This window comes from Myotis myotis, unplaced genomic scaffold (genome assembly GCF_014108235.1).
Source record: "Myotis myotis isolate mMyoMyo1 unplaced genomic scaffold, mMyoMyo1.p scaffold_m19_p_4, whole genome shotgun sequence".
Lineage (NCBI taxonomy): Eukaryota > Metazoa > Chordata > Mammalia > Chiroptera > Vespertilionidae > Myotis > Myotis myotis.
The window spans coordinates 9,616,494-9,758,206 of NW_023416346.1; the positions used below are offsets into that span (position 1 = coordinate 9,616,494).

Genomic DNA, 141,713 nt, shown 5'->3' on the forward strand with positions numbered 1-141,713 from the left:
ACCGTGACCTCCTGGTTCATGGGTTGATGCTCAACCACTGAGCCATGCTGACTGGGCAACACTGTATAGAATTTAATATGCCCGCACACACAAGTGAGTATTAGCAAAACTGAGAAAATCTGAATAAAATCAGTGGATTGTATCAATATCAATATCTTGAATGTGATGTTATTATACTATAGTTTTGCAAAATGTTACTTACCATTGGGGGAAACTAGGCAAAGTGTATGAGGGATCTCTCTGTATTATTCCTCACAGTTGCATGTGAATCTACAATCATGTAAAAACATTCTTCAATATAAAAATATTTAAAATAAAATTAATAACAATGCCGCTGCTGTTATTTGTCAAATTATGGAGTGATCTTCGACATGGCAAGCCATTCTAACTTTTTTTTCCCAAGAAGAAAAATAGAAGCCTGGTTACATATATAACAAACAGATCAGGGCTCCCCCAGGTCGGTTTGCTAGATGAGAATGTTGTCAAGAGAAAGCAGCTTCTCCAAGCTTTTTGTTGAATTCAGGTTACAGCATGTCCTGTGTTGCTCAGATAAATGAAGTCTTATTGTAACTTCATGTTTTAATTTTTAAGGCTATCTGGAAGAAGTAACCATCAAAAACACTCATAGTCTTGGCTGCTGTGGCTCAGTTGGTTGGAGTGGAGTTCAGAACATAGGAAGGTTGGCGTTCAACCCCCAGTTCAATCCCTGGTCCGGGCACTTATGGGAGACAACCGAGTGATGTTTCTCTCTCTCTCTCTCTCTCTCTCTCTCTCTCTCTCTCTCTCTCTCTCTCTCTTTCCCTCCTTTTAAAATTCAGTGAACATATCCTCAGGTGAGGATTGGAAAAAAAACAACACACTTGCCCTAGCTGGTTTTGCTCAGTGGATAGAGTGTTGGCCTGTGAATCTACATGTACTAAAGGGTCCCGGGGTTCGATTCCTGGTCAGGGCACATGCCTGGGTTGCGGGCTCGATCCCCAGTAGAGGGTGTGCAGGAGGCAGCCAATCCATGATTCTCTTTCATCATTGATGTTTCTATCTCTCTCTCCCTCTCCCTTCCTCTCTGAAATCAATAAAAATATTTAAAAAAATAAAATAAAAATAAGAACACTGATATATGTATGTGTCAGGAACTGTTCCAAACCCTTAACAAAATTAAACTCGTGGTACCTTATAACTACCTTATGAGGAAAGTGCTGTTTTTATCTCCATATCTGGATTGATGATGAAGCCACTAAGGAGTAGAATTGCATTTTTTTTTGTTTTTAAATATATTTTTATTGATTTCAGAGAGGAAGGGAGAGGGAGAGAGAGATAGAAACATCCATGATGAGAGAGAATCATTGATCGGCTGCCACCTGCACCCCCCACACTGGGGATTGAGCCCACAACCTGGGCATGTGCCCTGACTGGGAATTGAACCGTGACCTCCTGGTTCATAGGTCAATGCCCAACCACTGAGCCACGCTGGCTGGACTGCATTCGTTTTCTGTTTCTCTGTAACAAATGACCATACATTTAGTGGCTTAAAACAACCCACGAATTTATTATCTTCCAGTGTCTGTGGGTGGAGTCGCAGCACAGCTAAGCTGGGCTCTCTGCCTCAGTCTCCCCAGGCTGCCCTGCAGGTGCTGGCTTCTCCGGAACCAACAGGGAGAGTCTCTCTGGCTTCAGTCTTCTAAGGCAGCGGCCTGGGTAACATCTCCACGGGAGTGACAACCCATCCTCTGCCATGTCCCGTTGGTTAGAAGCGAGTTCTAAGTTCTGCCTGAACAAATGCACAGACAGCAGGAGGTGGGGATTTGTGGGGATTATCCTTGAGTCTATCTGCCACAATGATTGAGTAAACCAATCCAATTCTGGGCCTCAGAGAGCCAAGACTTAACAGGATTTTGAAAATTAAAATTTTATGTAAAAAAAAATTCCCCTGAGGAGACCTGTCTTCAACGTGGTGGCAGGAGGACTCTGTAGGCCCATTGCTTCCTTGACCACTTTTTGTTGCTGTTAATCCTCACCTGAGGATACTTTTCCCCATTGATTTTTAGAGAGAGTGGAAGGGAGGGAGGGAGGGGGAGAGGGATAGAGAGAGGAATATCTATATGAGAGAGACACATTGATTAGTTGCCTCCCTAATGGGGCTGGGAAATCTAACCTGCAACCTAGGTGCGTGCCCTTGACTGGGGATCGAACCAGAGACCCTTTGGTCCCCAGGCGGGTCCTTGGGCCAGTGCTCTAACCACTGAGCACACTTTTTAATACTTGCTCTGGTTTGGGCGTGGCATTTCCTGCCAACATAGCCCCACCAGCCCGTGCTTTAAGGACCTCACCACCTCCCTTCCACTTCCTCGTGGCAATTGTTAAGTGATTGCTTCAGCAAGAGTCTCCTACGTCATTGCCTACAAACATGACAGTTGTTGTTTTTAGGGCTATCCAGTTTCATCCAGTTTCATACTTTCCACTGTGTGTAGCCCTGGCGGGAGGGGAATTCCCAACACCTGCTTCCCACTGCTGGCTCCTGTTACAAAAGCCAGTGGGGCCAGATCTATTTTTTTTTTTACCTCCCCCCCTGGTATAGACACCATGTAGGCATTTGACCCAAATTTGAGTCTCTTTTAGGACTTTGAATCCTGAATGAGTAATGCAATGATCAAGGGAGAGTGTTTGCTGCAACTCAAATGATGTCACAAATCTTTATTTTACATGTTTATTTTTTTAATTTTTTTATTGATTAAGTTATTACATATGTGTCCTTATCCCCACATTACCCCCTATCCCCCCCACTCATGCCCTCACCCCCCTGTTGTCTGTTGTCACAAATCTTTTTCTTTCCACTCCTCAGAATCAATAAGCAAAGAGACTTGTGCTCTGGGTACTGAGAATATCCCAAATCTGTTCCCTAAATATCAGCTTTGTTCCCCTGTAGGGGTGAGGACATTATATGCAACCCTCTGGCCAGAGGAAAATCATAGATTAATTCATTCAACATACATTTGTTCAGCATCTGCTTTGGGCCAGGCACTGTTCTAGATGCTGGAGGTACAATGAAGTACAAGGCAGACATGGGGCTCAGCTCGAATTAGGTTGCTTACCAGTGGGGCAAGACAGATATTTCATAAACAAGATAAGTTCAGAGTAACAAGTTACATAATGAAAATAAAACAGAAAAATGTTGCCCTGGCCAGGTACCTCAGTTGGTTGGAGCATCATTCTGGTTGTGGGTTCGATCACTGATCAGGTGCACAAAGGAGCCAACCGTTGGATGCATGGATGGGTGGAACAACGGGCCTATGTTTCTCTCTCTCTCTCTCTTTCGCTCTCTTTTTCTACCCCCCACCCCTCTCTCTCTCCCTTCCCTTCCTTTCTCTCTAAAGTCAGTGAATTTAAAACACCCATTTGGCATGGCTCAGTGGTTGAGTGTCCATCTATGAACTAAGAGGTCATGGTTCTATTCCCAGTCAGGGCACATGCCTGGGCTGTGGGCTCAGTCCCCAGTGTGGGGCGTGCAGGAGGAGGCAGCCAATCAATGCTTCTCTCTCATCATTGATGTTTCTATCTCTCTCACCCTCTGCCTTCCTCTCTGAAATCAATAAAAATATATTCCAACACACACACACACACACACACACACACACACACACACACACACACTCATCTGCATGCTAAAGAAAATAAAACAGAAAAATGTAATAACATGAGACTGGTTCCTATTTGGAGTAGGAAGGATCACATCAGGTAAGGTAGTCAGGAAAGGCCTCTTTAAGGAGATGACATTTGAGCTGAGACCTAAAGGATGAGGGATTGGTGATGCGGGTACCTGGAGGCAAAGAATTCCAGGCAGGGGGGAATAGCAAGTACAAAGACCCTGAGATGAGATGGGCTTGGTGTGTTTAAGAAACTGAAAGAAAGCCAGTGCAGCTGGGATAGGGTGATGGCGGAGGAGGAGGAGTTGGGAGGCCAGCTCATGCAGATCCTTCTAGGCTCCTGTAAGGACTTTGGTTTTAATGCTGAGTGAAGGGGGAGCTGTGGGAGGATTTTTTAAAAATATTTTTATTGATTTCAGAGAGAGGAAGGGAGAGGGAGAGAGAGATAGAAGCATCCACGATGAGAGAGAATCATTGATCGGCTGCCTCTTGCACGCCCCACACTGGGGATCGAGCCAGCAACCCGGGCATGTGCTCTGACCTGGAATCGAACCGTGACATCCTGGTTTATAGGTCGACGCTCAACCACTGAGCAACACCAGCTGGGCTGTATGACTGAAAACATTTGCCTCCTCCAAGTGGGCATAGCCCCATGGCACTTGGCTTGGGGGAAAAGGACCTTTGTCTAAAGAGAAAGATGTGCCTGGCCGGCCTGGCTCAGTGGTGGAGCACCTCCCTGCAAACCAGGAGGTCACGGTTCGATTCCTGGTCAGGGCACAGGGGTTGCAGGCTCAACCTCCTGTGTGGGGCATGCAGGAGGTGGCCAGCTGATCAATGATTTTTCTCTCATCATTATGTTTTTGTCTCTCATTTCCTCTCTGAAATCAATAAAAAGATTTAAAAAACAGAGCCCTGGGTGGTTTGGCTCAGTGGATAGAGTGTCGGCCTGCGGACTGAAGGGTCCCAGGTTCGATTCTGCTCAAGGTTATGTATCTAGGAGTCTTTCAAAAAACAAAGAGAAAGATGTCCCTTCTTCCTGCAGGTACAGCCCCACATGAGAGTGCACAACAGCACCAGAATTCAGGCTGGACTTTAGCCCCTCCTGGGCCCCTCAGCCAGATACTCTTGTTCGGTGCACAAACCACACAACTGTCCACAGCCCAGATCAAAGAGACTGGGAAGAAGCTGTTGCGGTAATCCAGAGGAGAGATGGTGATGGCTTGGATCAGGGAGTGCAGGGTAGGGGGACAAAAATGCACAAGGCATACACTGAGGACATTCTTTGCCCTGGTTCCCAGCCCTCAATGTGTGTGTGTGCGGGGTGCGGGGGCGGGGGGGGGGGGAGACGAGAAGAGATAAACCAAAGAACTTATATACTTATATGCATAGCCCATGGACACGGCCAATAGGGTGGTGAAAGCCGGGGGTGGGGGGTGGGTAGGGACTGGTAGGAGGGGGGGGGAATGGAGTGGGAGAATGGAAGATATCTGTAATACTATCAACAAGAAAAAATATATTAAAAAATAAATCTAGTGCCCTAGCTGGTTTGTCTCAGTGCATAGAGCCTTGGCCTGTGGACTGAAAGGTCCCAGGTTCAATTCCGGTCAAGGGCATATGCCTGGGTTGGGTTGCAGGCTCAATCCCCAGTTGGGGGCGTGCAGGAGGCAGCCGATCCATGATTCTCTCTCATGATCGATGTTTCTCTCTCTCTCCCCTGCCTTCCTCTCTGAAAGCAATAAAAATATATTATAAAATAAATAAATAAAATGATGAGACCAAAAACAAAAAAAAGGAAGAAATGAGGATATGAATTCCTTTAATGTTATAAGGTTGTTGCGAGGATCAAATACATATTCAAAGCAGCTAACCTGGACCTGGCACTCAGTAGGTGCCAGGACTAAGTAGTCCTAAGCTGGAATCTTAGACAAATCACTTCCCTTCCTAAAACTCAGCTTCTTCATGTGTACAATGAATATTCCCTGCAACGAGGAAGCTGATGGAGCCGATAGAACCAAATCCTGTGTGTGAGGGAAGCTCTTGGCAACCTGGCTGTGTGCTCCCTGGTGGCACCCTGATGTCGCAGCCCTTCTTTCTCTCCTCACTGTCCCACAAAGTCTGGTTCTTGCCCCCTTTGCCAGGACTTCTGAAAAAACCTTCTCGCTCGTTACTCTACCTCTGATCTCCTTGCTGCCTGAACCTCAGCTGTAGGTATGTCTGCCCTTGTTCCAAACCTACATTGGCTCCCTAAAGCCCACTGGATCTGTAGGGGGAGGCGACAGCTAGGCGCCTTGCAAGGTCTTGGACATGACGTAAACGAGATTGCCCTAAACACGTAGTGGAGTGGTACTCAGGAAATGGTCATCATTCCCCCAGGGGGAGGAGGGGGTCAGAGGAGCAGGTTCTACCCACCTTTCTTTACTCTTTCTGGTCTTCCTTTATTTCTGTCTCTCCTTCCCTTTGTCTGTCTCAGACCTTTTCTCCTTCCCAGCCTCCCTTTGTGTTGCCCCTTTCTCTTTTCTGTGATTCAAATTTCTCCTTTCGCTTTCTTAGTCTCTCTCTTCTCTTCAGTGGGTTGCTCTTTGGGTCAATCTAAGTCTCCACCCATCCCCCCATCCCCACCCCCACCCCACCCCACCCCACCCCACCCCCAGCTCTGTCTTCTGTGTCCACCCCTCCCCCCATTCTATCCTTCCTCCCTCTTTCCGGGCTTAAGGATGACCAACCTTTGAGAGTCCGCAGCTTCTGCCTCTGTTCTGAGCCACTGGGGCCTCCCACTTCCCAGGCCTTAGTAAGGCTGACCCTCAGGAAGGGCCAAGGGGGAGGGGTAGCAGGAAAAAGGGGGCGTTGTTACACTTTTGGTCTCCTTTTTTGCCCTTCATTTTGGAGGGGACAGGTGAAAAAAAAAAAAAACAACGAGGAATTTAAAACTTCCTCTTTTGTCTTGCCCCACATGCAATTAGTGATGGTCTAAGAGCTTGGTTTGACTTTCTAGGAAAGAAAACTCCTCTAAGAAACCACATCATTTAAACACTAGGTTTGCCTGGACCACAGCATCTGATAAGACAATGAAAACAGAAAAGGCTTTTAAAACCAATTTAACCCACACACAAATGTAATTCTAAGGAAGAATCAATAGTCTGGTGGATCATTTTCCCTGCGACTCCTTGGAGAAGCTTAAAGAGACTTTCAATCAATGGGGCGGATAGTGAATAAAATGTTCTTTTAGAAATAAATTGACTTGATTTAACGATGAAGATTAAGTAAATAATAGCCAAGGTGGTACTTGGTCTTGGCAAACATTCGAAGGTGGTTCTCCGGTGGCTGCTGTTTAGGAAACACTGATCTAAATGAAATCAATATGTAATGGGAGGTTGACAAATGTCTACACAAATTCATCAAGGCGGTGAACAACACATCTGAAGGAAAAACGGTTCCACAGGCAAGTGTGCCCAGCCTTCCAAAGGAGGCATGCAGCCTGGGTGGTGTGGCTCAGTGCTTAAGCGTCCACCTATGAACCAAGAGGTCACGGTTTGATTCCCGGTCAAGGCACATGCCTGAATTGCAGGCTGGATCCCCAGTGTGGGGCCTGCAGGAGGCAGCCAATCAATGATTCTCTCTCATTGGTGTTTCTATCTCTCTCTCCCTCTCCCTTCCTCTCTGAAATCAATGGAAAAAATTAAAATTTAATTAATTAATTAATTAAAGCAAAGTCAATGCACTGAGTTTCACAGAATGGTAAGGTGAAAAGGACTGGGTCCTTGTGGTACTGAATTAACCAACCCGGGATCCCCCTTACCTTAGGACTTTGTGTTTTGTAAAATCATACATATCTTTGTTATTTAAGCCAGTTGAGTATGGCTCGAAGTTATTTGCAGCTTAATAATTAATTAATATACCCATGGTATATCATCTTGGTAGGACAATGAAACCCACTGTGAAAACCTGAACAGGCTACCTAAGCTTAGCCAGCCGGATGCAGTCTTTGAATTATAAGCAAAGAATACAAGGATGAGAGAAGAGCATGTAATTGTTCACTCCCCAGCATTCCTGTGGCTCCATTATTTTCTGCCCTGTCCTCAGCCTGATCCTCCAGTCACTCAAAGATTGTACTAACCCAGAGGGGATTTCTTTTGTTCCTGACCAACAGCTTTCACAGAGACACAAAGTCAAAGAGAGAAAAATGCCATTCACTAAGAGGTGCTCTCTGCCTCATTTTATTTCATCAGGCAAATATCACTCAAGACTCTCTATTTTGCCCGGCCGGTGTGGCTCAGTGGTTGAGAGTCAACCCATGAACCAAGAGGTCACGGGTTCAATTCTAGGTCAGGGCACGTGTCCGGGGTTTCGAGCTTGATCCCCAGTGTGGTACGTGCAGGAGGCAGCTGATCAATGATTCTCTTTCATCATTGGTATTTCTCTCTCTCTCTCTCTCTCTCTCTCTCTCTCTCTCTCTCTCTCTCTCTCTCTCTCTCTCCCTTCCTCTACGAAACCAATAAAAATATTTTCTTTTTAAAGACTCGCCATCTCTCTTGGCACTGGTCCTCTGCTCAACCAGGCAGCTGCTCCATAAATTAATTAAACGGCATCTGTTTTGTGGAATAATTGAGTGCCCTATTTGCTTGTGTCATCCAGCTCTGAGCTCGATCAACTCTTGTGTGCTCTTCAAAGTAAGCTTTCTAGACCCGCATGACTGAGGCTCAGGGGCCTTAAACTGTAGAAGGTGAGGAGCTTGAATCAGCAATGAGTGGGTCATTCATTCAGACAGCCAGCAAGTATTTACTGAATATCTAACTGTTCTAGGCTAGGGATAGGGCGGTAAACAAAACAGTCACTCCTTGATTGCAGCGGAACGCATGTCCTTGTGGAGTTGACATTCTAATTGGAGACAGATGTGAAACAATCAATTGTAAAGGCATTTAATTGCAATCAACACTAGGAGGGAAAAGTACAGGGCGCCCTGAGAATGTGCAGCTAGGCCTCAAGCTGTCCTGTTTTGTCAGGGATAGTTTGCTGTGAGAAAGGGGCATTCAACATTAGGCAAAAGGGTGGGGGAAGTGTTCCAGGCAGAGAGAGCAACATCTTGTCAAGGTCCATGTTGGTACGTTAAGGGAACAGAAAGAAATGCCTGGTTATTGGACCACAAAAGGAGGAGAAGAATGGGGCCAAATGAGAATAGAGTGGTGGCAGGGGCCAGAAGTGACTTTGTAGGCTAGCCCTTCTTTTTAAAAATATTTTTAAAAAATATATTTTATTGATTTTTTACAGAGAGGAAGGGAGAGGGATAGAGAGTTAGAAACATCGATGAGAGAGATACATGGATCAGCTGCCTCCTGCACACACCCCCTGGAGGGTTGTGCCCGCAACCAAGGTACATACCCTTGACCATAATCGAACCTGGGACCCTTCAGTCCACAGGCCGACGCTCTATCCACTGAGCCAAACCAGTTAGGGCTTTTTAAATGTTCTTTTATTGATTTTTAGAGAGAGAGGAAGGGAGAGGGATAGAGAGATAACATTGATGAGAGAGGAACACTGATTAGTGCTTCCTGCGTGCCCCACACTGGGGATCAAGCCTGCAACCCAGGCATGTGCCTTGACCTCTTGGCTCTTGGGTTGACCGCTCAACCACTGAGCCACATCGGCCGAGCTAGCCCTTCTTTTTTTAAATTTTTAATTGTGGTAAGACACACATAACAAAATTTACCATCTTAACCACTAAGTTAAATGTACAGTTTAGTGGCATTAAGTACATTTACATTGTTGGGCAACCATCACCACCATCTATCTCCAGAACTCTTTTCATCTTGCAAAACTGAAACTCTGTACTCATTAAACAGTAACTTTTAAAATTATGCTTTTATTGATTTTCAGAGAGAGGAAGGGAGAGAGAGGGGGAGAGAGAGAGAGAGAGAGAGAGAGAGAGAGAGAGAGAGAGAGAGAGAAACATCAATGATGAGAGAGAATCATTGATTGGTCGCCTCCTGACCACCCCACACTGGGGATCGAGCCCCAACCAGGGCATGTGCCCTGACTGGGAATCGAACCGTGACCTCCTGGTTCATAGATGGATGCTCAACCACTGACACACACTGGACAGGCTAAAAAGTAACTTTTCATTCCCCCGCCCTCTCCAGCCCCTGGCACCCACATTCTACTTTCTGTCTCTATGAATTTCGCTGTTCTATGTGCCTCATATTAGTGGAATTATACAGTATTTGTCTTTTTGTGACTGGCTTATTTCACTTAGCTGAATGTCCTCAAGGTTCATCCAGCTATAGTATGTGTCAGAATTTCCTTGGGCAGCCCTTCTTAAACTGTGATCCTACTGCTTCTTGGACCCACTTTGATTAGCAAGGTTGAAGGCCATGCTCAAAATCTCAGAATAAGATCTTGAATTCTCAATTTTTGTGCTTTTCTTATTTGCCTTACATTTCCTAACTCTTCCACTGGGAAACAAGAGTATCCATATCTATATTAGTTTCCTAGGGCTGTCAGAACAAAATACCATAAACGGGATGGATGGCTGGACAACAGAAATTTATCCTCTCACAGTCCAGGAGGCCAGAAGTCCAAAATCAGTGTGTTGGAAAGTTAGTTCCTTCAGGAGGCTCTGAGGGAGAGTCTGATCCAGGCTTCTCTCCTAGTTTCTGGAGGTTCCTGGCTATCTTTGGTGTTTCTAGGCTTGTAAATCCATCACTCCAATCTTCGCTTGCATCTTCACGTGGCCTTCTCCCTGTGTGTCTGTCTCTATATCTCTGTGTCTAAACTTCCCTTGTCTTATAAGGAAACCAGTCATTGGATTTAGGACCCATCATAATCCAGTGTGACCTCTTCTTAACTTGATTACATCTGCAAAGACCATATTTCCAAATAAGGTGACATTCATAGGTGCTAGGTGAACATAAATTTGGGGGGAGCATGCTATTCAATGCAGTACATTGTTTCTAAAGGAATTTACAGTTAGGATTGTTAGAGAAAGAACATAAAGAGAAGATAATGTTCAGGTTTTTTTTGGTTTGTTTTGCTCCCTATTTAATGCATTTTGACTGTGAAAAAGAGAAATCCTTGCCTGGCCAGCATGGCTCAGTGGTTGAGCATCGACCTATGATTCAGGAGGTCACAGTTCAATTCCTGGTCAGGGAACATGCCCAGGTTTGTGGGCTTGATCTTCAGTAGGGGGCGTGCAGGAGGCAGCCAATCAATGGTTTTCTCTCATCATTGATGTTTCTATATCTCCCTCTTCCTTCCTCTCTGAAATCAATAAAAAAATGTATTTTTTTAAAAAGAGAAATCTTTGATTCAGCAACAAAAATAATAAAATTAAATTAAAAAGAAATCCTCAATTGGAGCAAAATATCTATATACATAAAAGGCTAATATGCTAAGTGTCCCTCCGCCCATCTGACTGGTTGCTATGACGTGTACTGACCATCAGGGGGCAGATGCTCAATGCAGGAGCTGCCAAGCTACAGTGATGCACCCTGAAACCAGGGAGGAGGGAGCCCAATTCCTTGTGGGCCTTGTGATTCCACCTTTGACCATGGGTTATGTTGTTGCTGGGGCACTGTCGGCCCCAAATCTGGTTTACTGCACACTTGTGTTTGTGTTACACACCCTGTACGACAACAACTTTGCAGAGTGCCCTCTCACACTCTGGGACCCCTCAAAGGATGTCAGAGAGCTGGTTTCAGCACGATCCCCACAGGCCAGGCAGAGGGACACCACATGCTAGAGGGACCCGCTCACTTCGCAGACACCCTTCGAGCCGCAGCGCTGCCCCAGTTACAGCCATCCAGGGAGGAACCGAGGGAGGCTGGCTCCAGGGCGTGTCCAGCCCATCTCACCCAGCCCCACCCCACCGGCCACCTTCTAATTAATTTCTTTTCTTTTTTTTTTTTTTTTTTTTTTTTTTTTTTTTTTTTTTTTTTTTTTTTTTTTTTTTTTTTTTTTTTTTTTTTTTTTTTTTAAATATATTTTATTGAGTTTTTACAGAGAGGAAAGGAGAGAGATAGAGAGTTAGAAACATCGATGAGAGAGAAACATCGACCAGCTGCCTCCTGCACACTCCCCACTGGGGATGTGCCCGCAACCCAGGTACATGCCCTTGACCGGAATCGAACCTGGGACCTTTCAGTCCGCAGGCCGACGCTCTATCCACTGAGCCAAACCGGTTTTGGCATTAATTTCTTTTCAATGTGCATGAATCTGTGCACTGGGGCACTAGTATTATCTCTTATATAAAAGGTCTGTGGCCATGACGCTGTAACACCGTCATGACCAAAAGAGCAGCGGTTCTCGTGGTGGGCGGGGCGGGGCACGAACTACTAGAGGTGAAGAGCTACGAGTGACAATGGGTGGGGCGGCCAGCTGAGCTACTCTCATATGATTTTGTGCACGCTGGGCCTCTAGTAATAAATATTGGAAAGAGAGGGAAGAAAATAGAGACCACCAGTTACTGCTTGAGAGTCACTTGATCTGATAAGAAGGAGGAAAGAGTAGTGACAGTGACCTTAGAGGAGGTCAAGAGACCTGAAAAGAAAGGATTGAATAAGGGGATCATGAAGAGGAGCAGGAGCAGGGGGAAAACAGGACCAAGCACTGTTGATGGCAGCCTAGTAAAGCCCCCAGTGAAAAGAACTGCCCCTGGTGTATGTAGCAACAAATGTGGCCATGACACCTAGCAGGGCAGTGTATAGTAGCAGAAGGCCCCAGAATAAGTAGGAAGTCTGGTCAGGATAAATGAGATTCTGCCAAGAATCTTCAAAGATATTATGGGAGATACTGAATTTTCCAGGTGGCTAGGATTTGAGCCATTTGATGTGAATGTTAAAGAACTAGGAGACCATATCAGATTGCACTTTTTGGGTGCATCCAGGTAGAAGGCATGTAGATGCCTTTTGGATTTGTCCAATATCAATGCCTTGCCTTCAAGCCACTACCACATTGGCACCCCTATCACATTTATTTATTTATTTATTTAATTTTTTTATAATATATTTTATTGATTTTTTACAGAGAGGAAGGGAGAGAGATAGAGAGTTAGAAACATCGATGAGAGAGAAACATCGATCAGCTGCCTCCTGCACATCTCCCACTGGGGATGTGCCCGCAACCCAGGTACATGCCCTTGGCTGGAATCAAACCTGGGACCCTTCAGTCCACAGGCCGACGCTCTATCCACTGAGCCAAACCGGTTTCGGCCACATTCATTTATTCAACAAACGTTTGTTGAGCACCTATTATGTGTTAGGTTCTGGAAAATGCAGGGATAAATAAGACAGGCACAGTCCCTGTCCTCCTGGTGTTTTCTGGTTGGGAAGAGAGACACTGAACTAATAATTACATAAAAATAGGATGTAGACTATATGAATATTTTGACAATTTTTTTGACAGCTCCTGCCTCAGGTTTTTTGTACAAACAGCACAGGAGGAAACCAGCCCCATGCAAACAGTAGCCCAGGGCTCACACCATTCCTCCGTCCCCACATCGGCAAACAGAGGGCTCTACTCTGAAGTCTCTGTGCGGGCCTCGGTACCTTTGGGAGCCTGAGCTGGAGCTGCAGCCACAGCCATAGCCTGGGCCTTGGTTTGAGACTTGGACTTGGACTTTGGACTGCAGAGCCCAAGATGAGAACCTTGGCTATATACATGAGCATGTTTCCCAAGTTTGGAGTGAGCAACGTAGGCAAGTTGACTCTGTATGTGGCTACTGCCCTTTGGAATCTTGGGGTTGACCTCCTTGGGCTTTATGAGGGCCTTGATAGCCTCCTCATGTGCACTCACGGCCTTGGTGTTGTTGGCCTGCATCTTCTTCAGGGCCTTCTTGTGCTTCTTGGCAAAGAGCATATTCGTCAGGAACTTGGGCCCCACACCCTTAAGACATTCATATCTTTGTGGTTTAGGAAATATATATATATTTCAGAGAGGGAGAGGGAGAGATATAAACATCAATGATGAGAGAGAATAATTGATCAGTTGTCTCCTGCACGTCCCTTACTAGGGATCAAACCCACAACCCAGGCATGTGCCCTGACTAGGAATCGAACCGTGACCTCCTGGTTCATTGGTTGATGCTTAACCACTGAGCTATGCCAGCTGGGCTGCTTAGGGTTTCTTGATGCTATTTCTGTGCCGTTTTTGGGAGTGGTTATGTCTGGTATGGTTCTTGGACTTTGCCATGTCTGCACTAAAGCCCGTGGCTCTCAAAGTGCCTGGGACCAGAAGAGAAGAGGGGGGCTGCAGTGCAGCATGGGAAATATGGTCAACTTTACAACTCTTTTTTTTTTTTTTTTTTTTTTTAATAAGCTCTCCTTGTTGTCAAGGAGCTTAGGATTTTTTTTTTTAATATATTTTATTGATTTTTCACAGAGAGGAAGGGAGAGAGATAGAAAGTCAGAAACATCGATGAGAGAGAAACATCGATCAGCTGCCTCCTGCACATCTCCCACTGGGGATGTGCCCGCAACCCAGGTACATGCCCTTGACCGGAATCGAACCCGGGACCCCTCAGTCCGCAGGCCGACGCTCTATCCACTGAGCCAAACCGGCTTCGGCAACTTTACAACTCTTGAGGTGCAAGTATAGTCACATCTTTTGTAGTTCTTCAAATTAAATCAAAAGTGGCTTGAGCCTCATGGACCAGATCAGCAAGAAGTTTAATACCACCCTCTTTGGCTCTTGTCCTCCTCTGGCTTATCCAGGAGCTTACATAGTCCTCAAAGGAGGTTGACCTGATGTCCACGCCTCAGTAGAGAAAAGCTTCTACTTCCAAGCCTTCCTTGTGTTTCATTACTACAATGTGTCATTCCTGAACACTGGCCTGCTTCCATCTGGCACTGCTGGTCTACTCCAGAGCAAAGCTTTGCTGACTGCACCTTCCAGTGTGTGTCAGTGTGGTCCTTCAAAGATTTCCCAAATTGCAGCTCTAAGGGGCCAGTGTTTCTGGGCATACACCCAGCTCTTCTCCTTCAAGACCTCACTGCCTCAGAGGTACAGGGTTCAGATTGAATCAGGAATTTGTCCATCACAGACCCTCCTTCTTTCCATTCCCTAGGGATTTCTGCCAGGGGTTGAGAGGCTTTCTTTTTCCAGCCCCTGAAATTCCCTTTCGTGGGCTAATAACTCCATGGCCTCAAAGGAGGGCCCAAATCTAATGAATACACAAAGCTTTGTTACCCCTTCCTGGGGGGAAATACCTTCCAAACCTCACCTTTCCAAACAGGACCAAGGGTTGAAGTGGATATTTATTGCATACTTGGCCACCCAATATTCATTTCCCATTCTTTTGGTAATAGCACCCTGACTTAGGAGATTTGAATGACCTTCCGCCATTGGGTACAGTCTGGCAGGACTGTCAATGATGGTATCATACCTCCTTTAGTCAAGGGATGGACACGTGACCCAAACTAGATCAGCTTGATCTTGAATAGGGCAGTGCCTCTCTGCACTCGAATGTGCGTATGTATGAATCACCTGGGAGTCTTGTTACTATGGAGATTCTGAGTCAGTGAAGCCTAAAAGCCTGTATCTCCTGGATGATACCATTGCTGTTGATCCACAGACCACCACCCTCTAAGTCATTGTTTCTCAACCTTGGCTGCACATTAGAATCACCTGGGAATCTTTTTAAAATCCTGATTTCTGGGCCTCATCCTCCGGAAGTTCTGTTTCTTTGTTATGGGGTGAGGCCACAACATTAGTAACGAAGAAACAGGATGAGGCCCAGAAATCAGGATTTTAAAAAGATTCCCAGGTGATTCTAATGTGCAGCCAAGGTTGAGAACCACTGATCTAAGTAGAAAGGCAGTAGAGTGAGCAAACATCTGAAGTACTTTGATCCAGATGGCACAACCTTAAAAGACCATCATCAGCCTGACCTGGCAAGGCTCAGTGGTTGAACATCGACCTATGAACCAGGAGGTCATGGTTCAATTCCCAATCAGGGCACATGCCCGGGTTGCAGGCTCCATACCCACTGTGGGTGTGCAGGAGGCAGCTGACCAATGATTCCCTCCCTTTCTGAAATCAATAAAAAAAAAATTTTTTTTAAAAGAAAGTTTCTCCCTGGCCGGTTTTGCTCAGTGGATAGAGCATCGGCCTACCAACTGAAGGTTCCCAGTTTTGATGTCAGTCAGGGTTACATGCCTGGGTTTGGGGCTTGATCCCCAGTAGGGGGTGTGCAGGAGGCAGCTGATCAATAATTCTCTCTCATCATTGATGTTTCTGTCTCTCTCTCCCTCTTCCTTCCTCTCTGAAATCAATTAAAAATATATTTTTAAAAAGACCATCATCAGTCTAGAGCTGCTCTGGATCCTGTCCTCTGACCAGAATCTTTAGCCTTTCCCTCCATTCTGCAAGTTCCCTACATACTTACAGTAAATTATTTTTAGTATTCAAGGTGACAGACTTGATTTCTATTGCTTGCAACCAGAGGAAGGTAGGAGGAGAGGGAGGGGAAAAGGGAGAAAGGGAGAGAGGTAGGGAGGGTGGGTGGAAAAGAGAGAAATTTCCCTTCGGTATACAACTGGGTCAAAGTACTGTTGTCTCCATATAGCCAGCACCTAGTTTTCAGCCTTTATATGCTGCTGATGTCATCAAAGACATTCTATTTTGTAAGCCCCTTTGTGAGACTAATAAGGCTCATAGGCATGTTTTAAAATTTATTTTTACTTATTTATTTCAGAAGTAGAGAAAGGGAGAGGGAAAGGGAGGGGAGAGAGGGGGAGAGGGGGGAAACATTTGGTTTGTTGTTCCACACATTCATTGGTTGCTTCTTTTTTTAAAAAAAAATATTTTTATTGATTTTAGAGAGAGAGGAAGGGGGAGGGAGAGATAGAAATACCAATGATGAGAGAAAATAATTGATTGGTTGCCTCCTGCATGTCCCCCACTGGAGACTGAGCCCACAACCCAGGCATGTGCCCTGATCAAGAATTGAACCGGTGACCGCTTGGTTCATGGGTTGACACTCAATCACTAAGCCACACCAGCTGGGCTCATTGATTGCTTCTTGTATGTGCCCTAACCAGGGATCGAACCTGCAGCCTTGGTGTATCAGGACAACTGTCTAACCAACTGAGCTACCGGGCCAAGGCCTCTTTCTTTTTTTAGAGAAATGTTGTGTTTAATGGTAAAGCTTAGCCCATTCCAGCACCAGGCATGGCCTGGAGTCGAAGCAGCAGGGATGGATAGGTGATCCCCCAGAGCCTCACATGACGAAGAAGAGGAAAGCAACCATCAAACAGAAGAGCCCCATGGTCTCAGGGCAAAGTCCAGAATGGCATAGGAGAAGAGCTGCTGCTTGAAAGACAGGTTCTTGGCATAGCCAATGATCAATTCCAGGCCCTGAACCAACCACACCCACTGTAGCAACTCCAGCACCAATAAACTTGGCCGCTGTGGCAATGTCCCAGGAGACGACACTGGTCTGGAGCTCTGGTCTGGGTATGGCCACCCAGAGTGGGGAGCTGCTGTAGGAAGGTGTTCAGATGGGATCTCTGGCCTACTCAGGAAGGAGGCAGACACAGGCCTGATTAGACCCGTGGTACAACAGCGGATCAGAGCCAGGAGAATGAGTAGGGCCCCTGTAGTCTGCATTTTTTCAGTCTCTCAGCTTTAGTTCTAGGTTTCCAGCTCTTGGGCATCTTCAAATTGATAGAAGGTTTCTTTGTCTTGCCCGGCTGACATGGTTCAGTGGTTGAGCATGGAACCTATGAACCAGAAGTCATGGTTTAAGTCCTGGTCAGAACACATTCCTGGGTTGCAGGCTCCATACCCAGTGTGGGAGTGTGCAGGAGGCAGCCCATCAATGATTCCCTCTCATCATTGATGTTTCTACCTCTCTCCCTCTTCCTCCCTTTCTGAAATCAATTAAAAAAATATTTTTTTAAAAAAAGAAAGTTTCTCCCTGGCTGGTTTGGCTCAGTGGATAGAGCGTCGGCCTGCCAACTAAAGGTTCCCAGGTTTGATGTCAGTCAGGGGTACATGCCTGGGTTTTGGGCTTGATCCCCTGTAGGGGGCATGCAGGAGGCAGCTGATCAATAATTCTCTCTCATCACTGATGTTTCTATCTCTCTCTGCCTCTCCCTTCCTCTCTGAAATCAATAAAAATATATTTAAGAAAAAAGAAAAATAAATAAAATCACGAAAAACATTGGAAAAAAAATAAAGAAAGGTTCTTTGTCCAGCAACAACTGGAAAAATCTTTGGGGGAACAATGTGCATAGATGTTTGACTGTTCATCAAGTTTTATTACTTTCATAAAGAAAGAAGGTCTGCACATCACTGTGAGTCTTGGCATTGATGCCAAAGTCTCCTTTAATAATTATTCTGGCTCATCAAGTTGCTGGAAGGCCATGTTCAAAAGATTTGGCATAACAAGTGCAGAACTTTATTACAGTCTGGGAGGTAGGAGGGAGATGCGGTTATGGGTGACCTGAGCTTGATGTCCCAAACCCAGTGTTCTCACAATTACAGATGCAACACAAAGTACAAGTTTCTCAGGGTGTACCGGGAGATTTCATCAGGCTGGTAAGGACAGCTTGGAAAGCTCCTCCTTTAAAGACTAGATAATAATTTTAAAAATATATTTTTATTGATTTCAGAGAGGAAGGGAGAGGGAGAGAGAGATAGGAACATCAGTGATGACAGAGAATCATTGAGCGGCTGCCTCCTGCACACCCCACATGGGGGATCGAGCCTACAACCTGGGCATGTGCCCTGACCAGGAATTGAACTGCGATCTCCTGGTTCATAGGTCGATGCTCAACCTCTGAGCCACACGGGCCAAGTAAGAATAGATAATTATTTTTTTTTAAAAAGACTTCACATCTCTGTGAGGGTTAATCTTTGAATAAAGCCCTCATCTGAAGCCCTGGTTTCCAGAGATGGAATGAATGCCTGAGGACATAGACATTATTGTGGATGAGGCCCAGCAGCTGGGAATTTCAGGAACTATTCAGCTCTGGTTTCTCCCAGGCAAGGTAATGAAAGACTCTTATGGGATTTCCCGCCAGGGTCATATTTGGTATGGAGCAGATTCCATAATGGAGAAAGCAAAAATTTGAGTGAGCTTTGCTTGTCCACACTATTCTCACAAGTGGTGGTCCCAGCCTGCCCAACCTTTTGACCAAATGACTCAAGTCTTCAAGGCTCCAGAAATTTTCCAACAGCAAATAGCCCGGGGTGTTATGTCTACTCACACTTTAGTTTACAACAGGCTTATCACCTATCACGTAGTAATGTATTGGAGCCTGCACATAGAAAGCAAAACTTGAGTCCCTAAGACTTCATTCATTAGTATTCAGAGTGCTTTTTGAGGGTATCCCTTCAAAATCATTCTTATAAGTTTGGCAAAAGGCCAGCTCAACCTCATCTCCTTACTTATAACTGTGGGTTTTGATCAGGATTCTTTGGTTGCAAGTAACGGAAAGTGGTTGGGGGAGAACTCACAGGATTGAAAGGAAGGCTGGACAGACAAAAGTCCCTCAGCTCCCAAGGGAACTTGATAATAGCAGAAAATGATTAACAGGTTCTCCCAGACAGTACTTCTGGATTGAACAAGTGAATGAATAAGTGAATATCAATAATCATTTCCATCTTTGTATTGCTGGATACAAAGCCCTGACATCCCAATTTAAAAAGAAAAGGATGGGTCCGGCCAGCGTGGCTCAATGGTTGAGCATTGACCTATGAACCAGGAGGTCACGGTTCGATTCCCTGTCAGGGCATATGCCCAGGTTGTGGGCTTGATCCCCAGTGTGGGGTGTGCAAGAGGCAGCCGATCCATGATTCTCTCTCATCATTCATGTTTCTATCTCTCTCTCCCTCTTCCTTCCTCTCTGAAATCAATAAAAATATTAAAAAAAAATAAGGATGGAATTTGAAGAGACCCTTCACAGAAAAGAAAACACAGTGGAGGAATGATGTTAGATGAACAGAGGTGGTCCCTGCCCGCAGCAGGGCACATACACTGTCAGGCTGACTCTTCCCTAGGGCAGGACCCAGGTCCCACTTTCCTCTTCAGGGGCTCCCATCAAATGCTTTGCATAAATTAGCTCCTGTAACCCTCATAACAACCTTATAAAATAGGTATGATTATGCCCCATTTGTAAAAAACAAACAAAAAACCACACAACACAAAACTGAGGCTCAGAGAGGGAGGTGGCTAGCTAGGAGCTGGCAGAGCTGAGGCTCCACGCTGGTGTTATGCTGTGTAATCCCCTTCCCTGGAGTATGGGCGGGGCTTGTGACTTGCTTTTAACTAACCGAATAGGCTGTGAGCTGCCTATGGAGAGGGCCACGTGGCAGGGAACTGGAGGCAAACCCTAGGATCGGAGAGCCTCAGTTCTATAATCACAAAGAACTAAATTCTGCCAACAACCACATGAGCTTGGAAGAGAGTAAGAAATAATAGATGGCCCTAACCGGTTTGGCTCAGTGGATAGAGTGTCGGCCTGCGGACTGAAGGGTCCCAGGTTCGATTCCGGTCAAGGGCAAGCACCTTGGTTGCGGGCACATCCCTGGTGGGGGCTGGGGGCTGTGCAGGAGGCAGCTGATCGATGTTTCTAACTCTCTATCCCTCTCCCTTCCTCTCTGTAAAAAGATCAATAAAAAAAATTTTTTTTAAAAAGAATAGATGGCCTTATATGAGACTGCAGCCCTGGCCAACACCCCGACTGCAGCCTGTGAGACCCTGAACTATTCTAGCTCTTGTGGCCGACAGGACATAAAGTGAGCCCCATCTCTATACTGGCCTGGCCAAGCACAAGCCAGACGAATCACAATCCCCACCTACTCCACATGTAGCAGAGAAGCTGAATGTTATTAGAGAAAACCAAAAACCACACAAGTCAATTGATTTCACTCTAAATTATTGATGGCAGACCTCAAATGGGCCTTAATAACAGCAATCCTGCTATGCTCACTTTCACCCTCTCAGAGTTAATTATTTTATACCTTCTCCTCTCTTCCCAAACCTCCCACATCTCAGCCTCGGTCCCACCCTCAACTGTCACCTATTCATTGAGAAGATAGATGAATTCAAATGGGAATTTCCCTATCTCACCACCAGATCTACAATCCTCTTTGGACCCAACCTCTTCTGATTTGTCATATGGAAGAACTGTCCCTCCTCATATTGAAGGCCAGTGCCTCGACTTCTGCTTTAGACACCTCCCATCTACTCCAGGACTTCACTCCTTCAGTTACTCCCATCTCTCCTGCCTCACCAGTTTCTCCTCTTTTGGGCTATTCCCATCAGTGCATGCATATGCTTTATTGACTGCCATCTTTAAGAGTGTCCTGTGAATTCCAGGAGCTCTTCCTGCTACTGCCTATTTCAAGACATAGGTTACACATTTCTTTCTCCACCTCGCAGTCACTCTTCAACCAATTTCAGTCTAGTTTAGTACCACTCCATGCAATCTGATCTTGCTAAAATCACTAAAGACTTCATGTTGTCAAATCCAACCGACAGGTACTTTTCTTTTCTCATCCTACTTGTCCTATCAGTAGCAACTGACACAATCAACCAGTCCCTCCTTTTTTTAAAAAAAATATTTTTATTGATTTCAGAGAGGAAGGGAGGAGAGATAGAAACATCAATGATGGCCCAAGCTGGTTTGGCACACTGGATAGAGCGTCGGCCTGGAGACTGAAGGGTCCCAGGTTCGATTCCGGTCAAGGACATGTACCTTGGTTGCAGGCACATCCCCAGTAGGGGGTGTGAGGGAGGCAGCTGATCAATGCTTCTCTCTCATCGATGTTTCTAAGTCTCTATCCCTCTCCCTTCCTCTCTGTAAAAAAAGCAATAAAATATATTTTAAAAAAAGAAAGAAACATCAATGATGAGAGAGAATCGTTGATCAGCTGCCTCCTGCACGCCCCACACTGGGGATGGAGCCTGCAACCTGGCAGGGAATCAAACTGTGACCTCCTGGTTCATAGGTCGATGCTCAACCACTGAGCCATGCCCGCCGGAGCAGTCCCTCCTTCTTGAAACATGTCTATTTCTTCTCACTTTCCTTTGCTGACCTCCAAATGTTGGCATTCTCTAAACTTGTAGACCTATTTGCCCCTTGTCATCTCCACTTTAATATCTCACAGGCCCCCCAGGTTGAACATGTCTAAAACAGAAATCCTAATATTTCCAAGTCTGTTCTCCTACCACCTTCCTCTATAACAGTTCCTAAACTAGAAAACTGAGAATAATCCCTCCCCCTCACCTCTTCCACACTCAGTAGTACTTATTACAAAACATTATTAGTTTTATCTCTAAAATTTTCTTGAATTTGTTTACATCTCCCTCTCTCCACTATCACTAACCTACACCAAACCACCATTGTCTCTTGTCTGAACTATTATAATAGCTTCCCAAGGGTCTCCCTGCTTCCACTTTTGCCCCTCTATATTTCCTTTTCCATACAGTAGCCAGAGTGGTCTTTCAAAAAAAGTGAACCCAGTCATTTCATTCCCCTGCATAGAACATTTTCCATTGTATTTCAAGTAAAATTCAAGCTTCTTGCCAAGACTAACAAGGCCCTTGTCTGTGTCACACAATCATCTCCTCTAGCTCTTTTCCTTTCATAATAATTTCTGTTACCCTGGCCTTTGCAATTGTCATTCTCTTCTCTTGGAACCTTCTTCCTCCGGCCCTCCATTTCCTCCTTATGAGTACAGCTTAAATGTTCCATCCTTAGAAGTACTTTCCCTGGTCGCCCTATTAAAAACTGTCCCTCTCTCTCCTATTATGCTTACTCAAATGTAAACCCTGTGAAAGTAGAGCCTTTATCTGTCTTGTTAGCTCCCTAGTGCTTAGCGCAGTGCCTGGCACATATGCAGCACTCCACCAATATTTGGTGAATGAATGAATGAATGAGGCAGTTTCTCTGAGGATCTGAAGTTAATGTTCATTGATGGGAGGACTGAGATTGGTGTGAAAGACCAAATGCAGTAGACAATTAAGGGGGTGATTTTATTCAAGCCATTGCAATAGACAGTACACTAATGAGAAAAACCTTGAAGAAAAAGAAGGAAGAGTGGGCTTTTATGGAGGCAAGCAGATAAGGGTAGACATTTTCAGAGTCTTATGATGTGATGAGGAAAGATAGAGGCAGGTCTTATCTGAGTCTTTGAAGAAAGGTGGAGCTGCATTTTATTTTTTAAAAAGTTTATTGATTTTTAGAGAGAGAGGAAGGGAGAGGGAGAGAAACAGTGACGTGAGAGCATAACATCAATTGGCTGCCTCCTACATGCCCCCTACCAAGGATTGATTGAGCCTGCAACCTGGGCATGTGCCCTTGACCAGGAATAGCAGCCTTTTGGTGCACTAGACAACGGCCAACCAACTGACCCACACCAGCCAAGGCTGGAACTGCATTTTATCTTGCAATATGTGGGAGCAGGAGGTCCTTTGCGGTTAGCCCTTTCTCAGAGCACAAAAGGATGGGAAGATTTCTGACCATGGCTGTTTTCCAAGAACACAGGGCTCACAAAAGTTTCAAAATTGTCACTGGTAGCTCTGGCCGATTCCTGATCAAGGGCATGTACCTAGTTTGCAAGTTCAATTCTTAGCCCAGGTTGAGGCAACCAATCAAAGTCTCTTTCACATTGCTATTCCTCTCTCTCTCTCTCTCTCTCTCTCTCTCTCTCTCTCTCTCTCTCTCTCTTTCTCTCTCTCCCTCTCTCCTTCTTCCTCCCTCCTCCCTTCCTTTGACTCTAAAAATCAATGGAGTGCTCACTTTGGCAGCACATATACTAACATTGGGATGATACAGAGAAGATTAGCATGGCCCCTGTGCAAGGATGACACACAAATTTGTGAAGCATTCCATATTAAAAATACAACAAAACACAATGGAAAAAATATCCTTGGGTGAGGATGAGCAACAACAAAAAATTGTCACTGATAATCTCAGTTTCAGTATAGGGGCTTGAGCTGAAGATTTCAATCTGAGGAATCAGTTCAGAGGCCTGGTCTAGGCGTTCCCTCTGGGGGCCTATATGTGTGTTCAATCTGAGTGGCTCGTCTATGGCTATCACTGCAGGGAAGTCAGTCTGGAGTCTTAGCCTGAGGGACTCAGTCTCGGGACCTCCATTTGGTAGATCCGTTTCAGGGAGTTCCAGCTAGGAATTTCACCCTGGAGAACTCAGCTTGGACCGCCAATGGGTTTCTGCCTACTAGGCACAGTTGAATGGCTCACTCTGGCTGTGACATACTGGCGCTTTTTCATCCAGGACTTCATTGTGAGGGTGTGGGGCAGGGCCATGAGTTTCATTCAGGGAGGCTCAGAGTATGCCCTGAGTATGGAGATCTGAAATTTCATTCTGCAGATGGAGTCTCTTGTACACAGCCTGGGGAGCTTCTTTAAGGGGCTCAGGCAGGGTGTTTTCTCTGGGGGTATCATTTTGGGAGTTAAGTCCAGAAATTGGACCCTGTATTTCATGGTTGCTTCTAAAAGGCTCAGGCACTGATATCTTTATATATATATATAAATTTTTTTATTGATTTTGGAGAGGAAGGGAGAGGGAGAGAGAGAGATAGAAACATCAATGATAAGAGAGAATCATTGACCAGCTACCTCCTGCACACCCCTACTGGGGATCGAGACCACAACCCAGGCATGTGCCCTTGACCGGAATCAAACCCAGGACCTTTCAGTCCGCAGGTCAACGCTCTATCCACTGAGCCAAACCAACTAGGGCTACTAATATCTTTTTTTAAAAAAAATATGTTTTTATTGATTTCAGAGAGGAAGGGAGAGGGAGAGAGAGATAGAAACATTGGTGAGAAAGAAACATCAATGCTGCCTCCTGCATGCCCCTGAGGATCAAGCCTGCAACCCAGGCATGCACCCTGACCGGGAATCAAATCATGATGCTCAACCACTGCGCCATGCTGGCCAGGCGGGACTCTATTTTTAATTTGTCATTTTGATTTTCTTGCTGCTGCTGGTATTACATAATGTAACTCATACAAGTTTGTGACCTGTGAAAAGGAAGCACAGATTAACTACATACTTTAAAAAATGTGTCCTAGCCGGTTTGGTTCAGTGGATAGAGCATCATCCCAAGGACTGAAGAGTCCCGGGTTCGATTCCAGTCAAGGGCACGTACCTCAGTTGCAGGCTAAATCTCCAGCCCCTTTTCTAGCAAAGCACCCCTAAGTCCCCTTTAGAGTTTCCTAAGGAAGACTGTGGTAAAGGTTCTTTTGCCATGTTAATGAGGTCACTTTGGGAAATTCCCTCCATATGGAAAGGGGGGTTGGTTGCCTGTGGAGCCAACCACGTGATTAGAGGGTTGGGACTTTCAGCCTTATCCCACAAGCCCCTGGGAGGGGAGAGAGGCTGGAGATTGAATTCAAGCACGAGTGGTCAATGATTATATATATATATATATATATATATATATATATATATATATATATCTGCTATTAGAATATATATATATTTGCTATTGGAATGAATATATATATATATTTGCTATTGGAATGAATATATATATATATATTTGCTATTGGAATATATATATATTTGCTATTGGAATGAATATATATATATATATATATATATATATATATATATATATATATATTTGCTATTGGAATCTGAAATGTGTGTTGTTGGGGGGGGGCGGTGAGTTTTGTAGGACTGAGCCCTTAACCTATGGGATCTGACACTACCTACAGATAGTGTCAGAATTGAGCTGAATTGTAGAACATCCAGTTGATGTAGGAGAATTGCTTGGTGGTGAGGGAAATCCACCCCCCGCCCATGCACACACTGGGACTGGTGACCAGAATCTAATCTACTCCCTCCATATACCTTTGAGGTCTCAGACCCTAGGAACTCAGGCAGAAGTGCCTAATCTGTTTCTTCATTTGGGCCTCTTTGAACTCTATCTAAATTGCTGAGTTTAAATTGCTCCATCTGCTGGAATGAGTGTCTGGAGCTTGGTAGGAGTTTATGCCTCCTGAGTTTATCAGTCTTGGAATGTTCACTCTTCTTATCACTTACCATGCTGTTTCCTGCCTCCGAGTCTTTGTATATACATTGTTGCCACGGCATGAAAGGTTCTTTCTTTCTTTTAGTGACATTCCCACCCTCATAACGCACAAACTGCCCATCGCCTGGCAAAATGCCACTCAAACTTTGTATCACCCCTGGTATCATCTCTGAGGGGGTTGCCACAACCCCCACGACTGCGTCAGGGACCCCCCCTGCTGGTCTCTCCTGGCCTCCTTTCTCCTATGGCTTTGCCCAGAGCTGGAGAACTAATCAAGCTTAAGCCTCAGCGCCCCGCACTGACACAGGCCAGTTCCAAGTCCCTCGTTGTTTTATTGAGCATCGTCAATTTGAAACGTATTTAAGATTTGTCACGGCACCAGAATAGTTAAAATACCCTGAAATTTTACAGCTCACATGTAAAAGAAACTAGAGGTTTCCCCAAATTTGACAACAATCTTAACATTCACATTACTTATAATGAGTTGCAGGGCTGAAACTTTTCTAAACTACCAATAATAAAAGTTTTGATCACCTGAATGGAATGAGATTCTTTTTATTCTCTCTAGGAAATGATATTATTAAAATAATTGTCCTATTTATTTATAAGAGAATATAAAAATGGAAACATTAGTAGAGGGGTGAATCAGGCCATTGATAAGAATATTTTGTTTTTCTGGATTTGAGGATGTTTATTTAATAAATGCAGTTTAAAGATTGTAATTTGTATCATTTGTGATTTCTTTGTAAATCTAAAGCAATGTTTACTATCATACCTAAACTGGTACTATTTTTCTTTTTTTAAAATATGCTTGTATTGATTTTAGAGAGAGGGAAGGAGAGGGAGAGAGAAACATCTATTTTATAATAACATTTCCTAGAGAGTCTAAAAAGAATTCAATTCTATTCAGGTGATCAAAACATCTGTTGGCTGCCTCCTGCACGCCCCCTACTGGGGATTGAGCCCACAACCTGGGCATATGCCCTGACCAGGAGGGACCTCTTGGTGCATGGGGTGACAACCAACTGAGCCACACTGGCCAGGGCTGTACTATTTTTCTTAAACAGAGCTTGCAAAATTCTATCTGCTTCAACCTTCAAAACCTAGATTCACCCTGAGCACTGATCATACTCTATGGTCCTTGAACAAATCTTGCACGCCAGACTTTGAGCTCCCTGAGCATCTGACCAAACTTTATGCCCCAATAGCATTCAGCACAGGGCCAGGCACAAAATCATCAGACTGTTAACAAGGATCTAGTCCTAAGTTAACAATCTTTGTTGTGAGAGAAAGTCATCAACAATACCCTTCCAAGAACAGCTTTATTGAAATATTTGTTTCACTTATTTAAAGTGTACAATTCAATGGTTTTTAGTATATTCACAGTGTTGTGTAACTGTATTAGTTTGCTAGGGCTGTCATAACAAAATACCATAGACTGATGTCTTTAACAACAAAAAATTATTTTCTCTAAAGTCTAGAAGCTAGAGGTTCAAGATCAAGGTGTTAGCAGGTGTGGTTTCTTTTGAGGCCTTACTCCTTGGCTCACAGATGTCCACTTTCTCTCTGTGTTCAATGGTCATCTCTCCATGCATGCTTGTGTCTAGTGTCTCTCTGTGTGTCCTAATCTCTTCTTACAATTACACCAATCATATTAGATTAGAATGTACTAATATGGCTTCATTTTACCTTAATTATCACTTTCAAGGCTGTATCTCCAAATATAGTTCTACATTTTGAGGTATTGGGAGTTAGGTCTTCAACATATGAATTGGGTGTGTGTGTGTTACAAATTAGTCCCTATAGCATGTAATTGTAGAACATTTTCATCACCCCCAAAAGAAAGGTTGTACCTATTAGGAGTCAGACCTCATTTCTCCCTTCCCTAAGCCCTGGATAATCATTAATCTATTTTTTATCTCTATAGATTTGCCTGTTCTGTACATTTCTTATAAATGGTATCATACAAAAAAAGCACAAAAAAATGGTATCATACAAAGTGGTCTTTTTTGACTAGTCAGAAGTAATACCACCTTTTTCATTCCTGATTTCCATAAAGTTGAGTCTCCCCCCCCCCATTAGCCACTCTAGCTAAAAGTGTGTCAATGTTGTTGATCTTTTCAAATAACCAACTTTTGGTTTCACTGATTTTCTCCATTGTTTTTCTATTCTACTTATTTCCTCTCCAATTTTTATCTCCTTTCTGCTTGCTTTGCGATTATTTTGTTCTTTTTCTAGTTTCCTCGAGTGGAAGGTTAGGTTATGTTTGAGATATTTATTTATTTATTTATTTATTTATTTATTTATTTATTTATGTATTTATCTACTAGAGGCCTGGTGCATGTGCACTCGGGGGGGAGGGGGAGGGTCCCTCAGCCCGGCCTGTGCCCTCTCGCAGTCTGGGACCCCTCGGGAGATAATGACCTGCTGGCTTAGGCCTGCTCCCGGGTGGCAGAGGGCAGGCCCAACCCCTAGGTGCAGCCCCTGGTCAGGCTCAGAGCAGGGCCGATTGGGGAGTTGGGGCGCCGCCCCCTGTCATGCACAGAGCAGGGAGATTGGGAGGTTGCGATGCCACCCTCAGTCATGCTCATGGTAGGGCCAATTGGGGGGTTGGGGCACCACCCCCTGTCACACTCAAGGCAGGGTCGATAGGGAGGTTGTGGCGCCACCCGCTGTCACGCACAGAGCAGGGCCAATCAGGGGGTTGGGGAGCTCCCCCCTGTCACTCACAGAGTACGGCCGATAGGGGAGTTGGGGCACTGCCCCCTGTCACGCACAGAGCAGGGCCCATTAGGGGGGTTGGGGCTCTGTACCCTGTCATGCACAGAGCAGGGCCCATCAGGGGGTTGAGGAGCTCCCCCCTGTCACTCACAGAGTAGGGCCGATAGGGGAGTTGGGGCACCGCCCCCTGTCACACACAGAGCAGGGCGGATCAGGGGGTTGGGGCGCTGCCACTCTCACACTCAGGGCAGGGCCGATGGAGAGGTTATGGCTCTACCCCATCACACACAGAGCAGGGCCCGTGGGGGGGGGGGAGGGTTGGGGCGCCACACCCTGTCATACACAGAGCCGCAGGGCGATCAGGGGGTTGGGGACCTCCCCCCTATCAGGCACAGAGCAGGGCCGATCAGGGGGTTGGGGCGCCTTCCCCTGTCAGGAACAGAGCAAGGCCGATAGGGAGGTTGTGGCCCTGCCCCTTGTAACACACAGAGCCGCAGGGCGATCAGGGGGTTTGGGCGCTGCCCCCTGTCACACTGATCCCGGTGCTGGGAGGCATATTACCCTTTTACGATATAGAATAGAGGCCTGGTGCATGGGTGGGGGCCGGCTGGTTTGCCCTGAAGGGTGTCCTGGATCAGGGTGGGGGTCCCCACTGGGTGCCTGGCCAGCCTGGGTGAGGGGATGATGGCTGTTTGCAGCTGGTCACACACCCTTCAGGGTGGGGGTCCCCACTGGGGTGCCTGGCCAGTCTGGGTGAGGGGCTGAGGGCTGTTTTCAGGCTGACAGGTGACTAAAGCTCCCAAACGCTCCTTTTTTTATTTTTATTCTGGGCCAGCTTTAGCCTGGCTCCAGCTCTGAGGCTTCCTCTTCTGAAAGAAGGTATCTGGTTTGTTTCGGTTCTACAATCGAAACTCTGTATCAACTCTAACTCTGAGATCCCAGCTCCCTGAAAGCTGGTTTCTGGGGGTTTTTTTAGCTTCTATTTGTTACTATGTTTCTTAAACTGCAGGCTGAGAGGCCAGCAAGGCAGGCGGGGAACGTTGGAGTCCTCCGTCACTGAAGCAAGCAAGCCTCATGTTCAGTTTAAGCTTCCTGGCTGCCCGTGGCCATCTTGGCTGACAGTTAATTTGCCCTGTCAGTTAATTGGCTATCACCCCTGATTAGCCAATGGGAAGGGTAGCGGTCGTATGCCAGTTACCATGTTTCTCTTTTATTAGATAAGGATTTGAAACAAACATCGATTTCCTGTTTCACCTGTTTATGCATTCATTGGTTGATACTTATATGTGCCCTGACCAGGATGGAACCCACAATCTTGGCATATTGGGGCCGCGCTCTAACCAACTGAGCTACCCAGCCAGGGCTCCCCACATCTTTTCTGAGCGGTATACATGGCCCTGACCCCGAACCCAGGGGCTCAGAACCCTCTGCCCCACGCCATCCTCCTCGGCTTCTGGCTTTCTTTGGTTTAATTACTGCAGGCCAGTATCTGTGATGGTGTCATCCGTTGCTCTGACAGACTTCTCTATTGCTCTAGTCTTGTGCCAGGTCAGCGGAAAGCTGAATCTGAGTTCTCAGGCTCGGCTATCGACTCGTTCTGCCTGGGCCGTCCTGCGCCCCGATTGGTCCGCACCGCGCCCCGATTGGTCCGCCTACGCATCATGTGCTCAGCAGCCCGATGATGGCGGGCGCTGGGGAAGATTTGAGAGCTCTCTTCAGGGCGGGCATCCGCGCGGCGCTGGAGGCCTGGCCGGCCTTGCAGGTGAGTGGGGTCCGGGACGGGAACGGTTAGGGCCTGGAACAGACTGGGAATCGGCCGGCATTGGCGCTGCGGCTCGGCGGCCTCGGCGGCGGACTCCTGCGTCACCTCCCGCGGGCTGTCGGGCTGACGTGGTCGGCTTGGGCCTGTGTTCGCAGATCGCGGTGGAGAATGGCTTCGGGGGTGTGCACAGCCAGGAAAAGGCCGAGTGGCTGGGAGGTGCCGTGGAGGAGTACTTCTTCCGCAATGGTGAGCGAATGTCAGGTGCTGCGACTGTGGAGGGGGGTCGGTGGGGGAGGGGACGAGGGGGCGGAGGGTGGGGAGCAGGAGGCTGGGGGGTGGAGAGTCCGCACTTCCTCTTGTGCAATTTGTCGGCTGGTACCTGAGGGCGAGGTGGAATGAATTACCAGCTTTGGAGTCAGAATCCTGAGGTCAGATGCCTTACGGGAGGCTGTTACTCATGGTATCACTCTGGGCATGTCATTTTATCTCCCTGAGACTCAGTTTCCTAAAATGGGCATGAAAGTAGCCACCCCCCGAGCTGTCCAATAGAAATATAATGCGAGTCACGTCTCATTACGTTAAATAAAATTGTGCAGTTGTTTTACATCATTTTTAGCATTACGTTTTCAAAATCTGGGTATTTTAGTTTTTCCAAAAAAAATTTTTTTTTTAAATCCTCACCTGAGGATATTTTCCCATTGATTTTTAGGGAGAGTGGAAGGGAGGGGAAGAGACAGAGAAAGACGTGATGTGAGAAACACATTGATTGGTTGCCTCCTGCAGGCGCCCCAACCAGGGCCTGAGCCAGGGAGGAGCCTGCAATTGTGGTACGTGCCCTTGACCGGAATCGAACCCAGACGTATGCTCTATCCACTGAGCCAAACCTGCTAAGGCCAGTTTTAGCAAATTTCAGTTTGGCCTAGCCACGTTTTAAGTGCTCAATAGCCACATCTGGCTGTTTGAACAACAGGGATCTACACCTTTGTTGTGCCTTCAGGGCACAGAAGAATAAGGGGCCCTGCCGACGGCCTTTTGCATAGTATGATTTTTAGAAAATTCTTCACTCAGTTTTTTAGTCTTGGAGATGACAGTAGGCAGAGACTTTCTCTCAAGGAAATTTACAGTCTAGCGAGGGATCCAGATGATTAAATAGACATGCACACACTGGGTGGTAGGTGTTCTAATATAGAGGAGCTCAGGGTGCCTGGGTAACAGGAAACTTGGGAGGAGGTTTCTTTGGTGGTGGTTGAGCTGAGTCTGAAGAGATGAGAAAGAGTTAACTAGGTGGAGGAGGCAGGGAGAGCAACACTCAAATAAATTCTGTGGTATGAGGAGATTATGTGTTATATTTGGAAAGTGGTAGGGTGCTCAGCATTGGAGCGTGTGTGTGTGTGTGCGTGCGTTCACGCATGCTTGCTTGTGGGTGTGTGGAGGAGAGGAGTGGCAGAGAGTGAAGCTGGGGCGGGTGGGGAGGCCCTGGAAAAGGGTAGGACGCTGATGGCCTTACATGCCTTTGATTTTGTCCTTTAGGCCAGTGTTCACCAAAATGCATGCTATGGAAGCATAGTTCTGTTAGATGTTCAGTGAAGAAAAAACTTCTCCAGCCAAATTATGTAAGAAAAGCTCTTTTCTTCAGCTCCTCCTTAAGAGTCACAATAATTATTAACATAGTAGAGGCTAGGACAGTGATGGCGAACCTCTGACACGCGTGTCAGAGGTGACACGCGAACTCATTTTTTTGGTTGATTTTTCTTTGTTAAATGGCATTTAAATATATAAAATAAATATGAAAAGTATAAGTCTTTGTTTTACTATGGTTGCAAATATCAAAAAATTTCTATATGTGACACGGCACCAGAGTTAAGTGAGGGTTTTTCAAAATGCTGACACGCCAAGCTCAAAAGGTTCACCATCACTGGGCTAGGATAAGGATAAGAACTAGTAAAAAGAAGCCTGTTTACCTTTCTTTCCCATTAGCTTTCTGCAATAGATTCCTTTAAAACCGAGCAGGACAGTTATTTCTCAAAAGCACAATGTGAACACTGCAGTAGGTGAGAAAAATTCATGGGCAGGTTCTAAGGTGAGTAATAGGATGGGATTTGCTGACTAATGGGAGGCTGTTTCTCTCTAGAAAGTGATGAGGCCTGGACTAGGGCAGTGGTGATAGTCATGGAAAAGAAGGGGTGGGTTAGGGACTTGGAGATTGCTTGGCTGTAGAGGGGGAAGGAAAAGGAGGCAGGTTTCTGGTATGAGTGACCTGGTGGATTAGGTGCCTTTCATGGTACAGAGGAACCCTGGAGGGTGAGAAGTACGTTTGGAGGGTAAGTAAGGTGATGAGTCTGGCTTTAGATATGGAGGGTCTGAGGCACCTGTGAAATAGGTGAAGCAGTCTGAGTTGGAGACAGATTTGGAGGATGTTAGATTAGAGTGGTTGAGAAAGCCAAGGGGGTGAATGAAGTCTCCTTGGGGGGGGTAGGTAGGGGGAGAGGGAGGAGCTTTGTGGAAGACTGAGTAATTCTCCAATTCAGAAGAAGAGGACGGGCCCATAAGGTAACAGAAACCCAGAGGAGGGCTAAGCCAAAGCCACGCAATAGGATGTTGATGTCAAGGCTATGATATTTCATCATTGCAAGTATTTATATCCATTTCTTACCTATCCCATTGGTGTGTGGCCTCCTGTATCCAGGGAGCCACAGTTATGAAGGGTTTCTCCATTTCAAAAAAAGGGATGTTCAAACCCAGAATGCAGAGCACATCAGTGAATAAAAGGCTCACTGTGTGGACCCTTACCCACCAACCAGATGTGGCCCCAGCTAGTAGGCGTTGAAGAGTAGCAGGCAGGAGTGGTGAAGTTGGCTTGTCTCTGACCAAAGGGTTCTGTCCTTTCCTATTCAGCTGACTTGGAGCTAGATGAGGTGGAGGACTTCCTCGGGGAGCTCATGACCAACGAGTTTGATACAGTTGTGGAGGATGGGAGTCTGCCGCAGGTGAGCATGTCATGGGCACAGCTGCCTCCTTCTTGCCTATAGTTTTTCTTTTCCCCAAGTGTCTATTTTAGGCCAAGACTCTTGGCTCTAACCATTGAGCATTGCACAAGAACTTTTTATGACTCCCTATTGCCTAGTCTTCCAAGGCCTTTCCAAATCCTACCTCTTCTTTTTTAAATAAATTTTTTATTGATTTCAGAGATGGAGAGGGAGAGAGAGAAACATCAATGAGAATCACTGATCGGCTGCCTCCTGCATGCCCCCTACTGGGAATCAAGCGTGCATCCCAGGCATGTGCCCTTGACCAGAATTGAACCTGGGACCCTTCAGTTCACAGGCCGGCACTCTATCCACTGAGCCAAACCAGCTAGGGCTTCTCTTTTCTCTTGAGATGCCATTCCCAGCCAGGTCTGTTCCTCACCCCCATCCCAAGGGCAGGTCAGGCCAGGTACATTTTCACCCCTCCCCTGGTTAACATCACTCCCCTGCTGGGATTGCCTTCCCTTTTACATCTTCCATCTTTCAAACCCAGTTTTAGTGCCTTCCCAGCTAGGAGGCCTTCCTTCAGTGCTTCAGGCCATTACCTGAGCTTTTCATATGTGGTTCCTTCATTAGTGAACTCCTTGGGGGAGGAAAGAGCCCCATTCTCCTCGGGGAAATTCCAAACCCTTCCCCACGCTTGCTGCAAACATGGCCTGTTGTATTGTAGCTTCTCTAGAAAACCCAAGCTGGTTGAATGTTTTCTTGATAGGTGAGCCAGCAGCTGCAGACCATGTTCTACCACTTCCAGAGGGGGGATGGGGCCACTATGAAGGAGTTGGCCTCCCACATCACCCAAAGAAAGCGCAGGGTTAGAGCCACTGCACTTTCGACAGACAGACAGACGGATGATGATAATGCGGACAGCGCGGAGGAGATGGAGGTGAGAGGGGTGCCCTTGGGTGGGGGAGATGTAGATTTTCAAAAAGCTTTTATTATTATTATTATTACTAGAGGCTCGGTGCACAAAAATTTGTGCACTCGGGCGGGGGGGGGGAGTCCCCCAGCCCGGCCTGTGCCCTCTCGCAGTCTGAGACCCCTCGGGAGATAACGACCTGCTGGCTTAGGCCTGCTCCCGGGTGGCAGAGGGCAGGCCCAATCCCTAGGTGCAGCCCCTGGTCGGGCTCAGAGCAGGGCCGATTGGGGAGTTGGGCCGCCGCCCCCCGTCACGCACAGAGCAGGGCTGATCAAGGGGTTGAGGAGCTCCCCCTGTCACTCACAGAGTAGGGCCGATAGGGGAGTTGGGGCACCGCCCCCTGTCACACACACAGCAGGGTGGATCAGGGGGTTGGGGCGCTGCCACTGTCACACTCAGGGCAGGGCCAATGGGGAGGTTATGGCTCTACCCTGTCACACACACAGCAGGGCCCGTGGGTGGGGGGGGATTGGGGTGCCGCACCTTGTCACACACAGAGCAGGGCCGATCAGGGGGGTTTGGTCGCTGCCCCCTGTCACGCTGATCCCGGTGCTGGGAGGCCTCACGGCTCCGCTGATCCCAGTGCTGGGAGGCATATTACCCTTTTACTATATAGGGTAGAGGCCTGGTGCACGGGTGGGGGCCAGCCTGGGTGAGGGGATGATGGCTGTTTGCAGCTGGTCATATACCCTTCAGGGTGGGGGTCCCCACTGGGGTGTCTGGCCAGCCTGGGTGAGGGGCTGAGGGCTGTTTTCAGGCTGATGGGTGACTGAAGCTCCCAACCTGTCCTTTTTTCCTTTTTTTTTCATTCTGGGCCAGCTTTAGCTCTGAGGCTCAGCTCCAGCTATGAGACTTCCACTGCTGAAAGCAGTTTTCTGGCCTTTGTTTACCCTTCTGTATTTGAAACAATGTTGCGGTCCTGCTGGCTGAAGCCCGGGGTTTTGTTTAGCTTCTATTTTTGTAACATAGTTGCTTAGAGTTGCAGCTGAGAGGCCGGCAAGGCAGGCGGGGAAAGTTGGAGTCCTCCGTCACTGAAGCAAGCAAGCCTCATGTTAGTTTCCAGCTGCCTGGCTGCCGGCTGCCATCTTGGCTGGCAGTTAATTTGCATATCTCGCTGATTAGCCAATGGGAAGGGTAGCGGTCGTACACCAATTACCATGTTTCTGTTTTATTAGATAGGATTATTAATGATTTGAGAGGAAGGGTGAGGGAGAGAGAAATAGAAACATCAATGATGAAAGGGAATCATTGATTGGCTGCCTCCTGCACGCCCCACACTGGGTATTGAGCTGCAACCTGGGCGTATGCCCTGACCGAGAATCGAACGGTGATCTCCTGGTCCATAGGTCAGCACCCAATGACTGAGCCATGCTGGCTGGTCAAGATGTAGATATTTTCAATTTTCTGGGAGATCAGCTACTTTTGTAGGGAAATGATGGGGGTGGGGTGGTAGTGGCTGTATTATCCAGAGAGGGCAAGGAACTTTCCTAAGGTCACACAGCCAATCTTTGCAAAGCGGGGAGGAGAGCCTGGGTCTCCCAATGGCCACAACTGGGAGGCGTTGTATTTAGCTCTCTCCTGTGTTTCTCCTGCAGGTCACAGCTACGAATGATGGGGCAGCTACTGGTGGGGTCTGCCCCCAGCCTGAACCCTCTGGTCCAGACCCCCAGACTATTAAGGAAGAAGATATAGTGGAGGATGGTTGGACCATTGTCCGGAGAAAGAAATGAGTGGGGCTGCCAATGGTTTGGGCCCTTGTTTTAAGGATTTTTTTGGAGGATTGTGGATCTTTGGACTGGTTATCCCATCTCCATCCTCTCCCTATTCCCCTGTCTAGCTCCCTCCAGGGGAAGAAGAGCCCTAGGGTCCTTGGCCTTGGGGTGGTAGGACCTGGTTGACCACACCCCCTTGGGCCGTAAGTTATTATCTGAACGGTGAGGCCTGGTTTCCCAGCACAGTGCCTTGGGTGCAGTCAGTGTGAAGAGTAGGATGAGTGGGTGTGGGTGCAGTTGGAGACGCTGAATGCTGGTTGACAGTGGGCAGGTAGATCTATGAAGGGAGAGAGGACCAGCAGAACCAATACTTCTGCTGGGTCAGGAGCGGTGAGATGAACATGGCAGCTGGAAGAGAGAGTCATTGACAATGTGAAAGAAAGTAGCTGCGTTACCTCTCCCACTTTTCTGCTGCCCGTAAACACACACACACACACACACACACACACACACACACACACACACAGCAGCTCAGCCCCATCCTGCAGCCCAGCCTCCAGCCCTGGTTCCTTCAGGAAGTCTAAGACATTGGCAAGGTGGTGAGCTTGGGGGACCTGGGCTTTGTTTTCTGTCTCCTGCAACCTCTTTCCAAACTCTTCATCCAATTCCATCCATGTCCAGGGATGAGGCTTAAAAGACATGAATAAATAACACCTTAACGTTGAACCTGTCACTTGGTCTGTTGTGAGTAGCCTTGATATCATTCTTCGGGGAGCTGAGACACCGAGCTCGGCAAGGGAGCAGGTTCTGGGCCCACCCGAGCAGTCTGGTACTTTGGACAAACACACAGATGGGCGAACAGAGCACAGCAGTGCCCTGAAAGTTTCCATAAGCCTGAAATAAACTGTATTTTTTTTTCTTTAAAAAACAAAACAAAACCGAGAGTATCCATTGTTCTTCCCCCCTGTTCCCCTGTCCTGCCCGGTGGCCCTGCCATGGGTCTGGACGATAAAATACTGGGTAGCCTTGGGATTGGGTAGAAGCTGTAAGCCATGGAGAGGCAGGAAGGATCTGGTCACTGCTCCACCTCGCATCGTACGTGTGAAGACACTGGGTGAGGGGACAGGGGTGGGCCAGGGCCCCAGTGGGTGAACTGGCACTTGAATCCAGGTCTCTCCTGCCTCTGGTGCTTTTAGGGGGATGGGGTAGAGGGCAGAATCTGTGGGGTATTGAGGGGATGGGGAAACGGCCTAGTTCAGGCAGGTCTAGCAACAGCTCCCACCCTCCCTGGGGACGGGGATTAAAAAAAATGAACATCACTGTAGGAATATTTCTTTTAAAAGCCCCCATTTTGTGAAAAGATGAATTAAAAAACCCAAGACCCAGCATTCGGGATTGAAAGTGCCCATGATGGGAGTTCAAGTATTGACTGAGCTGGGAGGGAGGGGGCTGGGGCCCCCAGTCGGACATGGGCAGCTAGAGTGTGGGGCAGGGGGCCCCAAGTCCCCCCAAACCCTCTAGGTCTTGTCTCGGGTCTGGGGGGCTTCAGAGGGTTCAGCGGTGGCTCCTGAAGCTGCCACCTGTGCCTCTTCCATCTCCCTGTCCTCAGACAGTGTGGGCCCCGGGCAGAACGTGTCCCCACGGCCCGCCCGGCCGAGCACAGCCATCCAGCGCCGCTGCAGCTCCTCTGTCTCGGGGCTGAAGTACCAGCTCAGGTGGCTCTGGGTGATCTTGAAGACATGCCGTCTGTCGGGCCGCTCCCCGGCCTCAGGAGGCCCCACCTCAAAGCCAATGAGGGGCAGGCTGCGCTGGGCTTTCACATCCTGGGGAACGGACAGAGCCAGGGTCACCGGAGGCTGCGCTTCTCACTGCTTTTTCATCTGCTAACCCCCCTCTTTTCCTTCCCCTGCTCAAGAACCTTCCAAGGCTCTACTGGTAGCAACAGAAACTTGTCTGGGGCTGGCACGCAGGCTGGGTTCAAATACCCGTTTCCTCCTACACCCCAAACCAGCCGGGCTAGTTTCCTTAGTGTATACCAAGTAATGTCTTCAGGCCTCTGTCTAGGCTGTTGCCCCCATTTACACGTTCTTCCCCATCCAGATTGGATCTACTAGTGCCCCACCTGCACCCTGGCTTTCTCTGGGAAGCTAGCCCCTCCCCCCACCCCCACCCCTCACATTGGCCCACAATCCTTGTTTCTAGCCAGTCTGTCTCACAAGGGTGGGGGTTCTGATTTCTACTTAGGTTCACGCAATCCCCAAGGCCAAGGACTGAAGGGGAAGGGGGGTAGCCTGGCTCTGCCAGGTGGTTGAAGGGACCCGAAGGAGGATGCACACCTGAGGGGCTCCATAGATGTACAGCACCAAGGGCTCATTCTCAGGGACCACAAACCATGCCTTGTGCCAGCCTTTCCCGCCCTTCTCCATGTAGTGCAGGAAGCTGCAGATGACGCTGTTCTCCGCAGCCACTGAGGCCTGCTTCTGTGGCCAGAGACATAGAGGGCATGAGTGTTGATAGAAGGCCTGGCCGGGCTCCTCTGGGCTTCAGTACCCCTCAGCGGAGGTATTGCTGTGCCCATACTTCAGATGAGGACGCTGAAGCTCAGGCGGCAGCAGTGATTTGCCCAATGTCCCCCAGTGAGTCAGACAGGCCATGGCTACTACCTCTAAGAGCTGGTGGGAGAGGCACCTAAATGCCAGTCAGGCGTTCTTCCCTCAGTTCATTTATTCCTCAAGTCCTTTTATGCATTTGTACCTCACCTTTTTATTTTTTCCATCTTTTGTCATATCCATCCCCTACACTCAGCAAGAGGCGACCTGGCATTGTGGTTAAGGGGATGGGGGGTGGGGGGTGGGGTGGGTAAGGCTCAGAATTCCAGCTCTAGATGATGTATTGACTCGGAAGGAAAACAGATAGAGCTATTGTAAGGATTAAATGAATTAATAGATGCAAAGCGCTTAGAATAGTGCCTGGCACAGAGTAAGAGTTCTTTAAATGTTAAATAAAATAAATACCTCGATTTGGCTAAGAAACAAAACCAAAATGTGCACGCGCCTAGAAAGATAGGAAGCATAAGTGTTAGTGATACTCTAGTGGGTAGAAGAAATAGGGTGTTTTTATTACTTGTTTAGATTGTCGAGTTTTCTTCAGTGCACATATCCTACTTTGTAATAAGAAGAGATCATTTGTTAATTAAAAAACATGCAAGTTCTGCCACTCACTGGTTGTGTCACTTGGTTAAGTAACTTCCTTGGGCCTCAGTTTCCTCATTTGTAAAACAGGGATAGTAATAGCATGGATAGATTCATTACTATGAAGATAAATGCCTAAAGCACTGAAATAAAAAGCCAGGTGGTTTTGCCAGGTGGCCGAAAGGACCCAACTGGCTTTCATCCAGTTGCATTCATTTTATGAGCTCCAAGCTTCGGTCACTTGTTCAGTGGATGCACGTGGCACTACAGTTTCAGAGATACCCAGCCTCAATCACTGGGTGGGTGGCTGGGACCCATGTGCTTGGCGTGTGAGGGTCAGTGCTCATAGGCCTGGCTCTTACCTCCAGGATGGACCTCCGGCGCTGGGGTGTATGCTGGCTGCAGGCTGGGCTACTCCCAGGCACCCCGTGCAAGGCCACATAGCAGTCAGTACACACACGGTTGGAGCGATTGTTGTCATAGATGAGGCGGGCCCGGAACTCGGAGCACTTCCCACAAACCACCTGAAGTGGCAAATGGGCAAGAGATGCCTGATTTCCAGAAAGCCTTCCCCTTCAGTGTCCCAACTCCCATGATGGACTCCCGGCCTTTCCTCACCCTGCCCTCTCAGAAGTGGGCCTTCTGGTGGCCAGCCTGGCCCCTCCCTGGCTCTGCCCAGCCTCCCAACACTCACGTGCCCGCAGGCCTTGCAGTGGTGCCTGCGCTTGGTGATGGAATTGAAGGGCTCCTGGCAGCGCATGCACATGGTGACTTCCTTTTCTCGGATGGGTGTTGGTGCACGCTTCCCAAGATCCACGTTCTGGAGAGAGGGCCAGGTCCTGGTTCAGAGGCAGCTACTCCCTAGGCCCAGCCCAGCCAGCCCAGCCCAGCCAGCCCAGCCAACCCTCACCCCTGCCCCAAGGCCTGGATCATCACTGGGAGGCAGCAGACACATTCAGAAGACCTGCCTTTCATAATTTTCGTATTTCACAAAATCCTATCATAGCTGTTAAGCATTTAAAAAAATCCTATCCTTCTTAAAGCTACCTAAGCTGTTTTTTTAAAACACATATAACAACCCTAGCTGGTTTGGCTCAGTGGATAGAGCATTGGCCTGCAGATTGAAGGGTCCTGGGTTCGATTCCAGTCAAGGGTACATGCCTGGGTTGCGGGCTCCATCCCCAGTGGTGGGGTGTGCAGGAGGCAGCCGGCCAGTAATTCTCTGTCATCATTGATGTGTCTAGCTCTCCCTCTCCCTTCCTCTCTGAATCCATAAAAATATATATAAAAAAATAAAAAACAGCCTAGCTGGGTGTGGCTCAGTGGTTTAGCGTCGACCCAGGAAGCAAGAGGTCACCAGTTCAATTCCCAGTCAGGGTATATGCCCAGGTTGCAGGCTCGATCCCCAGTGGGGGGTGTGCAGGAGGCAGCTGATCAATGATTCTGTCTCATCATTGATGTTTCTATCTCTCTCTCCCTCTCCCTTCCTCTCTGAAATCAATAAAAATATATTTAAAAAAACCTAACATAGTATTGTACAATATTCCCATATTCAATGACTAGTCAGTGGTAATAGTTCAGAGTGTTGTGCCGGGAGATATAGAATTAATATTGCTATATAGTTTTGTTAACTCCTGTTTTTCTGCTACTGTATTACATGTTACATGTATGCATGTTAAAGGCATTGCTGAAAAAATAAAAGACCTGCCTTTGAGTCCCGGCTGTATCCTTACCTTATTGTGCTACTGAACACAAGTCATTTCTATTCTCTGGGCCTGCATTTCCCCAGTGATATCTGCGGCCCTACCAACAAGACTGTGCTTCCGGTCTCCCTGGGTAAGGTGGGACTTGGAGGTCCAGTAAAGAGGGAGGGGGTGGGACTCTTACTGGAGAGTTAGGGGGTGTGTCTTCATCTTCCCTGTTTGTTGAGTTCAACAGTTTGAAGGTCTCCAGCGTCTGTTCATGCTTCAGAAGGGTGGAGTTGATGGCCTGGGGAGGAGGTGTAAGAAGTAGGTCAGATCACCTCACAACCCGTCCATTTCCACCCTCACCTCACTTTCCTATGACCTAGCCCGAGGTCAGAAAAGTTGCGTTCTAGGCACAGCTCTGCCCCTTGCTAGTAGTCTCAGTTCTGATATTTGTGAAATGAGGGTGGGGATCAGTGGCTGAAAAACCTCAAAAGGCCTTCCTAGCCACTGTCTGGGCTTAATTACGCTTTTACAGGGCTTAACTCACTGGGCTCACACTCCCAGAGGAGGCAGGTCTCTAAAGGAAGAATTTGTGAGTTTTTACCTCTGGACCTCAGTGAGCTTATCTGTAAAATGGGGCTGGGAAAGTTTGTTGTCCAGGCTCATAGTGGTCAGATGTCAGTTTTAGGGGAGAGTTCACCAACCCCTTGGGAGCCTGTGAATACTCTTCCTGCCCCTACCACAAAGCCTTCTTGGATGTTACCTGGACCCAGTCTTTCTTCTCCTCCTCAGTCCTTGGGGGCAAAAAAAGAAAGATGTTGGGTTAGGCAGGCCAAGCAAAAGCGATCAGAGAGGTAAAGAGCAGATGTTTTAGAGTCAGATAGACCTGGGTTTGACTCTCTACTCCTTCACTTATAACGCATGTGACCTTAGGCACATCCTTTAACCTGTCTGAGCTATTTATCCAGTAATTACTAATACCTTCCAGACTTGGTGCTAGGGACTTGGGCCCCAGAGGGGACCCTACCCTCAAGGAACTAGTGGCCTGCAGGGTGGGGTGGGGTGGGGGGGACAAACAGGGACAATACAAGGGTATTAGTGCAGCGACAGTGAAATCGGGCTGAGGAGTCCAGAAGAGGAGACCAGCCCCGTCTGCAGTTTGGGTGGGGGTTGCTAAGGAAGGCCTTCCCTTAAGGAGGTGCTAAGCTTCAGGTAAAGATTAGGTGTGTGTGACAGTAGGGATATACAAGAAACCATAAATAGTTCCCTCTTGCAGGAATGTCAAGTGTGAGACAGAAGAGCAGTTTCTTTTTCTTCACTTGGAAAATGGAGATGATCATTACTTAACTGGGGTGACATTTACATGCCCAGCACAATCCCTGGTACACTAGATGCTCAATTAGTGTGGATTTCCCCCTCCCTTTGCCTTTCTCCCCTGACTCTCCTGTCTGCCCCGCAGTTTCCCCGGCCTCTGCCCTGGTTGCAGCCCCATCATGTGCTCACTAGGACTCAGCCCAGCTTCTTGGCTGATTTCCTCCTGGTCTCTTCTAATGACCTTCATATGCATACTCCAGACATCAAAAGTGCTCTTCTAACCCTAGCTGGTTTGGCTCAGTGGATAGAGCATCAGCCTGTAGACTGAAGGGTCCCAGGTTACATTCCAGTCAAGGGCACATGCCCGGGTTGCGGGCTTGATCCCCAGTAAGAGGCAGGAGGCAGCCAATCAATGATTTTCTCTCATCATTGATGTTCCTATCTCTCTCTCCCTCTCCTTTCCTCTCTGAAATCAATAAACAAATTTTTTTAAAAGTGCTTTTCTATTATGAAAGTGTGATTATATTTTTAGAACCACTTCATGAAAAATTAAGGATGTGAGCCAATATTTAGCTACAAGTATGTTCACTGCAATGCTGTTTATGCTAGTGAAAAAACTGAAAGTGGCCTAAGTCTCTGACAATAGGGAATCAGGTAAAAAAAGAAAAAGAAAAAAAAAAGTACATCACTACTGAACACCAGCCAGGGCCAGCATTCTATTTTTGTTTAAAAATTATATGTGAGCCCTAGCCAGTGTGGCTCAGTTGGTTGGAAGTTGTCTCATGCACCGAAAAGTTGCCAGTTCAATTCCCAGTCAGGGCACATGCCCAGGTTTCTGGCTTGATCCTCAGTGGGGAACGAGCAGGAGGTAGCCAATCGATGTTTCTCTCTCTTACATCAATGGTTCTCTCTCTCCCTTCTTTTCTTTCTAAACACCAATATAAATACTTAAAAAATATATGTGACACGAGTGTTTACATTTGTCAAAACTCATCAATGCATTTGACCCCCTTAAGGCGTATGCATTTCACTGTTTGAAAATTTTGCCTCAGGAGAAGGAGGATACCTAAAACAAATATTGAACTTTAGTTGATTATATGCCCATGAACGTCTTTAGGGGTGAGGTGTAGCAATGTCTACAAATGACTTTGAAATGCATTTTAAAAATCAGATGGATTGGTAGATGGATAAAAAGATTTGCAGAATCTATACAGTGGGCTTCTAGGTGTTCATTGTACAATTCTTTAAACTTTTCTGTATCTTGGAAATTTTTCATAGTTAAATACGGAAAGAAAACATTGTGTGCTTATATGTGAGTATGCATACACACACACACACACACACACACACACACACACACACGTGCGCGCACACATATGTGAATAGAGGAAAGGCCTCAGAGGGGATCTGCCAACACAGCAGCACTGGTTCACTCTAGGTGGTACAATTCTAGGGAATTTTACTTTATTCTGATTGTACTATTTTTTAAAATTCTACTTTGTTTATATTTTCTAATTTCTTTGCAATAGAAAAGATTGCTTTTGATTTTTAAGAGCCACAATAGTGTTTTTGGCAATGCATGCTGAAGTATTGGGGTGAAGTGCCATGTCTGTAATTTACTTTAAAATGGTTTAGTAAGCCGGTTTGGCTCAGTGGATAGAACATTGGCCCGTGGACTGAAGGGTTCCGGGTTTGATTTCAGTCAAGGGTATGTACCTCGGTTGCAGGCTCCGCCCTTGTCAGGGCGCATGCAGGAGGGAACTAATTGATGTGTTTCTCTCACATCCATGTTTCTCTCTGTCTTTCCCTCTCTTTTCCATCAATGGAAAAATATCCTCAGGTGAGGATTAAAAAAATAAATAAATTAATTAAATGGTTTAGTAAGCCTGGCCAGCATGACTCAGTGGTTGAGTGTCAACCTATTTGATTCCTGGTCAGGGCACATGCCTGGGTTGCAGGCTCAATCCCCAATAGGGGGCGTGCAAGAGGCAGCCTATCAATGATTCTCATCTTTGATGTTTCTATCTCACTCTCCCCCCACTTCCTCTCTGAAATAAGAAAAAAAAAAAGACATTTAAAGAAATGATTCAGTAAAAGATAAATAAAGCAAAATGGCAATAGTTGTTGACTTCTAAGTCAGTGGTTCTAAACCCTTTTGCACACACTACTACACCTGGGGAGCTGTTAAAACTCCCCATGTTCAGGCTACACCCCACACAAATTACATCAGGGTCTCTGGGGGGCAGGGTGCCAAACATCAGGTTTTTTAAAAGCTCCCCAGGTGAGGTTGGCACCAAGGTTGAGATTCGGTTGTCTAAATGGTGCGCATATGGGTGTTTCTTGTATTTTGACTTTTCTCCATATTTGACATTTTTTATTAAAATATATATTTTTAAGGACAGGATTGCAAAGCAAACCCTCCATGCTTTCCTCCCGCCACTAGGAGGAAACCCTGCACTACTCAGCCCGCCCTTCTTCGCCCAGCTTTCCTCAGCAGCCCCCTCTCTCATCACCAGTAGACTATACACCCTGCAGGGCCCCACACCTGCCCCCCCCCCATACCAGTAGGCTTTGTTCTTCTTTTCCTGGCCACAGGCCTCCAGGATGCTTTGTCTCCCAGAGTTTCAAACACCCTCTAGCCCACATTCACCTCTCTCTCTCTCTCTCCTGCCTCTCAGCAGCCCCAGCAATGAGGGTTCTGACTCTCATTTCTCACTTCTTTGCAGTCTGCCAGAAGCAGATCATCTAGCCCAGTGGTCGGCAAACCGTGGCTCGCAAGCCACATGCGACTCTTTGTGGCTCTTCCACAAAATACCACGTGCAGGCACGCACGTACAGTGCGATTGAAACTTCGTGGCCCATGCACAGAAGTCGGTATTTTGTGGAAGAGCCACACTCAAGGGGCCAAAGAGCCACATGTGGCTCGCGAGCCGCAGTTTGCTGGCCACGGATCTAGCCATATGCATCCATTCTCTGGCCTCGACCATGACCTTGGTACCTATCACCTGGGCCCTCAGAAGGCAGCATGAGCTCCAATCCCAACTCTGCTCCTTTCTAGCTGTGGAATCTTGGGCAAGGTGCCTAACTCTTCTGTGCCTCAGTTTTCTCATCTGTAAAATGGGGTAGATGGTAACAGTAGCTTCAAGGACTGTTTTATTTTTTAAAACATATTTTTACTGATTTCAGAGAGGAAAGGAGAGGGAGAGATAGAAACATCAATGATGAGAGAGAATCATTGATTGGCTGCCTCCTGCACCCATGGGAATGGAACCATGACCTCCTGGTTCAGAGGTCAACACTCAACTACTGAGACACACCCGCCAGGCAAGGGGTTGTTTTAAGGACTGATTACACTTAAATTGTTTAAGCTAAAATTAAGTTAAAACAGTGCCTGGCGTAAGAGCAAGTAAGTCTTCATTAAATGTGAGCTACTATTATAACCATCCAAGTAGAGGATAGATAAGAAAGAAGCCTCCTTGTTTAATGGCTGGACATTACTTTTAACTTTATTATTTAAATTTGTTTTCCTGTTTGAAAAATGTCAAAAGTCATGGACAACAGTGTGGGATTGCTGGGGGGAGGGGGGAGTGGAGGGAGGTGGAAGAGGATATGGGGGGGATAAATGGTGATAGATGGAGACTTGACTTGGGGTGGTGAACAAACAACACAGTGTAGAGATGATCTGTTGTGGAATTGTGGACCTGAAACTCCTATCATTTTAACCAGTGTCACCCCAATAAATTCAATAAAAAGGAAGAAAAATTTCATCCTAGCTGGTCTGGCTCAATGTGGATAGAGCATCGGCCTGCAGACTGAAGGGTCCTGGATTTGATTCCAATCAGGGCTCAATCCCCAGTAGGGGCCGTGCAGGAGGCAGCCGATCAATGATTCTCTCTCATCATTGATGTTTCTATCTGTCTCTCCCTCTCCCTTCCTCTCTGAAATCAATAAACATATATTTTAAAAAGAAAATAAAAAAAAATTCAAGCATACTGAAAAACACAGTATAGCACAAGTACATTAAATATCTACCCACTATATGGATGCAAAAATTTAAAATATTTTGCTATATTTGCTTCATTTTTATTGATATATATATATGTGTGTGTGTGTGTGTGTGTGTGTGTGTGTGTGTGTGTAAAAGTGTATATATATGTATGTATTTTTGGTTGATAAGTCATTTAAAAAGAAATTACACATATGATAGAACTCCTCAGCATGCACCATCAGAAAACAAGACCATTCTCTCATCCACTCCCTGAGGAATTTAGCAGTCATTTCCCAAAAGCTCAATTCACATTTACATTTTCCCAATTGTCTTGCAAATATCTTTTAGGGCTGTTTTTCTCACACCAGGGATCAAGCATTGTAGTTGGTATTTCTCTTGAATCTCTGAATCTACAATAAACTCTCTGTATTGTTATTCAAACCCACCAGAAAAAGAAGCATCTTTGGGGAAAGGTGCCCACCTTTTCCCAGGAACATCCCCCCCCCCCCTTGGGAGGTAGCCTGTTGGGCATGGCCCTAGGCAGAGAATGCCTCAGCCTATCTGAAGGGAAGGTACAGGCAAGGGCAGGTACCTGGCCTGGAGCTCCAGGGAGCGCTGCTTTCCTGACACCAGGAAGGTCCGAGGCAGATTGAGGTTGGAGCTTTCCTTTAGCTGAAATGGAGGGAGAAAGCAGCTTTGTGAGGGCTATTGAATCCCTCATCCTTTGCACGCATGCGCACACAGACTTGGGGGGCAAAGTCAGACGCCTCTGTTACAACCTCCCAGCACCAAGGCCCCATTTTCGGTTCCCATTTCCCACGCCCTGGCACTTACCTCCATGCCATCTACATCGATGCGTGCCCGCACGCTAAACTTCTGGCCAAGGAGCCGCAGCCTGGGCACGCAGTAGAGGAGGCGGTCATTGAACTAGGAAGGAAAACATTGGGCTGTAGGTGCGCAGGATCCAGGAGAGCTGTGCCCAGCTCCCTACAATCTTATAGGACTCCCGAAGCTTTATGACTGGGGAGTCAAGGCAACAGATGGAGACAATGGCCTAGACAGGACACAAAGGTCGCAAGGAGCCCTAGCCGGTTTGGCTCGATGGACAGAGCGTCGGCCTGCAGACCAAAGGATCCCGGGTTTGATTCCAGTCAAGGGCATGTACATTGGTTGCAGGATCCTCCCTGGCCCATGCAGGAGGCAACCAATCAATGTATTTCTCTCACATCGATGTTTCTGTCTTTCCCTCTCCCTTCCACTCTCCCTAAAAATCAATGGAAAAATATCCTCAGGTGAGGATTAACAATAAATAGATTAGATAGATAGATAGATAGATTATTGATAGATAGATAGATAGATAGATAGATAGATAGATAGATAGATAGATAAAGGTTGCAAGGAAGAGTCTAGGCATGGGAGTCACTTCCTAGGTGAGTGACCTTGGGCAAGTCACTTCTCTTGGTCTTAGTTATATCATCTGTAAAGTAGACAGAAAACCATCCTAGTGTAGGTAGTGAAAGTGCAATGAGTCAATGGAGGAAAGACTGACTAGCAGGAGGTAGAGTCTTGAGTGAGTACCAGGCCAACATGTATGGAGGGCCTGGCCCACCCGCAACCCCACACCTGGCACTTACTAATATGAGGTATCGGTCTTGAGTGGTCCCATTCTTCGCTGACAGCTTAAGGATGTGGCCTTCTTTGATGAGCTCTTTGGTGGGGCTGACGATGTCTTCCTCACCCCCCAGCAGCTCATATACTTTCAACAGCTTGTGCATTCGCTCCTGGCAAGAGACAGTGAGCAAAAGGCAGGGTTGGGGTGCTGGCCTCCCCACCGATGTCCTCGAGGAGCAAGCCCTCCAGGACAGAGACAGCACAGGCGGGTGGCCAAGGAAGGGCAGGGCGAGAGGCCACTCACCATTTTACGGATGGCAGCGTTAGAGTGCTCCGCGGCGGTGGCTATCAGCTCCAGAGACTCTGTGGGCAGAGTGGGAAGTCAGATGGAGGAAGGCCTAGCAGAGAAGAGGCTCTTGGGAGCTCCTTTGCTTCCTGAATACCTCCTCCTGGCCTCCCTACACCCTCCCCATCCCAGAAAGCACCAGCCTCAAAGATGTCCATAGCAACATCACACAAAATCAGAAACTGTCTCAATGCAGAATCATAATACATGGGATAGCTGGCGGCCTATACAATGCAAGCTTAACAAGATAATTATTACCATTAAAAAGAAGCACAACAGCCTGGCCAGTGTGGCTCAGTGGTTGAGCATTGACCCATGAACCAGGAGGTCTCAGTTCGATTCCCAGTCAGAGCACATGCCTGGGTTTCAGCCTCGATCCCCAGTGGGGAGCTTGCAGGAGGCAGCTGATCAATGATTCTTTCTCATCGATATTTTTCTCTCTCTCTCCCTTCCTCTCTGAAATTAATAAAAATATATTTAAAAAAGAAAATGGGGGAGCTTGGTCTGGGGCAAGTTAGTCTGGGAGTTGAGACAGGTCAGACTTGGAGCTTGGCATAAGTAGCCTAATTTGGGGGACTTGGGCTAGGGAGAAGAGAGTCTGAGTTTCTGTCTGGAGCTCAGTCTGGGTAGCTCAGTCTCAGGGTTCTCTCTGGGGTTCACACTGGGGAACTCTAGGAATCCAGTCTGAGGACTCAGTGGTCTCGGTCTGCGGGATGGATCTTGAGTGTCAGTCTTTTGGGCTCAGTCTGAGGGGCAGTAAATGGAGAGATTCATCCAGGGTGCTGAGTTTGGCAATACCCTTCTATAGAAGGGTGAACAAGGAGACCAGACTGGGAGAAAGCTGGGGAGACTCTGGGGAGCACTTTTGGGGGTGTGACCCTGGGGGTGGGTCTCATACTGGAGGAATCAGAATGAAACACTTCCTAGTGATTCAATGTGGGGAGGCGGCATCTCAGCCTAGAGATCTAAATCTTGGAGGCAGAAAACACCGAGTCCAGTCTGGGAGGCTCCATTCTGGAGAGCTTATGCTTGGGGGCTCAGATCAGACTCGGAGGCTGTTTGGGGAGGTTCATTCTGGGTGGGGGCTGGCCGACAGGGAGTGGAGCTCTAAACGTGGAGGATGGACAATCCGACAAATCTCAGCTCAGCTGTGGAGACCGACCTGCGGGTCAGTCTGGACTCTCAGCCTAGAGCAGTGGTTCTCTACCTTCTGGCCCTTTAAATACAGTTCCTCATGGTGTGACCCAACCATAAAATTATTTCCGTTGCTACTTCATAACTGTCATGTTGCTACTGTTATGAATCGTCATGTAAATATCTGATACGCAGGATGGTCTTAGGCGACCCCTGTGAAAGGGTCGTTCGACCGCCAAAGGGGTCGCGACCCACAGGTTGAGAACCGCTGGCCTAGTGGCTCAGTGCCTCTGGACTTGGACAACTTCCTTTGAGGACAAGTCTAAGGGTCAGCTTTGGGGTCTTGGCCTAGGAAGCAGGTGTCTGCCTTTAGGGGATCATTCTGGGCATGCGCCTCCAACTCTGGCATTCCAGTTGGCAACTTCAGATGTGGGGACTCTTGAATGTTCTGTGTGTGTCCTCAGGCAGAGTCCTCAACCTGGAGGTTCACCCCGGGCCTCACTCCAGAGCTTCCAGGCGGACCTTTCGGCTTGGAGATCCCATTCTGGGATTTCCACTATGTGGCAAAGGAAGGCTGGCTCGTGAATGAAGTCTTGGCAGGGGGCTGGGCCCGGGTGTGTGCACTCACTTTGGGCATCCTTGCTGTCCGGGGAGCCGTGGGGCAGCTTTAGAAGATAGTCCTTGAGAAGCAGCTCGTAGCGGGGGATGCGCTGCACGGGCTCCAGCATGTGGTGCTGAAGCGTCAGGTTGCCACAGGCTTCCTCCTTCTATGATGGGCAGAGGCACAGGGGCTCAGGACCGGCCAGACCCCACACTGGGCCCCCACAGACCTCTCCTCCCACCTGCCCCATCCCTCTTGGCCGCACCTGCACCTCGTGGATGATCACTTTAAACTGGGTGGAGCGCTCTGTCCAGGTGTTGACCAGCTCCACGGCGCGGTCGAAGTTTTTCACATACTCGCCGTACATCTTGAGGAAGGGCGCCAGCTTCTGCAGGATGTCTCCGATGCGTGGGTAGCGGTCCCTGGGATGGAGGCAGGGGGTGACATGGTCCTGTTGATCCTTGTCCCCAGCCCTCCCGCTGCCCCCTACCAGCCTCAGGCAGAGACCCATGGGGTCTCTTGGTCCTGGACATCTACTTCTCAGCCAGTCTGCTCCTTTGTTGTTGTTTTTTAAATATATTTTTTATTGATTTCAGAGAGGAAGGGAGGGGGAGAGAGAGAAACATCAGTGATGAAAGAGAATCATTACTCGCTGCCTCCTGCATGCTGCACACTGGGGATTAATCCCACAACCCGGGCATGTGCCCTGAACGGGAATCAAACCGTGACCTCCTGCGTCATAGGTCGACACTCAACCACTGAGCCACACCAGCCAGGCCAGTCTGCTCCTTTGGAAGTTCTGCTTCTATTATCAGCTAATTAGGCCAAGACACTCAGCTTGATGTGAAACTTTGGCCTGGGCTGCCACCTACCCCAATGCTGCCCTGCTCAACACCAGGAGTGACATGCCCTGGATACCTGCCCTGACCTCACTGCAAGGGCCACTTCATACACTGATCATTATTTTTTTAAAATATATTTTTATTGATTTCAGAGAGGAAGGGAAGAGGGAGAGAGAGATAGAAACATCAATGATGAGAGAGAATCATTGATGAGCTGCCTCCGGAATGCCCCCCACTGGCTGGGAAATACAATGATTATTGATTCTGCACCCAGTCTTGTGCTGGGTGATTCTGGGGATACAAATGAGTCAAATTTAGTGGAGCCCCAAGATGGGAATGGTCTAGTAGGCGAGGCAAAGTGATCAGGCCTGGTAGCACTCCTCAATAGTCTCTATCAGCTAGGGGATACACAGGATGATGCCTGGTTCAGCCTTCAAGGGTCACAGCCAGTTGAGGAAATTGGCTTCAGCCAGCCCTCTCTGGTCCCTGTCTGGTGAGGGGGATATATTTTATCCCGTGGTTGTGGGGAGTGTAGAGATGATTTTAAACAGGAAGTGACATGGTCTGATTATCCTTCAGAAAGACCATTCTGGCAGTTGGTGTAGACTCTAGATCAGTGGTTCTCAACCTTCCTAATGCCGCAACCCTTTAATACAGTTCCTCATGTTGTGGTGACCCCCAATTTCATCGTTACACATTGAACATAATTAAAGCATAGTGATTAATCACAAAAACAATATGTAATTATATATGTGTTTTCCGATGGTCTTAGGCGACCCCTGTGAAAGGGTTGCTCGACCCCCAAAGGGGTCGCGATCCACAGGTTGAGAACCACTGCTCTAGAGCAAGGGTGGGGAAAATCATTTAGGGGTGTGTTAATTAAATGTTTAACCAAATATAGCAGGTGATTTTTTTTGTTTTTTGTTGTTGTTTTTACTCCTCACTTGAGGGTATTTTTCCATTGATTTTTTTTTTTTAAGAGAGAGTAGAAGAGAGAGGGAAAGACAGAGAGAGAAACATCGATGTGAGAGAACACACCAATTGGTTGCCTCCTGCATGTGCCTGACCAGGACCTGGGCCTGGGAAGAACCTGCCATGGAGGCATGTGCTCTTGACCAGAATCGAACCCGGGACCCTTCCGTCTGCAGGCTCCATCTACTGAGCCAAACTGGCTAGGGCGTAGCAGGCTAATTTTTTTGTTGTTGTGGTTAATACTCACCCAAGGATATTTTTTTCCATTGATTTTTAGAAAGAGTGGAAGGGAGGAAGAGAGACAGAGAGAGAGAAACATTGGTGTGAGGGAGACACATTGATTGGTTGTCTCCCGCTCAAGCCCTGACCAGAGCTGGGGACTGAGCCTATAGCAGGCTAATTTTTAAGTTAATTATTTTGTATGGCCACAAATGATGTTATAAATATCCAAATGGCCCTTGGCAGAAAAAAGGTTCCCCACCCCTGGTCTAAAGGATGGATTGGAAGAGGAGAGCCTGGAGGTTGAGAGACTATCACCCCTGCCCTCCTACCTCAGGCCTCACCTCCTCCCTAGACCCTTCCCTAACCCCTCCCTGCTAGGCTTGGTTTGGTCCGTTTGTCTGGATTCCCACAGCCTCCCATTCTGAGCTCTGTCTTAGCACCAGTGAAAAATATCAACAGCTCACATTCATTGAGCAATTCTTACATACCAGGTACTGTTCTCTACATGAATGAGCTAATTTAATCCTTAAAGCATTACAAGTGAGCCTATTCTTACTACTTTTATTCCACAGAGAGGAAACTGAACCACAGTAATTTAAGAAACTTAATGTCACAAACCTATACATGACAGAGCTAGAATATGAACCCAGCCCGTTTGGCTCTTAACCTCATACTCTTAAGGGCTTTGCTACCCTATATAATAAAAGCCTAATATGCTAAGTGTCCAGTCATCCTGTCGGCCATTCAACCAAAGCATAATATGCTAATAATGTGCTAAGGCCACTCAACCGCTCACTATGACATGCACTGACCACCAGGGGGCAGACAGTTGACCGACTGACCAGTCGCTATGATGTGCACTGACCACCAGGCAGTAGACACTCTGACTAGTAGGTTAGCTTGCTGCTGGGGTCTGGCCAATTAGGACTGAGCGAGACGGGCCAGGCACACCCTGGAGCCCTCCCGTGGTCCCTCCCCGGCTGGCCAACCTCCCATGTCCCTCCCTTGCCCCAATCGTGCACTGGTGGAGTCCCTCAGCCTGGCCTGTGCCCTCCTGCAATATGGGACCCCTCAGGGGATGTCAGAGAGCTGGTTTTGGCCTGATCCCACAGACCAGGCCGAGGGACCTCACTGGTGCACGAATTTGTGCACCAGGCCTCTAGTTCTGTTATAATTTTCTGAGTCCTTGACTGTGTTTCCTATTAGTCTGGGAGGACCTAGAAGGCAGAGCTTGGGCCTGATTCTTTCTGTGACAGGTGGTAAGGGCAGAGGGCAGGCAGCAATGAACTTGTGCACACATCTGGCCTGAGTGTCAACAGGCAAGTGGACAGGAGGACAGAAGCCTAGATCTGGGGCCCCTCACCATTCTTCCATGCGCTTCTCTAGCTCAGGCAGCAGGAATTGCTGGTGGAAGCAATAGATGGAGCAGATGTTAGAGAAGATGCCATGGACAACATCGGCCGGGAAGGAACTGCGGTTCCGGGCTTCTTCCAGCAGCCGGGCACAGAACACCTGTGGGGCAGGGCAGAAGGCTCAGCCCAGCTGGGCCTGGGGTTTGGCTAGGGGAGGGGTGGCTTGCAGGTGAGGGCAGTGTTTGTGGGTAGCACTGTGGACCTTTAGGATCAGCATGGTCTTGAGACTGAGGAGAGAGGGAACGGCATTAGATTTCCATGTGGGGTTGGATCAGGTGGTCAAGGTTGGGACCTAGAGGTAGGCACTGGAACAATGAAAAGTCAGAATCAGGGTCAAGGTCAGAATTAGATTCAGGGTCAGAGAGAAGGTTGGAATTAGATCTGTTCATTTCGCAAATATTTTTGAGTGCCTACTGTGTGTCAGGCGGTGAAGAAAGCAGTTAAAAGTCCCTGCCCTTAGTGATTCTAGTGCAGGGGTGGGCAAACTTTTTGACTCGAGGGCCACAATGGGTTCTTAAACTGGGCCGGAGGGCCGGAACAAAAGCATGGATGGAGTGTTTGTGTGAACTCATATAAATTCAAAGTAAACATCATTACATAAAAGGGTACGGTCTTTTTTTTTTAGTTTTATTCATTTCAAACGGGCCGGGCCGGATCTGGCCCGCGGGCCGTAGTTTGCCCACGGCTGTTTTAGTGGATTTGGGGTTAGTGTTAGAATGAGGTTCAAGGTCTGGTTTACAGGCAGGGGTCAATTCAGGATCTGGGTCAGAGTTGCAGTTAGGGCTGGTGTACCCACCCAGGGTTAGGGATGAAGGTTGGTATAAAAATCAAGTTTGGGGTCATAATCAAAGTAGACTTTAGGGACAGGATGGGGGTCAAGGTCAGAGAGGAGCCTTACCACCTCTAGATTCTAGCCCCAATGGAAGGGTTGGGCTCAGGTCCTATCTCTTCCTCCTGGGCATCCACCTACCAGATCCCAGGGCCCCGGGACCCCGAGGGGCTACTCACCTGATCCAGGAGGTGGAGCCTGGAAACGTAGGCCTTCTCGGTCTGCAGGAGCTCATTGGCAATGTGGAACACCTTCTGCTGCACGGTCAACTGGAAAGGAGAAGAAGCAACCTGACCCACAGTCTTGTACTCTAACCTTTACCCAAGCCCCCAGAATTCTCAGAATACCTCAAAGGCTAGTCTAAGTCTAATGCCAGAGATAACCCTACATCCCATTTCTAGACCTTTAAGCCCCCTAGTTTCATCCCTGGCTCTTCAATATATCATAAAAGCCACCCCACACCCGGCTGGCATGGCTCAGTGGTTGCTTGTCGACCTATGAACTAGGAGGTCACGGTTCGATTCCCGGTCAGGGCACATGCCCAGGTTGCAGGCTCAATCCCCAGTAGGGGGCGTGCAGGAGGCAGCCGATCCATGATTCTGTCTCATCATTGATGTTTCTATCTCTCCCTCTCCCTTCCTCTCTGAAACCAATAAAAATATATTTTAAAAAAGCCACCCCACAATCCAGATGCCATGCACTCCTTCACTAGGCCAGTCATTCACACAGCGGTCTGCTCTCTCCATTCATTTACATAGTGCAGTGGTTAGGCCTGTGGGTCAGGAAGTCAGACTTCCCGGGTTCAAATCCTAGCTGTGCCACTCGTTAGCTTACATAAATTGTGTAACTGCTCTGTATTTAAGTGCCGTTATCTACATATACAGCTAATAATAGCGCCTACGTCCATTTGTAATCAAGACAAATGATTTCATATAAGTGAAACAGAGCAGACTGCGGATTAAGTAGTCTATAAATGTTAGTATTTATTCACCCACTCAGTTCACTGTCAGCAAAGGCTTGCTGAGTACCTGGCGTGGGAGGAAAACACAGAAATCTAAAAATGTATAAAACGCATTGCCTGTTGGCCCAGTTTCCTATTCACTGGACATATATTTGGAGAGTCCCTGGCCTCAGCTCCCACATTTGAGCTGGATTCTGGTGGAGCAGGCATCCTGGCCACGACCCAACTTCTGGCTGCATCCTAAGGATGCCTTTGGAAGCAGCTTTAGGCTGCCAGGGCCCAGAAAGAGGTTCCTGTGGCCAAGAGCCCTCGTCCCCAGAGCCTCGGGTACCTGGGGCACTCCAGCCCCTGTGCCCCTCCGGAGGCCAGCTGTGGAGAAGTCCCTCTGAATGTGAGAGGCTTTCCACTTTACAAATAAAGAAACTGAGGCTCGTGTTGGGAGAGCAAAGACTTGCCCAACATCCCATAGCGGTTAAGTCATGGGATTTTTGAGCTAGAACAAGACTCTGAAGGTCCCCAACGAGGATGGCCATCTTCAAGATGGAAAAACTGAGGCACAGCCTAGCCGGCATGGCTCAGTGGTGGAGCATCGACCTATGAACCAGGAGGTCACGGTTCAATTCCCAGTCAGGGCACATGCCCAGGTTTCGGGCTCAATCTCCAGTGTGGGGCGTGCAGGAGGCAGCCGATCCATGATTCTCTCTCATCATTGATGCTTCTCTCTCTCTCCCTCCCCCTTCCTCTCTGAAATCAATAAAAATATTTTTTTAAGAAAGAAAAACTGAGGCCCCACTAAGTGTTTCTCCAATGAGGGCGGAACCATTTTCCAAGTGGGCATTTGGAACTGTGCACGGTCAGGCTGGTAGTCACAGTGGTGATGGGACAGGGTGTTGCTACTCATAGTTAGTACCAGGGGACCAGGGAAGCCCAACATCCAAAGTGGAAACACACTCTTTGGAGAAGTACTGAGCTAGAGAAAGAACCCAGCGAACCAGCCAGGCTCCTGGTTTCTCCAAAGGGTCCTGCCGGTCAGCGAACACAGGTCAGTACCTCCACAGACTCCTGTCTTTCCATCAGGGGCACTGGGATTTCTCTGTCCTTCTCCTCCTCCTCCTCCTCGTCCTCCTCCTCCAGGTCGCTATCCACCTCCTGAGAGCTGGGCCGGTGGGGGTCAGCCAAGGCCGCGGGGACACTGGCCAGGGCAGGGGGCCCGGGGCAGAGGCTGTGGCTGGGGGGCCCGTCATCGCTGACGAAGCAGGTCTCCTCGCTGTTGGACGGTGAGCTGATGCTGTCAATGCCGCTGTCCCGGTTGGGCACCTTCTCGCCATCCCGGGGCCCAGGAGCCAGCAGGAAGAGGCAACGGGAGGCCTCGCCCTCGGGGAGCTGGGGCACCGGAGGCTGCGGGGGTGGCTGTGGCAGCATGGCTGGCTCTGTGGGACCTGGGCTGGGGCCAGGGGCTGGCCTGTCCGAGGCGACAATCACAGGCTCCCTGAGGCGGGTGGTAGACACACATGGAGGCAGGTGTGAGCTTGACTTCGAGGCCTGTCTTACGACTGTCCTGCCTACCCCGGGCCTACCCTCACCCTCACCCTCACCCCCACCCCTAGAGGGTCCCTCAGGCACCACACTCACCTTTCAAATTTCTCGATCAGTGAGGATACGGCTGCGGAACTAGGGCTGGCCTCTGCCCTGGGAGCCAGGCCCTTGGCCACTCGGGGGTCTGCAGGCAGCGGGCGTGATGGTGGAGGGGGGATGGGCTCGGGTGGAGGGGGCATCCGGGGCATCTGCAGGTAGCTGGGCTTTGGGGGGACTGGATGATAGGGGACAAAGAGAGGAGATCCCAATGTGTTGGGTTTGGATGGGGCTGTCACAGCCAGGCCACCAGCCCCTCCACACCCCCTGAGGTAGGCACCGAGCAGGCCCGGAGTGAGATCCCAGTGTGTGCTCATTAGCTCCAAGCCACAGCCTCTGCCCCGAGACCATGGTGCTTCGTGTTCTCCTAACACGCCTCTCCTCTGCCCCTGGCCAGCCTTTCCCTTCCTCCTTCCCCTCTCCTGGGCCATTTCCCTGCCACTCTCTGGAACAACTTACCCTGTGGCTTTGGGCCTGGTGCCCGCTTCAGTGGCGAAGGACGCTGGCTGGGGGTTTCGGTGGGGGGGCCAGGGTCTGAGCGAAGCCGCTGGGGACCTTCTGGATGAGGCTCAATGTTCTGGCCAGGGTCAAGGGACAAACTTTTCACCAGGATCCGGTTTCCCTGGTGCAGCCCTGCAGGAAGGGAGAGACTGGGTGTGAAGCAACTGATGTTACTGCAAAGGGGGCTGGGGCGTAGCACATCTTAGCAGGTGTCTGGGGTGTCAGGTTTCCCTGCGCCCCTCTCTTGGCCACACTGCCATCCTGGGAAGCCCCTATCCCAGCCCTCAGGCAGGGAGCCAGGCCCAGAGCTGGGGCTGGGAGTTTTCACCACTAGAGAAGACCTTTGGCAACAGGATAAGAGTTCTTTGTGATCAATACATCGATCCCTTGCATGCCATTATTTACTTGGGAGTTTACCCAGGTGGGGGTGGGAGCGAGCACCCTATAGTTTGCTTAGTTGTAGGCCTGGTTTATTTGACCAAAGTGGGTACATTGAGCCTAAACCATTCTCTTTTTTTGTTAATCCTCACCCAAGGATATTTTTTCCATTGATTTTTAGAGAGAGTGGAAGGGAGGGGGAGAGACAGAGAGAGAAACATCGATGTGAGAGAGACACATCGATCTGTTGCCTCCCACATGCCCCTGACCAGGGCTGGGGATTGAGTTTGCAACTGAAGTACATGCCCATGACTGGAATTGAACCTGGGACTCTTTGGTCCGCTGAGCCAAACCGGCTAGGGCTGAGTATAAACCATTCTTTTTTTATTTTTTTAAATATATTCTATAGATTTTTTACAGAGAGGAAGGGAGAGTGAGAAACATCAGTGAGAGAGAAACATCGATCAGCTGCCTCCTGCACACCCCCTACTGGGGATGTGCCCGCAACCAAGGTACATGCCCTTGACCAGAATCGAACCTGGGATCCTTCAGTCTGCAGGCCGATGCTGTATCCACTGAGCCAAACCGGTTAGGGCTATAAACCATTCTTAACCCTTTTTCTAAGGATCTAAGGACTTCCTTGCCGACAACTTTATATAGCTAAGTGTCTGGCAAATGATAAGATTGTATTTCATGAGCAAAAGTTTTGCTTCTTAAAATCCCAGATTCTCACTAATCTGCACTACTTTCCTCCACTTACATACACCCACACCTACATCCACACACCCAGCACCCAGAGTTCAGGTCATGTGAACAGCTTTAAGACAGTAACACATTCAGAAAATGGGAGGCCTTTTTGTACTGTCCCTCTTGCCTCGAAGTGGGCTCCCTAAACCCACCTCTGCCTTTGGCCCTGGGCGAGATGATGGTCACACTTGGCAGAGAAGATTTGGTCTGTCTGGTATCAAGGGACCCCCTAGAGATGACATGCCCTCAGGGAAGGAATGTGTGTGTGTGTGTGGGGGGGGGGGGGTCTCAGATGATCCAGAAGTCAGTGGAGGCCGGAGCAGAGAGGGCAAGGCTGGATGGCAGGCTGAGGGGCCGGGTGACCATCCTGTGGGCAGAAGGGTTTGAGGACAAGAGAGCGGCAGTCAAAGAGCTACCACCCAATAGAGCGTTGGCCTGCGGACTTAAGGGTCCCGGGGTCAATTCCAGTTAAGGGCACATGCCCGGGTTGTGGGCTTGCTCCCCAGTGTGGGGTGTGCAGGAGGCAGTGGATAACGATTCTCTCTCATCACTGATGTTTCTATCTCTCTCTCCCTCTCCCTTCCTCTCCGAAACCAATAAAAATATATTTAAAAAAATAAAAAGAGCTACCACCCACACACAGGGTGTCAGCGTGTCTATGCCACAGCCACGTGGCCTCTCACATCCATGGAGGGTCTGTTACCCCGTGTCACACCATCTCAGTCACCAATGGGCCCACCCTGTCGCAGAGACACAGGTGTTATTTACTGTGTCACATGACTGCAGAGCCACATAAATTCAAACGTCCAATCACATGCCATCACGCTCCTGAAAACCCGGTCACATACAGCCACAAAGACCCCGGGTCACAGCGTCACATATGATCACGCAGTCACACTTCGCAAGCCTGCTATTTCACAAACAGCCTTGCACAACAGTTACCCAAACACTCCTCATCATATACCTGCGCATATACTCCTCGAACATGGCTCCACTGAGTCTCGAACATACGCAGTGTCACTCACACCGTGTTTCACAATTGCAGGACCACATGGTAACATGGTGTCCCAAAGACGACAGCCACACAGGGTCAGTATCCCATGTGAGACACAACCTCAGCACAGTCACACACTGCCATGTGCCAAGAAACACAGACACACACATATATCATAACTTACTAGGTCATAGACATGAAACAAGCATGTCCATGATGTCCCTGGCTCTTAGGGGCTCAGCCACACACACACACACACACACACACACACACACACAACACTTGCCTCCTGGTCTAATGGGTCATGTGGCCTGTGCTACAAAAACACAGCTAGACACACACAGAGACAGCCTACAGGGTCACACTGGCATAAAGGAGTCCCAGGGAATTTTAGGTCTCCCGGTCCAGGACCAGCCCAACCCCCAGGGTTCCCGCAGCTTCCCGGAGTCCCTGACACCACCTGGCCACAGTCCAGCTAGAGAGGCCCCAAGGGGACTGAGGCCACGGTGCCCTCCCAGTCCTGAGGGAACGTGGTGCCCCAGGGCCCAGATTGAGCCCCCCACCCCCACCCTGTACCTTGCTTTGGGTGCAGTTTCCTCACTTCCTTTCCCACCTGGGCAGGCAGGGCCCTGGCTGGGAGGGGGGAGGCGCTCCTCTAGCTCAGCTGGGCTGCTCACCCTGCCCTGCTCAGCACATCCTGGCCTGGTCCTGCCCTGCCCTCCCCTCCCCTCCCCCTGGGTGTGGGGTTGAGAAGGATGAATCACCTGGAGGGTGGCACACGCAGAGACACAGTTCGAGAAACACATGGCCAGAGAAAGTGAGAGGCACAGACAGGAGCTGCTATCAGGGCCAGGGATCCAGAGAGTAAAGCCGGGCGCTCTGCCATGCAGAGACCCCGATTGGAGGTACACATGTAGGTGCTGGGGTCCCAGGTGCCCCTTGTCTGCCTCCTCTGGCCTGGAGGACCCGGCCCTGTCTCCACCTCAAAGCAGGCAGGCCTCCCTGGGCAAGGCCCCCCCACCCACTCTGCACAGGGCAGCGGGGCCCTGGCTGGGGGTCCTCTCCCTTTGCTTGTCCTGGGGATAGGGTGACCATACCACCCTCCAAGGCTCTGCTGTGGCCCAGCCTCTCCTTTTTCTCAGCCACTGTGCTGGCAGCCCTGCAGCATGGGAAGCGGAATGAGGGGCAGGGATTTTCAGCCCAGGTTCTAATGAGGAGATGAAGACAGAGAGAGGGGCAATGAGCCATGGTCTGTAGCTCAGTGATTAGAGCATCGCCCCCCACACAGAAGTGTCGTAGGTTTGTGCCCAGCCCCTGTCAGGGTGCGTGCGTGAGACGCAACTAATCGATGTGTCTCTCACATTGATGTTTCTTCCTCTTCTTCACTCCCTCCCTTCTACTCTCTGTACAAATTAATGGAAAAAAATATCCTCCCGTGAGGGTTAACAGGAAAAATAAAAAAGGCCTGGCTGGTGTTCTCAGTGGTTAGAGCATCAGCCCATGCTCCAAAGAGTCTCAGGTTTGATTCCCAGACAAGGGAACTTACCTGGGTTGCAAGTTCTATTGATCCCATCCATGGGTCTCTCTCACATTGGTGTTTCTCTCTCTCTCTCTCCCCGCCCTCCTTCCCTCCCTTCCACTCTCTCTAAAAAAAGTCAATGGAAAAACTAACTAACTAACTAAAAGTCAATAGAAACAATATCCTTGGGTGAGGATTAATCCCCCCCCCACACACACACACACAAAAAGAGGGGCAATGACTTGCCCAAGATCACACAGCAAGTCCATGCAGACTTTTCACAGACTGGACTCCTGCCTTAAGCATGCTCTCTAAGGTGAGGCTGGAGAAGAGGGGAGCCAGGGGGAGAAGGGTGTACCTCGGTGCTTCAGAGACAGGTGAGCTGCAGTGTGGCTAGGGAGAGAGCAACACCCCCAAACCCACCCATGCGGAGATGAACAATGGGGTTCCAGTTCAGGAGCCTCAGCCTGGCCAAGAACCAGGCAAGGCTCCATTGAGGGAAAGGTTGAAGATCCCCCTTCCCCATTTTAGTGCTCCCCTCCCTGTCCCTCTGCCTACATGTCCCTGTCTCCTGTTGTCCCTCAGTGGCTCCTTGGCCCCAGGTCTTGCCACTTACCTGCTCAAAAACCTTCTGTGGCTCCCACGGGGAGAATAGGAACTTCTCAGCTAGGCCTCGGTGGCCCCTCATGACCTGCTGGACTTTCTGGCTTCCCTTGGGTTCATTTAATCCCCTAAATATTTCTGAGCTCTGCTCTGAGCCTGGTGGAGTTGGAACTGGAGGATAAAAAAATCCCATCCCTGCGCTATGGGAGCTCCAGCTGGAGGCCCTCCCCTTCCTAGATACCACAGCCCTGCCCACTGCTCCATCTCCTCCCCACCCAGCTACGTACAGCCTGCATTGCTTTTCTCTGGCTTGTTTTTGTACTTTTTTTCCTTTCTGTCTTAAATTTTATTTTATTTTATTTTATTTTTTAAATTGTTGTTGTTGTGAATCCTCACCCGAGGATATTTTCCCATTGATTTTTAGAGAGTGGAAGGGGAGACACAGAGAGAAACATCCATGTGAAAGAGTCACATGGATTGGTCGCTCTGATTAGGGCCAGGGATCAAGCCTGCAACCCAGGTACTTGCCCTTGACTAGAATCAAACCCAGGACCCTTCAGTCTGCAGGCCCATGCTCTATCCACGGAGCCAAACCGGCTAGCACTGGCCTGTTTTTTTAAATAATCCACAACATTTTCTCCCACACACGTAAGCACATCCACATCTCCACACCTGACTAGGTCCTCCACCAGCACTGGCCCCTCCACCACTGGGCTCGCCCGCTGGAGTCCCCAGTGCCCCCTGAAGCAGAGATCAAAAAGGCCACCCCCACACTAAGTCACACCACTAAACCTCATCGCTCTCTGTGAAAATGCACCCAGCCACTCAGCAGTGTGCACCGTCCTCCAAGACCGAGTAAGAACCTCAGAGCTGTTCACATGTCCGTGTGTGGCAGGCTTGGCATGTGCGCGTGCACACACACACACACACACACAGCCACGCTGCCGCTATGCACAGGAAGCACACCCTGGCACTGCCCCGCCACTGCTGTGGGGCGGCGGTGGGGGTTTGCACCCGGACAGGCGGACAGGCTGGAGGGCAGTCTTGACCCTGACCTTCAGGGAGGATCCGGATCTCAAAGACAAGAGACTCTCATTCAGGAGGAGCTCAGTGCGGCTCAGGAAGTGCAAGGGAGTCAGCCAGTCGGGACTGGGGAGGGAGAGGCCAGCCACAGGGTGGCCAGATAAAATACAGGCTGCCCAGCTGTATTTGAATTTCAGAAAAACAATGAATAATTTCTGAGTGGAAGCGTGGCTCATGCGTCCTTTTACTAAAAACTTAACTATGCTATACAAAAAAAGTATTGGTTGTCTATCTGAAATGCAAACCTAACGGGACTTTTGGGGGTGAATTCCAGCCACCCCAGACAAGGAGGGCTTCGGGTGAATGAAGCAGAGCCAGGCCTCCAAGGTGGTACCTGGGAGCCAGCCCCCTCCCTACCCTATGACCCAGCAGCCGGCTCCTGAATGCTTGTGACAGTGCCATTATTTCAGGCATTGCCTTAAATCTCGTCTTATTTATTCATTTATTTATTTTGATTGCTTTATATTTTTATTGATTTCAGAGAGGAAGGGAGAGGGAGAGAGATAGACACATCAATGATGAGAGAATTGCTGATCGGCTGCCTCCTGCACGCCCCACACTGAGGATTGAGCCTGCAACCAGGCATGTGCCCTGACCGGGAATCGAACTGTGACCTCAACACTCAACCACTGAGCTAAGCCAGCCGGGCTCATTTTATTTATTAAAAACCAAAGTCAATATTAGAAACCTGTGGTACTTGGTGATTCCGAAGAAAGGTGGTGTGACCACACTTGCCGAGTGCACGGCATGAGTTAAGGTGTCGCCACACCTTAGGAACAGCTGGTTCAGGGGTCACGTGGCAGTTAAATCCCAAAACCCCCTTTTACCAGCTGTGTGACCCTAAGCAAGCCTCGCCAGCTATCTGAGCCTCAGTTTCATCGTCGGAAGAATAGGATAATGACCACAACTCCCTGGTTTGGGGAGTCTGTGAAACAATGAAGGGAAAGGGCATAGTGTCCCCCACCCACCGAGCCAACAGAACTGCCCAGCTGGTGTGGCTCAGTGGTTGAGTGTCGACCCAGTAACCAAGAGGTCGCCAGTTCGATTCCCGGTCAGGGCACATACCCGGGGTTTTGGGCTCGATCCCCAGTAGGGATGTGTGCAGGAGGCAGCCGATCGATGATGTTTCTCTCTCATCCATGTTTCTATTTCTATCTATTCCTCTCCCTCCCTTTCTCTCTAAAAATCAATAAAACATATATTTTTAAAAAGCCAACAGAACTGCACATCACAGACACGAAACTGCACACACAGATACCAGACCCACAGGCCACAACCCAGCACAAAGCTATGGAGATACTGCAAACACAAGCAAACCAGCCAGAGATGGATTCGGAATCCAGCCCCACTCTCTACCGACAGCTCCTCAGATCAGCCTGGATTCCCACTAGAGTCAGGTGGCAATGAAAAGACTATGGTGCCCCATCCCCACTCCATTCAAATTCAACTCAAGCTGTAAACCACAGTGAAGTAAGTGTTAAAACAGAAGTCTGAATTTTCCCATGACACCTTATTGTTATTGAAATAGCAGAATCATTCCAAAAATTGTTTCTGGTTGCTGCAAGTCCAGGCTTGGTAGGGGCCCTGAACACATGCTTCTTCTGGCTTACAGGCAGAGCAGGTCTGCCCTCCAACTGAGTTTGAGGATCAGGACTCCTCGGTTGCCCATTCCCAAGGGAAGCAGGAAGAGAGAAAAGGAGGGGAAGAGACAGAGAGACACATCGATGTGAGAAACACATCAATTGGTTGTCTCCCACACATGCCCGGACCAGGAATGGGATGGAGCCTGCAACCGAGGTGCGTGTCCTTGCCCGGAATCAAACCCAGGACCAGGACCCTTCTGTCTGTGGGCCAATTCTTTATCCACTGAGCCAAACTGGCCAGGGCTCAAATATATATTTTATTGATTTCAGAGAGGAAGGGAAAGGGAGGGAGAGATAGAAACATCAATGAGAATCATTGATCAGCTGCGTCCTTGCACACCCGCTACTGGGGATCGAGCTGGCAACCCGGGCATGTGCCCTGACTGGGAATCGAAGCATGACCTCCTGGTTCATAGGTCGACACTCAACCACTGAGCCACACGGGCTGGACTCTCCCTCATCTCTTTCGGGGAACTTCAGCTCCCAGCTTTCCCCCTCCCTGGCCAGAAGCACCCCCTGCTCCTTTTCCCAGCTGGAGCCTTGGCTAAATCTCAAGACAGCTAATAGGGCCTCGGACTGGACCTTGGCCAGGCCATTAACTCCCTGGTGACCTGGGGAGTCACTGCCCTGGACCCCAATTTCTCCATTTGCAAAATGTTGAGAAGATGTGCGATGTGAGGAACTGGTGAGATGCTAGAATGAAGCCGGCCCCAGCGCTCAGGCCTCCTGATCCCCAATGCACGCCCAGATCTTGGCCTCGCCAGGCTGAGAGGTAGGCCCCTGGGACTGCTGGAATTCCTGGGGTGGGGTGGGGGAGAGGGAACAGAGGGAGTGGAGAAGTAAGAACAGCAGTAAATAAGAAAGTGCCTTTTGGGAAGCCAGCTCCATGTGGGGCAGAGGAGTTCCCCAGCTTGAGAAAAAAGCAGGATAAAGGCAGCATTCCCCCACCTCTTCCCACTGGCCCTTTGCACATGACATCCATTCCACCTTTGTGGCCAGACTGCACCCAGATTCGCTGGACCTGGCAGATGTCCTCTGAAAGTTCAATCACAAAGCTCTGTCAAGTGTGAGGCAGTGGGGGGGGGGGGGTAGGGCTGTGGATAGCTGGAAGGTCCCTTCCCTGAAGCAGACGGGTCTTCTGAAACATAAAGACTCTGCATAAAAACGGGAGCACCTTCCTCAGAGGGAAGGCACCTTTGGAAAATGGGAGCCGTTGAATAAGGAGCTTACCCGGGCGATCCTGCCTGTAAAATGGAGACATTTTCTTTAAAACGGAGTCTCTTTGATAAAAAGAAGGTCCCTTCAGTAAAGGGAAGAAGTTTCTAGAAAATGGAGGCACTTTCCTCAAAGTGGAAGGGCATTCTGCAAGGTGAGAAAGAGTTCTATGAAGACCCTGGTGTAGCCTGGCCAGTGTGGCTCAGTGGTTGAGCATCCACCCATGAACCAGGAGGTCAGTTTGATTCCCAGTCAGGGCACATGCCTGAGCTGCGGGCTCGATCCCCAGTAGGGGGTGTGCAGGAGGCAGACAATGGATGATGTTTCTCTCTCATTGATGTGTTTATCCCTCTCCCTTCCTCTCTCTAAAAAATCAATAAAAACATATTTAAAAAAAGACCCTTGTGTAAAATGGATGCCCTGTCTATAAATGAAAGACTCTTTGACAAAGTAGAAGACTCTTCTGTAAAATGGAGGAACTTTCTTAGCAAAGTGAGACACCTTCTTAAAGTGAAGGATGTTTCTGTAAAGTGTGGACCCTTGTGTAAAGTGAGGACATCTCTGTCAAATGGGACAGTGTAGGGCAATAGGGAATGGTGAGGACTGGGGTAAACTGGACAGCACATGCCTCTCCTAAAATGGGAACCGCAGCTCCTCCTCCCATCCATTTAATTGTTGCATTGAATTAACGGGGCCCTGTATTTATTTTCAGATCTTCCAATATTTTGAGAGAATCAGAAATCCAGACTGTTATGTGAAATACCCCAATTTTAAAAACAGTGACTAGGCCAAATGAAACTTGTGAGTCAAATTCCACTTGTGGGCCACCACTTTGCAAGACCTCAGTTAGATGGTCCTTAAAGCCCCTTCCATTTCTGCTGTTTATCTCCTGCTCTATCTTATGTGTTGTGGCTCTTGGGTGGCAGCCTTGGAGGTCCCCTCTTCCAGCCACTGGAAGGCCCAGTCTCCTCTGGACCTAAGAAGGCTCAGAGTGCTGGCTCATGCAATACCTGTCAGCAGTTCCCTGAACTAGAATCTGCCTTTTGTTCTGTCTGGTCCAGTTCACGTTCTGCCCTGGGCAGGACACCGGGAGAAGAGAGCAGGAGGATGGGTGTGTTTTTACAGGTGTAGCCGGACTGAGCATGGGGATGCAGGCAAGGGAAGAAAAGTGGGCAAACGTACAGATACTAGCGGTGGGGAGGTGAAGAGTGTGTTTGATGGCACAGTGAACAGAGAAGCTGGGTTTGCAAGAAGGTTCCAGAGCAGGAGAAAGGGTCAGGAAAGGCCAAGAGGCCCCTGCCACACACACACACATCAACCAGCTAAGGTACTAGGGGGCATACAGAGATGGACAACAGCGCGCGCGCGCACACACACACACACACACACACACACACACACACACACATGATCTACATACAGACACCCACATGCAGACACATCTAGAAACCCCCAGGGGCTTAGACAGAGCCAAGGTGACACACACCCAGGCACACAGCAACATACAACACATACAGACTCAAAGAGACACATGGATATACAGACACACACTGAAACATACACGGGGGCAAACAGAAACAAGAACATTAAGATGCACAAAACACAGACCCACAGGGACCGAACAGCCAGGCACATGCGGCGCACACGCACACGCCACAACCACATGGGAATATAGGCCGCCCTTCCCTCTTCCAGTTCCTTGATTGCTGTGAGGGCCTGGCTACCTCCTCCCAGTGTCCCTGGACCTAAGGCCAGAGCAGCATGGGGGTGGTTGCTCCACCCCCGGGAGGGGCTGGGGACTTCAGAGGACAGGAAGGGAAGGGAGTGGAGCTGCAGCTGGGAGCACTGGGGGCAGTAATTACCCAGTGCTGGGGCTGCCACGCTGGCTGGGATTTCCCTCCCAGTGAGGACAAAGCCACTAGGGGATGGCCCCTGTGACCCCAGCTGTGTGTGACCCCAGGGACCCCAACCCCCACCCATTCCCTCCCTCCTTCCCCTGTCACCAGAGGCCTGGTTGGACTTGAGAGTTGGCGAAAGAGAGATTATGAAGGCAAGAGACTGGGACAAAGACAAGGAGGGAAAAGATAGGAAAACTAGAGAGCCAGAGAACCGGACAGCTAGAGAGGGAGACAGACATCACAGGGGCAAGTCGGAGGGAGACGGGGGGCCATCTGCTGAACGTGGTGGCTACAGTGTGCCAGGGCTTTCCCTGTGGCATTTAATCCTTACAACACCTAGGTGGTGGGGATGATCACCCCATTTTCTAGATGAGAAAACTGAGGCGCAGAGAGGTGAGGTCCCATGAAGCTGGAAAGAAAGTGGCAGGGCCGGACCTGGGGGGCTCTCCCCACTGCCTGACCCTGCCCGACCCACGGGGCGCACACAGAGATCTCTGAAGGGACTCTCCCCGAGACAGCAAGCTACGAGGTGTGCAGGCTGGAGGCCCTGAGAGATGCACAGCGAGACCCACACCGTCCCTGCCCGCTCCCGGCTGCCCGGGTGGGGGAGGGGCCGGGTCCACACCTGGAATGCATTAGGCGGAGGCCCCGCCTCAGGGAGCCGGCGGAGCTGGAGGGGGAGCAGGGAAGGTGGAGGTAGAGGCGAAGGCGAAGGCGAAGGCGAAGGCGGAGGCGGCGGCGGCGTGGGCGGCTGCGCGGGCCTAGCAGGCCGGCCCGGGCGGAAGGGCTCCCATGCCAGCTGCGGCTCCTTGGGGCCAGCCCTGCCAGTCCTGCCTTTCCCGCTTTCTCCAGACGCCTTCCGTCCATGACTTAACCCCTTCCGTGCACGGGCCACGGGGAAGCGCCCCGATGGCTAGACGCTCCCAGCACCAGGCGGAACCTGCAGCTCCCTGTCTGGGTCTCTGCCACACACCTGTGCCCCTCACTGCCTGACTCTGGGGCCCCAATGGGCACAGCTGATGGACACTGACACCTAAATGCCCATCTCCAGGCTCGGCAGGCTCTGCACCCTAAGCCACAGCCCTGCCCCAGCCCCTGGATGGCTTGCCCCATCCTGCCTGCCCAATCCTGGGATGGCACCTCCATCCACCCAGCTCCCACAGGCTGGCTTTCTCCATGACTCCTCCCTCTCCCTCTACTCATACATCCAGCCCGACCCCAACCCTGGAGACCGGACTTCGCCTCACTCTACAATCCATACATATTCTTTCACTCCAGCCTAACTCACTTTTCCCTCCCATCCTTAGAGCCCTTTGCAAGGCACTCAACACCACAGCCAATTTGTGCAAAAGGCCCTCTCCCGTTTCTGCAGCCCAGTAAGGCCCAGTTCAGGAACATTCCCCACCCCCACCCTCCAGCCACAATGGCCTCTTGTCTGTTCCTTGAAAGTGCTCTCTTCCGCCTGGGGCTTTGGCACATGTCGCTCCCGTGGCCCAAGGGAGCAGCAGTTTCTGCCTCTCCTTACCTCTGGACCCCTACTTTCCCTTCAGGTCGCATACAAGTGTCCTGTGTCCTGGCCTGCCCCCTCCTACATTCCTGCAGCATTTGCGCTTGCCATTAGTCGTGGTGTCTGTCGTCCCTGCTAGAGAGGAGCTCCAGCAGGCTAGGGATCCGCGCCTGCCTTCGTTGCCCATCCATTACCTCTCCCAGGACCAAGCAAATAGTAGGTGCTCAATAAACGCTTGTTAAATGAAGCCATGCCCTCCTTGCTCCCCTCTGTCACTCTTGCTTAACCACTCCCCAAGTGTGTGTGTGTGTGTATATATATATATATATATATATATATATATATATATATCCATATACACACACTGTTATGCCAATCAGAGTCGATGACCGGGTGCAAGGCTTACAAATGGGGAAACGAAGGCCCCGAGGGGAGAAGGGAAGCCTGGGGGTGCAGCGAATACATGGCAGAGCCAGGAGCACTGAGGTTTTTTCCCTGCTGCCCTGCAGCCTTGTCTCCAGCCCTGTGTGTGTGTTTGAGGCACCTTTTGGAGGTGTGATACCTCCTGGGTCCAAAGAACTGGGTATTGGAGACGGGAGCAGCTGGACTCACGGCCCCAAGGGTATCTGCTCCCTCCAGATGCGGGAACTGAGCTCTGAGGGGCAGGCCAGTGGCAGATTGCGCTTCCTGCCCCCATTCCAGACAGGTCTTAGCCCCACCCCGCCAGCGTCTGGCCAGCTCCACATCTGCCTAAGGCATTTAGCAGCCTGGCCCCCAGAAAGGCTCAGTTCTAGTCCCTCTGGGGAACTGTTAGCTGCCACTCCCCCTGGGGGCAGCAGGTAGCACCAGCTGGGCCCTGCCCCGGGGACAGAGGCACCTGAAGGGGCGGAGGAATGGGGGCGCCAACCACCTGCAACTTGGACACTTCAATTCTCTTAGTCTCGTCCCGGGAAGTCCTTCTCCCAGCTACCCAGAGGCTTTCCATTTTGTTGTGTGTGTTTGGATGGCCCCGGCTGTTGGTCTTTTCTTAAGACATTCCCCTGGAATCTCCAACTGCTGCTCTCCAAAAATCCCAGCAGAGCCCACCCCCTCCTGTGCTGAGTCCCCCCTTCTCCTTACCAAAAGCAGCCTCCTTCTATGCCTCTCAGAAGGCCCTCCACAGAGAGAACCCCTACAGAGCCACAGGAATTCAGGAGTACCCCCTCAGTTCTTGGCAGTAGCCACTACCCTGGGTGTCTGCGAAATGGCCTTTGCTTTATGCAAATATGCTTTAAAAACGGACCTCTAAAGGCATTGCTAAAGCAAAGTCTGGGCAGGTAGTGCATGATGTACCCAAGCAAGCATGACTGCCGCCTCGCTATCCATGTCTTCAAGGCTGGGACTGGCCCCCAAAACCATGAGCGGTTGTGTGGTTTGGGGTAAGCGCTGGTGGTGAGAACGCTCAAATATCTCTGGCCAATATCTCTCTTCTGAGCTTCCCAACCCGACTGGCCACCTCCATCTGGATGCCCGCCACCTCCATCTGGATGCCCGCCCCCTCCCCCCAGGCTTCTCAGACTCAACACATCTCAAACACAACTCAGGTCTTCCCCCAAAACCTGCACCTACTTCTAGATCAGTGGTTCTCAACCTTCCTAATGCCGCGACCCTGTAATACAGTTCCTCATGTTGTGGTGACCCCCAACTTCATTGTTACAAATTGAACATAATGAAAGCACAGTGATTAATCACAAAAACAATAGGTAATTATATATGTGTTTTCCGATGGTCTTAGGCGACCCCTGTGAAAGGGTCGTTCGACCCCCAGAGGGGTCGCGACCCACAGGTTGAGAACCGCTGTTCTAGATGGTTCCACCACCACCCACCAGAGGATTCTGACCTCTCCCTCTTCCTCAGCCTCTATACCCAAGCCACCACCAGGGCCTGCCCAGGTTAGCGCCAACACATCTTTCAGATCTTACCCTCCTCGCCTGCCACTGCTCAAACCGAAGCTACCTGCTTTTCTCCCTGCTCCCACTCTTGCACCCTTACCACCCGCTCTGCACATACAGTTGTGGGAATCTCTCAAACACTCCCATCTAAGCACATCATTCCCTTGCTTGGTAAACCCCCAAGGGTCCCCTCTTGCCCTCAGCATAAAGTCCCTTTGCCAGCTTTATCTGTCCGCTCCTCTCAATACCAGCCCCCGTGCCCAGGATGCCCCATGTCTCAGTGCCTTTGCTCCCACTGAACATCCTACCTAAACGCCCTCCCTGCTCCTCCCAGCTCTACAAACCTTGCTGACACCTCTCCAGAGCCTTTCCTTAGGACCAGGCCCTGTGCTGGGCACTGCTGTTGCCTAGAGTTCCAGAACTGCAAGTGCCTTCCAGCCTGAACTGCCAAATGGCAGGCATTCATGAGCTGGGCATAGAGGGTAAACTGAGGCAGCCAGGGTTTGTGTGTATGTGGGTGAGGGGCTGACTCAAGTTTTGTAGCTTAGATCTTATACCTCCTTTTATTGAAAATATGTTTTTATTGATTTTGAAAGAGAGAGGGGGGCAGAGAGAGAGAGAAAAAAACATCCATGTGAGAAACATTGATCATGGACGGTTGCCTCTGGTATGCACCCTGACCAGGGATTGAACCCACAACCTGGGCATGTGTTTTGACCTAGAATCAAACCGGTGACCTTTTGGTGCACAGGATGATACTCAACTAACTCAGTCCCACCGGCCAGGGTTCATGCCTTCTTTTGGGGTTGGGAGGAGTGAGGGAGGCCCACAGAGGCCCCAGGGAGAAGACCTCAGAGGGGAGCCCGGTGCATTCTCCTGGTCCTAATGATGCTGACTCCCTGTAGGACCATGGGTAAACTGCCTCCCTGGGCCTCCACTGCTCCAACTGGGAAATGGGCTTGCCCAGTGGTTCCTAGTCTAGGCTGTGTATCAGAATCACTTGAGGGAGTTTTGAAAATATATTCCTGAGTTGCAACCCCAGGATTCTGGAGCTCTGGGGTGGAGTCTGGGAAACATTTATTTTTTCAAAGTCCACAAGAGATTCTGACGCTCACCCAGTTTGGGAAACCCAGGAAATGTAGCTAGAGCCTTTCCAGTTCCAATCCTAAGTCCTAGGGCAGTGATGGCGAACCTATGACACGCGTGTCAGAGGTGACACGCGAACTCATTTTTTTGGTTGATTTTTTCTTCGTTAAATGGCATTTAAATATATAAAATAAATATCAAAATATAAATCTTTGTTTTACTATGGTTGCAAATATCAAAAAATTTCTATATGTGACACGGCACCAGAGTTAAGTTAGGGTTTTTCAAAATGCTGACACGCCGAGCTCAAAAGGTTCACCATCACCCTGGCTGGTTTGGCTCAGTGGATAGAGCGTCGGCCTGCAAACTGAGGGGATCCCAGGTTCGATTCCGGTCAAGGGCATGTGCCTTGGTTGCGGGCACATCCTCAGTAGGGAGTGTGCAGGAGGCAGCTGGTCGATGTTTCTCTCATTGATGTTTCTGACTCTCTATCCCTCTCCCCTCCTCTCTGTGAAAAATCAAAATATATTTTTTTAAAAAAAGGTTCACCATCACTGCCCTAGGGTCTCTGAGGGTGCCCCAGGCTCCAAATCTGAGAGAGCCAGCTCCACTTGCTGCCCCTTCAACTGGCTCAGTCCTTGCACTACCCACGAAAAATCATCAGGTGCAACTCTTTCCACTGAGGGAGAGTCAGGTCCCAAGCGCCACCCCGTACCCAGCATCTGGAAGGATATTCTAGGCCTGAGAAATAGGGTAGGTTTCCCCCCAAATCTCTATGAACAATCCTACACCTGGGAACTCCTCTCTGACTCTCTCAAAGCCCTTTCTGGCATCTCACTGGGGAGGCTGTAGGTTTTATCAATCTGGGAAATGGGCACATAAACAATGGCCCCACCCCTACCAGGAACCAGGATAACTAAAAGAGAAAGCACTTCGAAGCAATTCAAGCCTCTTCACATGGATGATACAAATATTTTTTAAAAGCCCCTCTGCCCAGAATGGGCCACTGGGTCCTAAGGATGGCGATTCAATAAAGGCCTCAGCCGTCTGAGGAAGTTGACAGGCACACAGAAGGGCACACAGAAGTCTTAACATGTGGACTAAAATGTTTCAACGCTTTAATTGAAGCTCAGGACTCTCCACCCCCCCTTTTCTCACACACACACACACACACACACTCCCCTGACAACTACCAACCCTGTCCTCTCTGGGCCAATTATAGGCGAGTACTATGCAAAGAGAAGCAAGTCACTTGTGCCTACCCCTGAGCCGGCTGGGCAGTGGAGGCGGGCCTCTCACGCCTCATGCTGCTGTGAATCACATGGCCCAGCACCCGCCTTGCCAGGGCCTGAGTAATTCCTCCGCCTCCTCTTTAGGTTTTCCTCTTATTTTAAAAAAATAAATTTCATTCTGCAGGCCTTGCAAACCAGTATCTCCTAGATGCCTCATGGCATTCTCTACATCAGTGGTTCTCAACCTTCTGGCCCTTTACATACAGTTCCTCATGTTGTGACCCAACCATAAAATTATTTTCGTTGCTACTTCATCACTGTCATGTTGCTACCGTGATGAATCGTCATGTAAATATCTGATAGGCAGGATGGTCTTAGGCGACCCCTGTGAAAGGGTCGTTCGACCGCCAAAGGGGTCGCGACCCACAGGTTGAGAACCGCTGCTCTACATGAAGAAACCGAGGCTCAGATAAAGGAAGTCACTCACCCAGGGCCACACAGTGAGTCAGTTATGGATGGCTGGCTGGGAGGCTAGGTCCTTCCCTGACACCCTTCTTAATCCCAATCCTCATCTTGGAGTTAAAAAAAAAAAGACACCCACTAATGACAGAGGCAGGGACTTCACTGGGAAAAGGATCCTGGAAAGTTTTGGGGGGGAAGGGAGCAGTTCAGGGTGGGTATCATGATGGGTAATTTGAAAGGACTGGTGGAGGGTGAAGGCAACTCAGAATCACCACTGTGTACTGATCAGAGGTCAGGGACCAGCGTTCTAGACGCCGCCCAGCTACTGACTTGCAGACCAAGCATATCTGAAGGGCAGGAATTCCGTTGTCCTTCTCTTAGACAATAGTTACTGAGGGTCTTCCATGTGCTCCCTTGGAATTGGTTGTCATTTGTTCAACAAGGATTTATTGAGCGCCTACTGTGTGCCAGGCACTGCACTAGTCTTGGGGCTACAAGTGTGAACAAAATAGATCCGATCCCCTTGCCCTCACGGAGCTCACATTCTAGTGGAGGAAGATGGACAATAAACAAGTAGTACAATGAGATCACCGCGGACTGTACTGAGTACAGGGACGGGAGTGCGCTGGCAACGGCAATGGAGACTCACAAGTGCCCCTACTTAAGTGGTCAGGGAAGGTCTCTCGGAGGAGGTGACATCTGAGCTGAGACCTGAAAGATGAGGAACAAGCCAGGTGGAAAGCAGGGGTAAGAGCTGCCAGGCAGAGGGAAAAGCAGATGCAAAGGTCCTGAGGTGGGAGTGCTTGTGGCACGTTTTGGGATTGGAAAGAAGGCGCTGCAGTAAAGTGGGTGAGTAGCCTGCTCCACCCAGTGTATCGGGGGAGTTTGGAAAGTGGCAGGAGCCACATGTAGGGAAGGGGGTTAAAGGCCATTGTCAGCTGGATATCTCTAGCCCACACCCAGGGAGCCCCTGAAAAATACCAGAGGTTCCATGACTAGCCCAAGGTCATAACAGTAGCAAGGAATCCAACTTGCCTGGGGTTTTTTGTTTGTTTTTTTAAATCCTCACCCGAGGATATTTTTCCACAGATTTTAGAGAGTGGAGAGAGAGGGAAAGACAGAGAAACATCAATGTGAGAGAAACACATCAACTGTTGCGGTTGCCTTCTGCATGCGCCCTGAAGGACCCGGGCCAGGAAGGAGCCTGCAACCGAGCGAGGTACATGCCCTTGACAGGAATTGAACCTGGGACCCTTCAACCACAGACTGATCCTCTAGGCCAGTGGTTCTCAACCTTCCTAATGCCGTGACCCTTTCATACAGTTCCTCATGTTGTGGTGACCCCCAACCATAAAATTATTTTCGTTGCTACTTCCTAACTGTAATTTTGCTACTGTTATGAATTGTAATGTAAATATCTGATATGCAGGATGTATTTTCATTGTTACACATTGAACATAATTAAAGCATAGTGATTAATCACAAAAACAATATGTAATTATATATGTGTTTTCCGATGGTCTTAGGAGACCCCTGTGAAAGGGTCGTTCGACCTCCAAAGGGGTCTCGACCCACAGGTTGAGAACCGTTGCTCTATGCACTGAGCCAAATCGCCTAGGGCTCTTGCCTGGGTTTTGATGCTTCGCTACTGCTACCTGGTGCTGCAATCCCAGAGACCTGTGGAGCCTGGAAACTCAGGTTCCTACGGGGATGTTCCCAGATGGGGAGGCCCTGCTGGACTCCTCAGACACTGAGTTCTGGGCAGTGCAAAGGCGTCCCCAGGCAGTGGTCTGTGACCTACCCAAGAGCTGCTCCACTGCCGAAAATCCAAGTTCAAGCATCCTGATTTCTCCTCACAAACAACCTTGGAGCCTTGCAGCTCTCCAGCTGGGTGCAACTGGCTTATTCCTGCCCTTACCTTTCTGCTGTTTCCCTACCCACCAGCCCCTCCAGCCCGACCCCCAGGCTCACCTTGTCCACCTTTCTCTCTCATCAGCACCTTCCATTCCCTCCTTCCCTTGTCCTCCCGCCACACACACCTGGCAAAACCCCAACCTTGGATCAATCCGCCATCCTTTTTTTTTTTTTCCACTCATACTCCAGAGCTGCTAACAGTACAGAAGAAAATCACATAAGCAGAAGGCTTGGCATTACTTACATGGTCTCCAACCTCAGTTTGGGGGAAGCAGAAAGAGCACAGACTTTGGACTCAAATAGATCTGGTTTGGAATCCTGGCCCCGTACTAGCTGTGTGACCTTGGGCAAGTTACTTAAACTCCTCTGAGCCTCGCCTACGAAATGGGGCTAATGATACTTACTTCACAGGAGGCTCCTGAAGATGAAATGCGAATCCATGTAAAGCACCCAGCCCGGTGCCTGGCACAATGTAGGCGCTTGGCAAATGGGAGACTCCTTTTCTCCTGTTCCCCCAAACCCCGGTTCCCCAACCAAACCCCCCTTACTGCCTTGCCATCCTGCCCCTTTTTCTTGGTGTGCTCCCTCTCCCATTAGCTTCATCAGATAAAATAGAAGGGAGTCGGAGGGGTTGAGGGGGCGCAGGGGCCAGAGAAAAGGCTGGAGACAGAGGTTGAAAGGACTGGATGAAGGCCTAGGAGGGAGGGAAGGGGTTGGAGGTTGAGAAGACTCCAAGGGCTTAGGGTGAGCGGGCCGGCCCCGAGGTGGAGCTTGGAGAGCCCGAGAACGAGAACCCCCTCCCAGCACCAGGCCCGCGGCCGGGCTCCCATGCTCTCTCGATCACTCACCAGGCCGGGGCTGCGAGCCCTCCAGGTGGTAGGAGAAGCGCAGGGCCCGGTGGTGCTGCGGGCTGGGGCCGCAGGGCAAGACCCGGGGGCCTGGAGTCGCGCCGAGGCCAGCGTCCGAGGGTCCGGCAAACGGGGGCTCCAGGGCTCCGCCGAGAGCCAAGCCCGAGTCCCTGAGCACCGGCGGTCCAGGCTCCGAGACTCCGGGGTCCGAGTCGGCACAGGCCGGTGGAGCGGCGCCGGGGGGGTTCACGGCCGGGTGTTCGGGCTCAGAAGGCCCGGCGCCCCCCAGGGCTCGGTGGCCGTGCATGGTCCGGGCCTGGGCGCGGGGCCCGGGCTCCCCGCTTGGCTCCAGCTCCTGGGGTGGAGGCGCGGGCTGAGGAGGCCCGGCGCCCGGCAAAGCAGCGGCTTCAGGCTCGGGGGGCGGGGCTGCGGGTTCAGCCCCACTGCGGAGCCTCGAGTCCCCAGCCCGGGCCCGGGCCAGCGGCCGTGGCAGCGGTGGCAGTACCAGCAGCAGCCGCGGCCACCGCCGCTGCCGTGCCTGGCATCGCCGGCCCGGGCCCCGCGCTGGGAGTGGGCTCGGCGGGGCCGGGGGCCCTCGGGGGAGCGCTGTCTATGCGGCAGCGGCCGGGCGAGGGTCGGGGCTGCGCGGGGCGCGGGCTCCCCCGCAGGCGGCGAGCCACTTCCGAGGCCCCGGGGCGAGTCGGGCTGGTTGGAGAGCGGGGTCTCTTCTTTCTCCCCGAATGGGAATCGATCTGGGCTCCCCTGGCTGGTCGGAGAGGGTTCTTCCTCCCGCCGCAGCGGAGGCTGGGGGGCGGAGGGGCGGGCAGGGGGAGGGAGGGAGGGGGGGAGGACGGCGGAGGCGGGGGGCGCGCGTGTGCGCCTCGCGTTCAGGCTGCGGGGCTCGCCCTCGGCCAATCCGTCCGGAAGATGCTCCAGCCGCGGGGGCAGGGGAGAGGCCAGGGCCTGGCTCCACCGTCCTCCCCAGCCTCGACCTGGGTCTCCGCGGCGGCGGGCGGGAAGGAGCCCGGGGAAGGGGGGTGGGGAGGCGGGAGCAGCGTCTGAGGCAGCCGCAGGCACAGCGGCGCTGGGACCCAGTTACCCGGGCCCCGCCCCCTCGCTGGGATTGGCTCTTGGCCACGCCCCCTCACTGGGGGCCGCCTCACTTCTCGCAGAGACCGCCTCCAAGTTCCTCCCCCCCCTTGAAAATTCCCCCTCTGCCTGTCTTCCCCATCCGCTCCTGGTCCCACACAGGCAAGTCTCCTGGCTCAACCCCCAAATCTGCCTTTCTGTCCCATCTCAGGTCTTCCTCCCCTCCACTTGTCCTTCAATGTCTTTTCCAGAAGCTTTGCCACATGTTCCAGAGTTTCCCTATGGCTTGGCTCCTAGAGGGCTTGTCTTTGATACTCTTCACTCTGCTTGGAGGACCGGACCTCATGGTCGATTACTTCGCCCCTTTCTTGCCAATAGCCTCAGTTCCCAGGATTGTCGCATACGCCTGGCAACATCCCAACCTTGGGTCAGTCCAAGCAGCTAAACACTGCTGGAGAAAAGCAGCCAACCTCATAAATTTGTGCCACTATAAACTCTTGGTCCCTAGCTTCCACTGGGCCCTCAGTGCTGACCTACAACTCTGTGCCCCTAGGCAGCTCTCCCTCCCTTTCTATAGCAGCCATTTCAAACCTCCCCTCCTCACACACCAAGTTCTTCATCAGCCCCCTGACTCTCAGCAGATGACCACCCCTCCTTCTTCGCAGAGTCACCAAAAAGGTTTTTGACTTTTTGCCACCAAACCTACCGAGTCTGTCCCTTGCTCCTTCCCATCAGCATCTAAACATACCCAGGTCTCTTCCTTCTCAAAACAAATAAATTACCACAAAGTCTCCCTCTCCAACAACCTCCCTCTCTTCTCTATAAACTTCTCAAGAGTCGCCTACACTTAACTGTCTTAATTTTCCCACTTCCCACTTATCTTTCAACCCACTCCAATCTGCCTCCACGACTTGCCTGATACTGCTCTCTCATCAAGGTCTGTGTGGCCTGTGTCACTAAACCCAACAGAATCTTTTTAAAAATATGTATCTTTATTGATTTCAGAGAGGAAGGGAGAGGGGGAGAGAGAGAGATAGAAACATCAATGATGAGAGAGAATCATGGATCGGCTGCCTCCTGCATGACCCACACTGGGGATCGAGCCCACAACCCAGGCATGTGCCCTGACCAGGAATCGAACCATGACCTCCTGGTTCATAGGTCAACGCTCAACCACTGAGACACACCCGCTGGGTCCCAACAATCTTTTCAGAGGTAATCCTACTTGACTTTTTGGTAGCATTTGACCCTGGTGACCACTCCCTCCTCCTTAAGCCACTTCCATGACACCACAGTCTCATTTTTTCTCCTACTTTTTTGTAATTCCTTTTTACTTTCTAGGATCTTCTTCGTCTACCCTTGAAATGATGGTGCTCTTTAGGGCTTTGGCTTGAGCGCTCTTGTCTTCTTTCACATCGGCTCCCATGGCTTCAATGATCATCTCTTTGTAGATGACTCCCAAATTGATGCCCCAAGTGCAGATCTTTCTTTTTTTTTAACTCATTTTTTCTATCAATACCCAGTGATAGTTATTTTTAAAAATATATATTTTATTTTTTTACAGAGAAGAAGGGAGAGGAATAGAGTTAGAAACATCAATCAGATGCCTCCTACACAGCCACTACTGGGGATGTGCTCGCAACCAAGGTACATGCCCTTGACTGGAATCGAACCTGGGACCCTTCAGTCCGCAGGTCAACGCTTTATCCACTGAGCCAAACCAGTTAGGGCCAGATATTTCTCTTTTTTTAAAAAGAAATGTTTTTATTGTCGATAATATTACAGATATCTCCCATTTTCTTCCCCTCCCCTCCCCTGCTCCCAGCCTCTCCCCACCCCAGGTCTTCACCACCCAATTGCTGGTGTCCATGGGCTATGTATAGAAGTTCTTTGGTTTATCTCTTCTTGTTCTCCCAAACCCACATTGAGGTATGTCAGTCTGTCCTATACCTCCCTGCTTTGGGTCTTATTTTGTTGGTCAATTCCTTTTGTTCATTAGATTCCACAAATAAGTGAGATCATGTGATATTTGTCTCAGATATTTCTCTTGACCTATGCATTCAACTAGTTACTAGACAGCTCTACCTGATACCTCAGAGACACCCCAAACCTTAGTTTCTCCCCAACTTAACGCATTCTCTTCCCAACCTTTGTCCTTTGTATTTTGCCTTAGTGACTGATCCCAGTCAAAGCAAAAACCTGAGCTATACTCCTGATTCTTCTCTCTGCTCCATCTGCTGCAATCACCAAGTCCCACCTTTTCTTTTAAATCCTCCCTGAGGATATCTTTTCCATTGATTTTTAGAGAGTGTGTAAGGGAGGGGGAGAGACAGAGAGAGAAACATCGATTGGTTGCCTTCCGCACACACCTGGACTGGGACCTGGGCCAGGGATGGATTCTGCAACTGAGGTAGGTGCCCTTGACGGGAATGGAACCCGGGACCCTTCAGTCCACAGGCCAATTCTCTATGCACTGAGCCAAACTGGCGATGGCAAGTCTCATCATTTTAACCTCCTGAATATCTCCCAAATTTATTTCCATAGTTCTCTTCATTTCTGCTGCCACTTCCCGAGGCTAGGCCAGCATCATTTCTAACCTGCAATGCTGTCCCTGCCTTCCCATTGCATGCCTGTTGCCTGCAATCTATTCTCTACACTGTAGGCAGTTGATATTTTGAAAAGTTAAACCAAATCATATCACTTTGATGTTGAGAACCTTTCAATGATCCCCTTTGACTCAAAAGGAAAGTTACCTTCCACAACAGGGAAGGTTAAGCTGCGCCCTGCATGGTCTGGCCCTTGCCAGGCTGTCTAGACTCCAAGCAAGTGCAAGCTAAAATTCTCAGACTGACTTAGTCTCCCTAGCCTCTGGGTCTTTGTGTATGCTGTTGCCTCTGCGTGAAACTCTCTCCACATCTCACTTCATTTGTTCTTCAGATCTCCACTCATTTTTAAAAATATCTTTGTATTGATTTCAGAGAGGAAGGGAGAGGGAGGGAGAGAGAGAGAAACATCAATGATGAGAAAGAATCACTGATAGTCTGCCTCTTGCACGCCCCACACTGGGGATCAAGCCCGCAACCCAGCCATGTGGCCTGAGCGGGAATTGAACCATGATCTCCTGGTTCATAGGTCAATGCTGAACCACTGAGTCATGTTTGACTGGGCACCACACATTTTATGAGTGTCTTTTGAGCACACAGTATGGGCCAGGAACCATGTGTAGTGCTAGTTACACGGTAGTGAATAAGACAGACATGAATAAGACTGTGGTGAATAGCCCTGGCCAGATGGATAGCTCATTTGATAGGAGCATCGTCCCAATACAAGGTTGTGGGTTCGATCCTTGGTCAGGGCACATGCAAGAATCAACCAATGAATGTATAAATAAGTGGGACAACAAATTGATGTCTCTCTCTCTCTCCCTTCATCTCTCTCTAAAATCAATAAATAAAATAAAATTTTAAAAGGCTCTGGTAAGCCCTGGCAGGTTTGGCTCAATGGATAGAGCATCGGGGTCCCAGGTTCGATTCAGGTCAGGGGCATGTGCCCGGGTTGTGGGCTCAGAGATTCTCTCTCATCATAGATGTTTCTGTCTTCTTCTCCCTCTCCCTTCCTCTCTGAAAACAATAAAAATATATTTTAAAAAAAGACTGTGGTGAACAAACTTGGCCCTTGCATTTTACAGTCTGGTGCTGGAGGGACCATGAAGTAAACACACATAGTGATAACACATAAACATGCATAATTACCAATTGTGATCCTATATAATAAAAGGGTAATATGCAAATTGACTGAACGGCAGAATGACCAATCGCTATGACATGTACTGACCATCATGGGGCACATGTTCAATGCAGGATCTGCCCCCAGCCTGCAGGCCCCAATTGCCCGATTGAAGCCTCCTGGCCAACCTCTCAGCCCCTTCCCCTGGAGGGCAGGCTCTGATTGCCCAATGAGGAACGGGGAACCAGGGGTGGGTGGTGGCAGAAGGACCCCGCCCTGCTGGTTGCCCCACACACAGAGGGCAACTGGTGTCAGGGGAAGGGCTGGTGAGTGGGTGGGAATGGCCAACATCTCAGTCCCTCCCCTGGCTGGCAGGCTCCAATTGCCCCATGGTGAACAGGGAAGGGGGGTGGTGGCAGGGGGCAGGGCCAGCTGCCAGCAGCTGGGCAAGATGGCCCTGATCGCAGGCCAGCCCTAGGGACCATACCCGTGCACAAATTTCGTGCGCCGGCCTCTGGTAAGGCTATAAAGGGACAGAACAAGGTGATAGGAAAGAGATAGTTAAGCTGAGACACGAAGGAGTGGGAGTTAGCAGATGATGAGTGGAGGCAAGAGTGTTGCAGGCAGAGGACAAAGCAAGTGGGAAGGCCCTGGGGATTGGTATACTTAGGAACTGTAGGAAGGCCAGTGTGTCTGGAGCATAGTGAGCTGAGGCCAAGAGGGGTAGGATATGAGGTAGAAGAGGTAGGTGGGAGCCAGATTACATAGGGCTTTATTGACATGGTAAAGAAGAAGGGGTCTTATTCTATGAGCAACCAAAAGCTATTGAAACAGTGCTTTTAGCCCTAGCTTATTTGGCTCAGTGGATAGAGCGTCAGCCTGCGAATTAGAGGGTCCTGGGTTCAATTCCAGGCAAGTGCACATGCCTGGGTTGTGGGCTAGATCCCCAGTGTGAGGCATGCAGGAGGCAGCCAATCAATGATTCTCTCTCATCGATGTTCCTGTCTCCCTCTCCTTCTCCCTTCCTTTCTGAAATCCATAAAAATATATTTAAAAAGACAAACAGTGCTTTTAAATGTGGATCAATTTGCAAAAGGTACTTAAGTCAATTTGAGAAAATATCAAAATGTATCATAGTCTTCTCAGGAAGGGTATGTTTTATGAAACTTTTGTTTCAGTTTGTATCATAGGTGAAGTGAATCACGATGAAATAGTATCTCTTTTATAGATAAATGCCGAATACGCTACACTGAAAGGTTTTAAGCTTGGGATTGACATGGTATAGTTAATGTTTAAAAAAATTACTTTGGCCCGGCTAGCGTGGCTCAGTGATTGAGCGTCGACCTATGAACCAGGAGATCATGGTTCGATTTCCGGTCGGGGCACATGCTCAGGTTGCAGGCTTGACCCCCAGTTTTGGGTGTGCAGGAGGCAGCTGATCCATGATTCTCTCTTATCATTGATGTTTCTCTCTCTCCCTCTTCCTTCCTCTCTGAAATCAATAAAAACATATTTTAAAAAATTACTTTGGCTGCTGTGAAGTGCACTGGAGGTGGACAACCCTGGGACCCACCTTCAATCAGATGATGGTGAGTGGAATAAGGTGGGTTGGTGGAGATGGACAGAGGTAAACAGATTTGAGAGCTATTTAGAATTGAAAGGGCTTGGTGTGGTGGCTTGCGGGTGGGAGAGAAAGGGAGAAATGAAAGATGCCACCCAGGATTCTGGTCACGTGGAGCCAGGTCATTCACTGAGGTGAGTAAGAGAGAAAGAGGGACAGGTTTTCAGAGAAGACCAAGAGTTTAGTTCCACATGCTGTTGAGATAGCCAAGTGGGGAAGTCAAGCCAGTAACAGTACATCCCAGAAGAGTGGTCAGGGTTTCATATATTAATGAGAGGTCAGTCGGAAACAGACCACAGAGAAAGGATGAGGACCCTTGACTGAGCTCCAAGGAACTCCAACGTTAGAGGTTGGGCGGAGAAGCAGGAGGTGGCAAAGGGACTGAGAAAGAGGTAAAGAGATAAGGACACACTGGACGCAGCGGTTGCCAACCGGTGGTCCTTGAGGTCCGAAAGGTTGGCGACCGCTGCACTGGAGGGTATGTTGGTGATGTTTCAAGAGTGCTGAGAAGTCAACAAGATGAATTAAAAAGGGTCCATTGGGCCCAACCAGCGTGGCTCCGTGGTTGAGCGTTGACCTGTGAACCAAAGGTCACAGTTCTATTACCGGTCAGGACACATGCCCAGATTTCGGGCTCGGTCCCCAGTTTGGGGTGCACAGGAGGCAGCTGATCGATGATTCTCTCTCATCATTGACGTTTTTCTCTCTCTTTCCCTTTCCCTTCCTCTCTGAAATCAATAAAAAAATATATTTTAAAAAAGGGTCCATTGGATATGGCAGTATGGATATTGGTAATGATCTTGATAGAAGTAGTTTTGGAGGAGTGGTAGGGTAAACACCAGAATGAATGAAGACCGAACAGATGCACCATTGATGGGAGTGTAAATTGATACAACCATTTTAGAAATAGTTGGATGTTTTCTAGTAAAGTTGAATGATGCACGTACGCTATGAGCCAGCAATTATAGGTATAAACCACAGAGCAGTGGTCCTCACAGTGCGTTCAGGGGATCCTGGGAACGGGGAAGGGGTGGTAAGGCAGGGAGCTCAAACCATGATACTGGTAGGATGTTATTTGTTTCTTTTACTCTCATTTTCTCAAGAATGTGGAGTGGAGTTTTCCAGAGACTGCATGGCATGTGACAGCACAACAGATCGAATGCAGAAGCAGATATGAGAATCCAGCTGCCTTCTATTAAGCAATACAGTAGAGATTTGCAAAAAATGTAAAACATTGCCACTCTTCTCACTAAATTATTTTCATTTTGGAAAATATAGTTATTTTTCATGAACGTGTTATTTGTGTTAAATGTAACAGGCTTTATTGTTATTAAAAATTTAATATAGCCCTAACCGGTTTGGCTCAGTGGATAGAGCGCCGGCCTGCGGGCTGACGGGTCCCAGGTTCGATTCCGGTCAAGGGCACGTACCTTGGTTGTGGGTACATCCCCAGTAGGGGGTATGCAGGAGGCAGCTGATTGATGTTTCTCTCTCATCGATGTGTCTAGCTCTCTATCCCTCTCCCTTCCTCTCTGTAAAAAATCAATAAAATATATTTTAAAATGTTTAAATATATTTAAGCTTTCTCAGTTTTCATTTCTAATACAGCAAATATCAATTGATATAATCCACAGACCAAAGCTCTGTGGGTTCTACAGTATTTTTTTGTTGTGTGTCGATCCTCACCCAAGAATATTATTCCATTGATTTTTAGAGAGTGGAAGGGAGGGGGAGAAAGAGAGAGAAAGAGAGAAAGAAAGAGAGAGACAGACAGACAGACAGACAGACATCAATTGGGAGCCTGAAACCAAGATACATCGAAGCCAGGACACTTCAGTCCACGGACTGACCATCTATCCACTGAGCCAAATCAGCTAGGGCTGCAATGATTTTTAAGAATGTCCTTAAAGGAAGTCCTGGACTAAGAAGCCTGAGAAACACTTCCCTAGAGAAATCTTGCACGTGTTTACTGGGAGACACTGTAAGAATATTCACCAAAGCCTGTTTTTAACTGCAAGAAATGCAAACAAGAGTATGGGATGAATAAATTGAGACATATATGGAATACTGTATGGAAATAATGAATGAACTGTAGCCATATGTATCAACATGGATGAAACTCAGAAAACCCAATGCTGATGCAAAAAAGTCATTAAAATGTTTAAAGTGGAAAAACGAGTAAAATTACACAATTTATGGATGCAGTCATATGTTGTAAAACTACAGAGAAAAGCAAGGAATGAAAAATAAAATATGAATGCCCTAGCCTGTTTGGCTCAGTGGATAGAGCGTTGTCCTGCAGACTGAAGGGTCCCAGGTTCAAATCCGGTCAAGGGCATGTACCTTGGTTGAAGGCTCCTCCTGGCCCCACCCTGGTCAGGGCGCATGAAGGAGGCAACCAATTGATGTGTTTCTCTCACATCTATGTTTCTCTCTGTCTTTCCCTCTCTCTTCCACTCTCTCTAAAAAATCAATGGAAAAATATCCTCGGATAAGGATTAAAAAAAATAAAATAAAGCCCTAGCCAGTTTGGCTCAGTGGATAGAGCATCAGCCTGCAGACTGAAGGGTCCCAGGTTCAATTCTGGTCAAGGGCACATGCCTGGGTTGCGGGCTTGATCCCCAGGGTGGGGCGGCATGCAGGAGGCAGGTGATCAATGATTTTCTCTCATCACTCTCTCTCTCCCTCTCCCTTCCACTCTGAAATAAATAAAAATATATTTAATAAAATATTTTAGGATAATGGTTCTTCAGGGAGGGAAAGGAGGTGTGACTGGTTTGAGCTGACTACACAGGGGGGTTTGCCACTTGGAAATGATCAGTTTTTGTGGCTGGGTGATGGGTATACCGGTTATCCTTTATTATTTACTCAAACTGTGTATGTGTGTGTGTGTATATATATTCTAAAATGCATAATGTATATGATGAGAAAAAAATAAAATCAATTTAAAAGACAGGAAGAATTGGTTAGAGTGCGGGTGGGAGTGTAGTTTGTTAAGGTCCCTCCCCAAAGTCAGAGGGAACAGAACACTCCACCCGCCCCACTGAAGTGCAGCCAGGTGTGTAGGCAGTGCCCTTGAGAACCTGGCTGGGCATGGGCACAGAGTTCAGAGAGATAACGTGATGGTAGGAAGATGGTCAAAGAATAATATATTTTTTTTAAAATATATTTTATTGATTCTTTACAGAGAGGAAGGGAGAGAGATAGTTAGAAACATCGATGAGAGAGAACCATTGATCAGCTGCCTCCTGCACACCTCCCACTGGGGATGTGCCCGCAACCCAGGTACATGCCCTTGACCGGAATCGAACCTGGGACCCTTCAGTCCGCAGGCCGACGCTCTATCCACTGAGCCAAACCGGCTTCGGCAGAATAATATTTTAAATGATGGGAGATACTTGCCCGGCTGGTGTGGCTCAGTGGTTGAGCATCAACCCCAGCACATGCCCTGTTGCAGGCTCCATCCCCAATGGGAGCTTGTAGGAGGCAGCCTATTGGTGTTTCTCTCATTGATGTTTCTTTCCTTCCTTCTTCCTTCCTTTCTTTCTTTCTTCTTTCTTTCTTTCTTTCTTTCTTTCTTTCTTTCTTTCTTTCTTTCTTCTTCTTTCTTTCTTTCTTTCTTTCTTTCTTTCTTTCTTTCTTTCTTTCTTCTTTCTTTCTTTTTCTTTCTTCCTTTCTTTCTTTTTTCCTTCCTTCCTCCCTCCCTCCCTCCCTCCCTCCCCTCCCTCCCTCCCTCCCTTCCTTCCTTCCTTCCTCTTTCTCTCTCTCTTTCTCTCTCTTTCTCTCTCTCTCTCTTTCTCTCTTTCTTTCTTTCTTTTTGGTTTACCCTCACCCAGGGACATTTTTCCATTGATGGTTTTTAGAGAGTGGAAGGGAGGAGAGACAGAGAGAGAAAAACATCCATGTGTCTCTCTCACATAGGTTGGTTGCCTTCCGAATACACCCGATGTGGGGGTGGGGATTGAGCCTGCAACTTAGGTATGTGCCCTTCACTGGAATCGAACCCGGAACTCTTCAGTCCGCGTGCCGACACTATCCACTGAGCCAAACCGGGTAGGGCTCTTGATGTTTCATCTCTCTCTCCCTCTCCCTTCTTCTCTCTCTAAAATCAATGGAAACATATTTTAAAAAAAGATGGGAGGTACTAGACCACATTTGTTTGCTGCTGGGAACAATCCAGTAGAGAGGTAGAGGATGAAGGCCCAGAAGAGAAAGGGACTAACACCAGGGAAAGGAAGGGCTGGGATCTGGGGCACTGGGCCTCAGAGGAGCAGAGGTCCTGGGGCCTCTCCTTGTAACAGGAAGGAAAGAGGCAAGGAGCCCTGCAGACACTAGGAGGTTTAGAGATGCAGTGGTGAGTAGATGAGGGCCTTGCGACAATTCTCAAAGTGTGAGGGCTTCTATTTGTATCACTGAAGCATGAGGTAAGGTCATTTTCTATAGAGAGAACAGAAATATTAGCCTTTCTTAATAGCATGGTTGATAGACATTTGTGTGTCCTTTTTTAAAATATATTTCTATTGATTTCAGAGAGAGGAAGGGAGAGAGAGAGAGAAACATCAATGATGAGAGAGAATCATTGATCGGCTTCCTTCTGCACACCCCACACTGGGGATCCAGCCCGCAATCCAGGGCATGTGCCCTTGGCTGGAATCAACCCTTCAGTCTGCTGACCAACACTCTATCCACTGAGCCAAACCAGTTAGAGCTGATCCACTTTCTATAGATTTGCCTCTTCTGGACAGTTCATATAAATGGAATCATACAATATGTATCTTTTTGTGCCTGCCTTCTTTCACTTAGGATCATGTTTTCTTTTTTAAAAGATACTTTTTTATTGATTTCAGAGAGGAAGGGAGTGGGAGGGAAACATCAATGATGAGAAAGAATCACTGATTGGCTGCCTCTTCACACCCCACACTGGGGATCGAGTCTGTAATCCGGGCATGTGCCCTGGCCAGAAATTGAACCGTGACCTCCTGGTTCATAGGTCGATGCTCAACCACTGAGCCACATCAGCTGGGCTAGCTCTGCCCTTCTTGATCCTGCTCTCACTTTCACCACGTTGCCTATGTTTGCATCTAATTTATAGTTCTCATTTGGTCCGTGTCTCCGTCCTCACATATGTAAGACCACATGAACTCATTTGTTTTTGAATTTGTATGTTCCAGAATTTGTCTTGTCTGTTTCTCTTTGGCTCCTTGGCCTCTGTTCTGTCTGCCTCTCTGTCTTCATCACTCAACCCCTATTTATTTGATCTCTGGCTATCTCCCAGGCCTCCTCGATCTGCGTTGCTGCGTTCGTCTGTCTCTGCTCCTTACCTATCTTGTTCTATGCTCATCTTTCTATTCTACCTCTGTCCTTATGCGCCCCCCCCCTCAATATTTACATTCTTTGTCTCTTTTTCTCTCACACACACACATCCCTACGTTGGTCTTCTTGCTGCCTTTCCCCTATTTGATTCTCATTTCTCTACCAGCCCTTTTCTTTTTTAAATATTTTATTATTTATTTTCATTATTATTAAGTATTTAATCCTCACCTGAGGATATTTTCCCATTAATTTTTAGAGAGAGTGGGAGAGTTAGGGAAAGACAGAGAGAAACATCGATATGAGAGAAACACATCAACTGGTTGCCTCCTGCATGAGCTCTGACCAGGGCCTGGGCTGGGGAGGATTCTGCAACCCAGGTACATGCCCTTGACCAGAATCGAACCTTGAACCCTTAGGTCCACAGGCTGACACTCTATCCACTGTGCCAAACTGGCTAGGGCTCTACCACCCTTTTCTATCTTTGCTACCATCTTGTTGGGTTGCTCTCCTCATGTGTCTGAGCATTCCACGAGCTAACACGTGTACAGCTTCTAGAACCATGCCTCAGACACAACAAATGCTCAGAAGTCTTAGTTTCTAAATCATTAATCTCTTCCTCCTAATCTTCATCACCTTCTCTTTTCTTTGTCTATATAATCACAGTCATCCCCCCTACTCCACCCAGCTGTTATCATCTCTGTCTCTCTCTCTTCCCTCATCTTTTTTTTTTTAAAAGGCAGAATCTTTATATATATAGGTTGCCTCCCCTGACCAGGACCGGGGATGAAGCCTGCAACCGAGGTATGTGCCCTTGACCAGAATCGAACCTGGAATCCTTCAGTCAGCAGGTCGATACTCTATCCACTGAGCCAAACCAGCCAGGGCTCTCCTCATCTTTTATGTAGCTGCCTCTGTGGCCCCAATCTGTCTGTCTCCATCCCCATCTCCTCTCTCTCTCTCTCTTCCTCCCTACATTCTTGTCTTATTTCTGTCATTCCCTCTGTTCTACACTGTCCACTCCATCTTTCTGTTTATATTGCTCAGTCCTATCATTCATTCTTTCTTTTTTTTAAAAAGACAGTCGTTCTATTTTTAATGTATTTTTAAAATTTATTTCAAGAGAGGAAGGGAGAGGGAGAGAGAGATAGAAACATCAATGATGAGAGAGAGTCATTGATCGGCTGCCTCCTGCACGCCCCCCACTGGGGATCGAGCCCGCAACCCCGGGCATGTGCTCTTGACTGGAATGGAACCGAGGACCTTTCAGTCCGCAGGCAGGCTGTCGCTCTATCCATTGAGCCAAACCAGGTAGGGCTTCTTTGTTTCTTTATCCCCATTTCTGATTTTTCTGCTCTCACCTTTCAGGCCCTATTTCTTGGTCTCTCTTTGTTCCCATGTCTCTATCTGTTCCTCTGTCCCCATATCTATCTTTATTCATTTATTCCCTTTAAAAAATCTTACACTGTTTCTTCGCCCTCATCTCCCTGGGTCTTCCTCTGGCCTCCCTGGACTATTTAGATCGGAATTGGTCTGGTAGATAATGTGGAGCTATAAAAAGGTTTAGGGGGAAGAAGTGGGCCTGGCAAGAAGCGAGTGGCAGGGTGTGGAATTTCATGGCTCTGCCAATTCCTCCTGAACGACGTGGCCTCTGAGGTCAAGGTTAACATAAACCCTCTCAACTCAGCCTCCTGAAGAAAGACAAAGAATGCTGCAGTTATTGGGAGGACCAGGAAGGGGTATTTTTCTGAGTGAAATTCCATCCGGAAGCTGGAATCCAGAGCATTTCCTGTTGTAATGCTTCTTCCAGACTTGGAAAGTCTGAACTTGCCACGTAGCATGTGCAGTCTATGCATATATTTCTACAGTGAAACACAGATGCATACAGAATCTGCTGTCCTTAGAGATGCAGACCTGTGCAGAGACCCACGGAGACACAGAGAGTCACCAACCTTCACAGTTGCAGATACTTCAAGACGTGAAAAAGCGCACAGCACGAATCACCCCCGGCAGAGATGCAGATGTACACAGGGACACTGTAAGACCCATGGAATGACCCCCTCATAGCTCAGGGGCTCAGGAAAACAGACACAGAAAAATAGTTACACAGAGAATCATCCAGCTAAATCCCCTTTGAGAAACTGCTTTTTCAGTCTGATATTTTGGTATAAACAGAAGCATACCAGAACATCATGTATAAACACATATTTATAGAAGTGTGCACATTCATATACAATCACAAATATCCAAAGCAACAGAATCGCACGTAGCCATCGCTTTGCTGGAAGGGCAAGCTCTCTCTGGCCCCCAAATGACAGACATGCCGTTGTCTCCCAGCACCCACTCTCTGTGAAGGTACCACCACGTACTCAAACTAGAAACTTGACTGTTATTTTATTTTTATTGATTTCAGAGAAAAGGCAGGGGGAGAGAGAAACATGAATGATGAGAGAGAATCATTGATCAGCTGCTTCCTGCACACCCCCCACTGAGGATCGAGCCCACTACCTAGGCATGTGCCTTGACCAGCAATCTAACTGTGACCTCCTGGTTCATAGATTGACACTCAACCTCTGAGCCACACTGGATGGGTGAATACTAAGTATTAATGAAATGGAAATAGTAGGCAAGCACCTTGCCTCCCCCCAAATCCAGGCCCAGATGGATTTACAGGTGTATTTTGCCAGACTCTCAAGGAACAGTTACTTTTCTTATACACATTATTGCAGAAAATAGAAAAAGAGGGGAAGCTGTCCAGCTCATTTTATAGGTCTGGTATAATCCTGAAATCTTGATTCTAAAACCAAATAAGGACAAGGAAAGAAAATAAAATTATAAGCTCATTTCACTTACTAATATAGATGTACAAATATTAAATAAAATATTAGCTAATCAAATCCAAAAGTATATTAAACATACATCATAATCAAAGGGAGTTTATTCCAAGAATGTAAAGATGATTTGTTCAACCTCAGAAAATCTATTAATGTAGTTTACCACATTAAGGGACTAAAAGAGAATAATCATATGATTATCTCAATTAATTTAGAAAAAGTTTGTTACATGCCTACTTATGATAAAAAAAAAAAAAAACTCTTAGGAACTAGGAATAGAGGGAAAATTTCTTAACTTGGTGAAGTTTACATACCCAAACTTTACAGCATTTCCTTGAGGACTGAGAGTGAAAGTAGATATTTACTTTCCCCAACTACTGTTTAACATACGACTGGAAGTCTTGGTCAATGCCATAAAAGGAGAAAAAGAAATGAGAAGTGTAAGAATTAGAAGAGAAGAAATAAAATGAATCAGATTGAACAGACACTTTATTAGAATTAAAGAATTCGGCAAGGTTGATTATAGGAATCAACAGTATTTCTTTTTCTTTAAAAAATATTTTTATTGATTCCAGAGAGGAAGGGAGAGGGAGGGAGAGATAGAAACATCAATGATGAGAAAGAATCATCAGTCGGCTGCCTCCCACATGCCCTACACTGGGGACTGAGCCTTCAACCCGGGCATGTGCCCTGACCCGGAATCGAACCGTGACCTCTGGTTCATAGGTTGACGCTGAACCACTGAGCCTCGCCGACCGGGCTCAACAGTATTTCTTTACAATAGCAATAAACAACTAGAAAAAAGTAATAAAATTTAAAATACCAACCTGGCTGGTGTGGCTCAGTTGGTGGGGCATCCTCCTGTGCATCACATGGTTGCCAGTTCAATTCCCAGTCAGGGCACATGCCTGTGTTGTGGGCAGGGGGTGTGCAAGAGGCAGCTGATTGATATTTCACTCTCACCTCCATGTTTCTCTCTCCCTCTCCCTTCTTCTCTCTCTAAAAATCAATAAAAATATTTTTGGAGCCCTAACCAGTTTGGCTTAGTGGAGAAAGCGTCAGCCTGTGGACTCAAGGGTCCCAGGTTCGGTTCTGGTCAGGGGCATGTACCTTGGTTGCAGGCACATCCCCAGTGGGGGATGTGCAGGAGGTAGCTGATCAATGTTTCTAATTCTCTATCCCTCTCCCTACCTCTCTGAAAAAAGTCAATTAAATACATTTAAATTAAAAATATATATTTTTAGAATACCTAAAATGAATCACTAGACCAAAATAAAAACTTTTTTAAATGTCAGGATAACTAAAAACAAACAGAAAACTCAGACTGCATAGTCAAATGCTTTTCATATATAAACATATAATGAAAAAAGAAAAAAACAAAATTAAGACTATATTAATAACAGAACTGCTTTTGTATCAATAAATATAAATGGTCTTACCTCATCTATTTGAAGAAAAATATTTTCCATTTGATCACTGAGCAAAACTGCTGTATTCAAAAGACTCAACTAAAACAAATTTATTCAGCCCAGGAAGTCACGGTTCCATTCCTGGTCAGGGCATATGCCTGGGTTGTGGGCTTGATCCCCAGTGTGGGTAATGCAGAAGGCAGCTGATCAATGATTCTCTCTCATCACTGATGTCTCTCTCTCTTTCTCTCCCTCTCCCTTTCTCTTTTAAATCAATAAAGAATATTTTTAAAAAATAAGACAAATTTATTCAGAAAGAATAAAAATTTAAGAAAGGGAAAGGGATACTAGTCAAATGCAAATAAACAAAGCAGAGGTTGCAATCTTAATTATCAGACAAGTTAAAACCTCAGAATGAAAGGCATTAATTAACTGTCAATGTCCTTAAAAACAAGGAAAGACTGAGCAACTGTCAGAGATTGGAGGAGATATGATGACTAAATGCAATGTGGGATCCTGGGTTAGAAACTGGAACAGGAAAAAAAAAGGTAAAATCTGAATAAAGTCTGGTGTTTAGTTAATAGCAATGTACCAAAACTAATCTCTTGGTTTTGAAGTTATATATTTACATGAGGGGCAATTAGGTGAAGGATATATCTTTGTAACTGGTCTGTAAATCTAAAATTATTCCAAAATAAATAGCTTATTATAAAAAAGGCATTAATGGAGGCAAAAAACGCCATGATTCACAATGAGAATATAAAGTTATGACCATTAAAAAATTGTTTTTATTGATTTCAGAGAGGAAGGGAGAGGGAGAGAGAGATAGAAACATCAATGATGAGAATCACTGATCAGCTGCCTCCTGCATGCCCCACACTGGGGATCGAGCCCGAAACTAAGGGTCGAGAATTGCCCTGACCGCGAATTGAGCCATGACCTCCTGGTTCATAGGCTGACGCTCAACCACTGAGCCATGCCAGCCAAGCATGACCATTTTTGTACCAAATAACAGTAACTTTCCCAAAGGTGAAATGTTTAAAGGTACAAGAAGGGATTGAGCAGAAAGGAAAAAAAGAGAGAGAGAGCTCATGGACATGGACAACAGTGTGGTGATTGAAGGGATGAGGGGAGTGAGTGGAGGTAGAAGAGGGCATAGAAGGGACAAATGGTAATGGAAAAAATAAAATAAAAATAGAAAAGGTACAAGGAGAAATACAGAATAGATTGAAACATACTACAAGCAGGAGAAATTTAACTCACCTTTCTCATTCCAGGACAGGTCAAGTCAACAACAACAAACTACTAAGAATATAGAAAGCCTAAACAACAAAATCAATATTAGGCCAAAAGAAAATCTCAGAAAATTCCCAAAAGTGGAATACAATGTTCTTTGATATGACTGAATAAAACTAGAAATTAGTGTAAAATGGATCTTCCATCTGAGTATGTTAAAACGTCTCTATCAAACAGCTCTTGGGTCAAAGGGGAAACTCAAACCCAAATTGCCAAATTTCATGGGAACCTTTTTTCTGCCAAGGGCCATTTGGATATTTATAACATCATTCTCAGGCTATACAAAATTCTCAACTTAAAAATTAGCCTGCACCCTGCTGGTGTAGCTCAGCGGTTGAGTGTCGACCTATGAACCAGGAGGTCACGGTTCGATTCCCATTCAGGGCACATGCCTGAGTTGAGGCTCGATCCCCAGTAGGGGGCGTGCAGGAGGCAGCTGATCAATGATTCTCTCTCATCATTGATGTTTCTATCTTTCTCTCTCCCTCTCCCTGAAACCAATAAAAACATATTTTAAAAAATGAATAAAATACAAACGTTTAAAGAAAAAAAGGAGAAAAGTTCATATAGACCAGCGGTTCTCAACCTGTGGGTCGCGACCCCTTTGGGGGTCGAACAACCCTTTCACAGGGGTCGCCTAAGACCATCAGAAAACACATATATAATTACATATTGTTTTTGTGATTAATCACTATGGCTTTAATTCTGTTCAACTTGTAACAATGAAAATACATCCTGCATATCAGATATTTACATTACGATTCATAACAGTAGCAAAATTACAGTTATGAAGTAGCAACAAAAATAATTTTATGGTTGGGGGTCACCACAACATGAGGAACTGTATTAAAGGGTCACGGCATTAGGAAAGTTGAGACCCACTGATATAGACCAATTTCCAAGGAAGAAACAGAAATAGTTATAAAGATCTACTTCCTCCCTAAAGCACCATACCATGATGCTTTCACAGGGGAAAGTACTAAAAAGTAGATAATCTGGATGTTATTTCTATTTTCCTAAGCTTGGATAAAGTAGGAACACTTTCAAATTCTTTTTATAAAATGAGTATAACATTGATACCAAGATCTGATAAGGATTCCACAAGAAAAAGAAAGTGATATAGACCAATCTTCACTTGTGAGTATTTTTTTTTAAATATATTTTATTGATTTTTTTACAGAGTGGAAGGGAGAGGGATAGAGAGTTAGAAACATCAATGAGAGAGAAACATCGATCAGCTGCCTCCTGCACACCCCCTACTGAGGATATGCCTGCAACCAAGGTACATGCTCTTGACCGGAATCGAACCTGGGACCCTTGAGTCCGCAGGCTGACGCTCTATCCACTGAGCCAAACCAGTTAGGGCTTCACTTGTGAGTATTAATGCAAAATCCCATATAAATATCAGCAAACAGAATCCATGACTGTGTGGGGTTTATTACAAGAATGCAAGAAGCATTCAATATTGAAACAAATATAAAATAATATTGAATGTCAACTGTAATAAAAACATAAAAATATATAAAAAATAAAATCCTCTTAAAAGATTCATTCAATAGTATGAATCTATATATATAAAAGCCCAGTGACCAAATGGCAGAACAACCAGTCACTATGATGCACAATGACCACCAGGGGGCAGATGCTCAATGTAGGAGCTGACCCCTGGTGGTCAGTGTGCTCCTACAGTGGGAGCGCCACTTGGCTGACCAGGATGAGTGGCGCTCCCACAGTGGGCCAATCCCCACAGGCCATGCCCCCCACCAGTGCATGAATGCATGAATCTGTGCACCGGGCCTCTAGTCTATATATATATAAAAGCCTAAGCAACTGTTACAACTGGTCGACTGAATGACCAGTTGCTATGACATGCACTGAACACCAGGGGGCAGATGCTAAATGCAGGAGCTGCCCCCTGGTGGTCAGTGCACTCCCACAGCCAATCTCCCATGGTCCTTCCCCCTGGCCAGCTGGCCCTGATCAACCCTGATTGCTGGCTAGGCTGGGGTTTCCTACCAGTGCACAAATTCATGCACCAGGCCTCTAGTCTATTAATAAAATCTAACAAATCATTAAATCAAAACTATCATTTTCAGAGATGCAAAAGAATCACTTGACAAAATTCAACAGCTGTTATTTCTAAAGTGCAAAAGAAAAATACATAGTTTGTCACTTGATATAATTATGCGTGTGTGTGCATGTTTTTACATGTCTTCAAATCCAGTTATTCAGCATTTAACTTAACCAGGAAACACTAGATGCTAAAACAGATACCAGGTAAGGATATATCTCCTCTCCACTACAATTTAACATTCATATTGGAGGTAGCAAGCATTGTCATTAGAAAGGACAAAGAAATTAGAAGTATACAACTGTAATGGAGGAGGTAAAGCTATGATTTTTTATTTTACTTTTTTTAGAGAGAATGGAAGGGAGGGAGAGAGTCACAGAGAGAGAGAGAAACACATTTATTTGATTGCCTCCTGCACATCTCTGGACCAGGCCTGAGGATTGAGCCTGCCAAGGTATGTGCCCTTGACCAGAATCGAACTTGGGACCCTTCAGTCCTTGGGCCAATGCTCTATCCACTGAACCAAACTGGCTAGGGCTATCATTATTTGTAGATAAGATTGTATAGCTATAAAACCCAAGCAAACCAAGTGAAAAATTACTATAAAGAAGATAATTCAGTAAGGTAGCAGGATATAAAATCCTATATAATAAAAGGCTAATATGCAAATCGACCAAATGGTGGAACTGGCCACTATGATGCACACTGACCACCAGGGGGCAGATGCTCAATGCAGGAGCTGCCCTGTGGTGGTCAGTGTGCTCCCACAGGGGGAGCACTGCTCAGCCAGAAGCCAGGCTCACTGCTGGTAAGCGCAGTGGCGGTGGTGGGAGCCATTCCTGCCTCCGCAGCAGCACTAAGCCAGCAATCGGACATCCCCCAAGGGCTCCTGGACTGCGAGAGGGTGCAGGCGGGCTGAGGGGAACCCCCCCTCACCAAGTGCATGATTTCATGCACCAGGCCTCTAGTTAATATATAAGAATCATGGAAGAGACGGCTCCATTTATTAGAGCCACAAAAAAGATAAAATGCTATCTTCATCTCCTGGGGCTGCTGTAACAGAATACCATAGACTGGGTGGCTTATAAACAACAGAAATTTATTTCTCACAGTTCTAGGGGCTAGGAAGTCCAAAATCAAGGTGTTGGCAGATCCACTGTCTGTTGAGAGCCTGCTTCCTGGTTCACAGACTGCCTTCTTCTAGCTGTGTTCTCACATGGTGGAAACGGCTAGAGAGCTCTCTGGGAACTCTTCAAGGGCACTAATCCCATTCATGAAGGCTTCACCCTCAATACCTAATCCCCTCACAAAAGGCCCACCAATTACTATCACATTGGAGATTAGATTTCAACATATGAATTTTGGGGGCACACATTCAGTTTATAGCAAATACCTAGAAACAAACTTAACAAGAAATGTCCAAAATCTTTAAGAGAAAACATTTATAAAACTCTGAAGGGACAAATGGAAAGGCATTTCACATTCTTTTTTTTTTAAGGGATTATAAATTTATTAGGTCATCTGGAAAACCAAATGGGCTGAGCCTCAAAATAGCGCCTGCCATTTCACATTCTTAAATAGGAAAACTCAAAATTATGAAGATGTCAAAATAATTTAGAAATTTAATATAAGCTCATTAAAAATATCACTTTTTTCTTTTCTGAAACTAGACAAGCTGAATTCAAGTTCAAATGGAAACATAACAAGTAAGCACAGCCAGAATAGTTCTGAAAAGGAAGAACAATGATGGGGGACTATTGCCACAATATGCTATGTAAAACAAAACCAAACAAAACACAGAAAACAAATATTTATGTAACTTAACTTATCGAGTCAATGGGTCACCTAGGAGGGTCTACAATCTGGATCAGGCTCTGTTGATCCCAAGTGGCTAGCTCATGAGTTGGTGGCCTGGCTGGAGGTTGGCTGCTATAGGACGCCTTGGCTGGGAGGACCAGGCTCATTTCTACATGTGTCTCCCATCCCTCCAGCAGGCTAGCCTGGGTATGTTCTCATAGCAGTGGCAGGGGTCCAAGAGAGGAAGCAGAATATGCAAGAGCTTTTTCAAGTCTCTGCTTATAGTTTGATAGTATTTTGCTGGTTAAAGCAAGTTATATGGTCAAATTCAGAGTCAGTATGGGAAGGAATTACCCAAAGGGTATGGATACTGAGACACATGAAAAATTAGGGTCATTTCGGCTGGGCAAAACTTTAATCTCTTAATAAAGAACACAGCCCTAGCTGGTTTGGCTCAGTGGACACAGCGTTGGCCTGCAGACTGAAGGATGCTGGGTTTGATTCCTATCAAGGGTACATGCCCGGGTTGTGGGCTCGATCTCCAGTAGGGGGCATGCAGGAGGCAGCCGATCAATGATTCTCTCTCATCATTGATGTTTCTCTCTTTCTCCCTTTCCCTTCCTCTCTGAAATCAACAAAAATATATTTAAAAAGAAAACACAGATAGAAGGTGAACTGAACAATAAAGAGCTATTCCATGTCCTTGGATGGGATGAGTTAATATTTTGATGATGTTAAATCCCCCAAATTAATCTATAAATTCAGTGCAATCCTAACCAATGTTACAGTTGGATTTTTGAAGAGATTGAAAAATTTTCTCAAATTTATGTGGAGATGTCACTAAGACAAGCCTAAAAGAAGACTAAAGAGGAGGGACTTGCCCTATCAGATGTTAAGATACAGACAATCCAGTGGTGAAGGCCTGGAGCGGGGGGGGGGGGGGGGGGGGGGCAGGGCGGGATCTGGGTGGAGGGGAGCAATGGGGGAAAGGGGGAAACATTTGTAATACTCTCAGCAATAAAGATTTAAATAAAATAAAATTGAGGTAGAAAAAGTCGACAAAATAAACTGAGGAATGGTCAGAGGTATGAGGCAAACAAGGAGAGTGATATCACAGTAGACAAAGAAAGATGTTACAGAGAATATACTCAAGAATGGCAGACATACTGAGGTCCAGTAAGATGAGAATGAAAAGGAAATTCCATGGCTGCTAACATCACAAAAGGAGGGACATCTATACACTCTGAGCCTCTTTTTAAAAAAAAATGTATTTTTATTGATTTCAGTGAGGAAGGGAGAGATCGGCTGCCTCCCACACAGCCCAGGTACATGCCCTTGACTGGAATCGAACCCGGGACCCTTCAGTCCGCAGGCTGACGCTCTATCCACTGAGCCAAACCGGCCAGGGCCTATGAGCCTCTTGATGAGAGAACACACCAAAACCTATGAAGTGGTCATGAAAAACAAAGCAAAAACCTGAATCTGATCAAGCCTCTAGATCAGGGGTGGGGAATGCCTGGCCCGAGGGCTGTTGAAATCATTTGGGCTGGCCCTGCCAAGGCATTATGGGTGAGTTAATTAAATGCTTGACCAAATATAGCAGCCTAATTTTTTAAAATATATTTTTATTAATTTCAGAGAGGAAGAGAGAGTGAGAGAGAGATAGAAACATCAATAATGAGAGAGAATCATTGATTGGCTGCCTCCTAGCAGGCTAATTTTTAAGTGGATAATTTTGTATGGCCCAATAATGATGTTATAAATATCTAAATGGCCCTTGGCAGAAAAAAGGTTCCCCACCCCTGCTTTAGATACTAACTTACAAGTTATATATATGACCAAGGAACTTTTTAAACTATAACAGAATGATGAAAAATCCGCACAGTGGAAAACTCTGCAGGACAATGTGTTTTTTTCCACAACTAAACTGATCAGGTGGGGAGGGAGGGAGATTTAGAGATTAAAAGAGACATAAAAGACATAGCAACTAATCTCTCTGTATAGCCCTTATCTTTGGATTCTGTTTCAAAGTGTTCAAAAAGTATGACATTTGAAACACACACACACACACACACACACACACACACACACACACAGATACATTACAAAGTAAAAACAAGGTGGTGTAAGTGCAAGAACACAAACAGACATGTGTGTGTGTGTTTCATAATCCTATATAATAAAAGCCTAATATGCTAAGTGTCCAACCATTCAACCAGTCACTATGATGTGCACTGACCACCAGGGGGCAGATGCTCTGACCAGTAGATTAGCTTGCTGCTAGGGTCAGCTGATCCGGACTGGGTGAGAGGGGCCGGACACGCCCTGCAGCCCTCCTGCAGTCCCTCCCCGGCCTCGAATCGTGCACAGGTGGGGTCCCTCAGCCTGGCCTGCACCCTCTTGCAATCTGGGTCCCCTTGGGGGATGTCAGAGAGCTTGTTTCTGCTCCATCCCCGCAGGCCAGGCCGAGGGACCCCAACAGTGAATTGCACCAGGCTTCTAGTATATGATAAAGGTGGTATGGCAAATCAACAAAAAAGGAAGTACTGTTTAGTATTTGTTGGTAGGAAATGTGGCTCAGTGTGTGGAAACAATAAAATTGTATCCTTACCTATCACCACATATGAGAGTGGATTCTAGATGGATTAAAACCAAAAGGTGAAAGGTAAACTCTACAGTTAATAGATAAAATTAGGCGAACCTCTTTGTGACCCAGGAAGAGGGAACTACTTTTAAATAAAATTGCCCAAACCAGAAACCATAGATCAAACATTTTATGAATTTGAATACAATAAAATTAACAACTTTCTTTCTTTTTCTTAACAATTTCTTTTCAAAGAAGTGTATCATGGGTAAAGTTAAAAGAGGGAGAGGATATTCACAATGTCTGAAACTGACTGGACTAAGAGCTGGACTATATAAGGAACTCTAGCAAATCAACAGGAAAGAGGGACCCCAAAAGAAAAAAATGGGCCAACTATACAAACAGGCAATTTATACAGAGGTGTTTAACATGCATATGAAGAGATGCTCAAAAATTCATTAGTAATTAGAGAAATGCAAACTGAAACAAAATATCACTTTATACCTGTTAGACTGGCAAAAACTAGAAATCTGGAAGATGTCAAGTGTCAGTGAGGATGTAGAGGTACAGGAATCCTTGTACACTGATGGTAAAACTGGACTGGTGTAGCCATCTCAGAGAACCATCTAGCAGTATTAGTGTTCTTAGTCAGACTAAGTATGTGTACCCTTTTTAAAAACATATTTTTATTGATTTCAGAGAGGAAGGCAGAAGGTGAGAGAGATAGAAACATCAATGATGAGAGAGAATCATTGATCGGCTGCCTCCTACACGCCCCTACTGGGGATCAAGCCCACAACCCAGGGGAGGGGCCCTCAACCAGAATCAAACCTGGGACCCTTCAGTCCACGGGCTAAACCGGCTAGGGCTGTGCATACTTTATGATGCAATCATTCTCTTCATGGGTATATGTGCCAAAGGAAATTCTCATATAGGCCACTAAGGGGACACGAACAAGACTTTGCATCATAGTATTATTTGTGGTATCTGGGAGCTAGAAGTAATCCTGCTGTCAGTCATTATGGAAATTCAGGGAAAATGTGGTGAAGGCACACTGGTTAGCATGGGCAGTCAGGAGCAATAGATTAGATGTATGCATAGCAATGTGGACAGGCTTGAAAACACATGGCTGAATGAAAAAAGTGAGAAACATAATGAGATACCATTTATATGAAATACAATTGCACACACACAAAGCATCCTTCAGCGTGGGACAACCTGATCTTATGTGCCTCCTGAGGGATATAGTATGAAGTAAACAATATCCTCTATGTACTGTTATTGCTGAAAATATTTAATCTGAATCTAATCATGTGGAAAGAGCAGATAAATCCAGAATGGGGGACAGTTTACAAAAAAACTTGTCAAAAATATCAGTGTAGTCTTAGCCAGTGTTGCTCAGTGGATAGAGTGTCGGCCCTCAGACTGAAGGGTCCTGGGTTTGATTCTGGTCAAGGGCATGTACCTTGGTTGCAGGCTTGGTCCTCAGTAGGGGGCGTTCAGGGGGCAGCTGATAGATGTTTCTCTCTCATTGATATTTCTAATTCTCTATCCCTCTCCCTTCCTCCCTGTAAAAATCAATAAGATATATTTGAAAAAAAATCAGTGTAATATAAAAAACACAAAAAATACAGGGGTATTGTTCTAGATTGAAAAGGTTAAAGCAATACAACCACCACACATAATGCATAAACCTTGATTAGATCATTGGATTAAAAATAAGAGCAGGTCTAAAAACATTTTGGGTACAACTGTAAAATTTGAATATAGGGCATTTTTTATTGTATTATTGAATTGTTGCATTTTCTTAGGTGTAGTAATGGTATTGTGTTTATGTAGGAGAATGTCCTTATTCTAATAGATGTGTGCTGAAGAATTTAGGGGTAAAGTGTTATACTGCCTGCAACTTTCAATTGGTTCATTAAAAAGGAAATGTATACATACACATATCAATAGAAGTAGAGCAAATTTTGCAAAATATTAAGGGTAAATGGGTTTTCATTGTACTATTCTTTCAGCTGTTCTGAATTTCGAAAAATTGAAAAATAAAAATTTGGGGGAAATACTTGCACATAAAACAACAGTGCATATTTTGCAAGAACACATACACAAAAGAGAAGCATAATATACTTTAGAATGGTTGCGTACATTAGGGAAATAAGACTGGAAAGTAGAGATGAAAATGAATTAAACAAATAGCAAAAACCTCCCTAAAGTAATAGATATTCATTGAATATGTGAAAACACAGAAAGGCACAATAAAAAAAACCCGAAATTCACTGATATTCTCATTTTCTCTGTCAGTTCTTAAAATGTAGCACCTGGATTAGCAGCAGCAGCTTCATCACCATCATCATCACTATCACCATTATCATCATCCCTTGTGAACTTGTTAGAAATGCAAATTCCTAAGCCAGACTTACCAAAATACAACTCTGGCTCTGGGGCCCAGCAATTGGTATTTTCACAAGCCCGGTGATTCTGCTACTGGCCAAAGTTTGAGGACCAGTGATCTAGACTTAACCACTGTTAATTTTGTTGTAGATCCTTGTAGTCTTCCTAAAAATATTATGAAAGCTTTTAGGCATGCAAATAAGTATATAGACTAATATAAGACACACCCATTTACCTACTACCCAGATAAACTATTAGACAAATAGTTCCTTTGTTTTCTACCCCAGAGGTAATCACCATTCTGTATTTGGTATTTACTTCCCTTGTTTTAAAAACATTGTTTATAGTTTTATGTAATCTAGTGCATTATTTTCTAGATTTAAAAATCTACACGAATAAATGGTCTCATACTTCAAGTACCCTTTTACAACTTGTATTTTATTTCAGCATTGTGTTTTTGAAATTTATCTGGGTTGATACATGCAATGCTGATTCACTTTTCATTGCTGTATAGTATTCCATTATAGGCTGTACCACTATTTGTTTTTTCATTCTCCTGTTGAACTTTTAGATTGTTCATATATTTTCTCTATTACAAACAGCTCTGCAATGAATATTCTTGCACATGCCTCCTTGTGTATATGTATAAGAATTTCTCTAGGATGTAAAAGTCTAGGGCAGGGGTGGGCAAACTTTTTGACTCGAGGGCCACAATGGGTTCTTAAACTGGACCGGAGGGCCGGAACAAAAGCATGGATGGAGTGTTTGTGTGAACTAATATAAATTCAAAGTAAACATCATTACATAAAAGGGTGCGGTCTCTTTTTTTTTTTTAGTTTTATTCATTTCAAATGGGCCGGATCTGGCCCGCGGGCCGTAGTTTGCCCACAGCTGGTCTAGGGGATGGATATACATTTATATACACACACAAATATACATCTATGATAGTGGAATTGCTGGATCCCAGGGTCTGGATACTTCCTAATTGTTTTCTAAAGTAGTAAAACCAATTTTCACTTCTATCAAATATTTCATTATAATTTTTTTCCTTATAGTTTGTTCATTTGAAACTTTGTTTAAAAAGTCCATACCTGGGCTCTGGCTGGGTAGCTCATTTGATTAGAGTGTTGTCCAGATACACCAAGGTTGCAGGTTCCATCCCGGGTCAGGGCACATACAAGAATCAACCAATGAATGCATAAGTAAGTGGAACAACAAATCGATGTTTTTTTCTCTCTCCCCCTCTAAAATCAATTTAAAAAAAAGCCCATACCTGTCCTAGGTTACAAAAATATTTCCCACCTTCTTATGGGGAAATAAGTAGGTACCCAGTTTTATTTTTCTCCTTATGGCGAGCCAAATTTCCCAATGCTATCTACCAAAATGTCCATTCCCCATTGATTTGTGGTACAGGCCTAAAATTTCACCCATTTAACAAACATTTGCCCAAGCCTGCTTGTACCAGTCTTGTTGAGGGTTCGAAGCTATATGGCCCATAGTCTGTTGAGATATATCCAAGTAAACAATAACAGTATTAAGTGATATGTAAGAAAGTGTCCTGGGTTTCTTACTCAGCTAGGGAAGTTCTTAGACGTGACAAGGGTCGGGTATTAAAGAAACAGCAAGGATTTGCTAATGCTGGGGTAAAGGTGAAGGTGACCAGGGCTGGTTTGAAGTCCAAAGGAGTTTAGTGTGTGTCTATGGTGAGAGATTAGAATCCTTCCATGATGTAGGGCAGGGGTGGGAAACGACCAGTCTGCCGCCCGGTAAGGCCCCAGAAATCATTTGGTCTGGGCATTAGGGGTGAGTTAATGAAATGTTTGACCAAATATAGCAGGCTAAATTTTATGTTGATAATTTTGTATGGCACTTGAATGATGTTATAAATATCCAAATGGCCCTTGGCAGGAAAAGGTTTCCCACCCCTGCTGGGGCAGCGAGTCCTTTGTGTGTAAGGAGTAGGACTAGGTGGAGGTGGAGGGACATATCCTCGGGGTAAAGGGGCTTGGCCCCACCCCAAAGTTTAGGTAGGTTACAGGAAGAGGAGGGGCTGCAATAAAATGGTCATTAGACATTTTCAGACTGATATTTACGTATTTTAGGGGGAGACATTCTCCAGCCAGGTCAGGAACTCCTCTAGAGTTTCTGGAGAAACCCTAACCTGCCCCAACTCGAGATATAAATTAATGAATTCTGCAGACACGGCTCCGGGGTCTGAGGGAAGCGGGGGAAGGGGAGGAAGAGGGCAAACGGGTGGGAGAGGCTTTTCCAATTGTTTGGCTCTTGGGCCTGACCATGGATCTTAGCTTTTGCAGAGAGAGCTGGCAATGGCTGCCAACGGGTCTGTCTGGGCCCTACAAGTCTGGAAGGTTGCTGCAAACAGCTACCCAAGTCGCTCCAGGTGGGGAATACTCGGGAAGACATGTGACTCAGGCGGCCATTTTCTCACACCCTGCCCGTCGCCATCTTCCACTGTAGACAAAGGCACGGCTCTCCACCCTCGTCTGATGCCGTCCTGGTTCTCGCCTGGCCTCCACGATTCGGGAACACGCGTCTCTGGCCTCGGCTGAGGACCGCGGGGAAAACCTGGGCTTCCAAGTTCGTTAGGTGACCACACCAGTCCAGCCGCCGCGAGCCCCTCCCGCCGTCCCCTTCCGCATCCCCTCCTCCCTCCTCCCCCTCAGCCTGTTTCCTTTCCTTTCGGGGCAGCCGGAGGGCGGGGCCATCGCGGCCGCGGGGAAGGGACGGGCGGGCGCGAGCTGTCAATCTGAAGCCCCGCCCCTCGCAGCGCACGGCGGGCGGGGCTGGAGGCGGGAGCCTGGGAACCGGAAGTCGGAACCCAGCGGCGCGAGCGCAGCCTCTGGGCCAACTGCGTTGTCTTTCCAGCCTCTCCTCTCAGCTCCCCGCCGGAAGTGGAGGTAAGGGACGATTCTCTTTCTTAGCGCTGAGCGCGCGCCCAGCCGGCCGCGCGGTAAGGGTTGGCTGTGTGAGGTGAAGCAAGAGGTGCCCTCCACCCGGGAATAGAGAGGTAAACAGCCGGCTCCCTTCAGGGTAAAGGGCCCGGATGCAGTCAGGGATCGCTGCGCACGTGGACGTGCGCCCAATGCACTCGTGCGGGCCAGAGGAGCATGGCCCCGCCCCGTTTAGACTGCTGTGGACACGGTACACACTGTATAGAGTCATAGACCCCGCCTGTGGGGAAAAGCGTCGAGGGCTCTCCTCCCTTCACGATAGGGAGGTTCCATTCCGCACTCTCCGGGTGTAGACAGGTGTCTCCCTCCCTGCCCGAAGGTGTGGCGACCTCGACCTCACCCCTGTAGACACCTCATGGGGCTGACCGGCGCTAACCTCTGTGGGCACTAAGGCACACAGATCCGCCTCAACGCACCTCTTCCCTTAGGAGAGGGACTTTGATGTTTTCCCCCCTACCCCCGCCCGACCACCAGTAAAGTGGAACTTAATATACCGAGGCGGGGGAACAATCCTTCCCTTCCAGTCAAGACCTGGAGACGCCCTAACCTCGATCAGCCCCTAACCTCGCTCCGGTGTAGCTAATTGATGGAAGGCCCGCCCCCACTTCTGCAGAGATTGTAGATCACCCCTCCCCAAATGATGGGAGGCACAAGTTTCAGCCTACGGGGGAACCGAACCTTGCAGATTTCCTCCTCCTAGGCTAGCGTGAGTTCCCATTGTGGAAAAATAGCCCACTCTTGAAGGAGGTGCCAATTTACTGAATTTGTAAGGACCCCCAAAATGCCCCACAACAAACTGCAATACACCATGAAGAGACTGTCAGATCTGTCTCTTGTGGAGCTCCCAGGGTAGAGGGGTTTAGATTTGTTCTCCTTTTGAGGTAGACAGAGATCACCCTCCACCCAAGGATTTAGAATCATCATATGTAGCAAGAAGAGCCTCCAAGGGACCAGAGAGCTCCCCTTCTCTGTAGTGTTGAGAGGCAATGACACCACTGATCAATCACCCATAGTTCGTGCATATGGGTTCCCCACTTACCCAAGGTAGAGGAGTGTAATCTCCATCCAGGGTGAAAACACAGGACCACCCAAGTTTAAAATACAGGAACACCCCCTGCCCCCCAAGAGTAAGGGCCAGTCCTTTGAATTTATAGCTGGGTTGCAACCCCCCTGCTGGGAAACATGTCCTATTCCCTTCAATGTTAGTACACTGATAAATAGATCTTCCCCATTCCACCTCCCATAGAAAGGTCTGGAATAGCCCACAGCAGGCAAGGTACAGACCCCACTCATGCAAAGCAGCATAAGTCCCCCCTTTGTTAGTGTGGCAATAATGTCACCTTGTAGTAAAGACTGAGGCATATCAGTCCCACCCCACAGACCACCCTAGGGCAAAGAGGCCCAGGACCACCCTTTGTACAACTTAGAGATGATCAGACCCACCCTTCTCCCCCAGGCTGCAGAGATGCAGCCACAGTACCAGTTTCCCCACTTCCTCTGCACCCGGGAGTTGAGCGACAGAAGACATTCTGTCCACCCCAGTCACCAAGAAACAGACCCCAACCACACATGCAAGCAGATTTTCTCCCCTCCCCAAGGTTTTGCACTGACCTCAGTCCACATAGACACATAAAAAACCCTATTCTGGGGCCCCTTTTCCTGGGATTTGTTTTTACCAACCTGTTTAGGGTAGATGAGACACAGAACCCCCTACTTAGGAAAAGAAGTACTGTAAACACCTAATGTAGAACTAAATTGTTCTTGCATACTCCTTCCCTCAGTGTAGAGATGCTTAGTGCTGCTCCCTTACCTACAGGGTAGAGTGGTAAGGACCAAGGACCCCATCCAATGCATTGTGTCATTGACTCCACCCTGGAAGAAAGGTTTAGATTGAGTCTTCCTTTGGGTAGTATGACCCTGCCTTCCCTGTGCGGACTCAGCCATACCAGGCCCCAGCTTCAGTGTAGTCCCTTCCTCAAATTGTGAAGGCTTCCTTATGTTCTTTAACGTTTCATTTTGCCTTTTGGGGGCTCAGAGGAGGCTTGTGGCATTGTGGTTCCCCACTCCTGTCTTCAAATTGGTTCTGCTTCCATTCTGACAGGAAGAAAGCCTGCAGATTCGAACCTATCTCCTAAGCTGCTCATCATGATGAAACTTAGACACAGTGAGTTTCTTTGATCACCCCTCCCAATTCTAAATTGTAGTGAATATTCATAATGTTTCATGGCAACTTTAAAAAATTGCCCAGAATGTACCAGATTACTCTGAATGTCTTTTTTTTTTAAATATATTTTTATTGATTTCAGAGAGGAAGGGAGAGGGAGAGAGAGATAGAAACATCAATGATGAGAGAGAATCTTGATCGGCTGCCTCCTGCATGTCGCATACTGGGTATCAAGCCTGCAACCCCGTGCATGTGCCCTTGACTGGAATCAAACCTGGGATCCTTTGGTCCCCAGGCTAATGCTCTATCCACTGAGCCAAACCAGCTAGGGCTGAATGTCTTTTATATATGGTACCGGAGGACTGGTACACAAAATTCGTGCACAGGGCAGGGTGTGTCCCTCAGGCCAGCCTGCACCCTCTCCAATCTGGGACCCCTTGTGGGATTGGGACTACACCAGTAGTCGGACATCCCTCTTACAATCTGGGACTGCTGGCTCCCAGCTGCTCACCTGCCTGATTACCCCTCACCGCTTCTACTTGCCAGCCTGATTGCCCCCTACCGCTCCCCTGCCTGCCTGATTGATGCCTAACTGCTCCCCTGCTGGCCTGATCACCCCCAACTGCCCTCCCCTGCAGGCCTGGTCACCCCCAACTAGCCTCTTCTTTTTTTTTTTTTTGACTGCTTTACCTATTTTATTTATTTATTTTTTTAACTATTTTTTATTGCTTAAAATATTACAAAGAGTAGTACATTTGTCTCCTTTTTTCCCCCTTGACCTTCCCCCAGCCTCGCCTACCTCCCAGTGTCTTGTGTCCATTGGTTATGCTTATATGCATGCATACAAGTCCTTTGGTTGATCTCTTACCCCCACTCCCAACCCTCCCCAGTCTTCCTGCTGTAGTTTGACAATCTGTTTAATGCTGCTCTGCCTCTGTATCTATTTTTGTTCATCAGTTTATAATGGTCTTTATTATCCATAAAGGAGTGAGATCATGTGGTATATTTCTTTCACTGACTGGCTTATTTCACTTAGCATAATGCTCTGCAGTTCCATCCATGCTGTTGCAAATGGTATGAATTCCTTCTTTTATACCGCAGTGTAGTATTCCATTGTGCAGATGTACCACGGTTTTCTAATCCATTCATCTGTTGATGGGCACTTAGGCTGTTTCCAGATCTTAGCTATGGTGAATTGTGCTGTTATGAACATAGGAATTCATATATCCTTTCTGATTGGTGTTTCTGGTTTCTTGGGATATATTCCTAGAAGTGGGATCACTGGATCCAATGGGAGTTCCATTTTTAAGTTTTTGAGGAAACTCCATACTGTTCTCCACAGTGGCTGCACCAGTCTGCATTCCCACCAGCAGTGCACGAGGGTTCCTTTATCTCCACATCCCCTCCAACACTTGTTGTTTGTTGATTTGTTGATGATAGCCATTCTGATAGGTGTGAGATGGTACCTCATTGTTGTTTTGATTTGCATCTCTCGGATGATTAGTGACTTTGAGCATGTTTTCATATGTCTCTTGGCTTTCTGAATGTCCTCTTTTGAAAAGTGTCTATATAGGTCCTTTGCCCATTTTTTGATTAGATTGTTTATCTTCCTTTTGTTAAGTTGTATGAGTTCCCTATAAATGTTGGAGATTAAACAATTATCGGTGATAACATTGGCAAATATGTTCTCCCATGCAGTGGGCTTGTTGTTTTGTTGATGGTTTCTTTTGCTGTGCAGAAGCTTTTTATTTTGATGTAGTCCCATTTGCTTATTTTCTCTTTAATTTCCAATGCCCTAGGACTGTGGTCGGCAAACTGGGACTCGCTAGCCACATGCGGCTCTTTGGCCCCTTGAGTGTGGCTCTTCCTAAGCCTTAGGAGTACCCTAATTAAGTTAATAACAATGTACCTACCTATATAATTTAATTTTAAAAAATTGGGCTCTCAAAAGAAATTTCAATCGTTGTACTGTTGATATTTGGCTCTGTTAACTAATGAATTTGCCAACCACTGCCCTAGGAGATGTATCGGTGAAGAAATTGCTTCCGCATATGTCTGAGATTTTGTTGCCTTTGGATTCCTCTAGTATTTTTATGGTTTCCCGTCTTACATTTAAGTCCTTTATCCATTTTGAGTTTATTTTTGTGTATGGTGTAAAGTTGGTGGTCTAGTTTCTTTCATTTTTTTTCATGTATCTGTCCAATTTTCCCAACACCATTTATTGAAGAGACTGTCTTGACTCCATTGTATGTTCTTGCCTCCTTTGTCAGATATTAATTGAGCATAGTGGTTTGGGTCGATTTCTGGGTTCTCTGTTCTATTCCATTGATCTATATGTCTGTTCTTGTGCCAGTACCAGGCAGTTTTGAGAACAGTGGCTTTGTAATACAGCTTGATATCTGGTATTGAGATCCCACCTACTTTGTTCTTCTTTCTCAGGATTGCTGCAGCTATTCGGGGTCTTTTTTAATTCCAGATGAATTTTTGGAGAGTTCGTTCTAGGTCTGTGAAATATGCCATTGGTATTTTAATGGGGAGTGTGTTGAATTTATAGATTGCTTTGGGTAGTATGGACATTTTAATGATGTTGATTCTACCAATCCAAGGACATGTTATGTTCTTCCATCTGTTTATGTCTTCCTCTATCTCTTTTTTCAATGCCCTGTAGTTTTCTGAGTAGAGGTCTTTTGCCTCTTTAGTTAGGGTTATTCCTAGGTATCTTAATTTTTTTGGTGTGATGGTAAATGGGATTGCTTTTTTAGTCTCTCTTTCTGTAACTTCATTATTGGTGTATAGAAATGCCATAGATTTCTTGGCATTAATTTTGTATTCTGCTACATTGCTGAATTCATTTATTAAGTCTAATAGTTTTCTGATGGAGTCTTTAGGGTTTTTTATGTACAATATTATGCCATCTGCAAATAAGGACAGTTTTACTTCATTTCCAATTTGGATGCCTTTTATTTCTTCTTCTTGTGTAATTGCAATGGCTAATACTTCCAGTACTATGTCGAACAGGAGTGGTGAGGGTGGGCATCCCTGTCTTGTTCCTGTTCTTAGGGGAAATGGTTTTAGTTTTTGCCCATTGAATATGATGTTGGCTGTGAGTTTGTCATATATAGCTTTTATTATGTTGAGGTATGATCCTTCTACTCCCGCCTTGCTGAGAGTTTTTATCAAAAGTGGGTGTTGGATTTTGTCAAATGCTTTTTCTGCATCAATTGATATGACCATGTGGTTTTTTTCTTTCAATTTGTTTATGTGATGTATCACGTTTATTGATTTGCGGATATTGTACCATCCTTGCATCCCTGGGATAAATCCTACTTGGTCATGGTGTATGATCTTTCTGATGTACTGCTGGATCTGATTTGCTAAGATTTTGTTGAGGATTTTGGCATCTATGTTCATGAGGGATATTGGCCTGTAATTCTCTTTCATTGTGTTGTCTTTATCTGGTTTTGGTATTAGGGTGATGCTGGCTTCATAGAATGAGCTTGGAAGTGTTCCTTCCTCTTGAATTTTTTGTAGTAATCTAAGGAGGATAGGTTTTAGTTCTTCCTTGAATGTTTGGTAAAACTCCCCTGTGAAGCCGTCTGGCCCCGGACTTTTGTTTGCTGGAAGCTTTTTGATGACTGCTTCAATTTCTTCCATAGTTATTGGCCTGTTGAGATTTTTAGATTCTTACTGATTAAGTTTTGGAAGGTTGTATTTTTCTAGGAATATGTCCATTTCCTCCAGGTTGTCTAGTTTGTTGGTGTAGAGTTGTTCATAATATTTTTTTTAACAATCCTTTGTATTTCTGTGGGGTCTGTTGTTATTTCTCCTCTTTCATTTTTGATTTTGTTTATTTGGGTCCTCTTTGTTTCTTAGTGAGCCTGGCTAGAGGTTCATCAATCTTGTTTATCTTTTCAAAGTACCAGCTCTTGGCTTTGTTGATCTTTTGTATTGCTTTTTGGTCTCTATGTCATTTATCTCCACTCTGATCTTTATTATTTCCTTCCTTCTGCTTACACTGGGCTTTTCTTGTTGCTCTCTTTCTAACTCTTTGAGTTGTAGGGTTAGGTAATTTATTATCATTGTTTTTTGTTTTTTTGCAGTAGGCTTGTAGAGCTATGAACTTCCCTCTCAAGACTGCTTTCGCTGTGTCCCATAGGTTTTGGATTGTTGTGTTTTCATTGTCGTTTGTTGCCATGATGTTTTTTATTTCTTCTTTGATCTCTCTGGTAACCCAGTCATTGTTTAATAGCATGCTATTTAGTCTTCATGTGTTTGATTTTTTGGGATTGTTTTTATTGTAGTTGATTTCCAGTTTTATGCCATTGTGATCTGAGAAGACGCTTGATATGATTTCTGTCTTCTTGAATTTGAAGAGACTTTGCCTGCGACCCAATATATGGTCTATCTTTGAAAATGACCCATGTGCACTTGAGGAGAATGTATATTCTGTGGCTTTGGGGTGAAATGTTCTGAAGATGTCAATTAATTCCATCTGATCTAGTGAGTCATCTAGGATTGATGTTTCTTTGCTGATTTTTTGTTTAGAGGATTTTTCCAATGGTGATAGTGGGGTATTAAAGTCCCCTACTATTATTGTATTGCTGTCAATCTCTCACTTGATCTTCTCCAGAAGTTTTCTTATGTATTTGGGTGCTCCTATATTGGGTGCGTATATGTTTACCAGAGTTATTTCTTCTTGTTGGATTGCTCCCTTTAGTATTATGAAGTAGCCTTCCTTATCTCTTTTTATGTCCTTCACTTTGAGATCTAGTTTGTCAGATATAAGTATTGCTACCCCAGCTTTTTTTCATTTCCATTCGCCTGAAAAACCTTTTTCCATCCCTTCACCATCAGTCTGTGTGTGTCTTTTTTTCTGAGGTGGGTTTCCTGTAGACAGGAGATATATGGGTCATGTTTTCTTATCCATTCAGTTACCCTATGTCTTTTGATTGGGGCATTTAATCCATTTAAATTTAAAGTTATTATTGATTGATACTTGTTTGTCGCCATTTTTATTCTTTACCCCTGTGTTCCTTCTTCGTTTCCTATTTTTTCTTTTTACAGCCGACCCTTTAGCATTCCTTGCATTGCTGGTTTGGTGGTAATAAACTCCCGTAGTCCTTTTTTGTCTGTGAAGCTCCTGATTTCACCCTCAATTTTGATTGATAGCCTTGCTGTGTACAGTATTCTTGGATTCAGACCCTTCCTTTGCATGACTTTGTATATTTCATTCCATTCCCTTCTTGCCTGATAAGTTTCTGTTGAGAAATCAGTCGCTAGTTTGATGGGGGATCCTTTGTAGGTAACTTTCTGTCTCTCTCTGGCCGCTTTTAAGATTCTTGCTTTGTCGTTGGTGTTTGCCAATTTAATTATAATGTGCCTTGGCGTCGTCTTTTGGGGTTCATTTTGTGACTCTGTGAGCTTCTTGGATTTGTGTGAGTTTTTTCTTCCCTATATCCGGGAAGTTTTCTGTCATTTTTTCAAACAGGTTTTCTATTCCTTGCTCAGTTTCCTCTCCTTCTGACACCCCTATTATGCGGATGTTGTCCCAAAGTTCTCTTAGGCTCTCCTCCTGCTTTTTAATTTTTTTTTCTAGAAGCTGCTCTGCTTGGGTATTTTTTCCTACCTTGTCTTATAGCTCACTGATGCGGTCTTCTGCTTCTTCTAGTCTACTGTTGATGCTTTCTATTGAGTTCTTTATAGCAGTGATGTCATTTTTCATTTCTTCTTGGTTCTTCTTCATTTCCTCTTGGTTCTTACACACATTGTTGAATTTGTCTTCCATTCTTTCATCCACCTTATGACCATTTCTCTGAATTCTTTCTCTGACAGGTTGCTTGCCTCCATTGCCTCGATTTCGTTTACTTCCTTTTTTTGTGATGCCTGTTTATCTTTCATACGCAGGCTGTTTCTTTGTCTCTCCATGATCTCTCTTCTCCAGGTGTTTGGTTATGTAGTTCTCTCTGCTGCGTTGATTTAAAGGCACAACATACAACACAACAAGTCACAACGCACAAGGCACTGAACACAAATGTATTCATGATACTAATAACCCCAAATAAAGGTGACCACCAGAGCAAAGAGAATTAAGGGATAAGGAAGAAAAAAGAGAAAAAGAAAAAAAAAGGAGTCCAAAAATTAAATTGGGAAAAGGAAAAAAAAAGGAAGAGAGAAAAGAAAGAGAATGAAATAGAAGAGGGGAAGAGACTATTTATATGGGGAGAAAACTCCAATAGAGCAGCCACTAATCCCAACAAATCTCAGCAACAGATACCTAGAGATGAATACAAACTACAAACAACAACTAATATCAAGCGAGGCGAGGGAAAACAGAAGCAAAAAAATAACCGGGGGGAAAAAAAAACCAACAAAAAAAGAAAAGAAAAAGCGAAACAAACAAGCATAAAAAACCCCAATATAATCAACAAGCAAACAACAACAAAATGACAGAGAGAAAAAAAGAAAAAAAATTTGGATAGTGAAGAAAGAGAAGAGAGAGGTGTCTATGGCCTTAGAGCAGGGGATTGGAAATTAGATATATAAGTAGGGTGAAATTTTAACGGGGTAAAAAGAAGGAATAGGGAAAATCTAAAGCAGGAATAGGGTAAGAGAAACAGGACAGCAAAAGGGGAAAAGTGAGGAAGAGAGTTTTGGCATAAAGGTAAAGTTGAGATGGAGTAAAATGATGCTAAAGGAAAGATAAAAATAGAATGTAGAACACTAATCCCAAAATAAAATAAAGAGAAAATAAAATGACACTTTAAAAAAAAGGTAAAATGGTAGTAGTAATAATACTGGTTAAAAATAAAAATGCAGTAATTAAAAAGGAAAAATCAGGTGATGAAAAAAGAAAAAAAAATTTAGTTTCTTAAGTAAAAGGTGAAAACAATAAAAATGTGCAGTAGTGAAGGTCCTTCATTTCTTCTACTCTTCTGTTTGGCATGCCTTAGTCCTGTCAGGTATTCAGGAGAGTGTTGAAGTTCCCTGCGATGCACTGTTCCTCCGTGTTGTAAACCACAGTCCTGATTTTAAAGCAGGCGGTATTTCTTTGTTTTCCAGACTGCCTTTATTTGTGTTTACAGAAGAGTCAGTTTGTGGTTCAGCCCCTGGGTGGAAGTGTTTCTGGATTGACCTCCGAGGCTATAATTCCTCTCTAGCCAGTATTTAGGTTTTGTTTTCCCTATCTCACTTAATACTGGTTTGGGAGAGTTGACTGCCCCATAGCCGGTTCCTTGATCGTTACTCCCCGCTCTGATTCTCAGGTTCCACAAAAACAACTTTCCCCTGCAGTCTCTGTGAGTGAACCCAATTGGGCGAGCCTGTGTATTGGGTTTAATAATCAAATGCAAAGATTTAAGGAGGAAAAAAAAAAAGAGCCTGAGTAGGTGCGTGAGCTCGCAACCCTGCACCATCCAGCTCTGTGCACAAAGCTCCCAAAGTCTCTTCCGCACTCCTCTCTCCCCTGGCACTAAGCATCCGGCACACTGGCAAAATCCTATGCTGCCTTTGTGCACCCAGTCCAGCTATGGGCTGTTTTTAGAGTTCCCTTCTGCCAGCAGCCCTGTAGGACCCCTTCCACACTCGAGGATCACGCTGGCCCCAATGGCCGCGGACTTTGTGGGGTGCAGACTTCTCCTGCGCGCATTCCTCTCTCCAACCTGAATTACAAACCGCACCTTTAGGTGAAATCTGACCTTTCTGTGAGGAGGAGGAGGGCTCGTCTGAGTCCACGTATTTGTGCTGCTTGAGATCGGTGTTCGTGGGTTCGTAGCTAGTCCCTGGGTGCCATGGTTGCAGGGTCTCTGGATATATACACTTCTGATAACAGCCACTCAAGATGGCGCGGTCTCTGTGGCTGAACCGGCCGCTCTGGGAGAGATTTCAGCAGCAGTGGAGGCTGCTGGGTTAGGGGAGCCCGATCCTGCAGTCTCCAACACTTGCCTTTCTCCGGGAGTCCTCTGCCTTTCCTGACTGCAAACTGTCTCCTAGCTGAATTTCCTCTGCCAATTCAGGCTGGTTATTACTCGTTTCAGCTGCTCACCCTATATGCTCTGGGACAAGGCACGGGACACATCCGTCTGTACCGCTGCCATTTTGTCTCTCCCAACTGCCCTCTTCTGCTGGCTGGTCACCCCCAACTGCCCTCCCCTGCTGGCCCGATCACCCCTAACTGCCTTTCCCTGCCGACCTAGTTGCACCCAACTTTCCCCCTCTGCTGGCCTGATCACCCCTAACTGCCCTCCCCTGCCGGCCCGATCGCCCCTAACTGCCCTCCCCTACCGGCCTGGTCCCCCCCAACTGCCCTCCCATGCCAGCCTGATCACCCCCAACTACCCTCCCCTGCTGACCTGATCACCCCCAACTGCCCTCCCCTGCTGGCCTGTTCACCCCCAACTGCCCTGCCGGCCTGATTGCCCACAACTGCCCTCCCGTGCTGGCCATCTTGTGGCAGCCATCTTGTGCTGATGTTGCGTGTGATGCCACCTAGGCTTTTATTATATAGGATCAGTGTTGTCTCTCAACTTCCTTGTGAGGTAAGGTTCCCCTTATCTCCCATTCCCATTTTACAGATGACAAACAGGGTCAGCAAAGTTAAGTGACTTGATCTGAGTTGGATAGCAGTAAATACTGTATCACACTGTCTGGAACCCTAACATTTTTCTTTTTAAGTTGTACCTTTAAGTTGGTACCATATATTGTACCCGTGGCTAAAAGAATGGACTCTGGGGTCAGACTGAGTTTGAATCTTAGCTCTTCCACTTACTAGTTGTGTAGTCTTAGGCAAGATACTTAACTTCAGCCTTTAGTTTCACAATCGGATAATAATAGTATTTATCTAATAGCATAATAGTATCTACCTAGCCCTGGCCAGTTAGTTGGACCGTTATCCCCTACACTAAAAGGTGTGGCGGATTTGATTTCCAGTCAGGGCCCATACCCAAATTGCAGGTTGAATCCCCCATCAGGGTGCATAAGGGAGGCAAGTGATCGATGTTTTTCTCTCTCTTTCTCTGGCCCCCTTTCTCTCTCAAATCAATAAAATCATACCCTCGGGTGAGGATTAAAAAAAAATAGTATCTCCCTAATAGTGTTTTCATGAGGATTTAATGCGTTAAAATAGGTAAGATACTTAGAATAGTGTCTGGCACTGTGGATAGCACACTGGATAGACTGGGTGAGAATTGTACCACCCCAGGACCCCCTATTCTGTGTGAATGGTGGCCCTGCCTATGTGGGGCTTGATGAAAAAAATGTCAGTACATTTACTTTATATAATCCTAAAATGTGTATGTTAATACCAAAAGCAAATAATCATTTTTTCAAGTAACACGAGAAAAATGAACAAAATCAACTATATTTAAGAACATCAAATACCAGGTTATAATAAAATTATTGGTAGTGATAAAGATCATAATTAGGTAGTTAAAGAGAGTATATGCATACAAAAGAACCCTGGCAGTTTAAAATAATGAGGAAGTAGTATATGGGAATATTATGTGGAAAGACTGTAGTGTATGGAAAAACCATTAGATGAAAAGATCTCCAGAATTTGTTAAGTGAAAAAGCAAGTTGCTGACAAGAGTATGTTACCTTTTTGGGAGAAAATAGGGGGAAATAAGAATATATATTTGCATAAAGAAACAATGATGCATGATAAACTCATGCAGTGGTTTCTTTTTTAAATATATTTTTATTGATTTTTTTTGTAGAGAGAGTAAGGGAGAGGGATAGAGAGATAGAACAAAGATGAGAGAAACATCAAAGATTGGCTGCCTCCTGCACACTCTCTACTGGGGATCAAGCCTGCAACCCCAGCATGTGCCTTGACCGGGAATTGAACTGGTAACCTCTTGGTTCATGGGTCGACGCTCAACCACTAAGCCACACGGGCTAGGCAGTGGTTTCTTTTTGTTGTTAATCCTCACTGGAGGATATTTTTTTCCATTGATTTTTAGTGAGAGTGGAAGCGGGGGAGAGACAGAGAGAGAAACATCAATGTGAGAGAGACACATCAATTGGTTGTCTTCCATACACTCCTTGACGGGCCAGGGATCGACCCTGCAACTGAGGTATGTGCCCTTGACTGGAATAAAATGCTCGACTCTTCAATCCACTGGCCAACACTCTAACCACTGGGCAAACCGGCTAGGGCATACAGTGGTTTCTTATTACAGTGAGGGGACTACAGTGGCTAGGGCCAAGTTTGGGAGGAAGACCTCTCAAAGTGCACCTTTTTATTTTGGAACGTTATGACCTGTTTAAGAGCAATCATACACATTTATATTAGTGGGGGAAATGGTGAATATTAAATTGAATAGAAAAACTTCACATGTGCCCACAACACAAAGGCTTTCAGTGGTGAATTGGCAATAAAGTATGTAATGAGTAACTTGGACAATTACAGTGGTAGATGGGGCAATGCTGGGTGGTGTAGCTAGAGATACCATGGATCCAAATGGTAATCATAGTGATTAAATCTGGGAACGTTATTGAGGAGCCCTACAAAGAGTGTTCAAATAAGGTTTCAGCTGTTGTACATTTTTTGTGTTTATGTTTTGTTTATGTTGTATTTTTTTAAAATATATTTTATTGATTTTTTACAGAGAGGAAGGGAGAGAGATAGAGAGTTAGAAACATCGATGAGAGAGAAACATCGATCAGCTGCCTCCCGCACATCTCCTACTGGGGATATGCCCGCAACCCAGGTACATGCCCTTGACCGGAATTGAACCTGGGACCTTTCAGTCCGCAGGCCGACGCTCTATCCACTGAGCCAAACCGGTTTCGGCTATGTTGTATGTTTTTGAATGGTTAAGAAAAAGGAAGGTGCACCCAGCCTGGTGTGGCTCAGTGGTTGCGCATCGACCTATGAACCAGGAGGTCACAGTTCGATTCCTGGTCAAGGCATATGCCAGGTTGCAGGCTCCATCCCCGGTGGGGGTGTGTGCAGGAAACAGCTGATCAATGATTCTCTCTCATCATTGATGTTTCTCTCTTTCTCTCCCTCTCCCTTCCTTTCTGATATCAATAAAAATATATTTAAAAAAGAAAAAGGAAGGTGTGTTTTGTCACTCAAAAGATTTACACCAATCAGTGACTGGTGGCACAGATATATAATCCATTGTAATGACAGACTGTGAATGTAAGCTGCACAGGAAGGGAAGGGGGTGGCTGATGGATAAGAAACAGAACGGAGGCTGAACAAATGAGCTTGAGGATAGGTGAGAGGGGTGTCTGAGACTGCTTTCTGAAGCAGTTAGAGGAGATGATCATAGATGTCACCATAGTGGGTGAGCAGGTGGCTGCATGGAGTGCTGGTTCCTGGAGGTGAAAATGTTGAGGAAGTGGGAAACTGGAGTGTTGGAAGGGGCCCAGAAATTGCCAAAGTTACCCAGATTGATGGTGGCAGGAGTTGGGTTGAAAGTAATGCTCTGAGCCCTGTGCTTCCATAAATGAGGAAAAGTGACTTATAGGTGACAGGCATAGCAACAGTTTAAAGAGCAGGATTTTCCTCCCTCTTTATTTTTCTTGTCAAAAAACATTTTATTGCCCTAGCCAGTTTGGCTCAGTGGATAGAGCGTCAGCCTGTGGACTGAAGGGTCCTGGGTTCCATTCCGGTCGGGGGCGCATGCCTGGGTTGTGGACTCAATCCCAAGTGGGGGGCGTGCCCGAGGCAGCCGATCAGTGATTTTCATCATTGATGTTTCTAATCTCTCCCTTTCCCGTCGTCTCTCTGAAATCAATAAACATATTGATCTGGTTCATAGCTCGATGCTCAACCACTGAGCCACGCCAGCTGGGCTATTTTTCTTTTTTAACAAGAGGGAGAAATAGTCTTGGTTTGGCAATGATGAGTCCAGAGAACATCTCTACCTACTGGCCCCAAGGTATCCATTCATGTGCCAGAGAAAACACAGCCACCTTTCCAGAGGCCTGCAGGCGAAGCAGTGTCCTCACAGGTGTCTCCACCAAGGCAAGAGGTTTGGGAATTGTTCCCGAGGAGAGATGGAAGAATTAGGGGTGCTGAGCTCCCCAATGGGAGCGTCAGAGGGCATTGTGGGAAATTTTAAGCAGAGACAAAGGGAGGATGGTGGTAGAGTCAGTGCCAGGCTGGATGTACAGGGATATAGCAGGGTGAGAGTGTGGGAGATGATGGGTGAATGGAGAGCTCTGCCTTTGAATATTGATTGATGCCACAGCTGGTGAGTGGAGACATTGAGGCTCAGAGAGATTTGAGAAAATTCTTTAAGGTCATATAGGTAGGCAGTTATGGAGCCAGAATAGGAATCTATGTGTGGCTGGCAACAAAATGGAAGCTGTTTTCTCTCTCAGGCTGTTAAAACCCCTCCCACACAGATTAACAGCGACTCCTGGGTGTTGCAGTGCTGCAAGTGATGGCCGCACTCTTCCCCACGTCTCTCCTTCCCCTTCTCTCCTCCCTCCCTCTGAAGCAGATGTTTCCCCCCTCTCTACGTGATGTATTTTCTTTCAGTGTGTGCCTGTATCCAGTGCAAGCTCTGTTTCCAGGGAAGTTAGGCAGATGGAAATTGTTGAGTAAAACGGCCAGACCTGGTTCATTCCAGACCTCACATTCTTTTCATTGCGACATGAGTGCTTTGGAAGAAAAGGAGACACAGGGGTCTGTTTTTTGTTTATTTGTGTGTGTGTGTGTGTTTTTTTGTTACTGGGAAATTCGACCCATTCACAGTCATTATGAGAACTAATATGCTTGGTCTAACTTCTACCATCTTATTGTATATTTTCTGTTTATTCTTATTCCCTTATTTATTTACTTTGAAGAAATTGATCAAGTCTAAAAAAAATCTACCCGTAATTAAGTTATGTTGGTAGTTGCATTTATACTGATAGCAAACATAATTAAACTCAAATTTCTCTATCACTTTACCAAAGTTAAATAATGACTCTGTTTATCTTACTCTTTCAAAGTGAGACTTTTAGCATGCTTTTGCTTTTCCAACCCCTGTTGCTTTGATTCCTAGATTTTGTTGAAATAATTTGGTATTTTAGTTCTGAGCTATTTTCTTATGCTTCCTGGATTTTAAAAAATCCTTTCTTAATAATGTATCATAATTCTTAGCTACATTACTAGCATTTTAAAAGAGATTTAATGATTTAATGAATATCTTGCACATAAGGGGGGACTAGGTTTCCTGCCCACCATTATTTGTTTCCATTAGCTTGAGGTCTTTGTGTGTGCGCGTGTGTTTTTAATCCTCACTTGAGGAGTGAGGATATTTTTTCCATTGATTCTTAGAGAGTGGAAGGGAGGGGGGGGAAGGGGGAGAGAGAGAAACATCTGTGTGAGAGAGACACATCAATTGGTTGCCTCCTGCTTGCACTCTGACTGGGGCCTGGGATTGAACCTGCGACTGAGGGATGTGCCCTTGACCTAGAGTCAAACCCGAGACTTCAGTTTTCAGGCTGATGCTCTAACCACTGAACAACCAGCCAGGGCAGCTTGAGATCTCTATTCTGATTTAATTTTTAGCTGGTGTACTTCCTCAAGTAGTTTTACCAGAAAGGGAATAGAGGTGGTGCCCTATCCACGTAGCTCAATTGGGAGCACTGTCCCAATATGCCAAGGTTGTGGATTTGATCCCCAGTCAGGGAACCTTACAAGAATCAAGCAATGAATGCAGAAGTAAGTGGAACAACAAATCAATCTCCTCCTCCCCTCCCCTTCCCTTCTTCCCCCCTCTCCCTCCCCCTCTCCCTCCCCCTCTCCCTCCCCCTCTCCCTCCCCCTCTCCCTCTCCCCTTCTTTCTCTCTCTAAAATAAATAAATAAAATTTAAAAAATGAAAGAGAATAGCAGTGGTAATCTCTACACATCTATTTTTCTTTTAAACTTCAGAGTAATCTATTGGTCAGGTATAGGCATTTAGCTTGGAACTCAGTCCCTTGTCTCAGAACTTGTAATGGTTATTCTTCTGTCTTTAGTGTCCAGAGTTGTAGATTTGAGAAGGCTGTCCTCTGCGCTGGCCTTTGTTGGAAACTTGTTCTGTTTGGAAGTTTATAAGATTGTCTCTTTACCCTTGGAGTTCAGAAATTTCACCAGGATATCTTTTGTGTTAATCTTGGCGCTACATGAGCCTTTCTAATCTGAAACCTCAAGCCTGTTTTCAACTAAAGGAACTTTTTATCTATTATTTTTATTTTTTTTGAACTTGTGGGTTTTTTCATTAGGAAATACCACATTTTAAAATGTTTTTATTGATTTGAGAGAGAGAAAAGGAGAGGGATAGATAGAAACATCAATGAGAACATCAGATCAGATGTCTTCTGCACGCCCCCTACTGGAGATTGAGCCTTGTGCCTTGACCAGGAATTGAATCCACTATCCCGGTATCACAGTGCTTGTGCTTAAGTAACCATTATTTTACTTAATAATACCCCAAAAATGTTTCCTTCAAGTGGAAAGGTATGTGTGTAAAGGACAAAACATAGTATTATATAGGGCTCGATTCTATTAGTGGTTACAGGCATCCACTGCGGGTCTTGGAACGAATACCTTGCAGATAAGGGGAGGACTACTGTAGTGTTTAAATTCTCTTGTTTCCACCCTAGCTGGTTTGCTCAGTGGATAGAGCATTGGCCTGCAGACTGAAGTGTCCTCGGTTCGATTCTGATCAAGAACACATGCTTGGGTTGTGGCCTCGATCCCTGGTGGGGGGCGTGCAGGCGTCAGCTGATCAATGGTTCTCTCTCATCATTGATGTTTCTATCTCTCTTTTTCTCTCCCTTCCTCTCTGAAATCCATAAAAATATATTTAAAAAAATTTTCTTGTTTTCTACATTAACTCTGCTTCAGTGCAAAACCACTTGCGATGGGAGTGCCCGTGGTGGTAATCTCAAGCTGCTCCTATATTTGTGCCCTGAACTTCCAGAATCACCCCCTCTAGGAATTCCTTTAGCCCTCTTGCAGGTGGTGAGAATTAAGGAAAGTCATTCTTCCCTAAGAGCTCAGCTGTGAATGGGATGGCAGGTGGGACTTCTCATTGACAGTGGGGAGGACCCTTAAATTCCTGGGCTTTGTTAAGGTGGGATTGAGGCAGGTGAGCTCTCTCCTCCTTGTAATGGGGGGGGAGGGGTGCAGCGGTGGCTGCAGTTTAGCTGAATAGGGCAAGTCCCTTTGGAGGCAATGGCCTGAGCAGGGTTGGCAGGAAGGGGCAGTTAGTTCTCTCTTTATGTGCTGAGGCCATCTATCCTGGCTTAACCAGCTGGGACTCCTCAGATCACCTTCCCATGCTGCCAGCCCCCACCTCAGCCTGGTGCTGAAAGTGTTGAGCCCTAGCCTGCCGGGAACCAATGCCAGCATGCCATCATTTCAAGAGTTTCATCAAAAGGTTGATGAAACTTGGGGACTCAACAGGGTTGAGTCACACATGGAGTCACCTGTTGGGAATGGCTAAAGGCATTTCCCCAAACCTGAATAGGAAACTGATTGTGGCTGCCAGACAGCTAAAGGGCATCTTAATCTACATGTTATTGCCTCCTACTGGCCAAACACCTGAACAGCCGTAGGCTATTCCCCAAACTGACAATGGTTCTGTACCCTTTGAAACCTTACCCTTTGAAGTGCATTATCTCCACCTTGCCTTAGGACAAATTGTGTTAGTAAAAGCAAGGGGCCTAGACAAGGAGGCACTCTTCAGTTCCTTTAGCTGAAGGTCCTCTGACCCCCAATGCCTTTCAAAATTATATCTCGTCTCCGGACTCTTTATTAGTCTCTGGATTCCTATGTCATCTACGCACAGTGCCTTTTCCAGATTCCTGAACCCTTCTTGATGCTGGGACATGAACCCCGGCACTAGCCAGTTTCGCAAAGCAGTTAGAGCATTGGCAGGCAGACTGAAGGGTCCCGGATTCTATTCCGGTCAAGGGCATGCACCTCCATTGCAGGCTGGATCCCCAGCCCTGGTCGAGGCGTGTGTGGGAGGCAATTAATTGATGTGTCCTCTGTCTATCCCGCTCTCTCCCACTCTCTCTAAAAATCAATGGAAAAGTATCCTCAGGTGAGGATTAACTAAAAAAAAATTTTTGTTGTTGAGTTTCCTCCTACCAGAAGTTGGGGGGGAGAGAGGAGTTACAAGGAGATATTCAGCTCACTCTCTTCACAGGATTCCTTAACAATTGTTTCAATTTGCATTGAAACGATGCCCTGAGCATTATATTCAGTAGTCTTTCTAACAGTGTTGATGCCATATCCCTGTCTGTCTTGTCCTGGGCCTACCAGTGGTAGGCAAACTGCGGCTCGCGAGCCACATGTGGCTCTTTGGCCCCTTGAGTGTGGCTCTTCCACAAAATACCGACTTCTGTGCATGGGCCACGAAGTTTCAATTGCACTGTACACGCCCGCCCGCACGTGGTATTTTGTGGAAGAGCCACACTCAAGGGGCCAAAAAGCTGCATCTGGCTCGCAAGCCGCAGGTTGCTGGCCACTGGCCTAGACCAGTGGTCGGCAAACTCATTAGTCAGCGGAGCCAAATATCAACAGTACAATGATTGAAATTTCTTTTGAGAGCCAGATTTTTTAAACTTAAACTATATAGGTAGGTACATTGTTATTAATTAGGGTACTCCTAAGCTGGCCTTTGCTAAAAACGTCCTCAGTCTGATTGAGGAGGTACGTTCGCTGAGGTCGACCCCTTCCAACTCTCCCATCCACACTCGTCTTGTATACTTGTTTCAGATAGACCAGTGTGGATGGGAGAGTTGGAAGGGGTCGACCTCAGCGAACGTACCTCAGAACAATGTACCTCCCCCACACTGCGTATCCTGCGGCCCACCTGACACCCCCCCACTTCTTCTAATGCCACTTCTTCAAAATAGACTCGCCCAGGCCAAAAACCGACTTCTGCGCATGGGCCATGAAGTTTCAATCGCACTGTACGTGCGCGCCCGCATGTGGTACTTTGTGGAAGAGCCACACGTGGCTTGTGAGCCACGGTTTGCCGACCACTGGCCTAGACAAACATGGTGTCAGAGGCATCCTTAGGTCCCAATGCGACCAGACCTTAATTAAGGTATCAAGAAATGTTGTGTAGGTGAGTGATGCCTGTTTCTTTTTCTTTTTTTTTTGTAGAAAATAAGAAACCAGGTAAAAGTTCCAAAGGCTGCAAGAAGGTAAGTTGGCCCAACCCTCAGGTAAGGTGTGCCCACTGTTGGGGTAAGGCTAGGAACAGGTTACCTGCCCTAGAAGAAGCCCATAAAACCCAGTAGAGATGGTGGGTGACTCTAGACCAGTGGTTCTCAACCTTCCTAATGCTGTGACCCTTTAATACAGTTCCTCATGTTGTGGTGACCCCCAACCATAAAATTATTTTTGTTGCTACTTCATAAGTGTAATTTTGCTACTGTTATGAATTGTAATGTAAATATCTGATATGCAGGATGTATTTTCATTGTTACACATTGAACATAATTAAAGCATAGTGATTAATCACAAAAACAATATGTATTTATATATGTGTTTTCCTATGGTCTTAGGCGACCCCTGTGAAAGGGTCGTTCGACCCCCAAAGGGGTCGCGACCCACAGATTGGAGACCCACAGGTTGAGAACCGCTGCTCTAGACAGAGTAATACATCGGACTCAGTGGAGCTGGCTTTCCTTCTCTGTCTGGGTGGCCGCAGCAGAGAATCAGCAGCGTTTATTAAGTTTATACCACAAGCCACACGCTCCTTAGTGCTTGATTTACCTTGGCAGGGATTGCTGTGGTCCCATTTTTTAGATGGAGAAACTGAGCTCAGTGAGAAAGTTCCTAGATTCGGGGTAGTGCAGCTGGGACTTGAGTCTGCCTGAGCCCCAGTCCCTGTCACTCATGGGTGGAGAAAGGCTGAAACATAATGACTGGCTCCAGCTCCTGGATCTCCTGGCCCTGCTAGGAAAGATATGAACAAGTCAGACTTGGGCCAAAGCAGTGGTTGTCAGATTGTAGCAGATGGTTAAAGTTCTCACACTTTATTTTATTTTTAAAAAATATTTTTATTGATATCAGAGAGGAAGGGAGAGGGAAACAGAGAGATAGAAACATCAGTGATGAGAGAGAATCATTGACTGGTTGCCTCCTGCACACCTCCTACTGAGGATGGAGCCCGCAACCCAGGCATGTGCCTTGACTGGGAGTCAAACTGACCTGGTTATAGGTCGGGCTTCTGAGAATTTGTATTTCTAACAAGTTGCCAAGTGATGATGCTGCTGGTCTAAGGACCACACTTGGAGAACTACTTAGCTTTTCCCTTTGCCTTTACTTGGGAAACCTTCCGAGTTGCATCTCCCTTTCCTGGGGTTCTTCAGTCAGTTCCTGCCTGGGTAGTGGAGGGAGGGTCTCTCTTTAGCAAGATGGGCATACCTTTGAGGCAAGCCCTTTTTTTTCTCCTCCCTTTCCCTTGGCAACAACACTTCTAAGAAGCTCTAACCCCTCCCTGGAGGGTGATTTTCCTGGGTTCATTAGCTCTGTTTGATTTTTTTTTTTCCTCTCGTGTGGTGACCATCCTGTAAAGCAGAGTGGGAAGAAAGCAGCCTTCAAGCTGGTCTCCACCCCCCAGTTTGTTCACTCCAATGATCATACCAACCGGGAGGCTGAATTAAAGAAGAAGAGGGTAAGCCCTGTACCATGGGGGAGAGAGGGCTTGCCTGGACTGCCAGTTCCTCAGCAGTGGTGAATGGAAGGGTAAAGGCCAGAATGGTTAGGGTTGTAGAGGCTGTTCTGGAAGGTGGAAGGGAGGATGTTGCTTTGCTATTGGACTTAGTGTCTCCAGTTGCTCACCTCCCAGTCCATTGCTGTCTGGCTTGTGTTCCCACGGCTCCACCGAAATGGTCTTTGCCAGCCTCACCAGTGCATTCTCTGATGGAGAGTTCTCATCTAATTTGATCTGAATTCTCTGCATTTGAGACCTGCTTTCCTTGAAATACTCTCACTGTGACTTTCTTGTCATCTTACTCTCCTAAATGTCCTCCTTCCTCTCTGTCAGTCTCCCTGCTCTCTAAATGGTGGGGCATCCCACAACTTTGTCCTCTTCTCCCTCTGTTCTTGTTTCCTCTGCCAGGAACATATTCTCTCTCAGCTTCCCATACCTTTCTTATATACTTATTGATTTCAGAGAGGGAGGGAGGGAGGGAGGGAGGGAGGGAGAGAGAGAGAGAGAGAGAGAGAGAGAGAGAGAGAGAGAGAGAGAGAGAGAGAGAAACATCAATGGTGAGAATCATTGATCGGCTGTCTCCTGCAGGCCCCACACCGAGGATGGAGCCCACAAACTGGGCATGTGCCCTGACCGGGAATGAACTGACCTCCTGGTTCACAGGTTGATGGTCAGCCACTGAGCCACACTGGCTGGGTCCCCTTGACCTTCTTTTATTGTTCTCTGCCCCACTTTCCCTTCCTGCAGCACTCTGTTTTTTTTTTTCTTTCTCTCAAACCCCTTATATCCTGCTGTCATATCTGCTTGCGCCCTGTATCCTTGCTCCTTCCACCTCTGCCATGCCACGCTGTTTCCTTCCACTGTCACCCGTTCCCTGTTCCTCTCCGTCTCCTGTCCCTCCCTTAGGCTGCAGACCTAGTCAGCTGCAGTCCTGGTGTGTGTTCCCTTGTTAGATTGAGGAGATGAGGGAGAAGCAGCAGGCTGCCAGGGAGCAAGAGAGACACAGACGCAGAACCATGGAGAGCTACTGTCAGGATGTCCTGCGACGCCAGGAGGAGTTTGAGTCCAAGGTAAGAGAGTAATTTTGCCCCTGTGTAGTACTGGGGCGGGTTTGCTCAATAGCACCTTTTGCCGTTGCTCTGTGAAAGGGAGAGAAAGGATGTGAGATGGTTGGAAGGGAAGTAGGCAATCCGTGGAGAAAGGATGGGAAGACAGGACAGAGGGATGGAGGGTGAGAGGGAGGTAAAAAGCCATTTTGAGCCTTGTGTGTGACTGGACAACCCTGGATAGGTCCTTTCTCCCAAGCTAGAACCCAAAGACGGGGGGTGGAGTGGGGTTGGGAGGACTAAGGCAGGGGTGAGGAACTTCTGGCCCGCAGGCCATAAAAGTCCCGCGAAATTATTTGGTCTGGCCCTGCCAAGGCATTAGGGGTGAGTTACTTAAGTTTGACTAAATATAGCAGGCTAATTTTTACACACCCATATGCACACTCAGGCCTCTCTCTGGTGCTCGAATACACATACGCATAGGCACACATAGGTACCATCTGGGCCCGTGTGTTCTTCCACTTCCCAGCTCTGGTGGCTGGGACTCACATGGCTCCCCCAGCTTCACATGGTCTCCAATGCCCTGGCTCTTTCTCGCTCTATTTCCTCCCATGGACCATTCTCTTCTTTTTTCCTTTAGGAGGAAGCTTTGCAGGAATTAAATATGTTTCCTCAGCTGGATGATGAGGCCACAAGAAAGGCCTATTACAAGGAGTTCCGTAAGGTATGGGGACTCTTTTCTTTTTTTAAAAAAAAAAAATACATTTTGATTGATTTCAGAGAGGAAGGAAGAGGGAGAAAGAGATAGAAACATCAATGATGAGAGAGAATCATTGATTGACTGCCTCCTGCATGCCCTCCACTGGGGATCGAGCCCAAAACCCAGGCATGTGCCCTTGACTGGAATCGAACCCGGGACCTTTCAGTCCACAGGCCGACGCTCTGTCCACTGAGCCAAACCAGCTAGGGTGGGACTCTTTTCTTAAGGCCCTTCAGGGAGGGTACCAATCCAGTCCCATCTCCTCTCCATTTCTGTTTTCCCTGACTGAGATGGAGGCCTTTTCATTCATGGGCCTCTGCGATTGCTACCCAGTCCTCTGCCTGCCTCCATCCCTCACCTTCTGCCCTGCAGGTAGTGGAATACTCTGATGTGATTCTGGAAGTTCTGGACGCCAGGGACCCGTTGGGCTGCCGCTGCTTCCAGATGGAGGAGACTGTCTTGCGGGCAGAGGGCAACAAGAAGCTGGTCCTGGTCTTGAACAAGATTGGTGAGTATTGAGAAGCATTGGGGGAGGCATGGCAGGGGGCAGGCCTTCTTGAAAGACCAGCTCTGACCAGATCCTGAGATGCAGCAACTTCAGTGGTATTCCTAACAGTTTGTGCAACGTAGGAATTCTTGTTACAGTCTTTCTAGCCAGGAATCTGAGAGGTGAAATCATTTGTCTAAAGCAGGGGTGGGGAACGTCTGTATAAGGTCCAACAAGTCATTTGGTCTGGCCCTGCCAAGGCATTAGGGGTGAGTTAATTAAATGTTTGACCAAATAAATCAGGCTGATTTTTAAGTTGATAATTTTGCATGGCCTGAGAATGATGTTATAAATATCCAAATAGCCCTTGGCAGAAAAAAGGTTCCCCACCCCTGGTCTAAAGACACAGCGCAGCAGAAGTTGGAATGGTGTGCAATCCCGGCTGCCTTTGATTCCTCCATTCTTGCTATTTTAAGCCTTATCTGTGACTGGCCATCCCTGGAGAGTGTCTTCTCCAAGCTGGAACCCAGAGACTAGGGCACAAAAGCACATGGACTCAGGAGTCACTCGGGTCTGGCTCTCATCTCACTTGTGCTCTTTTGTCTGGGATCTCGGACAAGTCCTATCACCTAAGAGCTTCCATTTCTCTAGCTTTAAAATGGGCTGTGATTGTCCCAACTCACAGTGTTGTTGTGAGAATTAATAATAAAGTGCTTGGTATATGTGTGGTCAGTACCTCACAAATGGTAGCCATTTTGCCCACGTTATTCTTGACATTTGGTTCAAATTAGAATGATCCAGAGAGGGGATTGGAAACATAATCTTTGGGAGACCTGGGACCTAATAACTAGTTTTCCCATTCTCCCTGAGGGAATAGAGATCGCCTCAACTGCTTCCCTAGAATACAGTGTCCTTTCTAACTCTAACTTAGGGACTGTACAGGGACTGCCAGGGCCAGGGAGCTGTCTTTGTCAGGAGGTGGGCCTAGCCTCGGGTATGGGTAGATGCATCTTCCGAGTGAGCTGTCGAAGTTATGTTCTCCTTACCTGTTCTATCCGTTCCTGTTTCCCCCAGACCTGGTCCCCAAGGACATTATAGAAAAGTGGCTGGATTACCTTCGGAATGAGCTGCCAACTGTGGCTTTCAAGGCCAGCACCCAGCATCAGGTCAAAAACCTGGTAAGCAGGGGCAAGGGGCATCTAGACTCTTTCAGGATAGCTTGGGGCCAGGGATGCCTCGGACTGGGTCTCCAACTCTTTGGTAATTGAATTAGGCCTTCAGCTTTGAGCTTTTTGCTTTACTGGATGACTTAATATTCATTTAATTTCTTCCTATATTATTGCTCTTTAGGAAGCATTTTCTCCAGATGTAAGGGTAATACATATTGGAAAATATAGAGAACTGTTCCATTTTAAAATACATGCCTCTGTTTTTCTCTTTAAAACATCACACTACTTTCTAATAGATCATTAACATAGAAATACATTTTCATCATAAAATATTAAAGTATATAGAAACATTGGTTGCTTCTAGGGAGAGAAACTGGTGCTGGGGATATTTTTTCAATTTTGCACCAGCATAAATTTTATTAAAAAATAAAGTAAAAAAAATAAAATAAAAACAATTGCATATAAAGCTTAATTACTCTTTCACCAATACCCTTAATTCCAGTCTCCTTTATCCACATATAACCAGAAGTAACCATCATTGTAAGTATGGAAGGATCCAGATGTTTTCCTGTACTTTATATATACACAGGGAAGTGTATATAAAGAGAAAACTATGTTTGTGGGTATCATATCTTATCCTGTGGCTTGCTTTTTTCCCCCTCTTGGATATCTTTTTACTGAGATCTATCTTCTGATGCTAAGTAAAATTAGTTTCCAATTTTTTTATTGTTATAACCAGTACTTCAACACACACTCTTGCACATATTTGTGTAGGTTAGGAATTGAGAGGTAGAGTGGCTGTGTTATAGGCTTTATGCATTTTATATTTTCCTAGACACAGACAAATTGCACACCCCCCCCCCACCACCAAGGGGCTGCACCATTTATCTTCCCGCCAATGGGGTAATGAATGTGTGACAGGGCCTATTTCCCTCCACCTTTGCTAACATTTGATACCATTGAATGTTTTCATCTTTGCTAATCTGGAAGACATATGATATCTTATTTAAAAATGTTTTGACCTTTTTCATGGCAGAAATGTGGTAAGAATCCTTTGCTATTAGCTTTCTTTCATTTGTATTCCACTTTAAGGATATATTTCATTAACCTGCTTCTTGTTGATGGATATTTAGGTTAATTTCTATTTTGCAATAGTGTGGTGGGTAAGTAAGGAAAGAAGAAGAGATGGAAGGGTATTCTGGGTAGAGTAGGTAGCATCAGGAATAAAGAGATAGAGGCTGGCCCGGCCGGCGTGGCTCAGTTGATTCAGCATCGACCCATGAGCCAAGGGGTCGAGGTTCGATTCCCAGTCAGAGTACATGCCCGGGTTGTAGGCTCAATCCCCAGTGAGGGGCATGCAGGAGGCAGCCGATCAATGATGTTTCTCTCTCATCTTTGTTTCTCTCTCTCTATCCCTTTCTTTTCCTCTCCCTCTAAAAATCAATAAAAGCATATTTAAGAAAAAGAGAGGCTGGAATGGCCTTGTTCTGTGTGAGGAATCAAGGGAAGGTGGGTTGTGTGTGGGCCAGGCATTATCTTTCCCTTTGCAGGCTGGGATGGCGGGCATCCCTGTTGTGCACACAAGGGCACCAAGGTCCTGAGAAGGGAAGCAGGATTTGCTAGGCACACACCTGTGAGAGGAAGAGTTGGAAGTCCAGCCTGGCCTGTCTCGAGGCTAGGATGCCATACTGTCCCTGCTGAGACATATGTAGGCAGAGACAGGGACAAAGAAGACAAAGAAGACTGGAAAACCAGAACCGCGGGTCTCCAAGGGGGGCAGAGAAACGGCAGGTTTGGAGCCTGTGTGAGAAGTCTCCCACTTTGGCCTGAGGATCTCCTTGATCACAGGCAGGCCCTGAAAGTTGAAACTCGGGGCTCAAATCACATCTCCCTCTTGATGCCTCTGCTGTACTATTCCTCATTTTCTAGAACCGCTGCAGTGTGCCCGTGGAGCAGGCCTCTGAGTCACTGCTGAAGAGCAAAGCCTGCTTTGGAGCTGAAAACCTCATGAGGGTTCTGGGGAACTATTGCCGCCTCGGTGAAGTGCGCACCCATATCCGTGTGGGCGTTGTGGGTAAGGCGCCTGGGGAGAGGTCACAGGGCTCAGGCTCTCCTTTGGACAGGGGCTTCATTGTGGGAAAGGATCCTGGGAACTTGGTGTCACCTTTTTGGGGGGAAGGGTTTTGTGCTTTGTAATTTGGATTGGTGGACGTGGGAACACATACTCAGAAACATCACCATGCACTGCATTTTATTTTATTTTTTAAATATGTAATGGAGAGGGATACAGGGATAGAAACATCCCCGAGAGACATAGATTGGCTGATTCCTGCACGCCCCCTACTGGGGATCAAGCTGCAATGCAGGTATGTGCTCTGATTGGGAATCGATCCCAGGACCTCTTGGTCCATGGGTCGTGATGCTCAGTCACTGAGCCACGCAGCCAGGCCATGTTCTGCATTTTAGAACCATGGACCAAATGCATAGGGCTAGGCTTGGAGTTGGTACCATCTTATCCTACCAGAGCTGCGGGAAGGAGTGGTGAACATCTCCCTTTCACAGATAAGAACACAGAGGCCCAGAGATGGGAAGGAGACTTGAGGGTCTCAGCTCTGTGTGAGACAAGGCAGAGCTGAGGCTCAAACCTGGGCCTGTCTGGATCTCAGGGCACCGAGGGGAGGATGGTGGGTTTGGAACAGGGGAATTAAGAGAGGCAGAGGTGGAGCAGCAGGGAGAGGAAGTGAAGCCAGCAGAGAAAGACATTGACAGAGAGAGTGGACATTGAGAAAAGGGTGTAGATACACATACCTGAATAGTCAGAAAAGGAACTGGAAAGCCAAGGGGTGGAGTTGGTGGGCAGTGGAGAGGAGAGACATTTAAATGATAGAGGCATGCGGAGAGATGGATATGTGATGAGAAAGAAATACCAAATGGGCATAGAGACAGACATGCATGAGTCCTGCAGAGAGAAACAAGAGGACTAGAGGCACCCATGTATATGGAGAGGCAGACCTGTATACATACCCAAAGAAAGAATGAGAGAAATGAACACAGGGCTGGAGAGACAGATTTAGAGAGACACATAGAAACAAGCAGGAACAAATATGGAGACACGGAGGAACACACACACACACACACACACACACACACACAGGCCTATGCACACATACAGATCCATAAACAAGTGCAGATGTGCATGTGTGGAGACATGTATAGACCCAGAGAAGGCACCTTTAGAGGCAGACAGACCCAGGGGCAAATCACACGCAAACCAAGCCCTTCCTACACGCTTACCCTAACTCTGCTTCTTTCACACAAATAGAGCCAAAGAGAGACACATGTGCCCAGATCCACTAGACTCTCAGACACAGGCACACACCCTGATTCACACAGAGATAGATATACAGACATGTCTATAGTGAGATATATATGCATAGAGAGAGGGGTAGAGACGGGGGAAGGAGGGAGGTGGTTTGGGAGAAACAGACTGGGAGAGAGAAAAGGGGACACTGTGAAACATGTACAGAGGTGCCCACTGGGGGAAGGAATGTGATTACAAAGAGGCAGAATTGGTGGGGTGGGGTGAAAAAAAGAAAGAACAATGGCTAGAGTGAGAGACAGTGAGACAAACCGGCAAAGAAAGATGCTTAGATACAGAGATGTACAGAGAAAGAGATGTGATAGAAAGACTGAGGAAAGTAAAAACATGGCAAAAGCAGTAATATTTAGAATGAGAATAACCAACATACACATACATGCATATGCGCATGCACTCACACACGTGCACTCACACACACACACAGGCCTATCTGTGAAAGCAGTATACATAGTCCGGCCGGCATGACTCAGTGGTTGAGCGATAACCTATGAACCAGAGGTCACAGTTCGATTCCTGCTCAGGGCATATGCCAGATTACAGGCTCGATCCCCAGTGTGGGGCTTGCAGGAGGCAGTCAATCAATGATTCTCTCTCATCATTGATGTTTCTATCTCCCTCTCCCTTCTTCTCTGAAATCAATAAAAATATATATATTTTTAAAAAGAGCAGTAGATATGTAACGTCTAGGACACAGAAGGAAAATGGTGATAATGAGAGAGCCAGAGGGAGAAATACAAAGATATCCACAAACCTAGAGGTGCTCATAGATGCCCAAACAGAAAAACACAAGTTGACAGCTGCTCAGAGAGGGACAGCTGGAGATGAGTCCCCCATCCTGGTTAGTTACACACCAGGATAGACGGTTGTCTGTTTTATGGATGCTTCCCGTTGTCCATTTCTGTTGGATCATGTTGCAGAGTACTTGCATTGAGCACCTTTCCCAGGCTGGTTGTAGATGGGAGGTGACTGTCACATCTAGAGAGAGGGACATATCTACCCAGTGTGCTTACATATTGAGGGGAGGGGTAAAAAGGCCATGCAGGGAATTGGTCAGGGCCTGGGGGTGGGAAGGCAAAAGGCCAGGCTCTTGATTTTTGCTTCCTCGTGGCCTGGTCACTGTCCCTACCTGGGCCTCCCCCATACAGGGTGGCCCAAGTGTTTCTAAGGGCCCCTCCTGCCCTGAGCCACCTGCTGCTCTTTTGTAGGCCTTCCTAATGTTGGGAAGAGCAGCCTGATCAACAGTCTGAAACGCAGCCGTGCTTGCAGTGTGGGAGCTGTTCCTGGGATCACCAAGTAAGCATCTGCCTGCTCTCCCACTTCCATTGACTCACCATTCCCTCTACTCTCACTCCTTCAGCCCCTGCTCCTTTCCTTATCTCGGAGCAGCCTCTGATTCTTCCCTGGGCATGGGAGTCTCATTAACAGCCTGCGTTTACCTGGTACACCCTAGGTGTGGTCTAGGCTCCCAGCTGGGTGTCCCCTCTCACCTCCATTAGCTCCTTGAAGCTTCCTTGAAGCCATGCAGGATTGGGCTATGAATAAGCAGCTTAGCTTCCTAGATGAAGCATCTGAGGCTCAGAGAGTTAAAAGCTGACCATGGTCCTGCAGCTCAGTCCCCAAAGGCAGAGGCTAGACTAGATCAGTCCCAGCTCTGTAGGACTCCGAACCCCTGGCCCTACATCTCTCCACCTTCATCTGTGCGCCATCTGCCCCCACCCCCTCACCCCTTCTCTCAGCTGTGTGCCTGGAGCCTAGAGGATGCCAGACACGTCTGGCCTCATCAGTGTCCTGCATCTTCTCCTCTCCTGCCCAGGTTCATGCAGGAGGTCCACCTGGACAAGTTTATCAGGCTGCTGGATGCCCCAGGCATTGTCCCAGGCCCCAACTCGGAGGTGGGCACCATCCTGCGCAATTGCATCCACGTGCAGAAGCTGGCGGACCCTGTGACCCCGGTGGAGACCATCCTGCAACGCTGTAACCTGGAGGAGGTGCGTAGGGCTTTTGCTTATGCCCTAACCCATTCCAAGGACCCTTCATTCTCTTTCCTGATTGCTCCTCTTCCTCTCGTCACCAGATTTCCAACTATTACGGCGTCTCTGGCTTCCAGACCACTGAGCACTTTCTGATGGCGGTGGCCCAGCGATTGGGTAAAAAGAAGAAGGGAGGCATCTATAATCAGGAGGAGGCAGCCAAAGCAGTCCTGTCTGACTGGGTGAGGTGAGGAGAGGGTAGGGGTAGGGGTGAGGCTCCACAAAGGGGACTGGGCTATAGGACCCTGGGTCAGTGATTATCTAGCAACTCAACGTCTTATTCAGAAGCCACTGGCTGGGTTTGCTCATTGTCCCTCACTGTTTCTGACTCGGGAACTCATTCTTTCTGTGATTGGTCAATTGTTCTCTCAGTGACATCACCACCAATTTCCTCCAACCTCCCAATGTAGTGGGAAGATCAGCTTCTACACACTTCCACCCGCCACGCACACTCTGCCCACCCATCTTAGCGCTGAGATTGTTAAGGAGATGACCGAAGTCTTTGACATTGAGGACACCGAGCAGGCCAATGAAGACACTATGGAATGTAAGTGAGGGCGAGGGGACTGGCATGACCGCACTTGGTCCTGCCCTAGTGGAGCCACAGGGACCTGACAACAAATTCCATGTTTGACCTCCCCCTTCCCTGGCCCTGCTTTTCACCCACAAGGTGGAGAGTTCTCATCTGGGCCATGGGGCTGGTTGTGACTCTTGGTAGATAGGAAGAAAATCTGCAAAGTACTGTACACCATGAGGTGTTCAGGAAATGTAAGCTTCCTTTCTCCGTCTCTTGGGACCTGGCAAGGATAGAGACACTTCTCTCAAAAACCTCTCCTCTCATGCCCTAGGCTTCGCCTCAGCCACTGCATGTCCACTCCTAGATTTTCATTCTTACCTCCATTGATGGGTGAGGCATCTGAGACACAGAAGGGTGATATTTGCTGAATGATGTATAGTCAGTGGAGGCAGAGGTGGCATTCAAAGCAGCTCTCCTCTGCTGTTGTCGAAGACTCTCCCACCTCAGAGTGGTTAAAAGAAGGGACCATCCAGATTCAAATCCAAATTTTGTTTCTTGTTAGCTGTGTGATGTTGCACATGTTCCTTAACTTCTCCATGTCTCGACATCATTTGTAAGACGGACTATAGCCATGGTCGGCAAACTGCGGCTTGCGAGCCACATGCGGCTCTTTGGCCCCTTGAGTGTGTCTCTTCCACAAAATACCACGTGCGGGCACGCACGTACAGTGCGATAGAAACTTCGTGGCCCATGCGCAGAAGTTGGTATTTTGTGGAAGAGCTGGTATTTTGTGGAAGAACCACACTCAAGGGGCCAAAGAGCCGCATGTGGATCGTGAGCCGTGGTTTGCTGAGCCGCAGTTTGCCGACCACTGGACTATAGCATCCACCTGTTATTTAATACATAAAAGCACTGAGAACAGTGACTGGCATGTATATAGTGCTTTCTCTTTTTTATATATGTTTTTATTGATTTCAGAGAGGATGGGAGAGGGAGGGAGAGAAACATCTATACTAATAAAAGGGTAATATGCTAATTAGACCAGACATCTTCCAGACAAAGCCAGTTAGGGGCAGTTAGGGGCAATCAGGCTAGCAGGGGGGAGCAGTTAGGGGATGATCAGGCTGGCAGGGGGGAGCAGTTAGAGGGTGATCAGGCCAGCAGGGGGGAGCAGTTAGGGGCTGATCTGGCTGTTAGGGGGGAGCAGTTAGGAGGCGATCAGGCCGGTGGGGCAGGGAAGCAGTTAGGGGGCGATCAGGCTGGTAGGCAGAGATGGTTAGGAGCAATCAGGTCGGCAGGCTGAGGTGGTTAAGGGCAATCAGGCCAACAGGGGAGCAGTTAAGGGCATCAGACCAGCAGGCAGAGGTGGTTACGGGTGATCAGGCAGGCAGGGGGGAGCAGTTAGGGGGCAATCAGGCTGGCAGGGGAGGGCAGTTAGGGGGCAATCAGGCCAACAGAGGAGCAGTTAGGGGGCGATCAGGCTGGCAGGCAGGTAGGCAAGCGGTTAGGATCCAGTGGTCCCAGAATGCGAGAGGAATGTCTGACTACCGGTTTAGACCTGATCCCGCAGGGATCCCCTGAGGGGTCCTGGATTGGAGAGGGTGAAGGACCCTCAATAGGCTAGGCTGAGGGACCCCCCCTCCCTGCACGAATTTCATGCACTGGGCCTCTAGTCAATGATGATAGAGAATCATTGATTGGCTGCCTCCTGCACACCCCCTACTGGGTATGGAGCCCACAACCTGGGCATCAAACTGTGACCTTCTGATTCATAGGTTGATGCTCAACCACTGAGCCACACTGGCCGGGCTGTAGTACTTTTTTGGTAACTATGAGCTCTTATGTTTTTCCAAAACTCTGGAAGTTTGTTGTCTTCAGATACTGCCATCTGCAGCCCTGGCTTTTGGCTCCTCCTCTCTTCTCTATCTTACCCTAGAAAGGTATCCAGTGCTCTCTGGATCAGTCTGTGGACACTTTGGGTAGTAGAGAAAGCCCTGGATGGCCTGCCTTCTAGTTCTCTGTTGTTGTTTTTTTGGAGTACCGGTAGTCCTTCTCTGGGCCTTTTGGTGTCCTTGGATTCCAAATGAGGATAAGAGAACTTGCCCGCTTTAGAGTTTATTTCCCAGGTGGCTTCGGGCAAGTCAGCCCCCTTTCTGAACGTTACTTTCCTCTTGTATCACATGGGCAGTTGGGAGGAATTGCCGCTCTCATTCTTAGGATGATGCTTGGCCCTAGCTGCATGTGAGGGCAACAGGGGCTCCGTCACTGAGAATGCACTGAGCAAAAGTTGGAGGTCTGGGAAATTGAGAAGAGGGGGAGGTTCCCAGTGAGAATTTTCTACTAAAGGAGTTGGCCCTAGTGTTGGATCTTGAAGAGTGAATAGGGATTATAGGCTCAGGGAAGGGGATGGAAGGGAAGTTGAGAAGCAGGTGTGAGGGTGGTGTGGGCCCAGGCATTGGGCACATTTGTGGTTTGCAGGGGAGGCCAGCTTCAGGCAGGCGAGTGCCCTCCTGCAAAACCCATGCCTTTAATCTTTTGTCCTGGGGCCTCCCAGAAGGAATGAAAGAGCCTTCCCTCCCAACTCCCCTGGGCGGTGTCCACATATCTTATCCACTGAGGCCTGACCAGGAGGCTAGCAGCAGGAAGGAGCCAGGGCCCTGACAGTGCTGTTGCTTGTGTTAAAGGCTTGGCCAATGGAGAATCTGATCAGCTCTTGGGTGACATCGATTCGCTTCAAACGGAGATCAAATGGCTCCATTCTCCAATGATGAAAATAGTAGATGCCTTGGAAAATAAAACCACCGTGTATAAGGTACCTGTCCCTTTTCTTTATGGCAACCCTCTCCTCTACCCACGGCTCTGGGAAGTGGTCAGTCCCTTTTGCCTGGCCCCCCATGACATCTGCCTATAATGGTGGGGAGATGCGGGTTGGTCAAGGGGTTTTGTTTTCCCCCATTTTGTTTAATTAAAATCTTTTTTCTGCCCTGGCTGATTTGGCTCAGTGGGTAGAGCGTTGGCCTGCGGACTAAAGGGTCCCAGGTTCGATTCCGGTCAAGGGCACATGCCTGGGTTGCGGGCTCGATCCCCAGTGTGGGATGTGCAGGAGGCAGCCTATCAGTGATTCTCTCTCATCATTGATGTTTCTGTCTGTTTCTCCCTCTCCCTTCCTCTCTGAAATCAATAAATAAAGTATCTTTTTAAAAATTCTTTTTTCTTTTTATTCTTTTGACTAGGTAATGCATGTACATGGTAAAATTTAAAAGGAACTACAGGGTCTCCAGTGACAAGTAAATCTCTCTCCTGCTTCTATCTCCCAGCCACTCTGTCTCCTCCTTGGAGGCAGTCACCATTAGCAGATTTGAGTGTCCTTTCAGAGCTACTTCAGCTTCATATACACACATATATACATACAAGCAGGTACAGAGATCTATTTTAATTCATATAGTCGTATGCTATTCATATTGCTTTCCACTTTGCTTATTTCACTTACAAATTCATCTTATAGATTGTCCCACATGATTACTTCATAGAGCTATCATTTATTTATTTTTAATCCTCACCTGAGGATATGTTTTTATTGATTTTTTTTAGAGATAGGGAGGGAGGAAGAGAGAGAGAGGGATGACAGAGAAACATCAATCAGTTGCCTCCCGTATGCACCATGACCGATCCGGGATTGAACCCTCAACCTAGGTATGCGCCTTGACGGGAATGGAAGCTGCCACCTTTAGTTGTATGGGACTGTACTCCAACCAACTGAACCATACCAGCCAGGGCCAAGAGCTGTCCTTTTTTTTTTTGATGGCTACATAATATCTGGAAGGGTTTCTTAAGCAACATGGTTAGGTTTGTATATTAGAACATTACTCTGGCAGCTGGGGTAAAAATCAGATTAGAAAGCAAGGGGCCAGGGTGGAGGCAGGGCGTCCAGGAAGGAAGCTGTTACCTGGACTCTTAAGAGATGGTGAGGCCTGCACTGGGGCAGCGGCAGGGTTTCACACCATTCCCATCCTCACTTAGGTTCCCCTGGTGCTTACAGGAAAATTAGTATCAAGTTGTGTGTTTAAGGCCATCCCCTGATAATGTTTCCCACTGAGCCCATAAGCCCCATAACATACCATTTTCCTTCGGGGAACTATAGTAGTTCCCCATTCTTTACTATAACCTCCAGACTCAGGCTCAGGCCCCTGAGCAGGGCCACTCTATTGCCTGACTCGGGGAGATGCCATTTGGGTGTGTTATACTGTGAATGGTGCCCCCCGCCCCCACAACCCCAGAGTTGCACAGTGTGCCCGATAGCCTGGCCTTTTCCCCATTGTAGTGTAGCAGGTAGTCATACATGCCCTTGTTTTTCATAGCATTGTTGTAAGGATTAAATGGGTTAATAGGTATGTGTACATGTACATATATCTGTTGTACACATACACATAATATGTGTGCTTAGAATGGTGCCTGCCTGACACATAGTGAGCTTTCTGTCATTAGCTTTTACTACCCACATGTATCTTCTTTTTTAAAAAAAAAATATATATTTTACAGAGAGGAAGGGAGAGGGATAGTTAGAAACATCGATTAGAGAGAAACATTGATCAGCTGCCTCTGGCACGCCCCCTACTGGAGGTGTGCCCGCAACCCAGGTACATGCCCTTGACCGGAATCGAACCTGGGACCCTTCAGTCCGAAGGCCGACGCTCTATCCACTGAGCCAAACCAGCTAGGGCCACATGTATCGTCTTTTATTTTATTATTGAGTAATTCTTTATTGTTGAAACCATTATATATGTCCCCCTTTTCACCCACTGACCTCCTCCAGCCTCCTCCCCCCACATGTATCTTCAATTCTAGCCAACAGACACCCTTTTGGGTGCCCAGTTATACTCTGTGCTTTTCCAGTGTTCATTCTGGAATGACTCCTATCAGAAGTATGTTGACCACCACCATTCCCTCAACCTCTGTCATTTACACTGTGTCTCTCTGGTGGGCACATAACACACTCTGTCTTGCATGGTTGGTTGTAACCTTTTTAGTCTGATTGTTTCCCAAGGATGGAACTGTATCTGGCTCATTTCTACAGCATGTCCCTACACAGAGCTGGGCACAAAATAGGTATCAGAAAATATTTGTTACATTGACTAAGACCTTGAAGGGTCACTTGAGCAAAGAATCATTGTAACACAATTGTCACTGATCAAGTACCTCTACTTTTTCATTTTCTCCCTGTGAAAGCCATGCAAGCTATTCATTATCCACCGCCGTTTGACAGATGATCAGGCTGTGGCTGAGAGGTTAACTAAGAACCTGCTAGTCAGTGGTGGAGTGGCTCCAGGCTCCTTGTTCTTACCTAGCCTCTTCTGCAGAAGTCTTTGCAGGTAACTTTGGGGGGTCCAGAACTCACTGCTGTCCTCTGTCTCACCAGAATGGAGAGTTCACTGAGTATTGCATGAATTCGAATGGTCATCAGAAGGAGTGGGCTAAGCGCAATGCGGACTCCTATCCCAGGAACATCTGCCCAGTGGACCGCCGCCCGATGGTACAGAAGATCATGGAGACAGACCCCCTGCAGCAGGGCCAGGCTCTGGCATGTGCTTTGAAGAATAAGAAGAAGATGCAGAAGCGTACAGGTGGGGATACCTGACCATCCCCCTGTGTCTTAAAAGGGCTCACCTGGGGCCTTGATTAGGGGCTCCTAAGTGAGCACCTCCATGTATCCAGCCCTAGGCAAGGGTTAGGGCCAGGGATGGGTTAGGAGGCTCACCTATAGGCACAGTGGTTCTCAAAGTCTAGCTCAGAACTGCCAGGGGGCTTGTTAAAAAACATATTTCTGGGGACCTGTCTCCAGAGTTTCTAATTGAATAGTTTGGCCATGGGGACTGAGAATTTGTGATTCTAACTGCTTCCAAAATGCTTTTAGTACTCGTCTGGGGACCACACTTGGAGAACACTGGCCTAGTTTGTGTATCAAATAACCACCATGTATTTATCAGCTGCTTTTTATGTATTAGGAAGCTTATAGGCTATATATAATGGTTACTTTATCAATAGGCATTGTACTCAAAATCCAAAAGGCATAAAAGAATATACAATAAAATGTCTTACCAATCCCCTAGCCAGCCAGGCCTCCTCCCAGCAGCAACCAATTAATTTCTTTTAAAAAAATGTTTTATAGATTTTAGAGAGGAAAGGAGAGGGAGAAAGAGAGATAGAAACTTCAATGATACCGAAACATCAAAGAGAGAGACATTGATTGGCTGCCTCCTGCATGCCCCCTATTGGGGATCAAGCCCATAACCCAGGCCTGTGCTCTGACTGGG

General features: G+C 47.3%; 4 protein-coding genes, 1 non-coding gene and 1 pseudogene across 14 annotated transcripts in view; 3 read left to right on the forward strand and 3 right to left on the reverse strand.

Moving 5' to 3' along the window:
• Positions 1–13,145: 13,145 nt before the first annotated feature.
• Positions 13,146–13,820, reverse strand: LOC118653682 (60S ribosomal protein L29-like). The gene is made up of 2 exons (XM_036304348.1): positions 13,752–13,820; positions 13,146–13,544 (listed from the first exon to the last, which is right to left on the reverse strand). Exons 1-2 carry the CDS (start codon positions 13,818–13,820, stop codon positions 13,146–13,148), a joined length of 468 nt encoding a protein of 155 aa, XP_036160241.1.
• Positions 13,821–16,848: 3,028 nt separating this feature from the next.
• On the reverse strand, positions 16,849–17,237 carry LOC118654298 (annotated as a pseudogene).
• A 6,135-nt stretch (positions 17,238–23,372) lies between these two features.
• On the forward strand, positions 23,373–23,479 carry LOC118654800. Its single transcript, XR_004967067.1, has one exon. It is a non-coding gene; the product is annotated as a U6 spliceosomal RNA (small nuclear RNA).
• A 6,486-nt stretch (positions 23,480–29,965) lies between these two features.
• TSR2 (TSR2 ribosome maturation factor) lies at positions 29,966–36,506 on the forward strand. 3 transcript variants are annotated; one of them, XM_036304717.1, is made up of 6 exons: positions 30,284–30,372; positions 31,657–31,739; positions 32,104–32,206; positions 33,022–33,113; positions 33,865–34,035; positions 35,664–36,506. In XM_036304717.1, the coding sequence occupies exons 4-6, from the start codon at positions 33,066–33,068 to the stop codon at positions 35,796–35,798; spliced, it is 354 nt and encodes a 117-aa protein (XP_036160610.1). In that variant the 5' UTR covers positions 30,284–30,372; positions 31,657–31,739; positions 32,104–32,206; positions 33,022–33,065; the 3' UTR covers positions 35,799–36,506. The 3 variants fall into 3 exon arrangements, with proteins under 3 accessions (XP_036160608.1, XP_036160609.1, XP_036160610.1); XM_036304715.1 differs by lacking the exons at positions 31,657–31,739; positions 32,104–32,206 and adding an exon at positions 29,966–30,126 and having other exon boundaries at positions 30,282–30,372; XM_036304716.1 differs by lacking the exon at positions 31,657–31,739 and having other exon boundaries at positions 30,276–30,372.
• Positions 36,507–36,649: 143 nt separating this feature from the next.
• Positions 36,650–76,900, reverse strand: FGD1 (FYVE, RhoGEF and PH domain containing 1). 5 transcript variants are annotated; one of them, XM_036304709.1, is made up of 18 exons: positions 76,085–76,900; positions 56,983–57,156; positions 56,524–56,701; positions 55,942–56,380; positions 54,110–54,199; positions 53,053–53,201; positions 49,919–50,075; positions 49,681–49,819; positions 47,877–47,935; positions 47,596–47,742; positions 46,796–46,888; positions 46,554–46,633; positions 41,423–41,453; positions 40,859–40,960; positions 39,334–39,791; positions 38,795–38,834; positions 38,117–38,260; positions 36,650–37,603 (listed from the first exon to the last, which is right to left on the reverse strand). In XM_036304709.1, the coding sequence occupies exons 1-18, from the start codon at positions 76,389–76,391 to the stop codon at positions 37,298–37,300; spliced, it is 3,093 nt and encodes a 1,030-aa protein (XP_036160602.1). In that variant the 5' UTR covers positions 76,392–76,900; the 3' UTR covers positions 36,650–37,297. The 5 variants fall into 5 exon arrangements, with proteins under 5 accessions (XP_036160602.1, XP_036160603.1, XP_036160604.1 ...); XM_036304710.1 differs by lacking the exon at positions 38,795–38,834 and having other exon boundaries at positions 39,334–39,495; positions 39,666–39,791; positions 76,085–76,897; XM_036304711.1 differs by lacking the exon at positions 76,085–76,900 and adding an exon at positions 59,720–59,844.
• A 28,103-nt stretch (positions 76,901–105,003) lies between these two features.
• The window catches only part of GNL3L (G protein nucleolar 3 like), a 38,173-nt gene continuing 1,463 nt past the window's right edge, over positions 105,004–141,713 (forward strand). Inside the window, exons 1-15 of one of the 4 annotated variants that reach the window (XM_036304748.1) lie at positions 105,004–105,133; positions 107,289–107,351; positions 124,457–124,497; positions 125,877–125,975; positions 126,968–127,084; positions 127,701–127,784; positions 128,193–128,328; positions 129,382–129,485; positions 131,406–131,550; positions 134,061–134,148; positions 134,669–134,843; positions 134,930–135,072; positions 135,296–135,432; positions 138,087–138,214; positions 140,819–141,023. In XM_036304748.1, the coding sequence (XP_036160641.1) occupies positions 107,333–107,351; positions 124,457–124,497; positions 125,877–125,975; positions 126,968–127,084; positions 127,701–127,784; positions 128,193–128,328; positions 129,382–129,485; positions 131,406–131,550; positions 134,061–134,148; positions 134,669–134,843; positions 134,930–135,072; positions 135,296–135,432; positions 138,087–138,214; positions 140,819–141,023 (1,621 nt within the window). In that variant the 5' untranslated portion in view covers positions 105,004–105,133; positions 107,289–107,332. Of the gene's footprint in view, positions 105,134–105,224; positions 105,244–107,288; positions 107,352–124,456; positions 124,498–125,876; positions 125,976–126,967; positions 127,085–127,700; positions 127,785–128,192; positions 128,329–129,381; positions 129,486–131,405; positions 131,551–134,060; positions 134,149–134,668; positions 134,844–134,929; positions 135,073–135,295; positions 135,433–138,086; positions 138,215–140,818; positions 141,024–141,713 lie in introns of those variants that run through there. The other 3 variants (XM_036304750.1, XM_036304751.1, XM_036304749.1) reach the window with 3 other exon arrangements.

What these genes read in the sequence shown, in the direction of transcription:
- LOC118653682 (XM_036304348.1), bottom strand. Translation starts at nt 13,820, where the DNA reads ATGGCAAAGTCCAAGAACCATACCAGACATAACCACTCCCAAAAACGG. An exon ending in ACAGAAATAGCATCAAGAAA is followed by an intron (nt 13,545 to 13,751) that starts CCCTAAGCAGCC and finishes ATATATATATTT; the next exon opens with CCTAAACCACAAAGATATGA.
- TSR2 (XM_036304715.1), top strand. Translation starts at nt 30,043, where the DNA reads ATGATGGCGGGCGCTGGGGAAGATTTGAGAGCTCTCTTCAGGGCGGGC. An exon ending in GGAGTACTTCTTCCGCAATG is followed by an intron (nt 30,373 to 33,021) that starts GTGAGCGAATGT and finishes TTTCCTATTCAG; the next exon opens with CTGACTTGGAGCTAGATGAG. An exon ending in ACAGCGCGGAGGAGATGGAG is followed by an intron (nt 34,036 to 35,663) that starts GTGAGAGGGGTG and finishes TTTCTCCTGCAG; the next exon opens with GTCACAGCTACGAATGATGG.
- FGD1 (XM_036304709.1), bottom strand. Translation starts at nt 76,391, where the DNA reads ATGCACGGCCACCGAGCCCTGGGGGGCGCCGGGCCTTCTGAGCCCGAA. An exon ending in GGGCTCGCAGCCCCGGCCTG is followed by an intron (nt 57,157 to 76,084) that starts GTGAGTGATCGA and finishes CCCTTCCTGCAG; the next exon opens with GGCTGCACCAGGGAAACCGG. An exon ending in ACGCTGCCATCCGTAAAATG is followed by an intron (nt 47,743 to 47,876) that starts GTGAGTGGCCTC and finishes GTCTCTTGCCAG; the next exon opens with GAGCGAATGCACAAGCTGTT.